Source organism: Barbus barbus, assembly GCF_936440315.1.
Source record: "Barbus barbus genome assembly, chromosome: 15".
Taxonomy (NCBI): Eukaryota; Metazoa; Chordata; class Actinopteri; order Cypriniformes; family Cyprinidae; genus Barbus; species Barbus barbus.
Window position 1 is genome coordinate 31,243,528 of NC_136743.1, and position 144,179 is coordinate 31,387,706.

The following is a 144,179-nucleotide window of genomic DNA, read 5'->3' on the forward strand; positions in this document are numbered from 1 at the left end:
GTGATTGGATCACTGAATCTACATTTGAAGGCAATCAGACCGCAGTGTACATGAAGTGGAAATCTGTCTCATCAAAAACAACGCTGATTGTTGACCTGCTGAAAAATAGAGAATGACATGCATATTTTTTTAATTGAATGAAACATATAGAAGTCAACTTTGTGATGTTTGCTGATGTTCACTGGAACTATAGTTTCAGGAAACATTGAGTTGTTGAACTATGTTAGTAGAGGTTAAACTTGTGACCATAACAGTGCTTTTGGGAAACACACTCCTGAGCGAGATTTTAATTGTCATGTGACTGATTGTTTTTAATTTATGCAAAGACGTTTGTTGTCCAAAGCTATGACCTAAATGAATAAAGCCTCTAACAATAAAGTAGGTACTGTAGCTATAGAATAGAACTTACATGCAATTCCAAAACTGGACATAAATCTTTTTCTTTCTTTTTTTTTTACATTGTTTGTTTTTTACAGCTTTTTTCAACTGCTTACACACTAAATCTTTACTTGTCACACAATTTCTGAAAGCTGAAACTCAAACAGCATGAAGCACACACCAACTCTGCAAAAACCAAACACTAATTCTCAGCCTTTGACTTTTGAAAAACAGAACACACAAAAATCTAACAGGAATTAATATTACGACAAAGGTCTTTGGAAACGTTTGCTTTTTAGATGTGTTTGTGATATTTTGAATGCAGTTCTTCATTTTGCAAGAGATGAGGCGTTTGGCATTTTGTGTGTGCAATTCTTGGATTTGTGTGTAAAGTTTTGAAAATGTGTTTTAGCAGCTGAAAAAACAAAACCAACAAAACTGTAATTTCCAAACTAATTTTTGATTGTTATCAGTGCTATGTTGCTTATATAAACACATTTAGTGAGATAAAAGGCTGACATTCACCTGCTAATCATTAGTTCAGATAACAGACAGTGTGTTTGACAGGAGATACTTCAGGTTAATAAATGGAAGAAGGAGACATTCAGTGAAGGTGATGTGAGATGAATAGAAAGTTCAAAAGAGATACAAAGAGTTCAATTTGTTCTGCTGTGGACAGAATATATGTGTGACACAACTTATTAGATCAAACCTCTGTCTTCATTTGATTGCAGTGCTGAGGAAAGAGTTTAGCACACATGATCTGATATAAAATAAAAGCTAGTTTTAAACAGCTGAAAACACTACAATAAGATTGATACATTCCCATAAATCTACTAATAAAATACAATTCTTGCATGAAAAGTGAAAAATAAAAGGTATCAAACAAACATATACAGTAAATGACAGAATTTGCCATTTTCATGCTTCAGTTGTATTTAACTACTTTCTTAGTACATAAAATAGATTGGATAGATTATATACATATTCATCTATTTTAATAATCTATACTATTTTAATAGATTATTAAACTAGATTACTTATTATAAGGGTAATTATAACAGATAATAGAAGACTTATTCTATTCTGTAGAAATACATTCAGTGTTATTTTAAACAGTTGTGTTAAACTGCATGCCGTTTTGCTCTATTACACTGAGCTTCTACGCATTACAGATGTCAACATTGTTAAAGCAACTGTATTGTTTCTTCAATCAAGGTACATTACAAATTAATTCATTTGTGTGTGTGTGTGAGAGAGAGAGAGAGAGGCTGAAAAGATGACTGGACAGATTTATGACCGTGTTATGATCAGCAACCAAATGTTTACACACACACACACACACACACACACACACTACGGACACAACAGCTCCACATCAACGATAAAAGAACAGCAGCAGTGATGAATGAATCATATTTGGCTTCATGTGGTGAAATCATCATTTGATTGTGTGTATAAATAACTACAACAGCATTAAACCATCATGTGAGTCCAATCAAAGTTTGATTTCTCTGCTAACCACACAAATATGAACATGTTTCTGTGTTTGAATGATGATGAATGAATATGTCTATAGACAGCTTAAGCACCATGCTGGCTCATTTCTCAGTTTGTTAAAATGATAGAAAACATGCTTACAGTAATGTGCAGTGTTAATGCTGTGCAGTATATATATACTATATAGAATTCAATGGCTACCAAATGAGTAAATGATGACAACATTGTCATTTTTGGGAGAACTATCCTCTTTAAACAGTGTTGGTTTTACACATAAAGAAATGTTTAGCACTTTTGATAAACATGTTTCATATACGTACATGTTTCATACACACTTACATTAATTGTTATATTATATTATACAATATCATTCAGCTTTTATTCATAAAGGATGCATTAAATTGACCAAAAGTGACAGCGAAGGCATTTATAATGTTACAAAAGATTTCTATTTCAGATTAATGCTATTCTTTTAAACTTTCTATTCATCTGTGAATCCTGAAAAAAATCTAATGTATCGGTGTTCAGAGGAAAGCAGGAACGGAAATGTTAAAATATCGATTCTGCTGACCGATTGCCTTTTTTCCGATTTCAAGCCCTGTTATTCAGCAGCTTGCTTGCTCAGGAGCAAATCACCCTCCTCCATCCCCAACTCCTCCTTTCACCACAGTCAGCACTTGGCTTCTGGTATTCCTGTTGAATCAGACTCCCTCATCTTGAGTAATGTGTTACACTAAATGTAATTAAGTACATTAATGATATCTGCTTGGTTGTGTTCTGTTAACCCTTAGGCGGTTATTATTGCTGCTGTCCCTGCTCATTCATGACAGGCTGCATGGATGCCCAGAACATACCGCCAAACCAAACTGTATGCTAAGTGTCTATCGTTGACGACAGTGGTCCTGACAGAAATATCAGAATGTGATCATATGAAATTGATAAATGGATCAAAGGAAGTTTTTGTTGTTGTTGTTGAAATTAGTAATATGTTGTGACTCTAATGCATAACCTCTGGTGGCGTATTGCTTTAATAAGTTCCTTATGATAACCAACTACTACACTGCCATTGGTTTTCCTAACCTGTGATAGTCTATTTTTATGCCCAATAAACCACCAATAATGGCGTGTGAAAAAGGTGTCAAACGTGACTCCAATAACTGAGGAATTTATTTTCAGGAATATTCTGGCCTGAATCTTGCCAATTGATTTAATTATCTGCAAATCTCTTCAGATGACCTTTGTAATCTGTTTCAGGGATTTCTTTTCAGCAATGCAAAAATTAAAGTTTAACTTTAAATAGTGGCGAGTAATGCTGTTGACCTCGAGGGTTAATTCTGGGGCTTTGGAGACGCTTTCATCCGCCAGCGTTCCCTTAGTCCTGCCCGCGCTCGGGTTACATTAACAAAAACCCACAGACCACCGCGAGGAAATGAGCTCATATCACTAAATTAAGCCAGGATTTGGGTCTAAGCAGGCATCTTTGTAAACACCCGACAGATGAGAGAGCCACGACCGATCCCATTGTTGGACGAAAGTGAGAAATTCCTCCTCTATAACAGTCTGAAAAGCCGCAAAGAGAACAGAGAAATGCGATATATAATGTAGAAGAGTATCATCTTCCCGTATAGAGTCGTACAGTAGCATTGTGATTTCAACATCTGTCAAGATATGGAAGAACCGCTCAATGGGAAGAAAATGCACTTTTAATCAGATTGACTATTAACTCCAGATGAAAAAGCAGTTCAACAGTGAGTCTGTGCTGAACTGTGTGAGTCAGTGGCTAATTGCTCTTTTACATAATCCTTCAAATGTTTTTACATAATCTCTGATTGTGTTTACACTGACATCAGTCAGGATTAGAGATGTGAGCTGTCCCGCCGTGCCAAGGCAAATATACATGTGATGCATGAGGCCAGAGAGCGCGTTTATCAATGCTGCCGCTCCTGCGTTCATTCAGACCTGACAGGAATACAATCATTCAGCATTAACAGCCAATCTTTCTCAGAGCACTCAGCTCAATAGCAGGCTTCATGCAAGCTGTTGGACTGTTTTGATTTAGTTACTGCTGCTACTGTGACAAGTTTTAGACACTTTCACTGACTGATTGCATAAAACAATAAAAACAAACTGTAAGCTTCAGTAGAATGTGCTCATTATGGGATATTATTCTGGAAATAGATGTCACCTGCAAAGCATTGTATCTGCTATTGTGCTTTAAGGAGTCTGAGAAATGTGATTAAAAACTGTGGAGATGAGACTGTGTGAATCATAATCAAGGCAAACACTTCTCACAGTCGGCTGAAATGAGAGAAACCTGATTGGAAAGTGATTGCATTATTGGAAGTGAACAGAAATGTTCCTAATATTTATGCAAAACATTCACTGCTGTCAATTATTTAGTTAATTATTTCAATAGCATTGATGCTACTGTTGTTGCACAAACATCTCTTTTTTTGTCGTTGTTGCACAAACATCTCTTTTTTTTCACACACACGACACATGACTGACAGGTAACACTTTACTTTAAGGACCTATTCTCGCTGTTAACTAGTTGCTCATTAGCATACATATTACAAGCATATTGGTTGTTTATTAGTATTTTTAAACCACATTTTAAAGCCTTATTCTGCATGACTATATTTAATCTGACCCTATACCTAAACTTAACTAATTATTAATAAGCAGCAAATTAGGAGTTTATTGAGGGAAAAGTGGTATTTAAAAGTGAATACGTGTTCCCTATTCTAAAGTGTAGCCAAATATTTTATAATATTATAAATATCAGCAACACTTTATTTTACGGTTACACCTATTAGTTGCTTATTAGCATGCATATTACTACAATATTAGACATTTATTAGTGATAATTAAGCACATATTAATGCTGTATTCTACATGATCTTATTCTACATCCCTAATCCTACCCAATACCTAAAATTAACAACTACCTTACTAACTATTAATAAGCAGCAAATCAGGAATTTATTGAGGGAAAAGTTGTAGTTAGTAGTTAAGTGTTACATATTCTAAAGTGTTACCTAAATGTCTTTACTGTCACTTTTGATCAGTTTAAGGCATGCTTGATGAGGAAAAGAAAAGCTGACCCTAAACTTTTGAACATTTTAACCTTATTTTTGAATAACTGCTTTTAAAAAAAAAAAGTGTAATTTAGTGTAATTAAGTGTAATTGGGATTTTAAGGTGGAGCTTAGTAACATATAAATTATTGCATAATTTCCCTTTTTGTATAGGATTGTTTGTAAACATTGATCAAGTGTCATGACCTTTATAAAACACACACTCTGAGAGGATGACAAGGGATGTGAGCTGGTGAAGTGCAGGCAAACACACACACAGAGAGAGGCCCAGGGGAGGTTTGGAGACTGGCGGCTCCGGTGGAGAGCAGGGGCCCCGGGTCCAGCTGAGTGGGGGGAGGGTCGGGCCCCTGATGGCCCCAGCAGCTGAGAGCTCTGGAATGATCGTTGGGAGGCCGCTGGAGTGAGTGGTAACTGTCGGTGTCAGGTGACCCAGCCGCGCTGTTTCTCTCTTTACATCACACACACACATGAGCTGATGAACATGCAGCATCTACACTCCTCACATAATGCCTTTAACATCAGTGAACATATATTACAATCATCCTCAACACTTTCTGAAACGTCCTGAATGCTTAACCCTTACATATATGTTATTAATTGTTTATTCAGTGTGCAAGAAAAAAATAATCAATATGCTTAAATGGGATTCACTGTAGCTTATTGAAATCACAAGAAATATGAAGTTTCATCCAAACATGTAGAGAAAATATACACACAACTGTTCAAAGGTACTTTTTTTTCTTCTTCTTTTTTTTATAATTATTCAGCAAGGATGCACAGATGAAACAATAAAGACATTTATAATGTTACAAAATAATTTCTATTTCAAATAAATACTGTTATTTATAACTTTCTATTCATCTGAGGGGCCCCATAGCAAAATCAGTGCAAAGGGCCCAGAATTCCTAGCGACAGCACTGAGAGCAATCATGGTTTCAGGCCCATCCACAGTTATCACCTTGTATTTACCCCATACTCCCCTACTGTAACCCGACTGAGGACTTTTTCTCCATATGGAGGTGGAAGGTTTTCAATAGGCTTCCCACAAACAAGTCTCTCTTCTCCAGGCTATAAATGATGGAATGACCAATGTCAGGCCTCTATTTGTCATGCCAGAAGATGGTATTTAAAAGTGAATATTCCTTATACATAATAAGGAATCTACAAATATTACAGTGCATTTTAACTTTGGTTACAATAGTTTATGAAAAGAATCAAAGATATAATGCATTATAAAGTACATTGTGAATACCTTTATAATGCATTATAGGGTTGAAGTAAAGTGTTAGTGAAGTTAGTGAAAGCATGTCTCTGAAACATGAGTCTTATCTGCTGCTCTTCATGAGCGTTCAGATGAAGCACAGATGCATATGCTGCTGGTGCAGTGACAGACTGATGGACTAATGATTTCTGCTTCTGAAGAGAGAGAAACACAGGCCAGAGGAGTTCAGACCGAAGACAGAAGACTCATTCATTACCCGGGCAAACCTGAGAGATTCAACAACAGAGAAAAAAAACACTGAAGACAAGTGAAAAACTTAAAGCATGTTTAGACAGCATTATCACATTTACAGGGGTTTTCTTGTTGCTCTTTTAAATTGTCTATCTATCTATCTATCTATCTATCTATCTATCTATCTATCTATCTATCTATCTATCTATCTATCTATCTAATGCATTCATTCATTTTAATGTATTGTTTATTTATTTTTATTTTTACATGTATATTAGATTATATAACAATAAAAATATAATATAAATATAAAGTAAATTACAGATGTTAGCTTTACATTGTCATTTAGTACAGTGATTAAAATCATCAGCATGGATATCTAGTTGAATTGTGTGGCACAAACTCGTTTGGTTTGTCTATATTTGCATAATGGATTTGTCGTTGTTTAGCTTTGTGGAATTCACTGTTTTGTTCACATCAGATGCAAATGCTTGTTAATCTAAGCCATATACAGGTCACATCAGTACAGAACAATAATGCTGTTTAATCATTTGACATAAAGAGATTAATGTAGAGAGCATCTGTTTTAATGACACTATAAAGATCAGGTTAAACAAACATGCAGAGACACATTTCTTATGCAAAATACTGTAATTACATGCTGTGCATCTCAGTTTCGACAGTCATTTGGCATCTGTAACATGATGAAATATGAAGATGGGTTTATGACAGTCAAGAAAAACAAACAAAACAAAGCAGCTGAGCTCTTAACTGAGCTCTAACTGTGCTTGCAATTTGTGTTGGTTTGAGGCATGAGTGAGTGTGTGTGTGCGTGTGTGTGTGTGTCTGTGTGTGTGTGTGTGTGTGTGTGTGTGTGTGCATGTTTATGTGGTTTATGAGGACACAAATGTGTATAATGACATGGGTATGACAGAGGTATTACAATATGAAGGTGGTTTATGAGGACACTGCCTATGTCCCCGTAATTCAAAAGGCTTAAAAAACATACTAAATGGTGTTTTTTTGAAAATCTAAAAAAAGTCTCCTGTGAGGGCTAAGTTTAGGTGTAGGGTTGGTGTAGGGCAATAGCACACACAGTTTGTTCAGTATAAAAACCATTACGCCTATGGAGAGTCCCCATAAACCACAAAAACCAACGTGTGTGTGTGTGTGTGTGTGTGTGTGTGTGTGTGTGTGTGTGTGTGTGTGTGAGATGATAATGAGTCTCTGTCACTGGAGGAGCTGCTGGGCTGGAGCGGACTGATACTGAATTACAATTAAGTACAAGATTGCTCCAGTGCTGCAGCTTTTTAGAGTACTGTTACCTGGCTTATTTCTGAACTGAGTATGATGATGAAGATTTGTATATTGGTCAGGCAAAAGTAAATAAATTAAAATAATGATAATATAGACAAAATCCAAGTACCTTTGACAAAGTCCAACTATAAAGGAAACGAAAGGAAAGGAAACTAAGCTAAACTAAACTACACTACATTACACTACACTAAAAAGAAAACTAAACTACTTTATTTCGTTCAAGAAAAACAAATAAACAAACAAAAAAACTTTATATAGTCATTAATCAACTTTATATAGTTATTAATCAACTATCAAAAGAGTAATGTGAGTACAGAAATGGCATCACATGGTACAGAATCAATGCAATTAGAATTGTTTTTATTTATTTATTTACTTGTATAATTTTTTTTTAAGTATTATGTAATGGTCTATTTTTTAAAAATCTGCTTTTATTCAAATTATTTCATTTCTCTTTCTATGTGTTACAGTTTTTTAGAATCATTTTTGCAATAATAACAGAACCATCATGTCATTTTTCAAAGCTCTAGACACAAAACTCAAAACAGTCATTATTTGTAACACAGGCTGTCCAATGGACAAAACTTTGCATATCGTGTTCATATCTTTGCAGAAGCATTGGTTCAAAAAACTCATTTATTAGGAAATAATGTTATTACCGTTTATGTAATTAATTAATTAATTTAGTTCCCCTTCGGGAACTCCAGCTGCATCGGTAACGCTTTGGGAACGCCCCTGTGTTCCCACGCTCTGAAACACGTGTGTAATCCGCCCGAGGGAATCCCGGCTGACATCACTGGCGGAGATGACGTAGCGACCAGGAAGTATAAAAGCACCTGCGGTGGAGACAGCGGCAGCTTCTGTTGTTCAGTAAGCACTCTATGTGTGTTACATCTTATTCACTTGTTTGTCCTGTTATATTATCATTAAAATGGCAACTGGCAAGCATGAGTCTGACAAGCAGCGTTTCAGGCTGTGTGTTCCTCCCTGCCCTCGCTTCAAAAAGTGTCTAGATCGTGGAACAAGCCATACTCGGCCCGCCTCTTCAGTCCCAATGTTTCTCATTACTCTAATGTGTTAGGGCTGAATGAGTGCGGTTATGGGAAGATTCCCCGGGTTGAGGATACGCTTGCGGGCTATCTTTCGCCTGATGGTGCATCTTCCCTTCCCTTGGTATTACCCACCAAGCCCCCACACGGCGGCAGGTCAGGCTGGAGGTTGCTTGCACACTATGGCAGTGTTGCAGGCATATCAGGCTGACCTGCTTAATGAGATGGATGAGGGAGATGATATAAAGAATGATGATATCGCTGAAATACGTAAAGCCACAGATTTATCACTCCGAGCCACCAAGGAGACCGCCAGAGCTATTGGGCGGTCTATGGCAGCCCTGGTGGCTATGGAGAGACATTTATGGTTGACCCTGTCTCAGATCAGTGATAAAGACAGGGTCTTTCTACTAGATGCCCTATGTCGCTTTCTGGCCTGTTCGGCGACATTGTTAACACAGTCGTCGACAGGTTTCAGGAGGCTAAGAAACAGGCGGCGGCTTTTCAACGATTTTTCTCTCACCGTTCTCAAAGTGAGGCTGATAGGCGGAATACCAGCTCCTCATATCGAGAAGTCCAAAAACGAGCGTTGCCACTAGTACCCCTCTTCAAAGAGAAAGTCGGGGGGGGGGGGGGGGGGGCAGTGCTCCAGTTCGAAGTCCTCAAAGGAGATGACGGATCTGAGGACCGTCATTTTCAATAAGAAGGCTTTGGCCAAAAAGGTCCTGATGCTATCGGTCCAGGATGTCTGAGGGCAGGCCCCTCTGGGGAAGAGCGGTACACACCCGTCTCTCCTCAGTGCCCTCAGGAGATCGTTCCGTTACCCCTGCCACCCCCGGTGCTTCAGGGCACAGTGATCTCCAGCAAGTGTTTCTCTCAGCTTCCACCCAGAAACGTAGCGGTCCTGAGAGGCTCGCTACCTCCAAAAAAGTGTTTAGATCAGCTAGATCGGCTGTTCCCTGCCGGTCCTCCGCTTCAGGGCACCGAGCTAGCAGTTCAAAACCCACCAGAGGCCAGTCTCGATAGACTGGTTCCCTTAGTAAATTTTCTGGCAGCTTCTGCCAAATTTATCTCAATGAGCCCTGCACACTGTAGAGAGAGGGTAAAAGATTCAGTTCGGGTCGCGTCCGCCTCAATTCTGGTGGGCACCGAGCAGGCTCTGGTAATGGAACAAGAAGTAGCTACTCTCTTGAGGAAGGAGGCAATCGAGGTGGTCCCTCCTCTCGACAGAGAGTCCAGGTTCTACAGCCGATACTTCATCGTTCCTCAACACAGTAAGTTCCTAAGGTTGCTTTAGGGGGCAAAGCGTACCAACATCGGGTTCTTCAGTTCGGTCTAGCACTCTCACCCCACACTTTCACGAAGTGTGTGGATGCTACTCTAGCTCCCTTGCGACTCCAGGGCATCCGCATACTGAATTATATAGACGATTGGTTGATTCTAGCTTAATCAGAGCAGGTAGCAGTTCGCCATCGAGATGTCGTTCTCGCTCACATGAAAGACTTGGGGTTAAGACTAAACGCAAAGAAAAGTGTGTTTCCTCTAGTACAGAGGACTACTTATCTGAGTGTGGTGTGGGATTCGACCACGATGCAGGCACGTTGGTCTCCTGCTCGTATCGAGTCGATCCTCGCGACAGTCAAGAGACCGAGAGAAGGCCAGTCACTCACTGTGAAGCAGTTTCAGAAACTGTTGGGTCTGATGGCAGCTGCGTCCAACATGATACCTTTTAGCCTGCTGTACATGAGACCCTTACAGCGGTGGCTCAGGACCACAGGGTTTTCCCCAAGGGGCAACCTGGGGGAACGATGCTTACATGCCTTAGACATGTGGAAGAAACCATGGTTCCTGTCACAAGGCCCCATGTTGGGGGTTCTGTGACATCGTGAAATGCTAACGATGGATGCCTCCCTCACGGGCTGGGGAGCGGTCATGAGTGACCCCCGCCCAGAGTTGTGGAAGCTGTGGGTGTGGCCCCAGTCCAGAGCTCCCTCTATGAGAAAATTGTACACTGCTAAATGGTAACTGTTCATGTCCTGGTGTCACAGCCGTCAGCTGGACCCAGTCGTTTGCCCTATCAGGTCAGTGGAATTTCTGCAAGACAGATTTGCCTCAGGGTTATCCTCCTCCATGTTGAATGTCTACATGGCCGCTATTGCTGCTCACCACGCCCCTGTGGGCGAGCAGTCTCTAGGGAGGACCCCGTTAGTAACATGATTTCTCCGGGGTACCAGGAGGCTGAGGCCTCATGTACGCCCAAGGATGCCTTCTTGGGATTTGGCTGTGGTTCTAGAGGCCCTTTCTAAAGCTCCCTTTTAACCCCTGGAAGATGTTCCTTTTAGATTTCGGTAACACTTTAGAATAGGGAACACTTATTTACTATTAACTATGACTTTTCCCTCCACAAGTAACTTTCATTAAATCTGATTTAACATTATTTATTTGTACAAATTTATATCTGTCATCAAACTTTTTATCCAAGCAAAAGCTTTTCCTCTTATACCATATCTTTCCAGTTTCATCATTAATAATTCATGATTAATTAATCTAGGAACACCCCCACATTATATTCATTATTATCCATTGAAGACGAAATCTCTTCTACCAGTTCCATCACAGCCATTGAGGTCGACCTGTTTGTTCTAAAACCATACTGATGATCACTCAATAATTTGTGTTTATTTATAAAATTATCAAGCCTGCGCAGAAACATTTACCCTAGAATTTTCGAGAACTGGGAAAGAAGAGAAATTTGTCTGTAGTTGGAAAAACAGTGCCAATCTCCATTTTTAAAAATAGGAATAACTTTAGCTGTTTTCATATTACTTGGGAATATTCCTGTTAAAACGGACTGATTACAAATGTGTGTAAATTGTTTTACTATATGTTCTATAATATTTTTACACAAGTGTTTCAGAGCGTGGGAACACAGGGGCATTCCCAAAGCGTTTCCAACGCAGCGTCTAGTTCCCTCAGGGAACCATGGTTACATAAGTAACCTGGGACGTTATTCATCTATTTAGTTATTTATTGTTTGCTTGTGAAACTGTATTTTTATTTGTTTGCTTGTTCATGTGTTTGTTTATTTTTTGAAAGAGAACAATGTCATTGTTTTACCTCTGTGATGTTATCGCTATTTCTTTCTTTATTTATTTATTTCTTCATTCATTCATAAAATAATAATATTAATAATAATAATTTTGTTTTAAATAGCAAACATCATAATAGCGTAAATCATCAGCAAACAAAGAAATATGATGAGTATTCCGTATATTTATATTTATCGAGTACCTCGATGTATAAAGAATGGGTTAGAGCGAACAGCACCTGTGAGAACAGTGGCTGCTGGATTGGCATACAGAAATTTTATCATATTTATGAAAATCAATCCCAGACCCAGATGCTGTAGAACCGCCCATAAATAGCTCCATTCTAGCTGGTCGAAAGCTTTCATCGCATCTAGAGATAATACTGCGCAAGGAGAGGACAAACTATTATTTGAATTAATAATATGATATAACCTGCGTAAGTTATCCGAAGCGGAGCGAGATTTAATGAATCCTGTTTGGTCATGATGAACTAGCCTATTCATAAATTTCTCTAGACGACGAGATAGTACATATAATTTAACATCAGTCCCTATCAAAGAAATGGCCGGTAACTAGATCAGGAAGTTAGATCTTTATCTTTTTTTAACAAGAGAGAAATAACAGCTATATTAATAGATGGGTGAAATGAGCCTCGAGTAACTGAAAAATGTATTATATCTAACATGAGGGGGCCTAAATCTGACCAAAAAGTAGTATACAATTCGATTGGAATGCCATCTATTCCTGGGGATTTCCCCTTGTTCATAGATCAGATTGCTGACTCCAGCTCCTGAAGATAGATCGGTTCAGCCAGGTATTCCGAATCTGAATCTGACAGCCTAGGTAAATCAAGGTTGTGCAGAAAAAATGCAAAAGAGTCACCATCAGCAGTAGTAGTATAGAGGTTAGAGTAAAAAGAGTGAAAGGCAATGTTGAAGTCGTGGCCTAATGGTTAGAGAGTCGGACTTGTAATCCAAAGGTTGCGGGTTCGAGCCCCCGGCCGGCAGGAATTGTAGGTGGGGGGAGTGAATGTCCAGTGCTCTCTCCACCCTCAAAACCACGACTGAGGTGCCCTTGAGCAAGGCACCGAACCCCCAACTGCTCCCCGGGCGCTGCAGCATAAAATGGCTGCCCACTGCTCCGGGTGTATGTTCACGGTGTGTGTGTGTGTGTTCACTGCTGTGTGTGTGTGTGTTCACTGCTGTGTGTGTGTGTGTGTGTGTTCACTGTTGTGTGTGTGCACGTTGGATGGGTTAAATGCAGAGCACGAATTCCGAGTATGGGTCACCATACTTGGCTGAATGTCACTTCACTTCAATTAATGTATTTTGGGTCTGTCATAATGAGCCCAGATTGGGATTTCACTGCTGAAATATTGAGGAGCGTCTCGCTGCAGCCCACAAGATCCAGGGGGCGTGGTTGGATCCAGATACAACTCCTCCCACCTTACATATACCTAAACCTACCCATCTCCACCCCCTGATCCTTAAACCCACCCCATCTCCACCCTTAAACCTACCAATCTGAGAATGACCTTCAGTGTTGCAGGATAAAGGAGAAAATTCTGGATGCCAGCATCTCTTCTCTCCTTCCTAATTGGCGCAAATGCACTTTTTCTTTTTGCGGTGACCGGAGAAAAATCTGGAAAGAAAGACAGCGTTTTTCCGTCAGAAGTTTTCACCGGGGCATGAAGTCTGGCGGCCCGCAGAATGAGCTCCCTGTCCGTGTACTGCAGCAGTTTACAGATGAAAACCCGTGGTTTAGAGCGATCTGAGGGGAGCCTTGTGTACACGCGATGCGCTCACTCCACTTCAATGTCTTCGCCCGCCAGAGACAGGAACCACGTCAGTAGCGATCTTTTCAAAAAGCCCATAGGGTCGTCCTTTTCGGAACCTTCAGGCAATCCAACCAGATGCAGATTTCTTTGCAAATCTCATCATCTACAGTGCATAACATCATCAAATGTTTCATAGAAAATTGAGAAATCTCTGTGTGTAAGGGACAACGCTGAAGACCTTTGTTGGATGCCCATGGTCTTCGGGCCCTCAGACGACACTGCATCACTCATCAGCATTTTTAGTAATGTTAATTACAGAATAATGCTGATGAGTGATGCAGTGTCGTCTGAGGGCCCGAAGACCATGGGCATCCAACAAAGGTCTTCAGCTTTAGTTTTTACCGACAATCCGCCGTGCCATCTGCAGATACCAACTAAAGCTCTATCATGCAAAAAGGAAGCCATATGTGAAATATGGTCCAGAAGTGCCGTTGTGTCCTGTGGGCTAAGGCTCATTTAAAATGGGCTGTTTCAAAGTGGAAAAGTGTTCTATGGTCAGACGAGTCCAAACTTGACATTCTTGAACTTCTAGCTTGTTATCAGCGTTCAGTTCAAAAGCCAGCATCTCTGATGGTATGGGGTGCATAAGTACATACTTCATGTTTTGGAAGGCACTATGAATACTGAAAGGTATATCAAGATTTTAGAGCAACATGTGCTCCCCTGAAAACAACATTTATTTCAGCAGGACAATGCAAAACCACATACTGCAGCTATTACAACAGCATGGCTTCGTAGTAGAAGAGTCCGGGTGCTGAATTGGCCTGCCTGCAGTCCAGATCTTTCACCTATAGAGATCATTAAACGAAAAATGCGTCAAAGATGACCACAAACTCTTCAGCAGCTGGAAACCTATATCAGGCAAGAATGGGACCAAATTCCAACACCGAAACTCATAACCTCGATGCCCAGACATCTTCAAACTGTTTTGAAAAGAAGAGGAGATGCTACACCATGGTAAACATGCCCCTGTCTCAACTATTTTGAGACCTGTAGCAGGCATCAAATTTGAAATTAGCTCATTTAGTAGATAAAAGTGTAAAATTTATCAGTTTAAACATTTGTTATGTTCTCTATGCTCTATTGTGAATAAAATATTGGCTCTTGTGATTTGAAAGTCTTTTAGTTTTCAGTTTATTCAAATTTAAAAAACCTCCCAACATTTCCTGAATTTGGGTTGTAATATGCTGTGGAATGAGACACATTTAATATGCTTATCTTGGCACAACATTCATCACCGTCCATCCTGCATCTTCCCACCTCACATTAATAAACATGTAGTCATATTTAGGGGTAGCTGGACATTACAGTATCAGAGACAAACTGCTGGATACACAAACAAACAGTTGTGTGTGTGTGTGTGTGTGTGTGTGTGTGTGTGTGGAGGGTTCATGGAGGTGGTGAGTCAGGCTTGTTGCTGACAGATGAATGGGGGGAATTATCTACTCACTGGGGCAGATAATTGCTCCATTTGGCCCCATAGTTGGTGAATGTGCTCTAATTAGGCCTCCTCCTGCCCCCCAGCCCTACAAAAACACTCCCGCACATGTTTGACCAACTGGCTCGCTTTGGTGATCGTCACAAACGCAGCGAGCGCTGGCTGCTGATTAGCACTTCATGCATTTGGCCTTGAATAGATCATAAGAACATTATGGGACAGAGGAACGTCCTTCCTCAGGTGACAAGAAGATTGGAGAAGTTGTTGAGGTTCAAATCCTAACCAGACCCTGATCAAACCCCTGAATACAGCAGCCAAACACAGAATGAATAACTAAAACTCAATGCAAAAGCTATGAGTTCTTATTCACAATATACTGATACACTATAATTCAATACAATATATGTTTATCCATTATTTTATATTGTTACAAAATATTTATATTTTAAATAAATGCTGTTCTTTTGAACTTTCTATTCATATGTGAATCAATAAAAATGAAATGAATCCGTTTTCAACATTGATAATAATCAGAAATATTCTTGAGCAGTAAATCAGTATATTAGAATGATTTCTGAAGATCATGTGACACTGAAGACTGGAGTAATGATGCTGGAACTTCAGCTTTGATCACAGAAATAAATTAAATCAACATATATTCACAAAAAAAGGAATCTTAAATTGCAGTAATATTTAACAATTTCCACTGTTGTTGTTTTGTTTTTGTTTTTTTGTTTTTTTCATATTATTGTAACTTAATCAAATAAATGCAGCCTTGGTGAGCAGAACATTTTTTCTTTCTTATTTTCAAAACTCTCTCTCTCTCTCTCTCTCTCTCTCTATCTCTCTATCTATGTACAGATTGTATGTTCAACCTATGTCAAGTTATATGTATAACTGATTGCTAAAATAAGACCAATGAGTCGGTAAAATAATTTAGCTTTAGTTTTTCCTGACGAGTATTTTATAACATAAGGGCAAACTAGAAAAAAAGCTCAATATGTTCTGTCTCATAATCAACATTTGAGATCAGCAAACACAGTCACGGAAATGAATGAGCTTGGGCCGATGAGAGCTTTGAGATGAATTCTGTAGATGTATAACACATGAAACCCCAATGTGCCCATGGCATTGAATTGTTAGCACATCTTCCTGAAGGTATTCATGGCACTGGAGGTGTGATCACCTGCTGGCGTTTATTAGTGCAGATGGGAAGCAGTTTGGAGCTCATCAGCCCTGTTAGCTGAAGCTCTTCTCACCTCCTGCTCAGGTGAAGCAGACTCCTGCGTTCACACCACACACATTAGGACTGAGCAAATGGCCTGCATCTGTACACAAACCCCCAACGCTTCACAACTCCACTTAGGTGGTCTTAGCAGGAGCACTGAATGCTAGCACCAGTGCTTTTGATGAGGGTGAAGGAGGCGGAGATCTGCATTTGCATTTCAGGCATGCCGAGATCAAGAGCAGAGAAACCAATCGGAAAGATGGACAATGAGTAAATGCCATCTGTTCATTCACTTCAGGCCTTCTGTTTTCAGAAACGTTATGACCTGGAAAATCTTAGGGGAAAGCTAATGTAATTGCATGAATTAAATTAAATTTAAACATTAAAGAGTCAACTAAAATGCTGTCATCTCAATTTCTGGTCCCCATTGACTACTATAGTATTTTATTTTATTTATTTGTTTGTTTGTTTTAAAATTGTTCTGTTTGTTTCAATTAAGTAAATAACTAAATAAATAAACAAACAGAAACTGTTTGGTTACCAACATTTTTAAAAGTAAGAATATATATATAGCTAATGGGAACCAAATAGCTTGGTTTCCCCACTTTCTTCAATTATCTTATCTTTCTTTTGAAAACAAACAAACAAAAAACTAATATATATATATATATATATATATATATATATATATATATATATATATATAATCTTCCATAGTAGGGCAAAAATACTATGGAATATCAAATTCTATAGAATACTATGGAAATCAGTGGGGATCCGAAACTGTTCCAACGTTCTTCAAAATATTCTTCTTCTGTGCTCAGCAGAAAAAAAGAAACGCATACAGGTTCGGGACAACTTGAGGGTGAGTAAATGATGAGAGAATTTTCATTTTTGGGTGAACTACCCCTTTAAATTATATATTTGTGTGAGTGTTTTGTGATATATTTAGTGTCAGTAATGCAACATTAGTAGGACGAATGAACGCAGTGACGGTGCTGACAGTTTTAGGGCTGTTTTCTGGGAATAGCTGGAGGTTGTCAATGGGACCCGTGGTATGTGGGACAGGACAGCTCTTCCTACCACAGGAGGTCTGATAGCGGGGTGAAGGGCTGTCAGAGGGGTAAATAATGGCCCAAACCGTAACACCCTGCTGATGACATGCAGAGGGTGCCGGTGTGGAGAAGTCATGACTGGAATGAGCTCGATGAAGAGTCTTCTGTAAACCTTGAGAGAAAGAAGACGTCACATTTATTTTTATAGCATTTACAATACAGATTGTAAATGGGAAAATAGCAGTGTTAATGTTGTTAAATTAATCAATTATGAACAGAATTTGATGCCAGCTGTACAACAGCTCTCTAGAAGACAGTATTATGTCATTATTCAGATTAATTTGGTCGAAATTTTGTTTTTATTCAAAATTATCAGTGTTGTAACTGTAGATAAATAATATTACAGAACATTAATTGTCTCTGAAACCCTTTTCAAGTACACATAGCATACTTTTTAAAAGTGTACTAATCACAGATATAATATACTTTAAAAGAATATAACTTAAAATAATTAAGTGCTAACTGATTGTAATGTGACACTTAACTGCATTGCAACTGCAATTAAATGAAAATGTATTATAGTTTTAATTTACATTAAAAGCAGTTAGTAGAATAGAGTGCATTTGACCTAATTAAGTCCATATTTAAATGTAATTTCATAATTATACTGTCTTTGAAATGTGTTTAAAGTGTACTGCTGAATGTCATGCATTTACATAATTACACATTTGTAATGATGAAGTTGCAATTTATATAAAACAATATATGAACTTTAAATGTAATGCTGAATAACACCACAGTAAAAATGATAATCCAGTTCTTTACATGTGCTTTAGTATGTTAGTCAGAACATTAAAATAAGTGTACTTCTTTAAAGCATGACAAAGGATTATTAAACCAAGATTTAAAGTGAACTTTAAAGTAAAACGTTTAATTTAGCATCATGACAAACTGTACTTTGTGTTAAAGTCTATTCAAGTGTGTTGAGAAACATAGGCATGTCTCTCTTTAAGTGAATTTTTATTTATTTAATATTATATTTTCTGCCAGTACAGTTTTTTAAAGTGTGAAGTGGCTGTTTTCCCCTGTCTGTTGCTTTTAATATCTCTGCTCAGCATAAGGCTGTGTGTGTGTTCTTGCGAAGCCATCAGTCAATCCACATTGTCATAATGTGGCTTTCCTGCATCTCAAGAGTGATCAGTCACATGCATATGAACCTGAGCGCTCCTGAGGTCATGCTTACAGCCTACATACCTACCGAGCAACTGCCATTGTGATGACTGAGGATGCAAACAGATTCAGGTCAATAAAACCGCTTGCCACAAACTATTCTGTAGTTCAAATTCAACCATTAAGCAAAATAAAGTTGCAGTGCATGTTTCCTGATCTCGTTTGGCAGAAACTGGAAATTGATTAGCAGGTTTTCAGCGCTCTGCTTGTTTGGACTGATTTTTAATATCCGAGCATAAACACGAACACAAAGCTCAGGGTGGAGGGGTTTCTCAGCGGCCGTCCTGACAAAATAATCAAGCTCTTCAGTGATGAATGATCCCAGTGTTCACTTCCCACCGAAAACTGCGCCCTGTTTATGGATATGAGGATTTCCCTGCAGGTGCAAAGTGTTTCTGCTAAGCATGCTTAAGTTTCACACAAAAGCACAACCTGAGATAAAAGGCTAGGCTCAAATGCACATTCCTTGTATCCAAAAAACAAAAGTGGCAGACTACATATCTCCATAAACACCCAGTGGAGGCTTTCCAACACTCTTTTGGGATTCAGTTAATGTATACAGTATATCATTAACGTTGTCATTATGTGTGTTTGACATGCATGGATTTATCACCAGCCTCAGGGCAAGAGAGGGATATGAGACTCAAAACAAGCATTATGTGAAGGAGTGGAGCTACATGCACAGGTGTGTGTTTTACTCCACTGCGTCCAATTAAACTGACACTTACGCATACTGTTCACATGTTTCACCAGTTTATGGAGTATATTATTAAGGTTGCCCCAAAATGTGTTTGGACACTTGAGCAACACTTTGAAATATCTGAATGTCATTACATTATATACAAATATCAAAAAAGTGGCATTTATTTATTTAAAAAATGTCTAAATTTCAGATTTGTGTATTTGACTTGCATAACTTTGCATCTATTTGGATTACACAGTTTTAGCATGAATAAACTAATAAACTTAATTTGATGCATATTAGCCAGTCACGATTTCCAAACTAGAATTAATTAGCATTATTATTAATCATTTCCATCTATTTAATTTTTATGTTCACAATCATATTTTCAAAATGCATTCATTCAAATTGCTTAGAATTGGCATAAATCTCTTCCTTGTGAAAATTTTATGTATTCATTAAAAAGTATTAAAATTACTCAAATATGGGTAGCTGTAACACGAAATATTGAATTATTCAGAATGTATGAGATTGAAACAAATAGATTTATTGGTGATAAATATAAAAATCTGGTTATTGTGTACCTGTTTCAGACCTGTTTCATTTATGTCTGACTGATAAAAATGTATCACATTAACTTTATTAGTGTATTCATTAATTAGTGCCGACATATTTTTTGAGTGTATCTAACTTTGAAAATGTTGAGAAGTTTGCTCAAGGAAAGTGGCATTATTTGTGTTTGTTTGTAGATGCCACTTGTTTTGACATGTTGTATCTAATGCAGCAATATTCATACATAATAGGCTTGAATTTAGCGTGAGGCACTGAAGAAGGTCATGGTTTTAAATTGTACTGGTCCACTGTGTTTATTTATTTATTAAAGTTATCTCTTTCATTCCAGACGCACTTTTTGTCCAGAGAGCAGTTGGCTGTGCTGAAGATGATGTGCTGCATCATCACTAAAGCTGTCTCAGGCAGATTGAGAAATGTGCAGCCACCCTGGTACCTGCAAGCGTGCTGTGGATGAGGCTGATAAAGGGCTGGATTGTCTGGCGGTAATCAGAACCAGATGGGCTCGCAGACCCCACACCTCGCCGCTCTCCTGCTGCAGTGTCATGAGAGCGGGCGGGTTCACAGTTGGATGACCTTTGACCTGCACTGAGATGCGGGGAGCCCTGCAGCTGACGGTGAGAGCAGGGGATCTGATCAAATCCTTCACTCGCTGTACTGTTTGCTGTTATTATTCGCTTTCAGCTCTGAGAGAGACAAGAGACTCTTTCAGTGACTTAAACGTAAATGTACTGGTCAGAGGAGATCATACCTGAGAAACGAGACCAGAGTTCAAATACAAATAATGGAAAAATACAAATACAGGAATGGAAGTTCAACTTCCTTGAAGGAGTAGTTCACCCAAAAAAGAAAATGAGTTATAAATGTGCTCACCTTCAAGCCATCCAAGATGTTGTCTCTTCATCAGGTTTGTATAAATGTGTCTCTGCATCAGTGTCTCAGCAATGGATGCTCTGCAGTGAATGGGTGCCGTCAGAATGAGAGTTTGATAAAAACATCACAATAATCCACACCATAAATTAGCGTCTTGTGGAGTCCATAATCAATAATAACGCTTCCTCCAGTGAAAAAGTGCATCTCCTGTTGTCTCTCTCATCAAAATCCAGCCACATATTTGTTTAAAGCTGTTTTAATCTGTGCAGATTTCTCTCCTGATTCAGACCAGACTGCTTTTTTCACCGGAGGAAGCGTTATTGTGGATAATGGACTCGGAATTTAGTTACTCTTAATGCAGGATTAGTTTGAGCTTTTGTTCTTCTCCAGATGTTAACTGATGGACTGGAGTGGTGTGGATTATTGTGATGTTTTTATCAGACTCTCATTCTGACGGCACCCATTCACTGCAGAGCATCCATTGCTGAGACACTGATGCAATGCTACATTTCATTGAAACTGTGTACATTTTCAGGAAATTAAATTTTTTTATCAGTGCATTGCTAGGGAGTTGGGTTAAGGGTCATTCACATATACAGCAACGTGCAGTGACTTAATTTGACTTTTTTTTACAAAGTGTGCATGTGCAGAAGTAAGACCTGCAATAGAAACATCTCAAAACATGACAAAAAATAATAATTTTAATAAACATTATGCTGTCCTTGAACATGTACTATAATCATCTGACATCAGTTTGGTCTGGAATTTAATGAATTAGCAGTTAGTTAACACTCCATCACCTGTGTGCCGTCATTAACAACAGTCCTGGCTCCAACCACTTACTGTGTGGCAAAATAGCAACTACTGTCTCCAACGATCATCACACAGATATGAAAATATGTTTGAAGAATGTTATGACTGCAAACCTGCCAAGTCCAAATAGACGTTAACAGTTTGAAGGAGAGAGATTTGTTTTAATGCATCTTGATGGATTTGTGGCTTTGTGAATAAGTGCTGGTGCCAACTTTTAAAGGAGCAGAAACTGATGTGGTTTCTGTGCAACACTAGTCTGTTTATGCATTGTTTTTGTTCAAGTTATTTAGAGGCACAGGTTTATTAAACACTTGTATGTTCTTCTTTGCTGTTGATAGAGATGATAGGATTGCATGTGTAGTCGCCTGAGACAAAGCCGTTTGTGTAATTTTGGGTGCGTCCGTCGCCTGAGGACACGAGCGGTTGTGAGGTAATCGACAGCCTGTGGTTTGAGGTGAACGAGGGAGTTCTCCTTCTGTGTCTTTGACTGTGACATTAAACCACAGCTTCGTAACACTGAATCAGTTTGTGAGGGAGCCCGGTAAAAGATCCTTTGTGTTCAGCTCGCCTCAGGGTCTCGATCTGATTTATATCGCGGCTGTCTCTTGTCAGTATTGCAGACCATCACATTGCTTAACAGGTTCAGCACGTCCTCAATCAAATCTGGACGTCACCTGTGACGCAGGTGTGTACAGTCGCACACGCAAATCACTCTTTTGTTAAAACACGACAGGCTTAACATTTTAAAAACTTACTGGGAACTAAGTAAGGTAAACAGACATGCAGTTGATAGGAAAAGACAAAAAAGATGTTTATACTAGTGTGCATAAAATATGTTGCACCACGTCTAAGTTGCATTATTGAGAGAGAGAGAACATTATTAACGTATTTAACGTACTAAAACGGTTTTCAAAGAACAGGAATGAAAAGTATTAAAATAAAAAAACTGAAATTATAATGGCATTCATTATAAATAACATTTATTATCAACACCAGTCTTAAATGAATTTATTCAGAGTGAAACTGAAACTACCGGTGTGTGAGAAAATCGCTATACAAATAAACTTGTGTTGACGTTCCTCTCTCATTCCGTGCCAATTCAGATGTTTGTGCATGTTATGCATGCTTTACATTAATTGCATTATATGAGTCGCTTTGGAATATATAAAGCCACACATTTCAGATAAAAACAAATGTGACTTATCCACCTTTTTCATGAACACGGAAGTCTCACCTGATTCATACCAGAACAATAGATAACATTTCTGGTCTCCAGTGTTTTAGTCAAATTAACGTATTTTCTGAGCAATTGAAAATCACTGTACAGTATAATTTCATCAAAAAGTTTCATAATGGCCATCTTTTTGCAGTAACTCACTTGTCAAAGTTGAAAGTGGAAAAGATAAGATAATAAATTAAAATAATATGGTAAAACACACTAGTTTCCAATATCATCAGGCAAAACACAAGCTGTTTTGTACAGTACAGCCAAGCAGATGCAGATGACACCGGACGCCAGACACATTCAATTTACAAATTGCCTGCTCTTAAATAAGGTGGATATATTATGAATCATTTGATAGTGATGCCAGTAGTGCATCTTTAGAAGTTTATCTTTGGACTTCTGTATTTGCAGGAGATATGTAGCATCACCATTAGAAGTCAATAAGCTGGAGAAGTGGATTTACTTATTGTTGACGTTAACAAAAGTTATCAAGTGGATGTCATAACAAATGTCAGTAGAATCATAGAGCCGTTCATTCATTCATTTGTACAAACTTACCTTCACGCTGTGGAAATACAAATGGGAAGACAGTTGACAATGAGCGCAGCGCTGAAAAGCGGCAGAGCTACATTACCTTTTACATTTACATTTATTAATTTAACAGATGTTTTTATCCAAAGCGACTTACAATTGGGGAATACATCAAGCGATTCATTTTAAAGAGGCAAATAGTCACAGGAATTGCTCGTAATACCAAGTTTCAAGCATTGTTCAAATAAGTACAAGCTAGAAAGGGAAAAATTAAAGAAAAGAGACAAATATTTTTTGGTTTTACACTGTTTTTTGGCGGTTTTTTATTAATTTTCCACTATAGTTTGGTTCAAATGGTTGGTGTGAGCAATATTAATACAGTATGAGTAATTTCTATATCTCTATGCTTTCATTTCTTATAGCTTGTTGTCTCCAAATGAATCACCTTTGGAGAGTGTAAAGGTTTGGTGGTGAATCCAAGGTGTCAAAAACAAGTGCAGGGTTGGATTGAACTTGGGGTTGAATCAAACCAACCAAATGAACCAAGTGTGAAAACCGCCTAAGTCTGTTTCACAGAATTGTGTCAGAGAAACACACAAGTGAGGAAGGCACCACAGGCCTATTATTTCCAACAGCAGCAAGAGCATTTGAACTTTGTATGACATCCTCTCCTTTGAGAAGCCTTAATAGAACGCTAGCCAGGTACTGAATGGGATTTGGGCCACAAGTCACCTTACCAAACCATAAACCCAGGTCACGGTTTAATCCACATCCTGCCTCTCCTGGGAACTGACATGACGCTCTATTTTGGTGTGAATTAATCACCACTTAAAGACCTCATTATCTTATCCCGGCCAGTCCAGAGGAATGATTAATTAGCCATTGGCCTGCGCTCCCTGGACTCTGTCAAATCCTCAGCGTTTCCAGGCCAAGTCGACTCTCTGTTTTGAGTTCGCCCAACCAAAAATACCTTTGCACTCTTTGACACGCATTCTCCCTTTTGATTTCTTTGCATAAATGAGTTATTTTTGTCATTTAAAGCCTCATAAACCTCACTGTTCATTTTTTATGTTGGAGCTGTCACAACAACCCAGCAATACATCTTGTAGGATGTATGGGACAAGGTTAACAGTCAGAAGATGAGTTGGGGTTTAACATTGATTTATTTGAAGCACATTAACCCTGCCTCAGGTAGACAGAAGAGTAATAGTGAGCGTTCATCGTTGAGCAGACAGGCTGATGGGATGGGGGAGGCCCTCATCGCTCTGAAGAACTCCAGCGGCCGATGACGGAGATGCAGTGAAGAATAATGCGAGCGGGTGGGGACACAACATAACTGAGCTACTTCAGACATTGCATTTCTTTAATTCCTTGGAGAAAAAGCCTTGTTGTTTGCTTGGAAAGTTACCAGGGCTTCTACAGTACATGCCAGAACGGATTCTACATTAAATCCATGCAGTGTGAATACTTGTAAAAAACAAAAGCACTAAAAACTGTTGCCTGACAGATTCGATTACATTTTGAAAATCCATAACTTATTATACTGTCCATACTGTCACTAACAGAATCGACAAAATTGACAGGAGCACCATTTTTTCAGGAGCAAAATCTCTGATTGGCTGAGACTTGTTAGGGCCCAAGCCAGTAAGGCGCAGGGCCCTATTGTTCTTCTAAGGATTATTATTTTTTTTTTTTTTTTTTTTTTTTTTTTTTTTTTTTTTTTTTTATTTCAATCATCCGGGCACTTTTGGGGGCCTTAACGTGCCCGAAAACTCTCGAAAATTGGCACGCACGTTGGAACCTGCGGCCATTAGGACGCCGCTGAGGCTGGGACCCGGGCGTGGCACAGGGGCTCTACGGCGCCCCCTGGAAAATTGTCAGAAAGCTTGATGTATAGCTCACACATACTTGCACGTATTCATATGAAACTCGGTACACATATAGAACTCATTGAGCTGAACAACTTTCACGCAGCATGTCTTGGGCTCCGCCCAACAGGAAGTCGGCTATTCAGGGCTGTTTAAAAAGTGCATGCTCTGGAATTTGATATACTCCTCTGAGGATTTCCATACGATTGCCACCAAACTCGGTGAACATGATCTCAGGACATTGGGGACGCTAAATTGCGAAGATATTTTTGATATGTCGAACGGTTTGCCCGTGGCGAGGCGATGAAGTTATGGCGAAAAATGAGACCCAGGAAATGCCTAATAACGTCCACATACATTGTATGATGTAGATCAAACTTCAGTGATTTGTTCTTTGTATGATGCCGATCGGATAGATGTGACTATTATGACTGAAAGTTATAGCGCCACCAACTGGCTGCAGGAAGTGTGTCGTTTTCAAAATTATTTGAATTCAGCATCTTATTTTTACTCGATTTGCTTCAAACTTCACCAGAATAATGTCAAAACACGGCCGATGTAAAACTGTGAAGGGAAGATTGATATCTAAAATTATGTTGCCATGGCAACGTGTCAAAGTTGAAAATTCGTTTCTGGTGATTTTGAGGCAGATAACATGTTTAGAATGTCATGAAACTCAACACACATATGAGTATTAATGATAGTTAGACACTGGAAAAAGCTCATATACGGGCGTGGAAGAGGCACTCTATAGCGCCACCTTTTGTCAAAAATGAGGGGGTTAGTTTTAGCTACAGACCCCAAACTCGGTACATAAATTGTTCTAATTAATCCGGACAACTTTCTAATTTACAGTCATTAGCTACGACCAACAGGAAGTCGGCTATATTTATTTTAATGTGGGTTTTTTTTAAAAACGGGCTGTAAACAAATTAATACTCCTCCAAGCAGAAACACGGAAATCACACCAAACATTTTTTATCATGATGCCAAAATACTGAAGATGCTAAATTGCGGACGGATTTAGGATATCTTGAACGATGATTTAATGGCAATTTATTAAAGTTACAGTAAAAAAGATCATTTCTTTTTTTTTTTTATCTTTTAAGAGCAGCTTCCAAACACTTCATAAAAAATTACATACACAGAACAATACAGTCTGAGGATATGTGATTAATTTTATGAATTTACAATACACTATGCAGAGGAGAAAATTTGAAAACTATCAGAGAGTTAGACTTAGACTGCTTCTGAGTGAGAGATCCCTGTCAGCCTGCAGCTGAGTGAGGGGTGGGGGTGGGGTGGGGTGTGAGTGACTGTGTGAGTGACTGTGTGGATTGAGCCAGTGGGTGAGAGAGAGAAAGAGAGAGAGAGGGTCTGTTTTTTTAAATCTTTAAAAAATGCTTATAAATCATTAAAGATTTTGATAACACTTTATAATAAGGTCTCAATTCTTAACATTAGGAAATGCATTAATTAACGTGAACTAACAATGAAAAATATATTTTTACAGCATGTTAATTCTTCCATGATAGTATGAACTAACAAAGAACAATTTTTTTAAAGCATTTATTAATCTTTTTAATGTTAGAAAATTAGTCATGTTCAAAAGATAAACTTTAAAATGTAATAATATATAAACACATTTTGGAATTAATATTGATCAACATTAAATGGTATATAATTATTAATGATTATATATATATATATATATATATATATATATATATAATGATAGCTACAGACACCAAACTCGGTACATAAATTGTTCTTATTAATCCGGACAACTTTCTAATTTACAGTCATTAGCTACGACCAACAGGAAATCGGCTATTTTTTTTTTTTATGTGTTTTTTTTTTTTTTAAACGGGCTGTAAACAAATTCATACTCCTTCAAGCAGAAACCAAAAATTCACACCAAACATTTTTTCACATGCTTCCAAGATACTGAAGATGCTACATTGCGGACTGATTTAGGATATCTTGAACGGTGATTTAATGGCAATTTATTAAAGTTACAGTAAAAAAGAACACTTTTTTTTTTATCTTTAAAGAGCAGCTTCCAAACACTTCATAAAAAATTACATACACAGAACAAGACAGTCTGAGATATGTGATTAATTTCATGAATTTACAATACACTATGGAGAGCAGAAAATTAAAACTATCAGAGTTCTCCTGTCTCTGTGCTTCTAATGTGTGCGGTGGGTGACTGGGTGGGTGACTGACTGTGTGAGTTTAGTGAGTGTGGAGGGGGAGAGAGAGAGAGAGAGAGAGAGAGGGTCTGTTTAAACTTCTCAATAAAATCCTTAAAAAATGCTTATAAAGCATTAAAGGTTTTGATAACACTTTATAATTAAGTCTCTTTTGTTAACAGTAGGGAATGCATTAATTAACATGAACTAACAATGAAAAATATATTTTTTACAGCATGTTAATTCTTCATTGATAGTATGAACTTACAATGAACAAAATATTTTTAATATTAGAAAAATAGTCATGTTCAAAAGATAAAACTTTAAAATGTAATAATATATTAACACATTTTGGAATTGATTTTGATAAACATTAAATGGTATATATTTATTAATGATGTAAATTAACAACAGTTAAATAATGTTGTTTTTAACATTGGTTAATTCACAAATAACATTAAATATTAACAATATATGTTTTACTTTATTCATTTGTGTTAGAATAAATTATTCATGTTAGTTAATGGAAAAATAAATCATTAAAAAATGCTTATAAATCATTAAAACCTTTGGTAACTATAATAATTTCTCATTTGTTAGCATTAGTAAATGCATTAACTAACATGAACTACCAATGAAAAATATATTTTCACAGAATTTAAAGTTTTATATGTTGTTCTGTGTGTGTGTGTTTCACAGAGTTGATGGTTTGGAATAACCCTATAATTGCCGTATCCCTTAAAACCAAACTGCCAGAGGGTTACTGTAATGTGTGTGCTCGCTGGGCACCGTTTTATCGATGCCACCGGGATGGCGTATGCTGACGGCTTGGGCCCGTCATCGCTGCTCGCAGCTATATTTTTTTGTGTTTTTTGACCAATTTGCTCATTATGCGTGTCATAAATCTGTCTGACAGACATATGGATCGCACACACGCACACACACACAAACGGTTTTCTGTTTTAATATACTTTAAAATAAAATTTTGTCCTGCGATGCAAAGCTGAGCATAAAAAACTTTAAAATCTTACTGATACTGATCAAATTTGTAATGCCTACTTGATACTTTCTCATATAACACCATAATGGCTTTAATTTATCTGGGTAATGTCACAGACAAATTTTAATTAATTAATTAGACTAATTAATTTGCAATTAATTAGATAAATTAATCGACACATCATGTAGTTAATTAGATCAAAAATTGACTGACAGCCCATATATATATATAATGTGGTAATGTTACAGTTCATTTATCAACAAATAATTTGATGTGTATGTTATGTATAATTTACTGAACCATTTTGTTGATTGAATGTGCCATGAAAGGGACTGAATTTCAAAGACTTAAAAGTCAAAAGCTTTAAGTAAACCAAACAAAACTTGTGAAAATGAATGTTGTCTCTGTCTCTTTTCTCCCACTGCAGCTTGTTGTGGCTGTGAGTATTTCTCCGTAGACAGAAATGGAAGCTCTTTTGGAGCGTGAGCAGCAATCTGTGGTCATGATGTCACCCCATGTAATCATCTAATCTACTAAAAACAGTTTCAAAACCCCAAATTGATAACAAATGTGTGCTTCGTCATGTCTGTTGTTTCAAGCGGAGAGAGGAAAATAGCAAAACGAGCATTCAGCTTCCTGTTAATAACAGCTTAATGACAGTCTTAGAATTTGTTCCAAGTATAAATTGACATGTTGACAGTATGTTGGTTTTGTCTTTTTATGCGCTTGAAAAAGACTTGATCAGCAAGATCCCCTCCAGTTTCTGATCCTGACAAAATGCCAACCAGTTTATCCTTTACTGAAAGTGACATGTGATCTCTTAATTTGAATATGTGAAATGAACTCATTGAAATATTGCTGTCAGTTAGCAGTGAATCCCGCAGCTCAGGGTTTGGCTGGTTTTCTTCTGCAGTGAGCCTCTGCTGGACGAGACTGGGACTACACCAATCTACACTGTCCACTGACAGCCATTCACAAGCAGCCATTTATTAATTTATATTTTTAAAGCAAAAAAATAAAACAGTGGGCAAACAACAGCATTGTAACTCCAGTGGAGCCTGATTTTGGAGTACTTTATAGGAAACAACCCTCATTATGACAAATGAAGCTCTCCATGTAAACTACAGGAGTGAAACGACTGGCTTTCAGCTGATTCCAATAGAGTTTGACCTCAGTATGTTGCTAAGTTAACAGAGTTAACAGACATTTTCCAGTTCATGCTCTCTACTTTCTCTGCTGCATTTGCAGCGACAGGTGCTGAGTGCAGAGAAAACATCAGCTGTAACAGCAATCAACAATAGTTTGCAAACCTACAGTATCCAGTTTTTAAGGGTAGTTAACCATTAGCACTGGTTCACCCAAAAATGAAAGTTAGCTGAAAATGTACTTATCCACAGGTCATCCACGATGTAGATGAATTTGTTTCTTCATCAGATTTGCAAAAAATTTAACATTCCATCACTTGCTCACCAATGCATCCTATGCAGTCTTGAGAAGCTGTGTGTTTGTAAGAAACAAATCCATCATTTAGACATTTTTATTATTATTATTACTCAAATATGAGTCAATAATTCATAATTCCTCCAGAGAAAGAGTCCATCTCCTGTTGTCTCTCACATCAAAATCCACATAGTTGTTTAGAGCTGTTTTGGTTTGTATACGCTGCTTGATCTGTGCAGATTTATCTCCTGATTCAGACTAGATTTTTGCTGGAAACAATAATGGATGGATTTGTGGATTGATGGATGTCTTGATGGATTTGTTTCTTACAAAGACACGGTGTTTGGCTCCTCAAGGCATTAACTGATGGACTGGAGTGGTGTGGATTATTGTGATGTTTTTATCTGCTGTTTGGACTCTCATTCTGACGGCACCCATTCACTGCAGAGCATCCGTTGCTGAGACACTGATGCAGAGACACATTTCTACAAACCTGATGAAGAAACAAACTCATCTACATCTTGGATGACCTGAGGGAGAGCACAGTTTCAGAATCAATTAGATATTGACCTTCATCATATACTTAACAATTTTAGTCAGATTGCATGTAAATATATCTTGAAATGTATCATTTTTATATTGTGTCAATTATGCAAGAGAATCTTCAAAACAGTATATTATTTGGACCGTTGTGTTTTGTGTGGATTGATGCTGTAGGGTTTCAGTTAGATATGACAGATTGCTCTCAGTCAGCACAAATATCAGATAAACATCTCTATCAGTGTGGTTTATTCTCACTGAAGTGTCTTTGAATGTATCTGTTCATAGTTGAGGACTGTCAGGATAACAGCTGTGTACTGTTACTCGGTCTGAAGTTCCCACTGCACTGTAACTCTGTTTACCTTTCGAGCTGTTCAATGTTTAGACAGAGAAACATTTAACTGAGGACAATTCATTAGTCAAGCAGTGTTTTTACTGGATGAGTTATTATATAACTCCTGTTAACACAGATTATGAGCTGGCTGTCAACCAGTAAAACAGCACAATGGAGTGATGCATATCCAGCTGGGTTTGTTCCTCAACTGTATGTGTGAAAAGTGCAAAGATGTAAATAAGCTTCCTTTGATCTCAGATTTTGAGAAGTTTAAGCCAGAAGTATAATGAAAAAAATAAGAGTTGCTTCTGTCATTTCTTTGCCTAAACTGTTATGCAGTGCCCTCTTTATGATATATTCAGTATGTGCTTTGGTAATACATGAGGTCTACATTTCAGAATGTTTTATAATCAAATTTGTCCATATTCACTCTGTGGTATAACATTTTGTGTTCATGTCTCCCAAACTGAGTTGTGGAGAAACACCCTGCTCTCAGTGACAGGAGGAACTATACTTGAATGATCTTGAACGATCTGAATGGTCAGTTTACATTAGCACAGCTGGTTAATGTTTAGTCTCATAGATGCCTCTCATATATGCCTTCTTTGAGTTTAGCTGAGCTTCTGGAGCTGTCATTTAACCCTCATAATTCAGTTTGCATGGCGCTATGTGGGTGTCTGAAGTTAGATTTGATACAAAAATATTTTTGTAAAATATTTCACACTGTAGTTCATAAACGTGAACATGCCATTGCAGCATGAAACAATTGATCATCTATTCATTTAAAAGCAAATGTTTATGCAAATTATTTTTTATTATATGGTTTTAATGCTGTTTTGTTGGAAAATTAATGTTTTTGAGCAGTCATCAAATGTCTGTTTGGGAACACTGAAAGCCTTTAAATACAGTACAGTGTAATGCATTATAAAGGTATTTTAATGCATTAATTATGCCTTGTAATGCACCTTATAATGCATTGTATGATCTCATGAATAATTTAAACTAAATACATTACATTACTTATAAATTTATTGTTACAACTTTAGAATATATTATGCATTAAAATGCATGACAAACAAACCTTCAAATATTATGCATTTTAACTTTGGTTGCAGTTATTTCTGAAAAGATATAATGCGTTACAATGTACATTATGAATACATTTATAATGTATTATACATAAAGGCTTTATATTAAGTGTTACCATAAATTCAAATTATTTTAATTAAATCCTCCCATATTTAAATTAAATTCTTGGATTACATGTTCTTAAAAAATGTTATTAATGATATATTCCACTACAATTTCTCAAGAACGTTAAAAAAGTATCATTAAGTAGCATTAGATATGATCAATATTAAGATATTAACAAACGATGATGGTTAAAAATATTAGTTTATTAGTATTTTATAAGCCTTCCGTTTAATGCATCAGTTAAGATTGGTTAATTCTAAAAAGAAGAAAAATATAATTATTCAAATATAAATTGTTCAGTTAAATTCCTTCATGTAATTCATTTAACTGACAGCCCTAGAACTAACTTGAAGCTTTTATTGAAAGTACTAGCTCACAGTGGAGTGTGTGAACTGCGGCGTTGAGGAGGCAGCGGTGTGTGTCGCTGTGACCTGTGCTACAGTTGACTGAAAGGTGAGGCGTGGTGATCACTCGTGAGCAGGCGTGTCCGTGAAGAATGCCTTTCATTGCTCCTCTCTCAGCCGCGTTCCTCGTCATGCTCCGCGGAGGGCAGGTGCTCCAGGGTGTGAAAATAGGAAGCACTAGGACAGGCTTGGCTGAGGTCCATGCCCTCCTGAGATAAGACAATGTCCCATCTCTCACCCTCTGACACGGGGTAAGGAAGCCTCGTGGCTTTTTTCACTATTGGCAGCCACGCAGGCACCACATTTCAGTAAAACAGGAAGGACCATCCTTTGTTCCCGAATGAAAGAAGAATGAGGGAAAAACACAGTCATGTCCCTCGTCCCTCTTTATGAGTAAAATATGATATGTTCAACAGTCATTGCTAGCTCTTACAAAATTAAAGGAGACTTTGGAAAATAATTAAATGCATGGGGTAATTAAACGTGATATGTAGTGGCAATGAAAATTAGATTTTACATTTACTTTGTAGTGTAAGTTAATGTAGTGTAAAAAAATTTAAATAAAATAAAATGCTATAGTACTATAGTAATACGATTAAATCATGCATAATTACCTACAACTAACTCTAAACAAACCCTTGGCCTATAGTAAGTACATGTTATCAATTAATATTACTCATTACTTGGATAATTAAACTGCTAAAATGACAAATAAAGTCATATAAAGTCGCACTGAAGTTTGTTTCATGTTGTTTATTAGTAATAACAATGTAACAAGCACACTGTAACATACTGACCTAAAAAGACAAAATACAGTAACTGCACAAACAATGAAACAGAAAATAATGACTTTAAATCCATCCATCCATTGTTTCTGTGCTGTTTGTAGATGTTTGACTGCCCTAGTCCAGTTTGACCAGTAAAAACAGTGAATTATGCATACTTATAAGCAACTAACCCTAAACCCTCTGGTAGAAGGATTTCACTCAGTACTTATTTGTATAAATACACTGAAACAATGAAAAATGTAATATAAAGTCACACTAAAGTTTTTACATGTTGTTCATTAGTAATAATGTAAATACAATGTAACAAACACTATCTTTCAGTCAATCATTTTATCTATCTATCTATCTATCTATCTATCTATCTATCTATCTATCTATCTGTTAAATGTTATATGGTATGTGAGACCAAGGACCACAAAACCAGTCATAAGTGTCAATTTTTTTTTTAAATTGAGATTTATACATCATCTGAATAAATAATATTTCCATTGATGTATGGTTTGTTATGATAGGACAATATTTGGCTGAGATGCAACTATTTGAAAATCTGGAATCTGAGGGAGCAAAAAAATCTAAATATTGAGAAAATCTCCTTTAAAGTTGTTCAAATTAAATTTTTAGCAATGCATATTACTAATCAAAAATTAAGTTTTGATATATTTACTGTAGGAAATGTACAAAATATCTTCATGGAACATGATCTTTACTTAATATCCTAATGATTTTTGTCATAAAAGAGAAATGTATAATTTTGATCCATACAATGTATTGTTGGCTATTGCTACAAATAAACCTGTGCTACTGATGAATGTGTTTGTGCTCCAGGGTAACATATATGGTTCATATGTTAACAATAAAGTGTAAAAAAAAAAAAAACAGACAGAGACCATAAAAACTGTCTCTCCTGTTACAAAGACGAGTAAAGCCATCAGTCGGCAGACAGCAGGGTCAGCGAACACGCAGCGCCACAAAGAGCTGGATCGCGTCCGAGAGGCAGCCGAGCCTCTCATCAAAGCCCATCTGATAATTTTCCACAAGATCTTCCTGTCAGGATGTTATGATTCTCAGAATGTTCGGTGGCCAGTGATAAATGGTGACTTTCACTTCTGCCCCCCCAACCTCCCCCCCCCCCCCCCCCCCCCCCGCGCGTGTGATGTCATACTGCTCCCATCATGCCCTGCATCTGTCCACTCACCAGCCTCATGGGAATCCAGGGACTTTCAGAGAGTGGGACTGAAACACTTCAGTCTGCACATATGCATCGTTTATTGTGACTGGATGGTTGAATTTCAGCTTAAAGGTTCAGGGATGACGATGTGCGATTATCAATTTCACACTTTCAAGCTTTTTTGACGAGCCTGTTGTGCTTTGAAACACTCTGTGTTTGACTGACAGTTCGTTTTGTGTTGTGTTTGTCTTACATTTCGCTGGATCACTCATTTAGAAACTGCCTTCTCACAAGAATAACCCTGAAAAAAGGCTGATTCCATGTATAGTGTATTTATATAGTAATTCAGCTTGGATTTAATAATTGTTTTCATCGAATACTTGAGAGAAAGTGGAAGGCCGTATTGGTATTTTGGCAGGGCTCAGAGTTTTCTCAGCAATCGTGTCCACTAACGCATTAAATCAACAAGCTGGGGTGCTTTGTTTGTTTTCACAGTATATCTCACCCTCACTTTGTATTGGATGATTGGTTTTAGATTTCCTGCCTAGTAATGGAAGCCACTGCAGGAATGTATTAGCAGTGCCGCAGCACATGCTAACGAGACACTCAAAAATATACCGGCAGAGACCGATACATATAGCGTAATTTAATTTCCAAAAATTTGCGTTTGAATCAATGCTAAACATACAGAAGTGTTATGTCTCCTAATGAAGGTGCAGTCACAAACTTAAATGTGAAATCAGCATTGGGAAATCTTTTGCTCTCGCTTGAAATTCAAAATTGTGTGGATTCCTGTAGAAATTACTAGATTTTGCCCACTAAAATTTGCCAAGCAATGTTAAATGTGACCGCACCTTAAGAAAGGGCCTGAAGAAACCAGAAATAGATGCACTTATTTATTAAATAGCATTTTACACAAATGTTTGCTTATGTGAAATATGTCATGTAATATACAGGGTTATTGTCGTTAACTAAAACTATAACCATAAAAAAACCTTTAAATTAAAAATAAAAATACTTTAAATAAACAACTCTAAATAAACAATAAACATTGACTGAAATTTTAAAAAATGATTTTATTTTAGCTAGTTGCCTAGGCAGTATGTTTTCATTTTTCATTTAGATTAAGTTGAACTATTAAAATAACTAAAACTAAACAAACTAAGACAAGAAACTAAAATGTAACAGAAATATTTTGAAAAACTAATAACAATGACAAAACAACAAAACTAAAATTACTAAAACTCTTTCTAAAAGAAAACAGAAAATATAAAAATAAAATATACTTCAAAATAAACTCAAAATTCAAAATACAAGCTTTTTTGCTTGAGCTGTAAATCTTTTATTTATCTTAATTGTTCGACAAACTAATGTAATTGATTTTTTAAATTAATTTATTAATTTTATCTAGTGGGGAAGTTGCATGTAAAAATTCATTGGTGGGTACAATGTAAGTTGTACAGATGCCATGACAATAACAAAATTAAATGATACATAACACTGATGTATAGAAATTATTTAAATTAGATTGAACTACGGTACTATAGACTGATGAAAAGTTAGTGTTCTGTGTTGCTATGCGGTTGCTAGGTGGGTTTTTTACTGTTTCAAGTCTCCCTGGATATGGCTGAGGTTGTCTTCAATAGAATTGTTTTTTTCTCATTAAATGATCCACCGGACAAAAATAATGTCTGTTCAAGCAAGATTTTCATACTGATTTATTATTTAGCGTGTATTGTAATCTTATACCACGACATTCATACATGTTAAGCGTGACTAAGTGTGAAATACTGCTTGTGAGTGCTGTAAGTGTTTAGCCATTAAAGAGTGTGTCAAAAACCATCTGTTGTGCCAAACTATCTTTTAAGCTGCTTTAGCTGGAGTGTGGTAGAACAATACCTCTGCTGGCTATGAGTGAGTGAGTGTGTGTGTGTGAGAGTGAATTTCCTCCGCCGTTTATCTCCAGTGTCGGTGGCAGCTGAGATTTCTGGCCTGTGATGTTTCCCCTGCAGCCATTGTTCTGCTGGTGGGCGGGACCCTCGCGCTGACGGACAGCTCTGCAGATCGGCCTCGACTTCCTGCGCAGACCCAGACTGCTCGTGCTGTTTGACTTATACCTCTCTTATCACTCCTGACACACACACACACACACACACACACACACAGGGAGGAAGGGAAGGGACAGGGAACTACTACTCGTTTGGAGGAGTTTGAGAAGTGTAAGCATATGAGAGGCAGAAGCATATGTGACTCAGTTTGACTGGTTTTATACTCTTACAGTCAATACAAGAAGATATTTTGAAAAAAAAAATTGCATTTGTAGCTCAGTATTTAATGTGTTTGTTACATTGTAATTACATTGTTATTACTAATTAACAACATTGAATTAACTTAATTTGTCATTGTTACTGTGTAATTATCAGTATACACTTAGGGGTGTACTTACTTCTGTGAGATACTGTAGATAGATAGATAGATAGATAGATAGATAGATAGATAGATAGATAGATAGATAGATAGATAGATAGATAGATAGATAGATAGATAGATTTTTATTATTATTGAACAACATGAATTGAATTTAGATGCAATTTTATTTGACTTTATTTGTCATTGTTACAGTGTAATTATACAAATAAGTACTGAGTAACATTGTTTTACCATATGTACTTACTACAGGGTTAGGATTAGGGTTTGGTTTCGGTTTTGGGTTAGTTGCTTGTAATTATGCATAATTTACTGTTATTACAGTTTGAACTGGTCTACAGTGGCCAAGTGGCAAAAAATGGCATAAAAGCATATTCTGGTCTTCTAAAGCCATGCAATTGCTTTGAGCAGACTAAAATTATGCCAGCATTTGTAAAAAACTTCCCCCTTCACCTCTCAAATCTAGAGATGCATCAGCTTTATTGGTTTATTAATATGCTCAAATCTCTTCACTGATCATGGCATGACATGCTTGAATACTTTCTTATGAAAGAAAGCACTGAGATTTGGTTTTATTTGCTTGAACCTCTGAAATACTGGTCATCTGAAACTATTTTTATGGCACTTAATGTTGAATTCAGAGGTTGGAACATTATGAATTAATTTTTTTTTGGTTGAAAAATTCCTTTGACTGTATGTTTGTAACATTATGAGTGTTTATGCGTTTGGGCGTACAGGAGGGAGAGGGTGAGATCACACTTTCTGAAGCAGCCGCTGGCTCCCTGTTTGGGCACGACAAGACACAAGATTCTAGCTGATGATAAGATAAGTATGTTTCAGCAGAGGCCGCTGCAAAGGAAATGCCTATCTGATGGGATTTTCACTTCTGATTTTGAATGGAAGGAAAAGACAGCAAAGGAGGTTTACTTTGGCAGCCTTGTAAACAACAAAGAAACAAAAAAATAATACTTACTTTGGAAGAGCGACTGATAGCCAGCCTATCACTGAAAGACATGGGTGTCCTTCAACACATTTGCTCTTGTTTTCTTGTTTGTTTTTGCAATATTTTGGATTAACTGGTTTCTGTGCACAAGTGATTGTGTGAAATATTCATCTAAATGCTGTTGTTTCTGCTGCAGTTACATAAAAGTTTTTTTTTGTTTGGTTTTTTTTTCAGTTGCATTGTATATTTATCGGTTCAAGATGTCATTGCAAATTGGTTTGATTGCAATTGGTTTGAATGCATTTGTTTGAATTTGTTTGTTACTTCAGGTAGCTTTGTGTGCTTTAACCTCTTTATGATTCCTCAAAACTGCACATTTCCTTCATTTGTAGATAATAACTTGAAGAACAGGATAGGAGAGAGCGATGCATGGTTGTGAAATAGTTTTTTGGGTGTGGAAGAAGGAATTGACAGTCAGATCTTCCATTCTTCCCCCTCTTTTCCTTTCTTTCCTCTTAGTGTTTCCCCCTTCGCCTTGTTTGTGAAGGTTGTCTTCTTGAGTCCTGTGACCCCTGGCCCTTGGCCACCGCTCACATGTTCGCAGTGAAGCCTCTTGATTGGATAATGCATTCTTCATGAAATGAGGTGAGGAAACTGTTGCTAAGTCTTGGCCTCGAGGCTCATTGTTCCTGTGTGGGTTGATGAGCTGTGCCAGCCGAACGTACAGCCAAAAAAAGACAGCTGAAAGTATTTCACTTTGACATGATATCTGGTTTCTTTGTTTTGTTTTGTTTTACTTATGTCATTCCAGTTCTTGTACAGACAAAAATGTATCATGTATAATGCAGCTTTGTTTAAAACATTTAAAAATAGCATGAAAAACGTCTCAAGAAGTTTGCAAGGTACTTACAAACTTATCAAAAACAGTTCCAAATCATTCATAGAGAGAGAGAGAAACTTGGTCTGGTTTTTCTATACAGTGTAATGATGACTGCAAAAAACAAAAGGTCCACTTTATATTAGTTGTCTTGATCTATGTATGTACTTACATTTAAATAAATAAGTAAATATTAAGGTAACACTTTATTTTAAGGTGTCCTTGTTACACTTGCACTTACTATTATAATTACTATTAATTATGGATAATTACATGGAAGTAACCCTAGGCCAAACCCTGATCCTAACCTTAACAATGTAGTAAGTAAATGTAATTAATTAATATTACTCAGTATTAAATGTATAATTACATTGTAACATTACACCTTAAAATAAAGTGTAACCAATAAATAAATAGCATTCACCTAAATGTGCTTGAAATCAGGCAACTTATTTACAAAATGTTTATTTAAAAAGTGGTGTTCAAATTCATTTGACAAGCTGATTAAAACTTCAGAATAAGTAATAAGGTAAAATTTTACAATAAGGTTTAATTTTGGGGCATTATTTACTAGTTAACATTAACTAAAAATGCGTCAAATGAGGTCAAATGATCTTAAATAATCAAATTAAAGATCAAAAGTTATTTAATGCACTGTGTTTAATGCATGAACATTTTATTAACCAATATTATTAAATATATTGCTCGTTGACCAATTAGACCTGTTAATAATACAACTGCTACATACAAAATGCACAAGATATTAACAAAACTGAGTTTTGGGTCTGTGATTAGATTCATTATATAAAGGGTAAAAATGATATCAGATTAATCAAAATTTTACAAAGTAACTTTGAAGTCATTGTTCTCTGTTTCAGTGTTGCATTAGTTTTTTGCATTTTGCCTTTGTAGGTGAGTGCATGCATTACAGTGTGCTTGTTAAATTGTAATTGCATTGGTAGTACTATTGAACAACATGAAATTATATTCTGAAGCATATTAAAAAAAAACAACAACACAAACATTGTCAGCACTGATTCTATTCTAATGAATTATATTAACATATGTTTAACATGAGCATAAAATATGTGGACGTAATGTAAAGCGTTACATATATTGTCTCTGTGCTCAGCTGATGAATGTAAGATGCATGTGTGAGCTGCAGGCGCTGAAGGAGCTGCACAATGCCAGAAGATAATCAGACAGCTCCTCTGTAGAGCTCTTCTCAAGGCAAGATGTGCTGTTTATTTTTCTTGGCGGTGGAAGCGCTTTGGCAGTGTGGTGTCGAAGACCACTCCAGTCACTTGAAACGCTGCTGGTCAAGGGTCAGAGTGCTTAAAGTGTAGCAATTGTGTTGTATGACAGACTTGAAGAGGCATAATTGTACGATAGTCAACCTTCGATTGTGAAAGCGATAACCAAAATAGCAGAGAAAACAAATGGATTTTAAAACATGCACGTTCGCAGAAGAACATGAACTTTGCTTGTCCTAACAGGCCGTGATGTATGCGACTCCCTAGTATGGATGAGCTAGTGTACAGTACTTCTAGTTGGAGCTGCATTATTCACGATGTTACTTTCACTTTGAGGTTATTAGGTTTTCAAACATTTCAAAACGTACTACAGCCCATTTCACGTCCACTTCGTTTGACTCGCACCCCCCTCCCTCCCATCCTGACATGGTCCCAAAGTGTAAGGTCATTATTAAAATTGTGCATCAATTAAGATAAGGAAAAGTGACTTTCTCTGTCTAGCCTTTGAAGTCTGTGGTTTTCCCCTACACTGCTGTTTCAGAGCAGACGCTGAAGAGGGGGTCGAGCCACGCTTGGCATTGACTTTGATCTTGTAGTCAGACGAAGAGTTTTTTTTCTTTGGATGATGAAACTTACCTTCAGAAACTCTCTGACATGAAGACAACACTTCGTGGATTAATGCCGTTCTGAGAATCCTGCTTGGGTTTACTGTTGGTGTGGGCGTCAGCATGACCCCAGCTGTATTCGTGAGACTTAAACAGTTCAGTTAATCTTTTTCTGTTTCTGTCAACAAAGTTTCTTTTTGACAATACATTTTGTCACAGAATTGGTCATAGATGATTGTGCTATTAATTTAGCAACCTATTAAAGGGGTGAGATATCTGCAAAATGATATTATGTTGCTTCATGACACTTTCAAATTGAAACACCCAGTAACTAACTGAGAATTCAATTTTAGTTTTATTATGTTGGTTGTTTTGCCACAGTTTGAAAACGAAATTTCCAGTGAGTGGTGCTAAAAGCACATTCAGTTTTATCTGAAACAAATAAACAAGAATCTGGCAACATTCACTGTTCACAATTGAAATGAGTGGTGCAATAAGGTTAATGCTTTAATGCATTTGAAATGAACATGACACCTACACCAAACCTACCTGATAATGTTAACAAAAGCAGAATTGGATAAAAACACATTTTGCTTTTTTTGAGCTCTTTTATTGAGTATTGTGACATGTTTCACTGGACTCCTACCTGAGCACTTTGCATTGCAAGTACAATGCTTTACCGGGTGCGCTACCGAGCAAGTTTACTACATTAGTAAAGCCAAGCATATGGAGCTGGTTATGTGATGCAAACATAAAATAGTATTAAATTACAAATTATGCACTATGGTAAAAGTCTTCTGAGGTCATAACAGTGTTGTGCAAGGAACAGCATGAAATTAAGTATTTATTATTCAATAATCTGCCCTGTTATCACAGTTTGCACGAAACGAAATAAACAGTGTTGGTGTTTTACTGAAACTAGTGTTCATTTAAACTGGAAAAGGCAGTGAATTGTACATATTGGTATGTTTTTGAAGTTTTTCAAAAATGCGGATAGAGGCACGTTTTTCCACTGAGCCTGGCTTTATGTCATCAGCACTGTTGGAGTGAATTGAGATAAAGTGAAGATCTCTGCATGGGTATGTATGTAAGATAAAATGGTTTGCTTTAGATTGTGCGTGTGTGTGTGTGTGTGTGTGTGTGTGTGTGTGTGTGTGTGTGTGTGTGTGTGTGTGTGTGTGTGTGTATAATGACATGGGTATGACATTGGTATTACAAGGAAAGGGTGATTTATGAGGACATTACCCCATGTCCCCATATTTAAAAAGGCTTATAAATCATACAGAATGACTTTTTTTGAGAAAGTAAAAATGCAAAAAAGTTTCCTGTAAGGGGTAGGTTTAGGTGGGGTTGGTATAGGGAGATAGAAAATACAGTTTGTACAGTATAAAAACCATTACGCATAAGGAATGTCCACACAATTCACAAAAACAAACATGTGTGTGTGTGTGTGTGTGTGTTGCACCAGACAAATAAAAGCAGCACTTCCTTGCTAAAAAAGCTCTTGTAAATTCCCTGTGTAATTCACGTACTGCTCAAGAGGACAGAAATGTAAGACTAGTCTGCAACTTGTGTCAGCTTTAGGACATTTTTGAGCATATTTTAGTTCACCGCATTGTCTGTGGCTGTGTGTGTGCATATTTATCTGTGTGGTCTTTCCATGGTCAAGATCATTTCAAATTTGCATGAATATACTGTAAATATAGAAGCCAAAATGAGGGTCATTCATAGAAGGTATTTATTTCAAATTTTCTGTCCTTTGTGCAACTTCACACACACACACACACACACACACACACACAGTGACTTTAATATTTTGACATGATGTCTTCCACACTCAGCCAAGAAAAAGGAAACCAAACTTAATGGTAGCATGTAAACAAGAACTCTGCCTAACCAGGTCAAATAAAGGAGCTGTTGACTGAGTCTTTCTGAAGTTTGTGTGTGTGTGTGTGTGTGTGTGTGTGTGTGTGTGTGTGTGTGTGTGTGTGTGTGTGTGTGTGTGTGTGTGTGTGTGTGTGTGTGTGTGTGTGTATGTGTGTGTGTAAGTGTGCTCTTGATTTCTGGGGCATTCAGAGAGCAAGAAAGAAGGACAAAGAGAAACATGGACGTTTGCCATACCTCACTAACATCAGTGAGGGACTATCAAGTGTCCATTTCAGCCTTTGACCATCGGCATTGGCATATTACTGCATTTCTCGTAGATTTTACCTTCCGTCTTACCTGTAACTTAAACCAGTATTTTGTGCAGTACGCATTCCTGGAGACATTATAAAAAGTACGATATGAGTGAACTCTGCCAAATGTTTCAATTGAGCAGATTTAATTTAAGCATGTCTCCAGGACCCCCACCCGCTTCACTGAGTTTCTCCACTGTGTGCACGAGTGCTTTCAGTGAGGTCGGTTGAATTTGATAAAACAGGACATATTTGGTTTGTCTGAGGTTACTGCTGCGGCCCATAACTGGATCCATATGACGGCCATTGTCTCTGGTCATAATTCCTAATGAATTATTTGAAACATGCATTTGTGCATATGACGTTTTCAGGGTGGATATTCTGACACTTGTGGCTTTTTGATGAATTCATACACGCACTGTTCTCTGATTTGTCATGTACACTTACAAATGTTTTTGAGATCTCTAAAGGAGACACGTGAGATTTCTTGCAGGAGACACATCTGAGAAGCAGAAACCTTCAGCAAAAGATTTTATTTTTATCTGTTGTAGAAATGAGCAGAATTGTCAGTATATTCTCTGTGGGAGCTGAGCGATGGGCTCCAACAGGGATTGTGGGATTGACAGCGGAGCAAAGCTAGCTGTGAGAACAACGCAAAGTTAAAGAATGTTGAACTTTAAGCAAACGAGAGACGAAATCTGCCCGGCAGCAGCCAGTCGCCTTAAAATGTAGGCTGTGACGTCTGTCATGAGCATTTCATAATCTGCTGGATTTAGTATTTAAATCACATTCTTACATATGGCATCATTTAAAAGAGCACCTTTTAAAAGTGCATTTAAGTTAAGAAACAGTCACTCTCGGTATTTAAGTACACTTGGGTGGACTTTAAAAAAAAAAAATATTGCACTTACATTTATGCTTTTATCCAAAGCAACTTACATTGTATTCAAGGTGCAGATTTTTCTTTTTATATCAGTTCTTGCTTCCCCATGAATCAAACCCATAATCTTTGTTGCTAGCACCATATTCTACTGTTTGAGCTACAGGAATGCTGTTATTATATAGCAGAAATATATGAAAAGATTTGCAGTACACTATAAGTGTACACTTCTTTTTCACAAGTAGCTAATGGACACCTTAAAGTCAAGATGAAATCAAAAAGGACCTTATTTACTTCTCTAGTAGACATTCCTGCTCTTATTTTGAACAATTCAGCTGTGCATGTGAAAAAAAAAAAAAAAAAAAAAAAAAAAATTGTCTGTTATTTTTCATTAAAACGCTCCACCTCTAAATCTCTGATTTTTTATTTCAGATGACTTTGCCAAGCCTTTTAACCTCTCCTTGCAGCTACCTGTTATTTGGAGATCCAATTAAGTCCCGTTCTTTATGTTTCTGATCGAGTGTCCTGTTTCAGTTGGAGATATATCAAATTAGTGAAGCTAAATGGGTTATGAATGCATGTTGACTTTAACACTGACTCTCCAACACTGTGTGTAAGTGTGTGTGTGTGCGTGCGTGTGTGTGTGTGTGTGTGTGTGTGTGTGTGTGTGTGTGTGTGTGTGTGTGACACTCTGCTTGAGGAGGTAAATCCTTGTTTCCTGGTATTCTGGACACAGACACAGATCATAATCAGAGTGGAAACATGAAATAATCTTGAGCAGAGAAAACCCCTGTACAAATATCCCCAGACACATACATGCAGTCAGAGGAAGTTTGTCATCTATAGCATCTATAAAATCTGCTGCAGTCAGCTTAAGTGAAGTTTAATTTCCAGAGATCGGTTTCATCACCTCTCACACGGCAGCACTGATGCATAGTTTTAACCACGATTGTTTTAAAGAGAATTATTCTAAAAATAATTTTTTTATAACCTTTCTGTGTGATTCTGTACCTTAACTCCTAAAGAAACCCAGCAGTGGGTGGTAGGCGAAAATGTTATAAAAAATATGTAAAAATGATATTCAATATGTTGCTGGTACTTTGCGAGATGAGGTTAGGATGTTTATTAAACTTGTCCATCAAAACATTTCCCAGCATTTTATACAAATATGACACAAACTGTCCACTGCCATTGTTCTTTTTAGTAAAACAAACATGGTATTTCTGACCCACATGCTCTCTGGCTACTGACACATTTGTAGGAATTTTTTTTTTTTTTTTTAAGAAAATAAAAATAAATAAAATAAATCCCCATGTTATGCCTTGTCCCAAGATCTCTGCACCTGTATATATAATGTATTTCAAAGCAGAAGAAGAGATCCAGGCTCAGATTTCCTGCATGTTTATACTGATCCTGGTCACAAAAACAGATCCTAGAACCCTTGAAGAAAATCGGTGAACATCTGCCTGGGACTGTATGTATGACTCTCAGACTGCTGATTATTATCAATCCCCATATAATATCTTATTTATGAGCATAGGAATAAAAACATCATCCTCAACTACTTATTTTTAAAGATGAGGTTTATGAAATCTGATCCTGTATACAGTAATGGACTAGTTAAAATATAACAGAAAAACACCAATATAAATATACCGTGCATATATATTTTCAAGGTCTAATTCGTTTGGGTTGTAACAATAGGCAGGCGATAATAAAGCCGTATGAGCATAACCATGTATCAGTGACCTATAACCAACCTTAGCATGAAATAATAATAATAATAAATGCATTTTACTGTTATTTGATAGAAGCATCAAATTTAGTAATACGTGTTATTATATAAATGGCACGCCAATGAACCATGTGCGTTTAAAACCCCTGAATTCATAAAACACAGCCTACTTAAAAGGACTCGGGTATTGTGACAACGACGAAAAAGCATAGGCTACATGAATCAAGAAGAAATTCAGTTTTGAATGGAGAGCATTTTTTGAATGCTGAACAGGGGGAAAGGCATTTATTACATTATCATTATTAAGTCATTCCTTCACTCATTCTTTCGTTTTTTTACTAATTTTTTATATGCTTATTATTTATTTCTAGCCAGTAGGAGATTAGTTACTTTGAAGTTTGTTTGTTTTTTAATCGGACGGGCCTTTTCATAAAAAATAGCCTACAGACATTTAGGCTACTCCAAATAAAAATGTATTTCGGAATGTAAGTTAATTTCGATATCCAGATCCATTTCTACTCTTAAACTCGTGCAAATGTGTTTAATTAAGACGTGCTCAAAAGAGACAGTGACTTTTTGACCCGAGCAAAAAAAACAAAACAAAAAGCACAGGTTCACATGCAGGTTTCATTCATCAAGACCTCTCACAAATGATCATGTTTTTCCCTCTCTAGCTGAGGTAATTAAAATAGGAAAGGGCAGCCAAGACGTCAGGGGGAAAATCTGATCGTAAATTTAAATTGGAGACAAAATCTTCTATGTCAAAGCAGCAGAATCGAGATATTGAGGTAAAAGCGGCTATAATTAGAGCGGCTGCACATGGCGAGGTGGGCTGAGGGTCTGGACTCAAGGCGAGCCTGTGTTGAGCTGCGCGCTTTTGTGCCAAGGTGCTTGGGTTATCCAAAGGTCGGTGGGCTCGGCCATTTCCTTTAAGTCTAAAATCACACTGGACCCTTTATTCGCGCAAAGAGCGCCTTCCAAACGGGCAGGAGCCGGCGATGGGCGTGTGGGATGTATGTGAGAGCTGCAGACGGGATGGAGATGCCAAGAAACGGCGACTTGCTTCTTAAGATTGGTTAATTGTTGAGGCTTTCAGATGTTTTGCTCCGCAGGCCGGCCAATGTCTGGAAATGCGGTCTAAATTTAAACGTGTATTAGCCTAAAAAAATTGGTCTAAATTTAAAAGTGTAGTAAAAAAAAAAAAGTTTCTTTCTGTAGTTTTTTTATTATTATTAAATTAAGCGAAAACCTGTTGTCGAGTCCACTTCGTTTTGATTCTGTAACCTGAACCTGATGAGTTCGCGTCCCCAAAATCTCTTCTGCAGAGCTTCATCCGTGGGGAAGCCATTTATTCAGCTTAAATAGAAAAATCGTGGGTTTCGAAGTACGCTAAAAAGGAGGCAGCGGGGTGGGATATTTTTTCAGGACAAGTCTTTGAGCCTTTAACTGGCAGTTTGACTGTCAGACAGAGCCCGGGTCTATGTGGACTCCTAATTGAAAACAGATGGCGCTTTGAGGTTGGGCTCTGTGCAGCAACTGTGAGTTTGAGACGCTGCTCTTTTCCATTCAGCCTCAGCTCTCAGTCAAGCATACAGGTGCACGGTGTGTTTCTCTCTCCCTCTCTCCCTCTCTCTTCTGCCCTCACTCAACCGGGAAATGGAAACGTCTATACCGACGCGGATTGATCCAGAATGTGGGTTTGGTTTTAGCGCGTGACATATTAGTGGATGAGTGTTTACTGCGTTGATCCAGTTGGTTCGGTTACATTAGTATCCAAGCTACATTAGACTAATAAGTACCGAATAATTCAAATTATACTATGTTATGAAATAATTTTCCGCACACAATGTTGTTGCAATAGGCTCTCTTTATTAATTATATTGCCTACTGGTTTGTAATTTAAATAAATAAATAAAAAATAAAACGTAAGAACATCAGACGGGGGGGGGGGGGTGTTCATTCATTCAGACAAAACTGTAAATAAGCGGCTGCATATGCAAAATACATTTGAAGGGCAATACAGAATTAATTAACGTTGTTTTATAGATTAAAGGGCGTGCATGTTTACCGTTTTGTATCCGCAATGATATTTGTGTGATTATATGATTGATATTCCACGTGTGATTATATAATAACATATAATATGTAACACATATGTTATTATCTGTCACATTAGTGGATATAGGTACAGACAGCATCCCGCTGTAGCAACAAACTCGTAAATATTGAAGATGGCTTTATTGAAAATTCATATCACATCTTTTGATTTTATTTTTTATTCATTTTACACTGTCTTTGATAAATCACATTGCCATGAGAGGATAGTCTCAGCAGACCAAAAGCGCCAGAAACTTACACTGAAACGGATATATACTAAACACAACGTAATATTCTTCATCTCTACAATAACGAACGAAGATGTAAAAATAAATATAGTTCAGTAGGTAAACAGTTTAATAGATGGGTTGACCAGAGTTGATTTGAGGGCGTGATTCTGCTGGAGAAAAAGATGTTTGCGCTTTCCATCATCTTTAAATCAAATGAGCATTTTCAATATTTAATTTAATTTAAAAACGTAATACCGCTATGTTTGGATATACTTCGTCCAGAAATTGAGATGATGTCATGTTATTTATGCAATGCTATATCAATACGGTTAGTTTTCTTACGCAAACCATATGTTTTCATTTGCATTTTTTTGGTGTTTTTCAATGAGCCACAGTATAACGCTGTTGTGGCATTTAGAGAGATGATATCTTCTCCAGTGCATCGGTTTACGCTTCATATCGGCAAAATCAATTGCTTTTGCCTGTTCTGTCATGTGAAATTGTCATAAAATGTTATTGCTCGTTAATATTTTTCTCCTAGCATTAAACGGAAATTAAAACTGGGATGTTTTGACATCAAAGGAATGCTGAAGAATCACTGTTTGATGTCTGATTTAAATCCATGTGGGAAGCTGTATGGATGCGCGGACAGGAATGTAGCGGAACCATCTGAAGATGGAGAACTAAAAACATATTGTATTAAAAATAATAATAATAATGTTGATATACAGAGTAATATCAAATAGGCTATATCAAAATGGCCGGTCCTACTAAATATCTAGACACAGGATAACATCTGAGCAACAACATTATAAAGAAAACAAGTGTTTGAAACACATCAAATCCGATATCTATAAAACAATGTTTACAGAGATCGTCAGAATTGTGTAGTATTTTATTAAGAAACATTTTTAACATTTTAAAAGTACGTTTTAGAACGGAAAATGTATTAAAGAGACACATTTTACATGAATGTTGCAAATATTCTTTTGTAATTTATGTTTGGTTTACGCTTCAACAGCCGCTTTCATGTTGCTAACAATATCGCTCAACTATGCTTTGTTAATATTCAAATTAATTTTCTGTTTAGTGGTAAATTTTAAACAAATGATGAATAGCATTTCAATTAATTATTTGAACGTTAAAATTAAAAGAAGATCGTCAAAGCAAACTAGGCCCTTTGCTACGTAACATATAGGCTATTAATTTTGGGTAAAACAGCTATGTTTCAAAAACGAGAGATTGCAACGCCTAAAACACTCCAACCTCAGGATCTCTCTCAAGGAAAGCATGCATGTGGAATTTCAAATGAAGGCCTGCGAGCAGCAAAACACACTTCTCTGTACCTGGACTGTCCTATAACTCAGACCGCTCTGTTGTGTCCGATAAGACTGCTCGTGAGGGAGCTGGAAATCATGCAGATTTAAGGGGCTGATCTGGATACACAGCACGTTCATGTCGCTGTTGATGCTGCTCCGGCGGCCGACATCCTCCCTATTGACCCCCGTCCCCTTCTGCCTTTTCCGTCTCATGAAAAATGATTCCTGCGCACTGATTGAATTTTATTCCTTCCTGACCTGGCCCGTTCTGTGAGGGCGCCATCAATCTTGGGCTTAACACGACGTTTGTTTATTACTCGGGAAAGGCTCTAATGACTTTTATGAGCATAATTACAACTTTTTTTGTGGGGAGAGAATGCGCTGTGAAGGCCAAAATCCATTGTGACCAGACTCACATGCGCTGCACAAATTATTTGTAAGCTGTAACTAAATTTGTAAGTGTCATGTTTCATACATGTACAATTACTGATATTGAAACATATTATTATATTTATTATTTTATTATTATTATGAATAATATTTATTAATATTATAATAATCACCCTATGCCAGGCTATTATTATTGCCGGCACCAACAAATGCTCCAAAATTGGTTATGAATAGCTATGTTTATATCGATACATATTATGCATATGAACGTTCTGAAAAGCTAGTGTGAGTAGGCCTACTATTTTAAAAGTCAAATTTTAAACAAACGGAATATGGGAACATTTACCATCACATACCATCTCGAGCGAACGAGGCAAACCCGAGACGTTTTGTTGACGCGCGCTAGTTAATTGGCCGATTAATTAACCGCGGTAATCACTACCAACCGCTCATGCAATGAAAATATGTGAGGCAATGAGAACACGTGTGCATTTACCCTCAAGGTCTTTGGGCCTATAACTGGGTCGCAGACTAAAATAAATACATAGAAATATAATATTGTCTGTAAATAATAATAATAATAATAAATATACAGAAACTTAAACATTTAAAACAAGTTTAAGTAGCCTATAAGCGAGATTTCATATACTGATAAAAATGGCAACATCTCAGTTAACTGGTTTCATTGAAGTCAAAAATATTATTTAATATCTCTGAATCAACTTAAATGCATTTATACCAATAAAACCATAAAGGTTTATGGGATCAATCAGATAGAAATAGCTCGTTAAGGTAACAATAGGTCATCACATTTTACAGTTATATATTCTTCACATTTTACTTAATTGTTTGGAAAATTTGACCATTTTAAAGCCTCTAAATCCTCTAATTCGTGGCATCACATCAGTAAAATTAAGAAAAATTAAAGATGCCACTCGCTTATTCGCAAATAGCATTTCTGAATAAATGTGAATCAAGGCCTTTTCTGAGGACGCGCCTGTTTTAAGTATATTTTTGAAGCCCAAATGCTGCCCCTTCTAGAAGTCCTGCTGAATCCTCTAGTGGTGATCTGAGTATCTTTGGCATGTCTGGTATGATATTAACCAAGCTATGCGCAAGTAAACACGTGGACACTGAACACAAGCGCTGAATTACAATGACCAAACACTGTTCCCAAACGCCTCGGGTCACGACGATGACAGACAGTCCCAGTCTGGAGCTGCGTAACAGCAAATTATAACCTCACCTCACCTCACAGCATTAAAATATAAATTGCATGGCAATAGCTGATTATAATACTACCACTGCTATTGCTCTGTAAAAACATGAAATATGCAGTTGTTGTTTAAAGATATTTATCTGGTCTAAACCTTCGAAAGGATTGTGGTGGTGTTACTTAGATTCATAAATTTGATTCAGTCACATTAAATAATAGTTTGACTTATTTTGACCCATATGTATTGGATGCTACCACATTAACCACATTTTTAGCTTCCACCTGACATTTTTTTACAGTTACTATACAGATAGTAACAACAATAATAATTGTAATAAGAATAATAAGATTATACGTCTAAATTCGGCCTTACTTAATGGCGGGTCGTTGATTCTACACAAATTAAATTGAATTGAATCACGTGGTCTTTTCATATTTTATATTTAATGTATTTATTTGGTATATACAATATAAGCACAATGTTGCTAAATTTAGATAAATATATATATATATATATATATATATATATATATATATATATATATATATATATATATATATATATATATATATATGTAATGAGTAATGATAAAAATGACTAAAACCTAGACACAAATAGCATTTAATTAATAACATTAAAAAAAAAATTCAAGCTGATGAATGCATATTTAGTAGGCTATTGCACGGTTCCATAAAATGCTGAAATATTAATTTGCTTGCAGGGCCTGTGATTATTTTCATATAAATCATTGTGCATGATCAGATATTTATTCGTTTCTTTGTGCATTTTAGGATTAGACGGGCGTTTGGATCAAGAAACTGTGCCACAGCAAAGCCGAATCAGTTCGACACGCTTATTTGGATCATTTATGGAGGTAATTGGCACTTTCTTCAAGCTATTTTGCTCTAAATGCAGTATTACTCTATACTAGCACACAGATGTGTTCCTGACAGGGGTTTAAGAAATCAGGCGTAGCCTAATTTTAACTCAAATAGCATGGCAATTTATTAAACAAACAATGCAGTTCCTTCAGAATACTTTTTCAACAAAAGGAGATAATTTGAAAGAATATGGCGTTATACATGTTCCGTTCCTTGATATAGTGGAACATTTGGACAATGAATGCAGTTCGATTTAGAAACACTTTTTGGTGTTTGGTCCATAATATCCGGCTACACTTTAGAAATAAATTACTATATGCAATTTACACGTAATAACAAGTCCATAAACGTCTGACGCACGTCAACACAGCCCAGCATATAGCTCACAATAACGAAGAAGACTTACGTGTTATTCGAAGTAACACTGTCCTTAACAAACCAAGATCAAGTGTGTCTGAATCGCGTTTGTGTTCGGTTTCTTTTCAGTCCATCACGGGGGTAGAGTCGGTAAATAGCTATCAGCGTCTCTCGGTATCGAGAACAGGGGAAATCAACAACAACAAAACGAAGAAGGAGAACAAAAAAATAGGCTACTTGTTTGGTCAAAACTTGCTGCAGTCGTACACAAAAGCCCCCGACGTGCGGTATATGGGCTGACTCGGGGGAAACGACATTTGACAGCTGTTATTCCCGTTCACCGGCGAGTTATTCAGACCGATTCTCTGCGATTCAAACATCTCTCGGACCGAATGGAAGTTCTGCTGCTGCGCAGGGTAAGTGGCGCCTAGATGGCCAATGTCTCCAGCCTGGTTTAGGTACCATGACGCGAGGCGCCCTTGGTGCGCATGGTGGCCCTCCTGAGGATTCCCGTGGTTTAAGGACGATGTGGTGGTCGTGTTCGAGTAATCGGGCAGAGTTTCGTCCACGGTGGTGGTAGTGGTGGCCAAGTGGCCCGAGCGATCCCCGCCCGCGTACAAGCTCATGGCCTGCATGTTGCAATGATAGGTGGCGTTGGAGGTAGTCGAGATTGAGTTCTGGCTGCAAGGCGAGCTGTACACAGACGTCTGATTGGGTGAATAGTTCAGGGACAACGTGGGAGTTATACCTGTCCGTGAGGGGGCCACTAGAGACGGGGTGAGCTCGACGGAGCTCTGAGGCGAGCCGCGGAGGGAGGTCATGATGTTATCCACGCTGAAGCCCTGCGCCGCGGCCTGGCCTTGGTGATGCTGCTGCTGTTCGCCGGCGCTGTCCAGGCTGAGAGAGCGGGTGGAGGGTATGCTGTGAGGGCTACCGCTCGATATACTGCTGCTGTCGGGGCTCTCCATCTTGGGAACGGTTCTTAGCGAGGGAGAAACAGCTTGCGGAGGCGTGGATGTGCCGTTCTCGGTTTTAATGTCTTGAATGCGCACTGGCTGCGAGCCTGGCGCCGACTGCTCCTGATCGCGGTTCGTCTGATTCTGGTTCTGATTCTGCTGGCGAGAAGGTGCTTCCTTGACGTTTCGCTCGTCTTTATCCTTCATGGCGTCTTTCTTTTTGAAACGCCGTCGTCGGCGCAAAAAGCTGCCGTTCTCAAACATATTATACGAGTCCGGGTCCAGGCTCCAATAGCTGCCCTTACCAGGCTTTTTGTCATCGCGGGGCACTTTGACAAAGCACTCGTTCAGGGATAGATTGTGTCTGATACTGTTCTGCCAGCCTTGCTTGTTGTCCCTGTAAAAGGGAAAGCGCTCCATTATGAACTGATAAATGCCGTTTAGGGTCACCTTCTTGTCTGGGGAGTTCTGGATGGCCATCGTGATGAGCGCAATGTAACTGTACGGCGGTTTTACCATATCCTTGGGCTGCGGCTGCGGTGTGTACGGTCCGTACGCCCTCGCCATGCTGGCAGGGTACTGCTCATGGGCCGCGTGAGAGTACATGCTCATGGGGGCTGGCATCCCGGTGTACCCCCCTCCGGCGGCGGCCCGGTAATAACTTTGGTCGCTGCTGATGTACGGCACGACTCCCAGCGAGTTGGGACTGGAGACGGAATAGCGCGCCTGCATGACTTCTCTCCAAACGGCGCTGGCGAAGAACAGACGTCAAGAAATCTGAAGCAATCCACAAACTCCTTTGAAACCGGGAAGGCAGTCCACCCGAGAGTCCACGTTATGCCACCGTATTTACAAAATGTGACTAGTGGATTGGACTCGCGTACTGGCCACCTCTGTCTGTCGGAGCGCGCATTGGAAAACTTCTGAACGCTAAGCATCGGTCACTACATAATACTTTTGCGCACTTGAATTCTTTTCCCCTTTTGCTGCCAGTAAGACTCCTCCCAATAACATCTAAGTTGTCCAATGGGAGATCGGGCCGTGTAAAGCGAGCGGCCACACACAAGGTTGAAGAAAAACGAGAGGTGTTGGGACGTCCCAGCCCACCCTAGCCAAACACACACTTCTCCAGACCTTAAAGAACCATACACTCTCCACAAACTAGCCAGCGCGGATACGCGCCAGATTGAAAACACTTTAATGATTATAATGCAACATTAAGACACGTTTGTTTATAAATCATTTTGAATGTGTACCTGAATAATCCAACGCTGTTTTATATATAAAGTGTTTATTTGCAAAAACAGATATTTTGTTCCAAAAATCATGTTTATGTTATCATGTTTGTATTGTGTTAGTTAGCTGTATTTTAGTTGTTTTTTTAACTAATCAAACTAACCCAACTGCAGTTTAATTGTGATGCACAATGAAGAAAAAGAAAAAAAAAACGATTATTGAAAATAGTTAAAAACGGAGTTATTTGTTTTTGCAAATGAACTCTTCATATAAGTAATAATAGGCTAATAAAAAAATAAAATACAAACGGATTCATCACACTCCTTTCCTGAATTATTCGATTAATTATTTTATACACGAACATTTAAAACAAGCGTTGATCCAGCAGCAGCGCAAACAAGTGCTAATAATGAATTGTAATGACTTGTATTTCGCACCAGTCCATTAGAAGCGTTGGAGAACATTTGTTTTCAAACAATCAATAAGTTCATTAGCGTAAATAATCTCCGGCTTCCTGCATTTTTAGTCGTAACGCTGGTTCTTCATTAACACTGGCTGTTAGTTAACGGTCTTAATCAACACCGGGGAGCGGATCAAAGCCCATCATCCCGGGCAGAGAGCTCATTATGCTGGAATCAAGTAAATTAAGACACTGGAGAAAGAGCCGAGGTGCGAAAGTTTGCTCCAAGTGCGAGCGAGATTAAAAGCCCTGAGAAACAAATGGGTAAAGCAAAACACCTCACATGTGTCACCACTGGTCAAACGGGTGAGAAGCATGTCATCCTTCACCTCTCTGCGCTGTTTTATGGCATGCCAATAAAATCGGAGTTTATGAAATGGTTTACTTCCAAAGTACTGCCCTAAAGTTAGGCTATATGATTATTTATCTCCATTAAGGACTTAACGGATAGTGAGCACTTTTAAATAGTCTTACCATTAGATGCATTCACTTGAAAATATGAAATTGTAGGCAATTATTTTTAATTATAATTACAATTTATCATTTTTTTATCCTTTTATTTTAAATTTTCTTTCTTTTCTTTTTTTTTAAATCTGCACTTAAACGCTTCTTCAAACTCTTTTAATATGCGTTTATAAAGCAGGCCTAAAAAGTGCGAAAGTGAATGCTTGGTATTATTTCGAGGTAAAACCCAAACAATCCGCCCTAATTCTTGAACTGCACGACGGCCACGCATCCTTTATGAAAGGACGACTGGGGGAGGAACGCAACATTTAATTGTGAATGATAATTGTGAGGCCAAGTTGCGGTCACAATATCTTCCTAATCCCCCACAGGTCGCTCTGATTAAGTGACCATGGACTAGTTGATACTTCACTGGTTTCTCCTTACAGGGACCCGGGCATGAACTTTTTCTTGTGCCCCAGGCTATTTGTTCAATTCAGTGCGCGCCTCTTACTTAACCCCGGACTCCCATTCCAGCCAATTAAACCAGCTACCTCTGGATAACACGAAAACAGCGCTCTTAAGAGCCTGATCTAATTGTGAACGCAAATAAATGATTCGATCGTTTGTCAACAAATATCAGTTATTTATTTTAAAATGTTTTTTCAGCTAACTGTGCTACCTTTAAATTTAAAGTTTGTTAGTGAAAATATGATTCATCTTACGGAATCAATATGACTATTTTGCTACACCAAAAAAAAAAAAAAAAAAGTTAACTTTAAAGGTTAGATCAAGTAGAAATACTATAACAATTGCAAATACTGTAACCAGTTAGTAGCAGTAGTAAACAAACAACACGATTCAATCAAACATTTAAACTATGGTTGTGGTGAATTACAGACTGTAATACTTTTTGTAAACCAAATAACGTTCTAGTGTTATTCATTTAAATGCTGAAATTATCATTTAAAATTAATAGTTTTTGTTTGATCGTTTTATTTAATATTTACATGCATGGCGATACTCTGGCAATTCTATCTGTATATAATTGGCAAATAAAATCGATTATCTTTGCTATATGAAAATAGGTCAAATGTTATAGGCTACTGTAATATTGATATGCGCGACAACAAGAACGATTAAAGCTATAGCTTACAATATAAACTACTGTAACAGTGTTCCGATGAAGCCAAACATTGTTCCCATAACGCATGTACAAAAAAGCTGTTTAACACATAAGCCTATAACCACAGAAATGAGTAAAAATACGGATGATTTTCGTATGAAATGTGCCTCTCTGAGGCTGTGAAAGCAGCGGCATCCCAAATAAAAACTACAAAATATATAAAATATACAAAGCAGTGCTAATCACTTTGAGCAACCAATGAAGCAACATTTTGAAAAACATTTGATAAACATAAAAGTAAAAGCACATAAATACAATAGTCTCCTGGCTCTTGGCTGGTTGTGGCATGATTGTCCGAAAGCAGAGGAAGTCTGTGATGGTCAGAGAGAGTCTGGTCCTGTGCTCTTAGCGCCCTCTTGCGATCACTAAATCACCAGTGGAGGCAAATTTACATCGTTTATCTGATAGTTTTTATGATTTTCACAGGTATAAAAAGTAAATACACATATAAATATAATATTTCATATGTATAATATAATATAGATTATTATATGTATTATATAATATTATATAGGCCTACATTTAATATTTCTTTTTGCAGGAGTAGAAAAAAAAGCAAGACATTTTATTAACTTGACACTGCTTCCCCCTTGTGTTCATTATGAAGATTTGGTACTTGGATGAAATTAAATTACCAAAATGCCAAAAATACTTTAAGCAAACTTAAAACAATAAACACTAAATTAATAACTGCTTAGTAACTTGTCATTGCAAGTTTTCTCCCCAGCAAATCAGAATTAGAATCAGAAAGAGCTTTATTGCCAAGAGTGTTTACACACACAAGGAATTTCTTGACACAAAGAGTTTATTTAAACTGTATTTCCTAATCAAGTCATTAACCTACATTATTACTATTATTATTATTATTGTAGGTATCATGGATATTACTCCTGCCGACAATATGTGAATGGAGTACAACAAGGAGCTGATGCACGTATTTATCTGCATGTTCTTCATGGTCAGTGTTTCTGTGAATACTATAATTAAATGTTGAATTAAACTGTAATATTGTCCCTGAAAGACTGGAATCAGTCGTGTAATCTCTGTCTGATTCTCTGTTTCAGTCTCTTCATCATCCTCACAGTCTGAGATCAGATCAGGCCGCTCTGTGACTCTCTCCTGCCAGTTATATTATGATCGAGTCTCTTGTGATTATTTGGTTGGTTCTGAGGGAATTGATCTGATCTGGGTGAATCAGGCTGGTGTGAATCTGACAGACTCCAGATTTCAGATCTCATTCTCCTCAGGACAGTGTATCAGGTCTCTGACTACAACACTCCTGGATGAAGATCACGACAGAGTGAGATGTCAGGTTAAACAGAGAAATCAACTCAAGACCTCAGCCACATATACTGTCAAGTATCCAAGTAAAGTATTTATATTAACAATTAATTATCAGTCATTTAAATCTGATTGTAGTCTATAACGTATCTGAACATTCATCTTTTACAGCTCCAGCCGAAACAAAGACAGCGTCTCCAGTCACCAGCTCTAAATCAACTGCAGCTCCTACACAACCAGGTACATAATCAGCTGTTAAGATCAATATTTACTGTTAGCTTAAGACCTCAGTCACATATACTGACAAGTATTCAGACAAGAAACTACATTTATTTAACCCCTTAACTGTCACAGGTTTACTTCGATATATTATGATTAAATCCTAATCTAATCATGACTAACTATATATCGTTGGAAAGGTCCAAGACTCCTAAATAGATATTTTACCACTGTTTGTTGTTAAAAATTTTGTAGGAACAGTAATAGATTTATGACAAGAGTGCACCTCAAAACATATACATCATAACATCACAAAAAAAAAAAATTCGTTTACTTTTTCCCTATCACATGTTCTAGTAATCATCATAAATTATATATCATTTGAAAGCTTAAAACATCCTGCGAAAACCATTTTCAAATCGGATGTTGCTTTACCATGGAAACGGTACTTTAAAATATTTTAGCAGGCTCCTCCCCCTTAGTGGGGGTGTCATATTACAAAAGGTATTACAGTCTTTTAGAATCAAAACTTTTCATAATCTTGACCAAATACATATCGTTGGAAAGGTCTGAGTCTCAAGATGTCATATTTGGTGGTTTTTGATAGAAGAAATGTTTAGAGAGAAATTTATACATTTGTGACAGAAAAATGCATTAAAAACATCAATGGTGTTTGGATGGCACCCGGTGGCTATTTGTGGTATAACAACAAAATCGCATAGAACCTCAATTTATTTATTTATTTATACTGTACCAACTTCAAATTTGGGGGAAAAACAAAAACAAAACTTATTTAGACACATTTCTTTAATTTGATTTCAATTTTGGATTAAAACCCATTTTGTTAAATATTTATTTTATATCAAATAAAAATCCTTCAGTACATGTTCTTTACAGTAAATGTAAACTTCTATAACTTTTTTACACTTTCATTTTTGTTCTGCTGATTGTCTTCTTTTAAAAAGAGAGACCAACCTTAGGTCTGTACTCCAAAGCGTTCATGAATTATAACAATTCAAGTTTGAATAGTGCACTTTCATGTCTATGTTCAACAAAAAATAAAACACACACACACACACACACACACACACACACAAAGGGGGGGGGGGGGGGCAGTTAAGAGTTTAATCAATTTCAGGAGAGTCTATATGTCATTGATTCAGGACAAACTGAAGGTTTCTGGGCTGCAGCTCACGGTGTTTCTCTCTCATATAAATGAGATATAGAGAGCTTCATGTGTTTATATTGTAACCAGCGCCATTTCTGATCAAAAGTGCTTCCTCAGTAAAGTCTTACTTCCATTATCACTGAACAGAATTCAGGAGGCAAGATCATCAGTGATGCCTTCATAGATACACTTGTCTTGTCTTCAACTTAGTTACTTTAAATAAAAAGCAAACATGTCTGAAAACATGTGCCTTTGAAAAACTGCAAAATATTAGCTTAAATTTAAAATTTAATGCATGATAAATAAACACCGTCTAACCTCACATTTATAACAGTCAGAGAACACAAATAACAAAATAAAAAAAACTATAATTAAAAATAATGTTTTAAAAATGAAAAGGTTAACTATTCATAATTAATATTAATAATATACAGTCAGGTCCATAAATATTGGGACATCGACACAATTCTAACATTTTTGGCTCTATACACCACCACAATGGATTTCAAATGAAACGAACAAGATGTGCTTTAACTGCAGACTGTCAGCTTTAATTTGAGGGTATTTACATCCAAATCAGGTGAACGGTGAAGGAATTACAACAGTTTGCATATGTGCCTCCCACTTGTTAAGGGACCAAAAGTAATGGGACAGAATAATAATCATAAATCAAACTTTCACTTTTTAATACTTGGTTGCAAATCCTTTGCAGTCAATTACAGCCTGAAGTCTGGAACGCATAGACATCACCAGACGCTGGGTTTCATCCCTGGTGATGCTCTGCCAGGCCTCTACTGCAACCGTCTTCAGTTCCTGCTTGTTCTTGGGGCATTTTCCCTTCAGTTTTGTCTTCAGCAAGTGAAATGCATGCTCAATCAGATTCAGGTCAGGTGATTGACTTGGCCATTGCATAACAGTCCACTTCTTTCCCTTCAAAAACTCTTTGGTTGCTTTTGCAGTATGCTTTGGGTCATTGTCCATCTGCACTGTGAAGCGCCGTCCAGTGAGTTCTGAAGCATTTGGCCGAATATGAGCAGATAATATTGCCCGAAACACTTCAGAATTCATCCTGCTGCTTTTGTCAGCAGTCACATCATCAATAAATACAAGAGAACCAGTTCCACTGACAGCCATACATGCCAACGCCATGACACTACCACCACCATGCTTCACTGATGAGGTGGTATGCTTAGGATCATGAGCAGTTCCTTTCCTTCTCCATACTCTTCTCTTCCCATCACTCTGGTACAAGTTGATCTTGGTCTCATCTGTCCATAGGATGTTGTTCCAGAACTGTGAAGGCTTTTTTAGATGCCTTCCTGTTTTTGAGGCTCACCAATGGTTTACATCTTGTGGTGAACCCTCTGTATTGACTCTGGTGAAGTCTTCTCTTGATTGTTGACTTTGACACACATACACCTACCTCCTGGAGAGTGTTCTTGATCTGGCCAACTGTTGTGAAGGGTGTTTTCTTCACCAGGGAAAGAATTCTTCGGTCATCCACCACAGTTGTTTTCCGTGGTCTTCCGGGTCTTTTGGTGTTGCTGAGCTCACCGGTGCGTTCCTTCTTTTTAAGAATGCTCCAAACAGTTGTTTTGGCCACGCCTAATGTTTTTGCTATCTCTCTGATGGGTTTGTTTTGTTTTTTCAGCCTAATGATGGCTTGCTTCACTGATAGTGACAGCTCTTTGGATCTCATCTTGACAGCAACAGATTCCAAATGCAAATAGCACACTTGAAATGAACTCTGGACCTTTTATCTGCTCATTGTAATTGGGATAATGAGGGAGTAACACACACCTGGCCATGGAACAGCTGAGAAGCCAATTGTCCCATTACTTTTGGTCCCTTAACAAGTGGGAGGCACATATGCAAACTGTTGTAATTCCTACACCGTTCACCTGATTTGGATGTAAATACCCTCAAATTAAAGCTGACAGTCTGCAGTTAAAGCACATCTTGTTCGTTTCATTTGAAATCCATTGTGGTGGTGTATAGAGCCAAAAATGTTAGAATTGTGTCGATGTCCCAATATTTATGGACCTGACTGTATATTATTAACTAAATTAGTGAAGTGAAGTGACATATGACGAAGTACGGTGACCCACACACACACACCGTGAACACACACCTGGAGCCATTTATGCTGCGGCGCTCAGGGAGAAGTTGGGGGTTCGGTGCCTTGCTCAAGGGCACATCAGTCATGGTATTGAGGAGGAGGACTGTACATTCACTGCCCCCACCTACAATCCCTGCCGGCCCGAGACTCGAACCCGCGACCTTTGGGTTACGAGTCCGACTCACTAACTATTAGGCCACGACTTCCCTTAAAGTGATTTCCATCAACACAAATAGTGGTTGAGGAAACACAGAAACACACGGTCACTCAGCAGGACTCACACACACACACTGGTCTTACTGTCTATATGAGGATTTATTACACACATTTATTCTGATGTTATTTCACTGACAGAAGTTCAGCTGCAGTATTAATGTAATCAAGAGAAAAGAAGAGACTCTATAACATCTCACTGTTACTGATTTATCATGCAGCTTAAAGCATTATGGGTAGAATCTCTCATCAGTCTATTCTGATTCATCAACACAGTTTCACTGATGATCCAAGACCAACATAAATTCCAGGATAGAGGGTCTGAGTGAATGTGGTCTGGACTGTGTGGATGAGGGTCATTGTGTCAGAGACGCTGTAGAAGGACAGAGTTCCTGCTCTGTGATCCACAAACACTCCTATTCTACTGCTGATGGACTTTACAGGGAGAACAGCCTCTATGTTATTGTGTATGAATGAGTATTTGGAGGGATAGCAGCGCAAACTCCAGGACTGATCATTATATCCAAAGAAACACTCCCCGTGATTACCCCGTCCCTTCCTCGTGATGCTCTTATATGACACTGATATAGACACACTACTATATTTACCAGCACTCCACTGCAGCTCCCAGTAACAGAGTCCACACACACTCTCTCTACACAACACCTGAGGATAACCATCAAATCTGTCTGGATGATCAGGATACGGCTGATCTGTGCCAGTGTTAGTAATCACTCTGTTTCTCTCAGACAGACGGAGGAGTTTAAATGCTGTGTTCAGATCCAGAGTGAGCTGCTGGGAATCTGATGGAGATAAAACACATCAGTATCAGGAATTATGAATCTGTTTGATCTTTTCATGTAGCTGAACTCTTCATGTTCAGGGTATCATCAGTGTCTCAGTACAGATGACCACATATCCTGTGCTAATCATCATTTAAATAAATTATAAAACTCTTCTTTCTCCTTCTACAGAAGAACATGAACACACTCAGTGAGTTTATCTGCTTGTTTTCTTACTGACTTACATTGTAGGAAGTGGTTCCTGGTCCTGGGAACAATGTTGGTGAATGTGACTGTGGAAATCAACAGACATGAACAGTGTGATTCTCATGATCCTGCATCCATTCCTAACACATTTCTAATATGATGTTCTCCATGATATGAGATGATGATGGACTGGTTTCTGAGAGCAGATGAATCTGCAGGACTTTACCTCTGTCTGAGATCTTCTTGAGCTCCTCTCTGCAGAAATCCTCCAGTTTGTCTCTCAGCTGATGAACAGATTCTCTCAGACCATCAAAAGAATTGAAGAGATCATCATTTACGTCTGTAGATTCAGGAGGAGCTGAGAGAGACTGGAAACTCTACAGAAAACACAAATCAAAACTCATCAACTCCACACAGGGATGCCTCTTATACAAGTGAAAGAAACGTTCTGATATGAGACCCATTCGAGCAAGATTTCCACAGACGAAAGCCATTAATCTCTTTCAGAAGAAGATGGTGAGATGAGAGCCTGACTGATGATTATATTATAAGACTCTCATGAAATGTTTCTCTGTGAGTCTGGTGTCACAGCAGGATCTGCTCAAGTCCACTATGATGCTGTTCTTCTAGATCTGTGTTACCTGCAGGAACTGGATGTGATCCTGTGTGTGTGAAAGCTGCTCCAGCTCAGCGTCTCTCCTCCTCAGATCATTGATCTCCTGCTCCAGTCGCTCCAGTCGTCCTTCAGCTCGACTCACTGCTTGCTTTTCCTGATCTCTGATCAGCCGTATCAGCTCAGAGCGGCTTCTCTCAATGGAGCGGATGAGCTCAGTAAAGATCCTCTCACTGTCCTCCACTGCTGTCTGTGCAGAGCGCTGTTAGGACACACAGTGATTTAGGCTTCAGTGAGTCTGAACTGAGACTGAGACAAACTTCTCTTCTTCTCCAGACTCACCTTATGAGACTTCACAGCCTCTCTCAGCTGCTGGAGATCTTTCTCTCTCTGCTGGATTCTCTGCTGGAACGTCTTCTGTGTCTCCTTCAGCTGCTTCTGCAGGACAAACACATGATAGTCAATGTCACAGAAAACGTCTGTAGATTCAAACTTGAGAAGGGATGATTGAACATTTACCACCAGTGTACATGAATTAACATGAAGCATAAGGCACCGCAAGTGTAAGTATAAAAGTGAAACAGACACAGACTTGGAGCTTGACACTGACAGTGTTTCTGTTCTGCATAATTAAGCTGTGGCTCTACACAGAAAATAAATGAACAAAAGGCATAAAATGATGTAGATTTAGATTTACTGAACATAAATAATCTCTTACAGCATTTAACTTGTATTTTGACTGACAGATGGTATATACTGTATAATAAATCCATTATTTTATGTTGATTACTCAAGGCCTATTTTATGAAAGATTGGGTTGATAAACGTTTATGGTGCATTTTCAACAAACTCAGTAAAACTCTTCAAGATGTTGTTGTGCACTCTTCTAGCAGCTGCTGTTCATTTCTGCTGACGCAGAATTTCTTTAGTGTCTCCTAGTGTTAAATACCTGTTTCTCTGTCCACTGTGCTGCAGCTGATACAGTGTCGTGGTTTTTATGTTCATCCATCGTACACAGCACACATATACATTTCTGATCAGTGCGACAGAAAACCTCAAGGAGCTTCTCATGTTTCTGGCAGATCATCTCCTGCAGTCGTCCAGTGGCTTCAGTCAGATTGTGTTTCTTTCCTTTAAAGAAACTCTCATGTTGTTCGAGGTGATTCTGACAGTAAGAGTTCAGACACACCAGACAGGACTTGACGGCTTTGTATTTTCTTCCAGTACAGACGTCACACTGAACATCTCCAGCTCCAGCAGGAACCACACTTTGAAGTTCAGCCAGCACAGTGTTTGTAGCTAAAGCAGGTCTTGGACTGAAGGTCTGTCTGCACTGAGGGCAGCTGTAGACTCTCTTCTCATCCTCCTCATTCCAGCAGTCTGTAATACAGCTCTTACAGTAACTGTGTCCACACTGGATGGTCACTGGATCCTTCAGGAGATCCAGACACACCGGACACAAGAACTGCTCCTCTGAAATACGGGCTTCTGCCATTTTCCTGCATGTGAGTGCTGATATAAAGAAGCAGGACAACAGCACTTAAGTTTCGGTTTCTCTACACCGACTCTTCCTGGTTCTGTGTTTGAGAGAAAAACAGGCGTGTCTGTAAATTCCCAGATAATAGAAATGTCCACTAGATGTCAGCCTCATACAGACACTGAACTACACCGTGTGCAGAATTATAAGGCACGTTGATATTCTGATCATATTTTTTCCAAGCACATTTTATCCATTTCAAACCACACCAATCTAACTATTAATTTAGTATTTAATCATTTATAAGTGATATATTGTCCATGAAGGCTGGAAGTGAAAAACTCCTTACAGTATATTCATGTGTGCAGAATTATTAGGCACTTTTTCTTTTACAGATAAAATGAGCCAAAAAAGAGATTTAACTCAATCAAAATCAAATCAGCATCTCAAAATATTAGAATATTTCCTAAGATCAAAAAAAGGATTTTTTTTATCTCAGAATTCTGACTTTTTTTCACGCAATTCCGAGTTTATATCTCACAACTCTGACTTTCTCGCACCATTAAATCACTCTCCGTGTAAGGCTTTGCTCAATTTGCTATAGATGAAATATATATTGAACTGGATGAATGTTGCGTCCGAATATGATTTTTGAACAAACATAAAAATGACTCATTCTTCTTTATTTCTGTGTTTTGCGCTCGTGTTGGACAGTACCATTACCGCCGGGCTTTCAGACACATTCTTCATTTCTTTATAGTTCTGAGTTTGAGGCAGCTTCTATCTCGTTATTGTAATAACAGCTGTAATGGTGTCCAACACGAGCGCAAAACACAGAAATTACACAGAGAGTGGTTTAATGGTGCGAAAAAGTCAGAGTTGCGAGTTTATATTAAAAGCGCGGTAACACTTTAGAATACTGTTCCATCATTAATGAATAACTACACAAGAACACATGAGTAACACAATATTAGCACTCTAGTAACTATTAGTAACTAACAAGAAACTCTGATTAATGAAGTAATAGTGCTTAGTCAAATGTGATAGTTCACTATTAGCTAATCAATAACTATTATTTTTTCATACCTCCCTAAGAACTACTGAACTACTCTATATAGGTTCATAATTAATATGAATAATACATAATGTATAATTAATTCTAAAGTAAAGATCATGGTAATCCACTAGTAATGACTCAAGTATTACCAAATTCTTCATAAGGAATTATTAATTATTTGGATCAGTATTCTAAAGTGAAGAGTAAACTTTTAAGGTTTTTTTGTAAGGTTCTGGTTAGTAATTGGGGAAGTCGTGGCCTAATGGTTAGAGAGTCGGACTCGTAATCCAAAGGTTGTGGGTTCGAGTCTCGGGCCGGCAGGAATTGTAGGTGGGGGGAGTGAGTGTCCAGCGCTCTCTCCACCCTCAATACCACGACTGAGGTGCCCTTGAGCAAGACACCGAACCCACAACTGCTCCCCGGGCGCCGCAGCATGGCTGCCCACTGCTCCGGGTGTGTGTTCACGGTGTGTGTGTGTGTGTGTGTGTGCATTTGTTCACTACTCACTGCTGTGTGTGTGCACTTGGATGGGTTAAACGCAGAGCACCAATTTCGAGTATGGGTCACCACACTTGACAATACGTCACGACTTTGACTAATTCATTTTGCTAGATTTAGTAACACTTAAATCATTACTAGTGGGTTACCGTGATCTTCTCTTTAGAATACTGATCCAAATAATTAGTCATTTCTTCAGAAGGATGTAGTAACACTTGAGTCATTACTATCCAAAACCTCACATATATCTCAAAAGCTTTAAATCACGTCAGTCAGTATTAGGGAGTTATGATGCTTTTCACTTTAGAATAATGATCCAAGTAGTTAGTAGTTTCTTTAAAAGAATTAGATAATTCTTGAGTCATTACTAGTGGGTTACCATCATATTCATTTTAGAATCAATTATACATTATGCATAATTCACATTAAATATGAACCTGTATACAGTAGTTCTTAGTAGTTCTTCAGGATATATAAAAAAATAGTAGCTATTGATTAGCTAATAGTGAACTACCAGTTTAAACTGAGCGCTATTACTTATTAAATCACTAATCATAGTTTCTTGTTAGGTAATAGTAGTTACTACAATGTTATTAGTGCATTAGTGACTTGTTCCTGTAGTTATTCATTAACAAAGGATCCGTATTCTAAAGTGTTACCAAAAGCGCTTATTCTATCTGCACCTGCTGTTCTCATTCAAATAAACAAACAAAAAAATGCACATTTAATTTCAGTGTACCCCTTCAACTTGTACAGTCAGAAAGACATGATTGAGTTTTTGAAACAAACTGATGTGTTTAATGGTGTTGGGGAATCTGACTCGGGACTTGATGGGCCCACTGAGGGTACCATCAATGATGACCCCAGGAATCCACTGAGAATCCCTGGAGTAACTTCTAATGTACGAAACGAGCAATTCGGGTCTGCCACTCGCCCTTGGTGATGCGAGACAGGGCCTCATTGGTTGTCTGTACCACGCGTTCAGCTTGTCCAATTCAGCTCAGTTGACAAGGTGCTGTAGTGATGAGACGAATACCATTGCTCTCGGCAAATGACATCGGGCAACCCATGCACTGTGAAAAGCAGTCTCGGTGTGTTAATAACTGCTGGCAATGACATGGAACTCATCAAAAACACCTCTATCCACTTGTTGTGTGCATCAACAACTATGAGAAATATTTTGCATTGGAAAAGGCCCGCAAAGACAATATGCAGCCGGGACCATCTTTTTGTTGTCCACTCCCTTAAGGCCAAAGTTTACTTACTCTCTAAAAAATGCTGGGTTAAAAAAGGACAAACGAGTTACAGCCACCCACAACAGAGATGGAAAACCCTGGTGAGGAGCTTGCTGGGTCTGACTGCATGCCAGAGCCCCCTCCTTATAGGTACCCCGAGAGCATCATCCCCCGAGAAGATTTTCAGACTTTCGCATGAGGTCAATACTCCAAATATCCCATAAACATATGCTTTAATTCTATCTGGCATTACAGTGAAGTTAAAGTAGCTGCCACAAAACAATTTTTTAATTATCCTGTAAATAACTTACCTTGGCGGCATAAATGCTCAGGACGAACAGTGATGAAATGGATAATTAAGGCTCGCTCTTTATCAAATGAATCCCTCCCAGCAATGAAAAAACAGAGTGCAATAGCCAGTGACTCTCATTCTTTACGCCATTTCACCACATAAAACATGAATAACAGCCTTATGAAATCCATGTGCTCATATTATTGTAGTATTTTATTTTGAGGATTTTTCATAGTTCTGTGTGGTTTAATATAAAACTATTGCTCTACTCCAGGGGCAGGCAATTAATTTCCCCAAGGATCAATACACTTAACTCAGTTCTGCCCAATATATTTTATATCTCTCTATAAATGAAACATTACAATCACACAATGAAAATGTGGAGCACACAATTATACAGCTAGCTAATGAACATTCACAAAAACTACATAGCTACATTGGACCATCTCTTTATATTTATCTAAACCGCTGAAAATAGAGTCCAGACATCAGTAAAGTATCAGGAAAATAGGATAGACTACACGTGTTACGGACGTGACAAAAAAAGACCCAAGTTTTTGGGAGACAGCAGGCCTCATTGTAAACTTTCTGTGATTTACAATGCATGCACAGCCCAGAAGCAACGATATCTGCCGGATGGAAAGGGTTGGCTATTCACAACATAACATATAGCCCACATAGGCTATTTTTTTATTTAAATAAATTTGTTTTTGTGTTTCAGAGGAAAAATCAATATCACAGACGGACATCTCTCCGTTACAGACGTGACAGTTCTGAAAGCAGAATTTATCCAACAACGGAAAACTTTAACAGAGACGTCTAGCTGGTATTTAACAGGACTGCCCTCAACAATTTAACTGCTCATTCATTTAAGTCATTATTAACTAATTGCATGTTTACATTAAAGCTAATAATCCAATGAGCTTCAATTCCATGCTAAAGCACACGTATAAAGGTTGCCACCATACAAGTCGCCTAATGATTAAGAATGTGTTTATTAATTTTCTCTCATCTCCAGAGTACTGGACGTGCCTTTAGAGAGAAATGCAACCTTCACACAGATTACAATAATCAGGAAATATTTGTTTTTGAATTGGTTCTTTTAAAAGTAGACATTTTAAACAAGCCGTACGCTGCTGATTTTCAGTTCTTTTTTTCTGACATTTCACAAAAGCAAAGTTTTGTTGTTTTTATAAGTTTACAGAAATAAAATCTCAAACTCAACTCAACTCAAAACTTGTTTCATTATCAGGAAACAAAGCTGTTGTCTTGAAAATAAAAGCAGTGCGGTTATATTGCATAATTACACCTAGGCATATTTGCAATTGCCTTTTAATTCACGATTCATGAACTACCCCATGTGGGCCGGTCAAGGATAGCCAGAGGGCCAGATGTGGCCCGGGGGCCGTACAAAGCCCAGGTTTGCTCTACTCTGTCAAACATTACTTTATATACAGCGTTTGATTCAATCCAACACATGAAAGCTCACTGCCCCTATACTGACACTATAGCTCAATGTCTGACTGATGAAAGTCACTCTGATGATTCTGGAGCAGTTTGTTCTTTAGCGTGTTTGTTCTGGTGGGTCTGAAAACTACCTAAATAAGCAAATCTCTCGCCGCAGATGGAGCAGGAGTAAGGTTTATCTCCTGTATGAACTCGCTGATGGACCTTCAGGACGTCTGATCGAGCAAACGTCTTTTCACATTGAGAGCATTTGAACGGTCTTTCTCTGCTATGAGTCCTCTTGTGGTTTTGTAAAGTACTATGTTTACTGAAACTCTTCTCACAGATGCTGCAGTGATATGGTTTTTCTCCAGTGTGAACTCGCTTGTGAAATACAAAATGAGCTGGACTAGCAAAGCTCTTCCCGCAGTATGAGCACAGATACGGTTTCTCTCCGGTGTGAGTCCTCTCGTGACAACTCAAGTAGGATTTGTGACGGAATCGTCTGTCACAGTGCTTGCACTGAAACGGTTTCTCATCAGAGTGGATTTTCTGGTGTGACTTTAGAGAGCTTGAGTCTGTGAAGGTTTTTCCACATTCACTGCACTGGTACGGCCTCTCATTGGTGTGAACACGCACATGTTTCTTCAGGTGAGATCCGTGGTTATAGGTCTTCTCGCAGTGAGGGCACTTGTAAGGTCTGTCTCCCGTGTGGATTCGCTTGTGAGCATCAAGGTTTCCTTTGGTGCTGAAATACTTTTTGCATTCGTTGCATTGGAAAGACTTTTTATTGTGTGTCTTCATATGAATTTTCATATTCTGAGCAGTAGTGAAAAAAACCTTCCCACACTGTTCGCAGTGAAACTCCTTCTTCCTGCTGTGCTCTTTTAAATGAAGCTTCCTCTCTTCTGCGGTAGGAAACCTGATGTTGCATCTCCTGCAGGTGAAATCTTTCTGTTCTGTGTGTGTTCTCTCGTGTCTCGCTAAATGACCCTGTGTACTCAGTGTTTTTCCACAGGTGGCACAAGAAAAACTCTTGACCGTCAGCTGCTCTTTTGATGTTAACGCTGTTTCTCCATCAGAAGCTGAACAATCTTTGTCATCTGAAATGAACAAAATGGTTATATATTTCTGGGTTTCAAAATATATTTGAAAAGAGTTTGTGTGAAACTCTGCAAGTTCATTAAATAAACTCATGCATAGACATATTGATGAGTTTGGAAATGCAACATTCACTAGCCATTTCACTATATTTATAATGTAATTTTGCAGTATAATAGCATTATTGCAATCGAAATCTATTTCTTTCACGATTTTATAATTTAACTACAATTTTATCATGACAAAAATAATTGAAATTTTATTTTTGGTCAAATCGTGCAGCCTTAATAACAGACAATCTGTAACTCTTAAAAAAAACAAGTTCTAGATCAATATCTTAACGGAGAAGAAAAATTATAAAAATACTATAATTTGCCATTATATTCCCAAATAAGATTCTCTCAAACCTGATCAGACAATGAACCTGATCCTGAAGAGACTCTGCTCACATTCAAGTGTCATAAAAGGAAGAAACAAACCTGGAGGAATGAAGTCTTCATCTTCATCATCATCATCATTCCCATTATTCTCATCATCCTCCTGCTCTTCCTCATGACTCTGTTGTTGTTGCTCTGCGGTGGTTTCTTCTGCTCTGCTCTCTATCAGGTTCCTGCAGTCCACCAGTTTGACGGAGCACATCTTCAGCGGCGTCTGCTGTTCTCCAGCGTTACAGTCAGAGGTTTGATCAGTGGATTCATGATCCTGAGCGTCAGTATAACAGAGTAAAGTGAGGCTGAGCTCTGAGTCCTGTGTGTCTCTGGATCTCTGATCTCTGACGCTCCAGACTGAATCCTGAGCTTCTGTCCCATCAGTCACACGCACTGAAACCTTCTCCACATCCTGACAAACACAGTCAGTTCATCAACACAGAATCTGATATCAATCGAATCTGACGCTCATGAATCAACTTTGAACCGTAAAGGGATAGTTCACCCCAAAATTAAATTAATTACTCGCCCTCATGTCGTTCCAAACCCGTAAGACCTTCATTTACTTTTGGAAGAGAAATTAAGATATTTTTGATCAAATCCGAGAGCATAGACAGCAATGCAACTGAAATTTTCCCAGGCCCAGCAACGTAGTAAGGACATCAGATAAACAGTCCATGTGGTATCAGTGGTTGAACCCTAATTATTACAAAGCTATGAGAATACTTTTTGTTGTGCAAAAACATTATTCTGCTATTTTCTTCTGTTCAAATGGGTGTGATTCTGCTGATGATTCAGAGACTGAACACCTTCAACGATCTCCCCATGCAGCCATAGCTTCAGTCGCTCTCAATCGTTTATATACTAAGTGTGAAAGGTAAGTCTCTCATCTGTTGGTAATGCACTTTTATGTGTGACTTCACCAAGACTTAAAGCACAATCAATGCAGAACTCAATAGCTTGCATACAGCATGCATCCTCCTCCTCTTGTAAACAAGGCGCAGTGCGTCAGTAGCATCACACGCTGCTGCACCTAATTTGAATTAAAATAATAATTTACACTCAATACGTAATTATTGCATACTGTTTTATAATGTACTATGGTACTGAGGTGCACATAATTGCCATTAAGTGTAAATAGCATATTGATAAAAATACTACTATTTGCACTTACGCATCTATTGCTAAGAAAATATACTATCTTCACTTAGTGGAAATAGCTGCTGCTGCCTTTTTGTTTTCTTTGTGCAGAAAAGTATCCTCGTGCCGTCATATAATTACAGTTGAACCCCTGATGGCACATGGACTGTTTTAGCCATGTCTTTCCTACGTTTCTGAGCCTGGGAACGTTTGTTGTGTTTCTGTCTATGGAGGGTCAGAAAACTAAACATATCTTAATTTGTTAAGGTCTTACAGGTTTGGAATGACATGAGGGTCAGTAATTATTGACTATTTTAATTTTGGGGTGAACTAAATTTAAAAGAACCGACAGTGATTGAGCTGAAGGATGAAATGAAGAGCTGTTCAAACCTCTCTGTTCAGTTTGTCTCCTCTTTCTCTCAGCTTTGTCTCCAGTGAAGCCACCTCTTTCTTCAGCCGACAGATTTCTGTGATGAAATCCTCAATATCCAGCATGGACAGATCCGTTCCTACTGATTTACAGCAGACCACATCCACCTGCGCCTTCATCTTCAACATCTGAACACAAACACATCAGGATTATTACAAGATTTATATAATATGTATTATAAATATACAATGATCTGATCAAACTAAAAATCAGAGCAGAATTGCACGGAAATTAAGAAAATTAACTTCGAGAACATTCAGAAACGTTAATGTCAGATATAAATATATTTGTTTAGACTCATTTAAGTATATATATAACATTATATTAATATCTAACACTTCAATTTAGCTCCATTTAATAAACTGTGAGATTTAACCGATTTTATGCATCTTTCAAAAGTGCCCAGCATACTCCAATAGTTAGATATAATAAGCATATAACTATTGTAGTATGCTGGACACTGTTACATTAGTAATTACAGCAAATAAAACAATGGTGCATTTGAGCTTCGCCTAATGTGGTTTTATTACAAATACCAAAGTTAAACTATGGTTACTGTAGTAAAACCTCTAGGTTAATTGTCCTAAAGCAGATGTTGAAGGAACGCTTAATTTAAGATCATTAAGACACTAAAGACAGCAAATGAACAAACAAACACGTACCGAGACTGAGCTCCAGTCGTCTTCTTCTTCTTTTAGGATTTAATGGCGGTTGGCAAACCAACTTAAAAGGTGCATTCCCGCCACCTACTGGAAAGGAGTGTGAAGCGCACAATGAATAGGAAGTTTAGAAACAAAAAGCTACTTATTCAAAAAATAATAATAATACTTATCCAGTACCTCATCCTTAATTTGAGCCTACGAATTTCTTGAGGCATCTCTCCCATCTCTACATGAACTGCTGATAATGGGGATGAGCTAAACGCTCCACAACAAATTCGCATTGCTTGTGATTGTATTGCCTCTAATTTTAAAAGTTGTGTTTTACATGCAGAGCTATATACCATGCTGCCATAATCAATAACCAATCTTATCAGAGCACAATATATTCTTTTAAGTGACTGTCTAAGTCCCCAATCAACTCCTGCTAGACATCTCATAACATTTAACGCTTTTTTGCATTTGTCCACCAATTTCTGGATATGGATTTTAAAATTCAACTTTGAATCCATCCATATTCCTAGAAATCGAACAACTGATGATTGCTCCAACTCTTGATCATACATGTTAATATTAACTGTAGGATTGGTTCTTCTTTTATTAAAACATATCGCCTGAGTTTTTGCTACAGAAAACCGGAAACCCCATTCATTTGCCCAATTCTCTACATTATTAACAGCAGTCTGCATACACCTTTCCACATACACAACATTACGCACTCTTTTCCACAACACACCATCATCTGCATACAACGATCTTCCTATCCCACTATCAACCATTGAAAAAATGTCATTAATCATTAAGTTAAACAGAACTGGACTGCTAACGCTACCCTGAGGTGTTCCACTCTCTATTGTATGCATCTGAGAAAATGCAGTACCCAATCTACAAACTAAGAGACTACGTACAAACTAGGTAAAACTGATTGGAAAATGTTAAGTTTAAATCCTTTTAATTTAAACCTTGAATAGGAGCTGTTTCAATATTCATGTGTGTAGTATATATGCGTGCGTGAGGATGAATCCTCTATATTTTGGGGGACGACTATGTTCCTGTTTTGTGTATATTGCAAACTTTACAGAAGTTTATAATTCTGAGTGAATCTAAGAGAATGCCGAACATGGGACGAGCTGTGAGTGGATTGGTTATCCAGCTCTGTCTGCTATGGGTAATAATGACTTCTTTTGTCCTTTATAATGCTGATTTGAATCACTCTCTGGATTAATATGCTTAAGAGTGTTTATATGATTTGGATTTTACACTTTGTTATTTGAATGGTTAAAGGTAAACATGTTAGACTTGACGGACTAGACTTGACACATTGATCAAGGCACTAAACAAATTATCCAGAGAGAGGACCCTCACACAAAGAAAGGCTGGTGGGAAAACAAAGGAGTGAATCAGGTCATATGGGTTGAAGTCAAAAGCAGCTATAAGGCTGTCTGTGTGTGTCCTCAAGGTCTGAGTGATGCAGTAGTTTGGTTTATGTAGAACAGAGGTAAACTTTTGGATCTGCTGGCTAACCATTGATGGAGAAATACAGTGACAAGTAGTTATAATGAAATGAAATATAGTAACTAAAATTAATGTTATGAACAATAAAATTGTAACTATATGGAACTGTTTATGAACACCTGTCAAGTCAAATTAAATTAAGATAATTATTGTGAACACGGACAGGGCTTTTTGATAATGTACACTGTTTAACAGGAACTGAGGATGTGTTTTAATGAATATTTGGATCAGTTTAGATCTGAGGAATAGTATTGTTTGATAGGATTGTGAATCTGTCTGTTTTTGTTCAGTTTATAAAAATTTGGATTAAATGATTATCACTGCCGAATGATAAATATGAATGAAGGGTTTTTAACACTTGGATCAGGCGGCTGACCTGTAAGCATAACTGACAAGGTTAGTGAGGACCAAACTGACCTTACACAAGGTCCTGAGGATGTGCTTCTGAATATGCTGTTAATTCAGTACAGTAATATTGTAAGATAATAGACAAAATGTGCATTAAAATAATAATTTAGTATGATTAACAGTAATGTCATGATATAAAAATACACGCATGACAAGAAGTAAACAAGTAAGTTTGATACGTACTATGTCATTTCGACCGAATGTTAACACGTTTAGGTTTATGTTCAGTTATTTCGAACGGCTATGATGATTGCAAATCTGTGGTGAAACTTAATTAAAGGGCTATTAATTAAGAATTAGGAACTATTCTTGGTTTTAGTGGAAATATTGATTGTTGTATTGTATTTCTAGTTTTAAAGATGGCTTAATGTGGGTTATTTGAAGTAAACTACCAGTTTGTTTTGAACCCAAAAATGGTTTCTAATGAGGAATGAATGAGTGGATTTTCAGTCCCTCTTCTTGCTCTATGCAATGGATTGGCAATAATAGTTTTTGTAAAACCAGTCCTAGTATTTAGATTATAGATAGTGTAAGGCTGTTGTCTAAATGTTTTGTTTAGAAAGTAAGTGTGAAGTAGCTGTAGTAGGAAGAGAGGTATTTACGAAGATGTGTTGATGAAAGCATATATGGATGGAGGACACTTTTCCAGTTAGAGGGACACACAGACTGATTCACTGGAAAGGACATAACTTTTTATGTGAAGAAATACTAGTGCAAGTAGAACTAGTGGGATTAAGTAAGTAGATGAACGTTAAAGGGAAGTATTTGTATGAAAGAATGTGTTTATTACTAGAAATGTCAGAAATGTACTTTCCGTAGTGACCTCACTTGGTAGATCAGACTGGGGTACTGGACCCCACACCGGTCTAAAACGGGGTACTGAAGGAGTGGATGGCAGATCTACAATGGCCTTCATAATCATATGAATTATAATATTATTATGAATAATTATTAATCATATTAGAGAATAACCTGTCTTTAGTCTGACTTTCTACTCTCTAAGAAGCTGCTCTCATTGTGTGTGTAATCATGCCCGATAAGGTTTAGTGCTGAGGCAACCTTGAAGTAAGATAAGTGTTTCTCTGCGTATGTGTGTTAGTATCTGTCTGTACAGGGAGAAGCTCAGACAGTCCAGGACAAACGGTCAGCTGCCGATGTCCAGCGTATCAGATATACGTCTTTGGAGAGACGCATTGCGTCAGACCTCTGATCAATTGTCACTAAAATAGTCATCAGAAGATATGCTTCAAGCTTGCATCCATATGTGGAAATTGTCTAAGTTTATCTAGGTTGTAGAACTCAGAATTTTGATGACTTATGCATTGACGCAATTAGCAACCTCTGTTAGGGTATAATTGCTGGTGTTTTTGAATTTAAAGCAGAGCGGCCTACGAACTCCATCGTGAGTGTTAAAGCTGACTTCTGCGGATGAAACTGCAAACAACTTCTTCAGTAAATTTTTCTTTAATTAATCGCATCTCTGACTCCTGGTCTTTGTTCATCATACCTGGTCCATGGGTTTTAACTGTTATTCCCCAACAAAACACACTCACATGCTGATCTTGAGGATTTATTACACACGTTTATTCTGATTCGTGTTATTTCACTGACAGAAGTTCAGCTGCAGTAATGTAATCAAGAGAAAAGAAGAGACTCTATAACATCTCACTGTTACTGATTCATCATCCAGCTCAAAGCATCTCTCATCAGTCTATTCTGATCATCAACACAGTTTCACTGATGATCCAGAACCAACCCAAAACCCAGGATAGAGGGTCTGAGTGAATGTGGTCTGGACTGTGTGGATGAGGGTCATTGTGTCAGAGACGCTGTAGAAGGACAGAGTTCCTGCTCTGTGATCCACAAACACTCCTATTCTCCTGCTGATGGGCTTCACAGAGAGATCAGTCCATATGTTATTGTGTCTGAATGAGTATCTGGAGGGAGAGCAGATCAAACTCCAGGACTGATCATTACGTCCAAACACACACTCATCACCCAGTCCCTTCCTGCTGATGCTCTTATATGACACTGATATAAACACATATTTCCCACTCCACTGCAGCTCGCAGTAACAGCGTCCACACACACTCTCTCTACACAACACCTGATACTCATCAAATCTGGCTGGATGATCAGGATATGACTGGACTGTGTCAGTGTTAGTAATCACTCTGTTTCTCTCAGACAGACGGAGGCGTTTATTCACTGTGTTCAGATCCAGAGTGAGCTGCTGGGAATCTGAAGGAGATAAAACACATCAGAATCAGGAATTATGAATCTGTTTGATCTGTTCATGTAGCTGAACTCTTCATGTTCAGGGTATCATCAGTGTCTCAGATGACCAGATATCCTGTGCTAATCATCATTTACATCATCAATTATAAAACTCTTCTACAGAAGAACATGAACACAGAGTTTATCTGCTTGTTTTCTTACTGACTTACATTGTAGGAAGTAGTTCCTGGTCCTGGGAACAATGTTGGTGAATGTGACTGTGGAAATCAACAGACATGAACAGTGTGATTCTCATGATCCTGCATCCATTCCTAACACATTTCTAATATGATGTTCTCCATGATATGAGATGATGATGGACTGGTTTCTGAGAGCAGATGAATCTGCAGGACTTTACCTCTGTCTGAGATCTTCTTGAGCTCCTCTCTGCAGAAATCCTCCAGTTTGTCTCTCAGACCATCAAAAGAATTGAAGAGATCATCATTTACGTCTGTAGATTCAGGAGGAGCTGAGAGAGACTGGAAACTCTACAGAAAACACAAATCAAAACTCATCAACTCCACACAGGGATGCCTCTTATACAAGTGAAAGAAACGTTGTGACATGAGACCCATTTGAGCTGAGAGATTTCCACAGACGAAAGCCATTAATCTCTTTCAGAAGAAGATGGTGAGATGAGAGTCTGACTGATGATTATATTATAAGACTCTCATGAAATGTTTCTCTGTGAGTCTGGTGTCACAGCAGGATCTGCTCAAGTCCACTATGATGCTGTTCTTCTAGATCTGTGTTACCTGCAGGAACTGGATGTGATCCTGTGTGTGTGAAAGCTGCTCCAGCTCAGCGTCTCTCCTCCTCAGATCATTGATCTCCTGCTCCAGTCGCTCCAGTCGTCCTTCAGCTCCACTCACTGCTTGCTTTTCCTGATCTCTGATCAGCCGTATCAGCTCAGAGCGGCTTCTCTCAATGGAGCGGATGAGCTCAGTAAAGATCCTCTCACTGTCCTCCACTGCTGTCTGTGCAGAGCGCTGTTAGGACACACAGTGATTCAGGCTTCAGTGAGTCTGAACTGAGACGGAGACAAACTTCTCTTCTTCTCCAGACTCACCTTATGAGACTCCACAGCCTCTCTCAGCTGCTGGAGATCTTTCTCTCTCTGCTGGATTCTCTGCTGGAACGTCTTCTGTGTCTCCTTCAGCTGCTTCTGCAGGACAAACACATGATAGTCAATGTCACAGAAAACGTCTGTAGATTCAAACTTGAGAAGGGATGATTGAACATTTACCACCAGTGTACATGAATTAACATGAAGCATAAGGCACAGCAAGTGTAAGTATAAAAGTGAAACAGACACAGACTTGGAGCTTGACACTGACAGTGTTTCTGTGCACTCTTCTAGCAGCTGCTGTTCATTTCTGCTGACGCAGAATTTCTTTAGTGTCTCCTAGTGTTAAATACCTGTTTCTCTGTCCTCTGTGCTGCAGCTGATACAGTGTCGTGGTTTTTATGTTCATCCATCGTACACAGCACACATATACATTTCTGATCAGTGCGACAGAACACCTCAAGGAGCTTCTCATGTTTCTGGCAGATCATCTCCTGCAGTCGTCCAGTGGCCTCGATCACTTTGTGTGGCTTACGTGAATGAAACTCCTCATGACGCTCAAAATGAGTTTCACAGTAAGATTCCAGACACAACAGACAGGACTTGATAGCTTTGTATTTTCTTCCAGTACAGACGTCACACTGAACATCTCCAGCTCCAGCAGGAACCGCACTTTGAAGATTAGTCTTCTTCAGTTTCTCCAGCATTTCAGCAAACACCACGTTCTTAAATAAAGCAGGTCTTGGACTGAAGGTCTGTCTGCACTGAGGGCAGCTGTAGACTCTCTTCTCATCCTCCTCATTCCAGCAGTCTGTAATACAGCTCTTACAGTAACTGTGTCCACACTGGATGGTCACTGGATCCTTCAGGAGATCCAGACACACCGGACACAAGAACTGCTCCTCTGAAATACGGGCTTCTGCCATTTTCCTGCATGTGAGTGCTGATATAAAGAAGCAGGACAACAGCACTTAAGTTTCGGTTTCTCTACACCGACTCTTCCTGGTTCTGTGTTTGAGAGAAAAACAGGCGTGTCTGTAAATTCCCAGATAATAGAAATGTCCACTAGATGTCAGCCTCATACAGACACTGAACTGGTGCTAAATTGACTGCTAGCATAGTATGGGATGTTGTCTATGAGAACTGACCATTCATTTCTTCTACTTATTAGAAATGGGGTCTTTATACCCCTCTAAATCGAATAATGTCCCAAACGCTGCAGTAAAATGGTTTCATATGAGCTGTGCATATAGTATGGGATGTCCTATATAAGAATTGACTATTGTTTTTTTCTACTTATTAGAAATGGGGTCTTTATACCCCTCTACACCGAATAATGTCCTATATCTTGAAAATGCTGCAGTATAATGGTTTCTTATGAGGTCTGCATATAGTATGGGATGTCTTCTATAAGAACTGACCGTTCATTTCTTCTACTTATTAGAAACGGAGTCATAATACCCCCTCTAAATCGATTAATGTCCCATATCTCCTTTTCTATGAATCTTGCAATGAAATGTAGGTAGAATAATATAGTAGGCCTAATACAGAAATGTCAAAGACAGCAATAAATAACATGAATATTAAAGCAGATGTACAAAAAACAAACAAAAAAATAACGAAAAATGTCATGATATCTCAATTCTGGGCGTCTAGATGAAAAGCGCTCTGAATGAGCGTTCTCTCTGTGTTTGTCCTGTAATTACCCTGATCATAGTACACGCGCATAATTTCTGTCGTGGCTGGCTTGACCGTGGTACAGGCCAGGATTAGACAGAACAACTTCAGAGGAGACAACTTCAGTTGATGTGTGAGGAGAACAGGGCAGGTGTCTGCCTTTTCTTCGCGGCCCAGTGAAACACACCAAATTGAGAAACTAACGGAATGCATAGTCGATATAAAAAACTGGATGACGGGTAACTTCTTACTGCTAAATTCTGAAAAAACAGAGGTGTTAATTATCAGACTTAAAACCCCCACATGTAATAACCTAGAACACTATCTAACACTTGACGGCTGCTCTGTCAATTCTTCATCAGTTAGGAACCTAGGTGTGCTGTTTGATAGCAATCTTTCATTTGAAAGACATGTTTCTAGCATCTGTAAAACTGCGTTTTTCCATCTCAAAAACATATCTAAATAGCGACCTATGCTCTCAACGTCAAATGCAGAAATACTAATTCATGCGTTTATGACCTCAAGGTTAGACTATTGTAATGCTTTATTGGGTGGTTGTTCTGCACGCTTGATCAACAGACAGCTGGTCCAAAATGCAGCAGCTAGAGTCCTTACTAGAACCAGGAAGCATGACCGTATTAGCCCGGTTCTGTCAACACTGCACTGGCTCCCTATTAAACATAGTATAGATTTTAAAATCTTGTTAATTACTTATAAAGCCCTGAATGGCTTAGCTCCTCAGTACTTGAGCGAGCTCTTATCACATTATAGTCCTCCACGTCTGCTGCGTTCTCAAAACTCGTTAGATAATACCTACAATATCAAAATCAACTGCGGGCGGCAGATCCTTTTCCTATTTAGCACCCAAACTCTGGAACAATCTACCTAACACTGTTCGGGAAGCAGACACACTCTGTCAGTTTAAATCTAGATTAAAGACCCATCTCTTTAACCTGGTTTACACGTAACACACTAATACACTTCTATTATTCAAATCCGTTAAAGGATTGTTAGGCTGCATTAATTAGATCAACCGGAACCGGGAACACTCCCCATAACACATGATGTACTCGTTACATCATGAGAAGAATGGCATTTACGCTAATATTTGTCTGTTTCTATTCTGTTTCTCAGTCCGTGTCCGGATCACATGGTGGATCGGCGCCGGGAGATGATGTATGTGGCCCTGATTGTCGACGGAGGCCGGACACCTGGATGAGCCCAGGGACATATCCCAGTCACCGTAACCACCAGATCCAGTCCGTATCCAGATCAGATGGTGGATCAGCACCCAGAGACGACCTCTACAGCCCTGAACGTCAGCGGAGAACAGGACACTGAGATGAGCGCCAGAGACAGATCCCCAGTGAGGACCCCGCCACTTAGACAGCCATCAGGAAAGACCACTGGAACCAGTTTAGCCCTTACAATCTGACTTTGCTACAGCTGGAATTGAACGGCTGGTTCGTCTGGTCAGAGGAGAACTGCCCCCCGACAGAGCCTGGTTTCTCCCAAGGTTTTTTCTCCATTCTGTCACCGATGGAGTTTTGGTTCCTCTGGCTTGCTTAGTTGGGGACACTTCATTTCCAGCGATATCGTCGACCTGATTGCAAAGACACTATTTAAACTGAACTGAGCTGGATGATGACATCACTGAATTCAATAATGAAATGCCTTTAACTGAAAATCTTTTTAAAATTTTTTAATTTTACATTATTGACACACTATTTTCCTTTTTTGATATTGTGCAGTTGCTTTGACACAATTTACATGGTTAAAAGCACTATATGAATAAAGGTGACTTGACTTGAGAGACCAGTGTTAGCTTACAGATATACACACGTTAGCTAATGATGTGTTAGCTAATCTATGAGTATTGATACTTACCAGTTACAGAAACGAATTAGCGTTGATCAGGCTTGTCACACTAGTTAATAAGCGACACTAATGTTACGTGATATAACGGTTTCTCATCACCACAGAAGAGAGAGAGAGATAAACACGTTTTTGTTTCATGAAGTGTTTGTGTGGTAAATGCAAGGCCATGGTCACAGCTGAGGAAAGTCAGTGCTGCAGGGAGTTCATTACATACCGGGTCTTAGAGGAGAATGTGACCCCCACACTTGATGAGCAGTGTCTGACTCTACACCCAGGCTTTGAGGCTTGCTGACTGAACCCATGTATGCACTTCAGACAGGAGCATAGACCTCTCCAGACCAGCAGAGATCATTTATTACTCTGAGCTTAATACTTGTATGAATAAATACATAGTAAATTCAAGATTTTAATATTAAAACCATCTGAATATTTTTGTTTTTTCAATTACAAGTTGCCTATATTTAGGTGGGTCACAACTACCTGTAAGTCATAGTTTTTGATGCCATTGATATAAGACAATCAATATTGACAGCATACAGACAAGTTGTCCGACATGGTGTTCTGAGCAGCTCTTACCTGCATGTGTTGTGTCAGACATTAGAAGATAGTTTACAGAGGAACGAGGACTTTATAAAGGTTTTGAACGGCCCCATTTTGGTGACAATCAATAAAACAATAATCACAATCACAAATTGTCTTACTGTATAAAAACGTGTTTATGAAGTTTACATCAGATATATATCAAGCAGATATGCATTCATGGTTAATTCAATTCAGTTTTATTTATACAGCACGAAATCATAACAAATATTATTTCATATCACTGTTAATAACTCTAAACACATGGTGTGTGTGTGTGTGTGTGTGTGTGTGTGTGTGTGTGCGTATGTGTGTGTGTGTGTGTGTGTGTGTGTGTGTGTGTGTGTGTGTGTCCCTGTTGCACTAAATGTTGTCACATTTTCCTGGATAAATGAATATTACATAAAAAAAAGAGAACAATTATAATTCTATTTTGTATTTTATTAATATAAATTTTTTAAATGTAATACTAATCATACATTTCATAGTGTTTTTACGCATTTTTATATTTATTCCAAAATAATAACTAAAGGCAGTAACAATTTGAACAATATTCTGGAAACAATAAGGTTTCATTAGTTAACATGACCTAAAAATAGACCTTCTACAGCATTTATTAATCTTAGTTCATATGAATTTCAACATTTAATAATGCATTATTAAAATCAAAAGTTGTGTTTGTTAACATTAGTTTATGCACTGTGTGTGAACTAACAATGAACTGTATTTGTATTAACTAATGTAAACAAAGATTAATAGGCTAAATATTGTAATGTTCATTGTTTGTCCATGTTAGAGTAAATGACACCTTATTGTAAAATGTTACCAATATTTTTTATTTGTGAACTGATGTTCAGCTGTTCTTTTTAATAGTCAACTTATTTTCAGGTCGTCATCGTCATAAATGCAATGTAAACACTGCCACAGACACGAAGATATATCTTTCATTTCATCACACTGAATGCTCACTCAAAACTGACGCAGTCATCACGTTTTCAGACCATTTCAAGTTGTATTTGGACGTGACACAAGCAGTGCTATCTAAGCAGGAGAATTGTTTACTTACTTTATAATTAATCGATTTCATAATTTTCTTACTTTAGGCCGAGAGCTCGCACGAAAACAAGAGGCGGGATTTATCGCAGGAGCTGATCACATCCAATCATAACCAATGCACAATGGAGGCAATGCCTCCTCTCACGTGACTTTCCCCCGTTCATCTCAATGAGCCTCCAGAAAAGTCACCGCTCACTTTAGGGTCTCTATTTTAAGTCTATGGACCGAAGGGAGGCAAGCCTCCGCTGTAACTTTACCTGCAGGTGTCGCTGTTTGACAGCGTTACTGTATAAAAAAGAGTGACTTTTATACTTTTAATGCCATATTTAGTCATATTTGCGATTTATGTTTGTAATATCGATTATTTTCTCATCCAATTTTTTGAGGAGACACTGCCTCCCTTGCCTCCTCGGAGGAAACTCCCCTGATATATATATATATATATATATATATATATATATATATATATATATAGATGCACAAAACATACCAAATATTACACTTGAAAAACACTTGGTTACATTTTTTTATATTTTAAAATGAAACAATGTGTATTTGAACAATTACACCTTCTTGAGCCATCAATGTGGCAATATTTGTTTTTAATTAATTATAAAGAATTCCAAGCACCACAAAAATAAAATAATGTACATACAGTAACTATCAAATAAATGACATAAAAAACATAATACAAAATAAATATTATAGAAAAATATATAATATTAAAGTATAATATATATTATATTAAAAAAATTAAATATATATATTATATAATATTATTAAAAATATTATAAAAATATAAAAAATAATTAAGCTGTCATTTATGTGTATTCATGAAGTCAAAAGGTAATCTAATAATGGGGTCTAAGTTTAAATGTTAATAAAATAAATACATTTTAAGACAGCTTGCCATACCAAGCAATTCGAACCAAATGTATTTACTCTTAGTATTAGGATATGACTGCTTGTTTGCTTGTTTGTTTGTCATCCCACTCCTCTACGTGTACTTCTATCATCCATTCGATTACAGCGTCAGGCGTCTTCTTTTTGAGTGTGATTTTTTCTCCAATGAGAGGCGGAACATATGACAAATAATAATATGCGGACTTGGCAACTGTGGATTCTTCCTGGTTCTGTGTTTGAGAGAAGAACAGGCGTGTCTGTAAATTCCCAGATAATAGAAATGTCCACTAGATGTCAGCCTCATACAGACACTGAACTGGAGATAAATGAACTGCTGGCACAACCGAAGCAACAAATGTCTTATATAGTATTATAATATATATATATATATATATATATAAAAAAATACAATAATAAATAAAAATAAAATAAATAAAAAACCCGTTTTCAGCAATTATTTACGTATCACGTGTCTAATCTCAAGCTGTTTTTACGCAGCAGACTGTAATAAATGACAAGCAGGTACATTTGAGTCATTATGTTTTCTGCTTTTTTTCCAATGGATATATTTTAAAAAAAAAAATTAATACTGTGTTACTCATTGTTATGATTTACAAGGTTACAGTCCATAACAATATAATCATTTTTGCAAAAAGTGTCTTAAATAGCTGAAAATCATGATTTCTTGTTGTCCAAATTAGTTTCATATATCATTGTGTAATCAAAATATTTTATTGTACTTTTCTTTTGGTATTACTTTATTCATTTTATTTATAAAAGCCTTAAAGAGTAATTTACCTAATTCTAAAACATAATAATAATAATAAAATAAAAATTCTTATAAAAATGTGTTCGTAAATCTTGCATTAACTCTGTTACCGTACAATACTTTGCATTTAAATGAGTGGAATTATCTCCCACAGCTATGTAAGATACAGGAAATGATGTCACTTTCCCTCACTGATAAGATCTGAAGCACTGAAAAATCTATGGCCTGGTTTCACAGATTTAGGTTAAGCCAGGATTATGCAATAGTTCAATTAGGACATTTAAGTACTTTTTATAAACATGCCTTTGAAAAAAACAATACTGATGTGTATCTTGAGACAAAACAAAGGCACTGACATATTTTAAGATCAGTAAGTGCAAGTTTCTTTAAACTGAAAGAGATCAGATTTACATATTAGTCTGGGATTAGGCCTAAAGCTTGTTTGAGAAACCGGGGGTAAATGCTCTCTCTAAAAAAAATATTTTAATCTAAAAAGAGTATTTTATAAAGTGTCAAAACTGTCAGCACGTTATCAAAAGGAAAACTGAATTTCTCATTGATCACACTTTGTGTTATTTAAAAAGTCTTTAATCATGATTTCATTAGTGCCATGTGCTCTTAGCATTTAGCAAGTGGAGTCTTTGGCAAAAAATAAATAAAATAGTTCATTCTGTTACCATCAAACTCCAAGTTAGAGTACCAAGGTGTTACCAAGGTAGAGTAACAATGCTGACAATGCGGTAACAGAATTGACAGTCCACCAGACAATTGTGTTACTTTACACTTCTGTTACTTAAAGCATCAACTCCGTTTATGAACTATTTTCACACACACAAAAAATTTATTGTTGTTTAAAATCTCATAAACATTATTTATGTATTTTTGTATTTACCCTTTTAATATTTCAACATTTTTCTTTTTACTGGATATATACACAACTAATACATTATCCATTCACCACACTCACTTATTTTTATTTCTCATTTCTAATTTGCACATACTTGACCTGTACATACATAGTTGTCTATATTATATATTGTGTTTTGCTGCTGCTTTGTACATTGGTTATTGGCTATTTCTTGTTATTTTGTTTCATTACCTGTGTCCTGTTGCTGTCCTTCTGTTGCACTGTGGAGCTTCTGTCACTACAACAAATTCCTTGCATGTGTAAACATACCTGACCAATAAAGCTCATTCTGATTCTGATTCTGATATTATATCATATATTTTCAGATTAAAAATATTTGCTCCGAGTGGACGGTTCTGTGAAGGGATAGGTATTTTTTTTATTTTTAAGGTGTGCATAAGTGAAATATTATCTCAGTGTCGAGTGTTGGAATGTAAGGACTGTTTGTCTAATGAAACAAGAAGGATTTTTCCTGTTATGATTTATTGTTATTTCTACACATTGCCTAATTTGTCCATAACAGAGATGACAAACAATACCATAAAGACATCTGTGGGGTTTTTGTTTTGTTTGTTTTTTCATTGAAAGTAAAAAAAATTAAGTAACTTGTGTTTGGCAAACACTGAATTATTAAAATTAAATATGTTTTCAATAAGTAAAAGTTTTTTTTTCTTAACTTTATGAAATGCCAAATGTATCTCCAATTATAGAATCACCCAACTGTATGCGACAACAGCTGCTGTGATAGATAGGTAGATTATAAGATGCATTATGTGAATGCTTGGCTAAAGAGATGTGTCTTTAATCTAGATTTAAACAGAGAGAGTGTGTCTGAACCCCGAACATTATCAGGAAGGCTGTTCCAGAGTTTGGGAGCCAAATGTGAAAAAGCTGTACCTCCTTTAGTGGACTTTGCTATCCTAGGCACTACCAAAAGTCCAGAGTTTTGTGACCTTAGGGAGCGGGTTGGATTGTAGCGTGGTAGAAGATGAGTTAGGTACGCAGGAGCTAAACCATTTAGGGCCTTATAGGCAAGTAATAATATTTTGTAAATGATACGGAACTTAATAGGTAGCCAGTGCAGAGACTGTAAAATTGGAGTAATATGATCATATTTTCTTGACCTGGTAAGAACTCTAGCCGCTGCATTTTGGACTGGATCTGTAGCTTGTTTATTGAAGATGCAGGACAACCAGCTAGCAGTGCATTACAATAGTCCAGTCTAGAGGTCATGAATGCATGAACAAGCTTTTCTGCATCAGAAACAGGTAGCATGTTTCGAAGCTTGGCAATGTTTCTAAGATGGAAGAATGCTGTTTTTGTAACATGGGAAATATGATTTTCAAAGGACAAGTTGCTGTCTAATATAACACCCAGATTTTTGACTTTAGAGGATGTGACAGTGCATCCGTCTAGTTGTAAATTGTAATCCAAGAGATTCTGTGTACTGTTTTTTGGTCCAATAAGTAATATCTCTGTCTTATCTGAATTTAATAGGAGGAAATTATTGGTCATCCAATCTTTTACATTTATTACCCAAACTATTATCTTAGATAGTTGAGAAGTTTCATCTGGTCTTGTTGAGATATATAGTTGAGTATCATCAGCATAACAATGAAAACTAATCCCGTATTTTCTAATAATATTACCAAGAGGCAACATGTATATTGAAAATAGCAGAGGACCTAGGACAGATCCTTGTGGTACTCCATACTTTACTGGTGATAATTGAGATGACTCTCCATTTAAATGAACAAAGTGGTAGCGATCGGACAGGTAGGATCTAAACCATCTTAAAGCCTGCCCTTGAAAACCAGTTTAGTTTTGTAATCGATCTATGAGTATATCATGGTCTATAGTGTCAAACGCAGCACTAAGATCAAGTAATAATAGCAAAGAGATGCAGCCTTGGTCTGAAGCAAGAAGCAAGTCATTTGTAATTTTAACAAGTGCAGTTTCTGTGCTATGGTGAGGCCTGAAACCTGACTGAAATTCTTCATAGAGATCCTTTTTTTGCAAGAAGGAGCACAATTGAGCAGACACAACTCTTTCTAAACTTTTATACATAAACGGAAGATTTGAAATGGGTCTGTAATTTGCCAGTTCATTAGAATCTAGTTGTGGTTTCTTAATAAGAGGCTTAATAACCGCCAGCTTGAATGGTTTTGGGACGTGACCTAAATATAACGATGAGTTAATAATATTGAGAAGCGGTTCTTCTGCTACAGGTAACAACTCTTTCAGTAGTTTAGTGGGTACAGGATCTAATAAACATGTTGTTGGTTTAGATGCACTGATAAGTTTATTTAGCTCTTCCTGTCCTATAGTTGTAAAGCACTGCAGTTTTTCTTTGGGTGTGATGAATGAAGCTGAAATACTAGACGCAATAGAATCTACATTTGTTATTGTATTTCTGATGTTATCTATTTTATCAGTAAAGAAATTCATAAAGTCATTACTATTAAATTGTGGGGGAATATTTAGATCAGATGGCGTCTGTTTATTTGTTAGTCTAGCCACTGTGCTAAATAAGAACCTTGGATTGTTTTGGTTATTATCTATGAGTTTGCGGATATGCTCTGCCCTGGCAGCTTTTAGAGCCTGTCTATAGCTGGACATACTGTTTTTCCTTCTTCTAGCTTTTAAGTGGGTAGAACAAAAGTCATCATAGCAGTTATTTGAGAGTTGGCTTACTAGTCAGATGGAGCGTAGCGTCCTGGAGATGTTGTCCGACAGGAGTTCTGCTCCGACTCTGCTGGGGTGCAGACCATCAGCACGGAAAAGCCTAGGACGCTCCCAGAAAAGATTCCAATTATTAACAAAGAGCAGTTTCTGTTCTTTACACCATGACAATAACCATTTGTTTAAAGCAAAAAGTCTACTGAAACTTTCGTGTCCTCGTCGATACGTGGGAAGCGGTCCTGACACGATGATCATCGTCACGGGCGATGTGCTGCGTACTGTCTCGATCAGGCTCCTGAAGTCCCTCTTCAGTGTCTCCGTCTGAAGCAGCTTGGTGTCGTTAACCCCTGCGTGCAGCACGACAGCACCGATGCTCTCATCACCCTTCATGATCGTGGGTATCTGCGCAGAAACATTGAGAACACGAGCACCGGGGAAACAGTGAGTGTGCACTTTACCTTCAGCTAACGTAGCATGGACGTGCCGGACGATGGAGTCTCCCACGATCACAGCGTCACGTTCCGTCTCGTGGAGGGGAGCGAAGCGGTTCCAGGTGGAGATCTCGAAGACCGGAGGCAGCGGAGGGGTAGAGGTCATCGCCCGGGGCCTGGCTCGCGTCTTCCGCTGCTGGTGCACCCAGGGTCCGTGGCGTCCCGGCGCCGGACTGAAGGACATCTGGGAAGATCGCGTCCTGGGTGCACAGGGTCTGTGCAGAGAAACACACGGAGTAGAGGTGGTGGGAGTGTTAGCAGCGTACTGTATACTTCCCCCGGACTTGTGAGCGTCAGCCCGGGATGTTTCCAGCGCGGCTCTCCGCTCTCTCAGCTGGGCCTGCTTCTCCACGGTCTCCAGCTGCACCGAATGCAGCTCGAATGTGTCCTCACCTGTACACAAAGGTAGACACAAATCCGTCATTTAAGCAAGTAAGAGTGAAACAATGGTAATGTGTGTGAATAGAGTATTAGCAACCTAAGCGAGATTAGCGGCAGCCATGCTACAGATGCTAACGGGTTATAAGCTAATAGCAGACTCCAGAAATCAAAATAAAACTAGTTATAATAAGGCGCTCTGATTGGTTTTATTTTAGAATGCTATAGGGGATATATTCACACGTTATTGAAACGAAAATGATAGTGTATAAAATTGTTTTTTAAGATAGAAAATAAACGATAAAGAATCAATTTGATGGAGCTCAAACACAAAACACGCAGTCACAAATCAGCGCATGCGTAGGATGATATGAGAGTTCAGCTCAAAACCTAATTAAACACACCTGAACCAGACATTCAACATCCTCAGCATCACTAGAAACTTCCAGACAGGTGTGCAGGGGCAAGTTGGAGAAACTATGCAGAATATTGTCCCTCTAGGAGCCGGATTGCAGACCCCTATAACACAACTAGAACATTTCATTCCCAGATACTCTACAAACATAGTGAGATACATCACTGGAGAAACTAGCAATGGTGAATAGCTGCTTATTCACATGACAGAACAGTTACCTCTCAAAAAGCAGGCTTTTCTTTCAGTTGTTTGAAGGTGCACATATTGGTGTTCTGACTGGAGCTGTCTGCAGAAATGTGATTTACAGCATGTTCCAGTTAGTCAAGGGATAATCAATCTGTCTTTTCAGATTCAAATGAAAACAATCTACTTTTTTTTATATAACTGACTTTAAAAAGTTATGACCAAAGAATAGTTTGCACATAATTTTCCCAAAAGTTTCCACACTAGATCCCGTGGGTTAAATAAATATAAAAATAACAATAATCCAGTGAACAATCACATTTAACATTTGCAGAAAACAAAATAAGCTTAATGCAAAATAATAAGACTAAATTAGCAATAATAAAGACAGCACAAGAACAAACATTAAAATAATGTTTGAAAGGTTGTATGCAATACAATACAAGCCATTTCAGTTTGTGAAAATGAAAATATTAAAACCAATTAGAGAATGTTCAAAATAATTGTTAAATGCAGTTTTATTGTGTTCTCATATTTATTATTATTATTTTTTTATTTATGTTTTTTTTATGTTTTTGTAAAGTTATAATGTTGTTACAATATAACGGGCTACTGTTTTCTATCTGTTTGCTATTTGCACTGAATACTGTTTGCTATTTTTCATTGCTGAACTGTGCTAAAATAGTTCGGCCAGTTTAGCCCGCAATCATTATAATAATTATTCATTATAATAACAGTTTGTGGAACCCACATTAATTAAACAAATAAATAAATAAAAACACACTCAACTATGTACTAATGTACCATTGAACTCTGTCCCCAGTTTCCATTTCAGAAATCTAGTCACCTTCTTATAATAAGTTATATGATCTTCTCAGGTCATGGCACAGAGGATGGAGGCCACAGAAAGCAGCAGTTATACAGATGTGCTCCGGCCGGCAGGCGCCACTGAGAGTCGACAGATCCAACAAACCGTCAATGATTCCAGGCCTGAGAGACCCAGACATCCCCGTTACACGGAAAAAGGCAAAGCACTTTTGTAATGAAAGTTACAATAGAGACTATAATGAAATACTGTCCTAAAACCATGGTTAATTTTCGTAAGAGAAGCGCCCTGTGATGGCACACATAGCCTACATCACGGAGACGGCTGCTTGACATCTGCAAGACCTATTTTTTCAGTTTTGCTCATCTGCAATACGTCTAGGACGTTTCCTATCAGATGTCAAATAGACGCATTAAGATGTTTATGATTTAGAATGTATGTAAATCTGACATCTTAAAGACGTCTATCAGATGTTTGTACAAAACTATGTTTTAAAGCAATTCTTAACAGCTATCTTGCAGATGTATGTGTGCTATCAAAGCTTCTCTTGTGACTCAAACAACGAAGCGACTGCAGAACAGTAAATGCGCATCACATGCAATCGGTTTAAAATCACTCCATGAATTAGGCTTCACCATTTATATCCCGTTACCGGTTTGAGCATTCATTTTTCCAGTATTAAATCAGTGCGTGTGTGTGTGTGTGTGTGTGTGTGTGTGGCTGAAACGTTGTCTGAAGAGAGCGATATGCTATTTCGGCAAAAACAATTGGCAGGTGAGACTTTTTAATTTTTTTAATCAAAATCGGGTTGTTCTGAGACTCATTGGCTGTCAGTCTCATTAAATGTGAGGAAATGAGAAAAGAACGCATTTTAAGTGCTTGTTTTCGCCCATAATCAAGCACCTAGAGCCCGCTTTATTAGTTTAGTTATTTAGTCATGCCCACTGCATGTCACTGAAGCGCATTTCCACCAAATTAATTATTATAATTTGTAATGAGCTGATTTTAGGAAATGCTTTTTTAGTAGGCTACATTACGGTTGAACAGCAGATATAGCTACTTTTATACGGTTACTAAAGCATATACGGACAGGCTATTCAAACTGTAATCTGAAACACTTTCGATTAGAGAACAATGTTCAATATTAACTGGTTGCTTATTAGCATGCATATTACTAGCATTGGCTGTTCATTAGTGCTTATAAAGCGCGTAATTATGCCTTATTCTGCATGATCATATTTTAGATTTCTTAACCCTACCTCATACCTAAACATAAGTAGGCTACAACAACTCAACTCAAGTCTATTTGTATAGCGCTTTTCACGATACAAATCGTTGCAATGCAGCTTTACAGGAAATTGAGTTTCTACAATATATTTAGTTGTAGCTTATCAGTGGTGACTATATCAAGTTAATGTACATACAACAACTGCCTTATTCTTACTATAGTTTACTGAAGAAAAACTGTTAGTTAATAGTGAATATGTCCCCTAATCTAAAGTGCTCACTTTTTATTTATATTTTAAATAACACACTACAAACGACAAGCAAATATTTTATTTCATTTTACTAAAGCATGCTAAGGAATAACGCAATTCGTTGTGTTTCTACAGTATATTTTGAAGCTTGTTTTAAATGCCTGGGTGTAGACTACATTTATTTTCCTTAAAATACAAAATTAAAACACAATGTGTTGTGAGGAAAATAAAATTTTTCCTCTCTGTATCCATGAAACTGTATCCATGTTAGAACAATAAAGCTTGAGGATGCATGTGAAGGACAAATATATATATATTTAATAACACCGCATAGATGACAAGTGTACTTCTGTTTGAATATTAGTATGTTTATCTTTAAATGCATGCACTTTTTAACCTTAGGCTAATATTATAAAATTAATAGCCTACAATTTTTTAGTTGACAAGTAACATTACGAGCACTTTTTAAGTGTTAGGCACGAAAGTTTATTTCAATATACATATGTACCATTTAAATTAATATTTAATTTATGTTAATTATGTTTTTAAAGATGTAATTTCTGGGTTGGAAGAGCGCGTTCAACACGCTGAAGTATTATTACTTGACAATGGATAAAATCTGTTTTGTTTTTAGCAAGAAATATTGTAGGCTATTAGTCTTTTTTTTTTTTACTTTGAGGGAAAATAATGTTCACAAAGGCATTTTAAGTAAGTTTCAAAATATACACATATATGCATAATATAGCCTACTTGCTATACAAAGGCTAAAGCCAAAAATGTACGATTATGCATGATTCTTGTGCTTGGCACAGTGCTTGGTGTAGCTGTAGATGGCGACATTGCACCGCGTTAAACTTGTAAAAGTCTGTAGGCTGGTTAAGCATAGGCCTTGAGCTGAGCAGTAGGGGTTCAACTGAGTTATCCTCGGCACGCTTCTTGACTTTCTCTAGTCATTCTGCTCTTTGACAATTCCAATAACCCTCAAATTCAGCTAAGAGATGCCCCTGCGTTTATTTGACTGTCACTGATTTAATGATTTCATTTAAATAGAGATTTCATTGAGAAATTTGTTGAAATATGAATGAAATGTGTATTTTATTTATTAATTGTATGCTTGATTTAGAGGACATCAGAGTTCATATAAAGGGCTTATTATAAGTGCTCCTGTTTCGATCGAAAATCACTGTGACTATTGATCAGAAAATGGTCAAACGCGTGGCTTTCTTTGCTATGTTAGGGTTATGTTTTCTTTATCGAGCACCCCAGTTCAAATCGTTTATTATATTTTATTGTATTTATTTTTACGGAGGCTATCTGTTTATTTTTACAGCAAGCTAATAAAGACCCCGTCTTTTATATTGAAGAGCGCATTTGATGGTGAAGAAGGGAGTTATTCTTATTTGTAAAATATAAATTTTCACAGACAGTTGCCTAAATGCATACAGGAAATATTGCTGCTTCAAATATTTGACCGGTTTGATTTTTTTATCCAAAGAAGCGTAACAGGTTTGGGGGAGTTTATTCCTAAGGGAAGTTGTAAACTGATTTTAATTATTAGAAAGCTTAAAATAAAGCTAAAAAAATAAACAAGCCTATATTTGCTTCAAACCAGTTACAATAATGAAGTCTTTGTCGTGTTTTACGGAAAACAAAATAACTCATGGTTAAGCAATAAATAAATAAATACACGTATTGTTTTTGGAGAATACATCGTTTTATTGTACTGTACATAACTGTAATTTGTCAACTTATTAAACTAACAAAAGTGCAATCATTATTATTCTAATACGGTTTTCGTAGGCCTTTTTCCTTTTACACATGAATTACCCACAAACCTACACATTCACCCCTGAAAATATAAGAGGTGGAATTACTGAAGAGCCGTCAAAAAGAAACACACATAAGGTTTAGACAAATAAGATACTTTGTATTCGAGTGTGTTTGTGACATGCATCGATTCCCACGCCACTGAACTCAGAATTCAGTACTTCGCGGTGGTGCTGAGTGCATCGAAAATAACTAGGTTTCATTTTACTACGACTTTATGTGCTCCGTTATTGAGCACTTTCGCCTTTATCCTCATTGGAAATGTGGTCAAATCAAACAAAAGTCTTGGCTATTGATTATGGACTGGATAAACAGCTTTGTTAAACAACACGTCTCCTCATTTGCAGACGATGAGGTTTTTCCAAGATAGTAAATATATGTCATAATCTTTCCCCAAAAAGCCCAAACTCTCTCCCTCCCTGTGGAGTCCTCAGTTCCGATCAGTTCTCTTCTTCCTTCATAGTTTCTCTCAGTAAACACGGAGAGGTGAATGACTTCGTTTCGCCTTCCATTGATTGTATTTATTCTTCATAGATAGCCGTGCATCAGGCGCACACAGTCTCGTAATTTGGGAGTTCATTCCATACGTTCGCATTTATTATTATTTTGGCTTGTCATAGTTTAAATTACATAACGCATGGCTTTACATCTTGACAGACTCCTTGGTGATGTAGCTGATGATGGTAGTAGGATCCACTGCTGGATGGATGAAACGACGTAATACCGTTGAAGTTCAGCACAAAGTCTTTTCTGTCACAGACTGGCGATGAGTGGGTTTGGTATCGAGACATTCCTGCTGGTGAAAACAAAATACAATAAAATCCCCAATATTAATATATTGCATCATCGAAAGTATGCTTAATTGTCTTTACAGTGTTCTTAGAAGTGAAAGCATCAGAGCTTTGTATTTCACTTTAGCGCTTTTTGCTTTCAGGTTTAATAGAAGACATGCTTATGCCCAGCTCAGACATATTCTGCTTTCAACGCCATGCCAGTATTTGAAGAACAATGCTATTGTTTTCTGTAAGTGAACTCAGTTCAACAAATATCAAACTTCCTCCCATTTTTTTCCAACGCATTATTAGAATTATAACAATTATTCACAGCATATTTCTTGTGTTTTGTCATATTAAAACGTCATTTAGATGGCTAAGTGTTTATTTGTTGTTCACCTGGGCCTCATAGGGAGCCTCGCAGTTAAAACAGCCCGCACTGGCTAAACTGAACACGTGTAAAATCCTCTTTAGTTTGCATTAATGTTGGGTTTTCATTACCAAACTACTGGCAAAGACGGCACTGTTTTCTTAACCTTAAGAAATGATGGAAAGAAAAAAATCGCAAACAGCTCACAAAGGCCTTTTGCGTCACACATCTGCTATTTTCCTAATTATATTGTGTCTCCAAAACAGCACTGCAGGAAAATCAACTCAAAAAGTGTGAGTAATTCTTAATTGCCACGCAAAAACTGTAATTCATTAGTCTAAATGCGCCCTTAACACACGCAACATATAAAACTATGTAGGTCTCTGAAAAAAAAAAATACTTACATGATCCAATTTGAGGGAATTAAAAAAAAATGATATGATTGTACACTCGCACGACTCTGGAATCAGCTCTTTCTGTAAATACTGTGGTCCCTTATTGTAAATAAGTATCGATGAATAAGACATAATGCTTGCAATAATATGCATTTTTAAAAGCATAAATGAAATTGCTTCGACATTCTGTGCTACTTTAATACATCGAAAAAGACTAAATTGTTACACATGATGTCGGCTAAAAACACATCGCCTCCTGTATAAAAACTTGATTTGTGTGCTTACATTGTAATATTTATGCAGGCTTTTCGTTTTAAACGACATTGCATTAAAGTGTTTTTAAAACAAACAGCAGCTATATTGATTTTTATTTATGGGAAACTACACTCTAAAAAATGCTGGGTTGTTTCAACCCAACTTTGGGTCGAGTATGAACTAAGCCAGCTGTTTTGTTCATTTTTTACATTACATTTTTAACCCTAAAATTGAGTTAGTCCATATTTGAGCCAAAGTTGCATTGAAACAACCCCGCATTTTTTAGAGTGTATTTAAGTATTGTATAAATGCCTTCTTAGACCTGCTAAACTTCGTACAGAAAAATCATATCGAGCCACTGTAAAGAGTGAGTGCATTAGCGGCTTTTTACCTGAGATGTCTGTCGACTCTCTGCCGTTGTGATGCAGATAGCCCTGCTCCAGAGAATAAGGCGGCATACTCGAGTGTAATCCAGAGGAGTTTGGGCTGCTGGAGGCTAGCGGCTGCTGTTTAATGTAAGGAGACACACCTGATGAAGCCCAATGTGCCGAGGCGGCTCCATATGGCGAATGGCACTCCAGAGAGCCGCTCATGGCCGGCGGCGAGTGAAGCGGGCTGTTGCTGTTTTCTGGGCCGTACTCGCCATTGGAAGCGACTTGGCATGCCGTCATGTATGTAGAGCCCGAGCTGGGCGACATGTGTGAGACATGGTGGCCTGTACTGAGGCCATCGTAACCCGTGTGAACGCCAGGCACAGGGTTGCTCATCATGTCCAGATTATAGCCGTTGGCGTGGCAGGCCAGGGACGCGGAGGGCGACTGGAAGTCGAAGTTTTGGGGCAGCATCGAAGCGCCGAAGCCGATGCCGTTCATCATGCGATACATGGGTTTAAGAGCCTGGCATTTCCTTCGGAAACCACGGGGCCTGCGTCGGAAAGAGCCCTCCTCGAACATGAACTCGCTCCCGGGGTCGATGGTCCAATAGTGGCCTTTTCCCGGCCGCCCAAGGCCTTTGGGTAGTTTGATGAAACACTCGTTAAGAGACAAATTATGTCTGACGGAATTTTTCCAGCCCTGGTAGGAACCCCTAAAAAACGGGAAACGCGCTTGGAGGAACTGATAGATTTCACTCAGCGTTAACCTTTTGGTCGGAGAGCTCTGTATCGCCATGACTATGAGAGCGATATAGGAGTAAGGCGGCTTTTCGGGGCGCCTCATGCCCGAGTTGGACTTTTTGCCCTTGCTGCCGGTCGCAGTTGTGCTCTCCAGCACTGTCTGTGTGCTCTGAAGCCCCGAGTGCATGGCACTGGATGCAGGGCTGGATCTGATGGGAGCCGGCGTGTCCAGCTGCTGCTGAGAGCTTTCAGTCGTCATTGCTAAGCCTTGTAGCCCAAAGGAAGCTGGACAGATGTAAAAAGACGGGTTCGGTCTTCAAAGAATGAGAGTCGGGGCTAAAAATACGGGAGAAAACTATGCGTACTCCAAGCAAAACTTTCTTAAAAGCCTCTTGAAAGTCTCTCCGAGGTCAGTGCGCCACAATTGTGCTCCTGGTTGAAGCCACCAGCTGTGTGTCGCCAGGATAGCGACCCCTCCTTAGTCTCTTGGTGGCCATCGTGAAGACTAATCCTTTAAGAGAAGGAAACTCAATGCTCCAGAGTCCTCTGGCGCAAAGACGTGCGGCCAAACAAAACGCGACCACCTATCAATTCGTAAATCTCTCTCTGCCCCCTAGATCCCCGCTAAATTCCTCCAAGAAATCTCCTCAAACTGCGGAGACCCACCCCTTTTCCATGTCTGGCATGCCTCCAGCTATCGGTCTGGCAGGAGGCTGTGCAGAGTCCGCGCAGAGAGACTCCCCACCTCCCCTCTGACAGCCTAAATACACGCAATAACGCCATTTATCAAGCCTAGTCCGACGTTTCAATCAACAGCGCCACACGCCAAACACCGGGGCGAAGGCTGTCAGAGCTCCAGTAATTAATGGCGTGTTTTGGTGAGAGTTCTGGCACTGGAGGACGAGAGGTTGAAATAGAAAAGCACTTCTAGTGAGTGGCACGATGTAATGGCGCGTTTGACCGTCGAGGGAACAACGTGCAAAGCAAGAGTTCATCGCTTCGCCTAACACAGCCTTAGGAGAGAAGAATGCGAGCACGTAAGGCAGTGACCTGGTTGAGCATCTTGTCAAGTACGCATGATGGGGGTGGGCGAAAAAAGTCCGTCTCCAAGTGTATACAAGTTCTTGTAAAAGGCTGTTCTGGATAAATGATTTTGACATGAGTGGAAGCAGGCTTTTTCCATCAGCCGCTGCGCCAGTGCTCGGATACCACACACATCGCAGTGTCAGTTTACCGTCCCAGACCCCTATCATCCCCCCTGAGAGAGGGGCTAATTAATTGTGGAAAGTGAGCTTAATTGGCCTTACGAAAAAAAAAGAAAAAATCTCCAGTGCAACGCAACATTCGTGATTATCGTAAAAGAAAAACAGCAATAAATGCGCAAAGTCTCTTGATTATATTTTAAATATTTAATTAAAACCGCAACCGTGCATGCAAAATAATTAAAATGATGATGATAATAATAATAATAACAACAATAATAGTTTTTAGGATTGCATAATCTAAGTAGTATATTCTATTATTAACGAATTTTGTTTTATTATCATTGCACGCGTCAATGACTAGGCCTATTTAAAACAATTCTTTGTGTGTGTAGCTATATTTATTTGCTCTGTAAACTAATAGATTCTACTACTGTTTACTGGCCTCTTGCAGTTTAAACATTAGGGCCTACACAGCAGTTGCTCTTTTTTAATTTGACTTTGTCATGAATACGCGCACTAAAATATACCAATGCAATGCGAGTTCTTTATCAAAGACAACAAAAGGATGTGGAGATAAAATCAGACCTCGTCATAACAATAAAGGTAAAGAAAATAATCGCCCCAAAAATTCCCGGCAACATCAAACCCACTATCCCCGCTGCGTCCAGGATGCACGCCTGGTTTAGGAAAAGCCGTGCTCGGTGCAGAAGAAAAATACGCGAGAGACTTTGAAGGTTTCTCGTTGCGGGGGTAATATTGTTGTACTAGACTGCTGGATTCCTCTACTGTTGTAGGTGACCTTTTGAGTAAAGGTGACAAATCGACGTCGACTCTCTGAGTCCGCATTTGAAGGCTGTTTGTCACTGCGAAGAGCTGAATAATGCCGATATTAGAGGTTTTTACTCTCCGCGTGACAAGAGGCACTTCGGGGGACGGATATTTGCAGTTCTGGACAGAAAATATAAATATTGAATTGCTAAATATATCTGTGTCCGCTCTCGGGGAAACTCTGCGGAGAAATAACAAAGCCCTGAGTTCTCGAGGCGCCTACGAGTGACGAATGTTTCTCTCCTTCACAAGTCCAACAAATTCAGCAATGTTCAGCAACTTGCAATCAAACAAATAAACTGCATGATGATAACAAAGATTAGGCTCTTTGGGGAATCACTGACGTGGGTTTTAATTTTCATCTTCATTTTGATATGAAAAATACAAAAAAGGAAAATAAACAAATTTGGATATCTATAAAATTGTAATCCACAACCAGTTATTTATATTTTATAAAAGAGTACCATTTGACCGTGCCAAAGAAATTTGATCTGATAATCTAGCTTTTGAAATGTCACACTTTTACCTGCTGTTGTGCAATAGATGTTGTACATTACTTCCTGTAGGTTGCAGTATAGTCTCTCCAGATGATGGACCCTTTAAACGCCATAAATGGCAACAGGCCTTGTCAGTTTGATTGGTGCTAATTACTTTCTCCTTGACGTCACGTTACACTTCATACGTAGAAGTTGAGGTGGATTTTCTTTTTTTAGTTTGGCAGGAGCGAGTGGTGTCTAATAAATGATGTCGATTTCAATTATCTGAATAACATGGTTTGTGACAGTCATTTAGGAACTATAAAGGATACAAATATATCGACATTAATATATTACACGTTTGAACTTATTCTCTTGCGCATGCGAATGTTTATATTCACTCCATTACTTTATTAATTCGTCAATTTATTGTGGATTTGATATCATAATTCGTGCTTCTGAAACAGTCTGCTTTTTAGGAAAGTGATCTCTTGAGACGTGTCTGGCCAAAAGAAAACTCAGGTTCTATACGATATTAGCAAGGATTAATATAGTTACACAGTCACAAAATATATTAATGATAATAATAAAATACTAAAAATCAAATAAATATAAAAAATGCAAGTAAATAAGTAAATACATAAAAAAATAAATTACAAATTAAAACGAACGAACGAAAATGTAACAATAATAACAAAAACTGACACTACTACTAGTAATAACACGAGAAAATATTTGTTTAAAGGATAGGCTTTGTTTAAAGCAGAAACAATGACACATTTACAATTTCAGCATCTTATGGTTTTTACTAGCTTAGTATGTAAATACTGTACTTGGCCTTGACAGCTGAGTTATGGCATCTTATCTTCAGGACCGTGGACAGCTCGTGGAAACGTATGGAACTGGGATTTCATTTCAATATCCACAGCTGCCTCAAAATGAAGCTGCTTTATCTTGTTTTATTCTCCTTCACCTAAGTCTCAAAACTGCCACGCTTTCAACATGAACTATTAATAAACACACGTTAAGGATGCGGATGCAGGGGAAGTGTGAAAACAAACAGAGGCGCCCAGACAGGAGGGCATTATGATAACACCACCTGCAGGTACTGCTGAGAAACTCTCTGGCCATTGCAAACATAGTAATATTTAGGGTTAATTCAGGATATTTTTTTGTCCCAGTCATCTCAATGGCAAAAATGTCCCAATTTACCTGAACTCACCTCTACATTATGAGAAAACGGATTGGAAAATGTGAGCATTCATTTTGTTTGTTTTAGGAACCATATTGTAATTTTAATCATTTGGTATTTTAAATCCCAATAAGCAGCACCGTCAGAAATTGGGCAAACATGTATTCGTGAAATATGAAGGAATAATATATTTTAAAACATCTGGCCATGAACTTATTGATTGATAACAATCAATTCGTGTTTCATTTTAAAACATGTTTTATTATTCAATATAAAATGCGCATGCATTCTGTCAGAAACAAAATATTTTACAATAATTCCAGTTCAGATGTAAGAGCCTCACTTTCTTTGTAAGAACTCAAATTGAGCTTGTCTCTTGAGGAGTTTATCTCGAACAGTAAATCTGAAATGAAAACCAGTTTACTTTTGCAAGAATCGTTTGAGGCACCTGGTTCAACACACTTAAAACAACACAAAAGACAAATAAATACACAGACGACAGCTTAAAACAACGCAACCGCTCAGTAGGACGATACAAATAGAATAGCTATTAAATAGTTCTTATAACTTTCACTCCTTGTCATTTTGTATAAAACTTTCCTGGACGATCTTTACGCAGGCGGATGAAATGTATGTCTTTATCAAGTCACAAGTGCTCAGAAAGTGCCAAAGTTCCCCACCCTGGACCCACACGATATTACGACAACAAATAGTCGATCTGGAACGGGTGAAAGCCCGTGGACGCGTGTGGAATCGACAGGCACTCGGATGTCAGCTGGAACGGGAGAAAGGACCGTTGGTGGCGGCAGCTGATGGCGGGGTCCTCCGGGGGACCAAAGGATCGAAGCGCCTGCGTTTGGGGAAGAGCCAAAGGGGAGCCCCGCATGACATATCCCCCGTGCCAGGTGTCGGCTTTGCGTTCCTCTTTCCTGAAAGGTCGGCTGAGGATGCTGTCAATGGCGAAAGAGCTTGTAAACTTGGCGCTAGAAGGAGGCGTAACGATAGTGTCCACCGCAGGAGCCTGGCTCGGCCCCTCTGGCACCTTGCCCGTTTTTTTGCTGATGCGCTTTCTCCTCCGACGAAACACTCCGTCCGCAAAGGTGTATTCGCTGTGTGGGTTCAGCATCCAGTAGTTGTCCTTCCCCCACGGTCTGGAGGGATCCCGCAGCACCTTGAGAAAGCAGTCGTTGAGAGACAGATTGTGGCGCACCGAGTTCCTCCAGCCGGTGTAGGTGCCTCTAAAAAACGGGAACTTTTTCATGAGGTAGTCGTTGATTTCGGCCAAAGTGAGGCGGCCTGAGTTCGAGTCACGGATGGCCATGGCGATCAGAGCGATGTACGAGTACGGAGGCTTGGGTCTCCTGGTGTAGGGCTTGCCTTTGCTCTCTGCGCCTGGAGGAGCAGGTGCGGGGCTGTGCGCCACGCAGTCTCCATCCGAGCCCAGCTCTTCCTCCGCGGACATCGGTGACGGGATGCTGCCCTCGGCGTCGCTGCAGAGCTCCGCGGGCTTGGAGTCGTAGTGACCCCCGCAGAAAACCTCCAGCTTCATTGGCTGAGCTTGTGACACTTTAACTGTCCAAGCGCTTCCGCCGAGTAAGGCTCCTTAAGAAAACACCGGAGAAGGAGAGCTAGAATAGCCACGCGGAGCTGTCAAGCACAATCCACAGCGTGAGAGTGACAGAATCTGTACCTGCTGCAGATAAGTGCTCTTAACACCCCTAGCGCGCGCTCAGCTGTCTAATATAGGCGCTCACCTCTGGGTATGCCTACAGGGGCGGGGCCTGTCTTTAAGTCTTAAAATCACTCTTACAAAAACACAAGGATCATGCACACCCTGTTTTGAAATAAAGCGGTCGAGCGTATGTGGACAAACATCAGACAGACTCGTGATTAATTGCTTTGTTGGTTTGAGCCGAGTTTCGTCAGAGGAGGCGGCTTCACCTGCGTCCTGCTCACCTTTGCTCCGCAGAAGAATTTCACCTCAGGAAAGCAGGTGGCGTGCGTTTATCAGGCATGGCATGCCGCACAGTCAACAAAGCTTTAAATGTTACATTTGGAGATGCAACTGGTTTAATCAGAATAAGTCACAACATATTGTAATCAGGTCCCAACATTTTAGTTGTGTCAATCACATCACTCATTAGTCATTAACTGCAGTGTGTTACATGACAGTTGTTGATGATACTTTGCTTAACCTCAGGTTTAAAACATCCCTATGGGTAGAGCATTAAACTGTTTAATTACTGTTTAATAAACAAAACAATGATAACATGACTATGCAGTTGTTTAGCATCTCATTTATGCACTTATACAGAATTTATGATGAATGTCATTCATGCAGGTAAATAAAATATATAAAGGATATAAAGGCACAATTCCAGCTATGAATTTAGAGTATATATTTCTTCTAATTTTCAAACTTGAGTTAATTAAACACTGAATGGACACATTTTGACCCGTGTTGCATGTCTAATGCAGTTAAAACAACTTTTATTACATAAACAAGCAGAATGTGTTTTAGAATTATGCATTATGCAAACATGAATAATAGTTTATTTTATATGTTTTGAACACTCAAGTGGTGTCAGGATGCCTTTAAGACTGTAAATCAGGAGCAGTGCAGATATTGGATGTGCTTTAATGTCATGGCACTCATTTGGGTAAAGAAAACATATGCATTTCATACATATACTGTCTTGAATATACCACTTATGATTTTTGTACATTTCTAAATTAAAATATATTTTAAAAATATTTATTTGTGGTAAAGTAAAAAAAAAAAAAAAAAGAGTCAAGGTTCTGCAATCATATATCACAATGAAAAAAAGTCCCTTTAAAAACTGAAAATCCCACAACTTTTAAGGTCAACTTTTTATATTTCACCTGCTCTGAGGTCAACAAGGTCACACACGCTCAGGAGTTTTGTAGTTTTTGATATTTTTAAGTAAATGTGCATATTTTCTGCCTTTTTCAATACAATTGCACAAATAAATAATAATAAAAAAAATTAAATGATTATTTACTGAAGTAAATACTAGATTGGTCTATAAATATAATAAGCATTTGACATTTGATGACTTTTTGTCTTTGATGAATGATGTCGGAAATGCATTTTATGAAGAAAAAAAAATCTAAATGAACAGTTTGATACATACCTTTTTCTGTTTTCTCCTAGTACTCAAGAATTGAAATGCACATTATGCATGGCTCATGCCAGTACATTCAGTAGAGTAATCTTCATTAGCATCAATGGTTTCTCTACTGCTTTGCCAAGAAACAAGAGAAAGACCAACTGCCAAGTTTAATATGCACGTTTGTAACAAACATTTATTTAGTTAAAGAGTCAGCTTGAGACACGCATTATCATCCTCCAATCTCATCATTTTGAAGATCCATCCATTGACTGCTTGTTGCTTTCCATGAACCTGTCGCACAAACAGAGGACGCAATATTACGCTCGCTCACAGGTTTCATGTGTTGGGTCAGTGTTTCCTGCAGGTTTGAAGGAACCAGCAGTCTGAACCATAACTCAAATATTTAGATTTGAAGTGCTTTGCAGATATTCATTAATGTGTGAGGAGAGGTTTACCACACACTCCTCACAGTCGGCACATTGGATGAAGCAGTAGGTTCCACTTCCATACTGCGGCCAACCGCATGAACGCTGGTAATTACCTCATTACCAGTTAATCGTCTGTCACTGACTGTAAAAACAACTTAAGGGTGTGACGGGGAAAAAAAAGCATGATGCATACAGTCCCTTGCTAATTAATCAATTAAAATAAGTTGTCTATTAAATGTCCACAACATATGATTTAAATCTCACCTCTGCAATTCAAAAGGCAAGACTGGACTATTTAGTGACTAATGTATGATTTCAATTAGATTTGTAAATATCATTTCAAGGTTCGCTCATTTTTTGAAGCAGTCAGAGCTAATTAAATCAGACAAATGTAATTATTGTCATACGTGGATCTCTACTCGCAGAATAGAAAATGAAAAGCTTGTTTTTGATGAATATGAGTAACTCCGATGATGAGATTTGCGTGAAATCGGGACATTTTTTCAAATTGGTCAAAATGTGCAATAAATGCACACCACCTGGTTTTCTACACTTAACCGAAAGGATTTTTATGCGCTGTAATGAGCATAAGATTTTGGATCTTGTACTGATATTTGAATGTGGTTCATTAAAACTTGGCCGAATTCATGATGTGAAATGTCAGAGGCAGAGTTATTTTTCTTCCAGCAGTTGGGAATGAATGGGTATTCCTCTATGAAAGCCTGGCCTGGACCTGCTTACTCCACACTGGCCTAGCCAAATAAATACGGCACATACTGCGGTCTGTAGCGCTGAGTTCTGCAGGGCAGGATCAACAAAAAAATATGATGGACCAGTGGAGTTACAGGCATGTGCACCCTCTAATTTTCCCCTCCTGTGTTTATATGTGGCTTTCCAGATTGAAATTGTTTCCAGTAATCTGGAGCGCACAACTAACAGGCCTGAGCATAAACAGTCGTGAGTGTAGGCCAGACCTGGTGGGCTTTTTCTTGAACAATGCGGGTGGAATTGAGAAATTTATCACAACTGAACTCTTCCTATCAGTCTTTAGTCCATTGTTTTGTTCAGATGATCTCCTTTGCAATGACGACAGTAATAACCTTCAGACTCGGTGATCTTTTAATACCGTTTACATTGTAATCTTCTTCAGTTCCAGGTCTGTATTATCAAATGAGCATCTCCACACCATTCTGATCCATCAGAGTTGCCAAAAAAGAGCAGTGAACTCACAAACTGGTTGATGAACCACTGTTGTGATCTGTTTTCCACAGCCTACTTTCATAACGCTTGTTTATAATCACAAACAGAAATGCATTCATCATTCAAGCCTGGAGTGATTCTTTCCACACAGTCACATAATAACAAAAATCATCCAGGAACAACTGGCACAAAGTCTGGCGGCCTCTTTGAGATGTATTGCATGCTTAAATTTTCTCTTTTCAATTAACTACGAAAATGAGGTCAAATGTTGTCAAGGTGTGATCAAGCAGAGTTAATGCATGCAGAGAAATTAAACACAGTGAGTAGCTTCAGCATTAATGCCACTGGTGTCGTCACAATGAATTTATCAGGAGATGAACCACTGTTTGCTAAACAAAAATTACTAATAATGCACCTCATAATATTGAAACATAAACCAGTTAATAAATCAGGAAACAGCTGTTTATTAGATAAGTGATTTTCATGTTTTATTAGGACGAACTAGGGCTAAGTGGTAACATTTTAGTTTAGCATCAGTTCTCACTATCAACTAGTTGTTTATTAGCATGCATATTACTACAATATTATCTGTTTACTTATGAAGCACATATTAATGCCTTATTCTGCATGGTCATATTTTAGATCACTTAATCTTACAACACACACAGAGCTGGGTAGTTATTGATTACATGTAATCTGGATTACATAATCGGATCAACTACTCAGAACTAAAGTATATATGATTTTATAATGCTCGTAATCAGATTACAGTTACTTTTTTTATGGATTACATGATTACATATGATTGACACAATGGCAGTAAATCATGATTGATTCTGAAAGAGAACATATACAGTAATGTCATTGTTGTTTTCATGATTATTAATGTTTGTTCAGGGATTCTCAAACATGTTTGTCAGCCAAACGCATCTGACATGACAGAAGATCAGCTGTTCCCTACTTTTAAATTATTGGAATGTTTGACATTTAAATCGGTTCATGGAATGTTTGACGTGGAAGTAGAACTTTCATTTTAATTCTTTGTATTCTTGAATTGAGGTTATGACATTTTATTGTAACAGCAAAACAATTCAGAGGTTTTTAATGACAAAACGTCCTTACCTGCAACGATGCTGATAAAGTCAATAAACAATAAAACAACATTGACTTGAAATATATCTGAGGAAATTAATATTTCTATAATTTAACACACATTCGAATGTTTTCAGTTCTCTGATGTTGATTAATGGTCACATTGACATGGTAAACAGGCAAACAAATTATTTATATTTTTAGTGTTCAAGTTTTTAAATAATTTATTTTAAATTTTTTATGATTTAAATAATTATTAGCTTTATTCTTGTATTTAGCCCAGTTTGGGAAACCCTGGAGTAATATAATGTTTTATGCATTTGATGTTGACATCAAAAAATGGAATATATTATGTATCTTTGCTTTTTATATGGTTTGTTTAATGGTATAGAATAAAAAAATAAAAAATAAAAATCTAAAAGTAATCTAAAAAAGTAGTCAGATTACATTACCTAAAATGAGTAACCTAGATTACATTACTAACTGGTCTTCATCATGTAATCAGATTAACAACTACTTTACTAACTATTAGTAAGCAGCAGATTAGGAGTTTATTGAGGAAAAAGTCATAGCTAATCCTGAGAATTGCTCCCCAAAGTAAAAGTTTTCCAGTTAAGTTTTCCTCAATAATGCATGCATTAGAGATCTTTATCCATTTAAAATTTGGAATTTGGCTTCATTTTTTAAAAGCATGCCAATGACACACAATCAGAAATATTGCTAATTTAGCAGAATTTCCCTTTGCATGCGTCCTCTTGAAACAGTCTCTTTTAGTTCACTGACTTCAAGGAAGAAAACATAACATTAAAAATGTATTTGCTCACAACATGGCTGATAAATGATGCTTGTTTGTATTTTTGGATGCACATTACGGTGAAGAAACATCCAGATCAGGGCCGGACACAAACACATTAATGGGAACATGCCTGTAATGCCAAGCATAGTTTTCTGCTACTTTAACACCTATACATAATTCATAATACAATGCATACTTCATATTATTTTTCATCAAGCAAATAATCACAGTCATTAGCACTTTCTGTTCCATAATTACCTATAAAAGCATGACGGTTGTTTGGAAATGTGCATGCATTGTAGGGTGGCAATAAAAGTCCAGAAGACTATATTTAAAGTTTGAAGGCTTGTTTTGTAGATGATCATTTATAAATGCTGTTCTGGGTGAGAATACGTGTTCCCAATTCAAACTAAATCTTTAAATGTGATGAAGAATTTCACTATGTGGATAAAAATATGATATAAATATGATGATAAAGAAAGATCCATTGGATATTAGACTTACTGCTAAAATGCAGACATGTGGCGTCTGTCAAAGCACACTTGCTGATTGTATTTCTTTTGTAATTACAGTACAGGATCAGCAGATGAAGGTGAACAGGGTTCAAGTTCTTTCACGTTCTTTGATATGAGGGCTAGAAAACAGAGGCTGGCGCAGAAACAGGTCTGAACCTGCGGAGCCCATTGTGAATCATCTATTTTGGTACCAAGGATTCTCACCTTGATACTGTATTAAAAAAATAAAACCCCCGATGGAAACAAGACTACAACGAGACTGGCAATTAAAATTACAGAAAGCAAAGTTACTCAAAAGTGAAGAGCTGAATTCTAGAGTTGCACAATGTAATGCGATGAGGGATGAGGGGTTAAAATCAAATTATGACACATTAAAACACATGACACAGGTTTGCAATGAGTTTTTGGTTTTAAAGTATTCTTTTCAGAATTTGAATGAGTATATATATGATCAGAATATATAGTGTATATATACAGCGGTGGCCAAAATGATTAGAACACTAGTATATCAGCAGCTAAAAATGGTTCTAAGTCAGTTATTTCTATCTTTTGCTGTAGCGTGTCAGTAGGAAATTTCAGTTTACATTTCCAAACATTTAATTTGCCATTAATTGTAATAATCCAGTGAGATTGTTGTGCTCCACACACACACACGCATATACAGTGGAAAAAATAATTATTTGATGCCCTTTGTAAGTTGGTCTACTTAAAAAAAAAAAAAAAAAAAGAGTTTAACATTTTTATGGAAGGTTTATTTTAAAAGATAAAGGCAGAATTCAAACAAAAAATCCTGAAAAAAAAGCAGCATACAAATGTTAAAAAAAGATTTGCATTTTAGTAAATCAAATAAGTATTTGATCCCCAAGGAAAACATGACTTAGTACTTGGTGCAGAAACCCTTGTTGGCAATCAAAGAGGTAAGATGTTTCTTGTAGTTGGTCACCAGGTTTGCACACATCTCAGGAGGGATTTTGGTCCACTCCTCCTTTACAGATCCTCTCCAAGTCATTAAGGTTTATTGGCTGTTTCTGGGAAACTCGAACCTTCAGCTCCCTCCACAGATTTCCTATGGGATTAAGGTCTAGGCCACTCCAAGACCTTAATGTGCTCCTTCTTGAGCCACTCCTTTGTTGCCTTGGCCATGTGTTTTGGGTCATTGTCATGCTGGAATACCCATCCACGACCCATCTTCAGTGTTCTGGCTGAGGGAAGGAGGTTCTCATCTAATATTTTACGGTACATGGCCCCGTCCATTGGCCCCTCAATGCGGAGAAATCATCCTGTACCCTTAGCAGAAAAACAGCTTCTTTTTCTTTTTTTTTTTAAGTGCGCAAACTTACAAAATCAGCAGGGGATCAATTAAGTATTTTCCCCACTGTATATATATATATATATATATGGCGCTTCCTCCAGAGTTCCTCCTTTGTCTCCTGAGTCTCCTTCACCTCCACTGGTCCCATCCAGGGCCTCCTTCATCTCCTGAGTCTCCTTCACCTCCGCTGGTCCCATCCAGGGCCTCCTTCATCTCCTGAGTCTCCTTCACCTCCGCTGGTCCCATCCAGAGTTCCTCCTTCATCTCCTGAGTCTCCTTCACCTCCGCTGGTCCCATCCAGGGCCTCCTTCATCTCCTGAGTCTCCTTCACCTCCACTGGTCCCATCCAGGGCCTCCTTCATCTCCTGAGTCTCCTTCACCTCCACTGGTCCCATCCAGGGCCTCCTTCATCTCCTGAGTCTCCTTCACCTCCACTGGTCCCATCCAGGGCCTCCTTCATCTCCTGAGTCTCCTTCACCTCCGCTGGTCCCATCAGTAGACTGTCTACTTCATATCTGCTAACTCTTTATTGTGATGGTCTCCCAACAGACCTTCAACTGACTGTAAGTAACTTTGCAAGTACATATCATTCTAACCCTAACCCTACCTGCCTACTATTACACTACTAACACTCTGAGAGTTAGTAGAGATGTAGGTTCAGTGTTACTTATAGTCAACAGAATTTGTTAAAGGGACCATCAAAACAAAGTGAAACCAATTACTCCTGCATGCGCTTCTCTGTAGCCACAAACTGACACACACACACACACACTTTTTTTTTTTTTTTTTTTTTAAGTACTTTTTAAATACACAACAGGGTGGACAAAATTACTTTGGTGTGAGGTGTTGATAGTAACACGTAAAATATTACTCTAAGCTGGTCTCACACTACAGGAGTTTTAAAATCCTAACCGATTATGAAATCTGGTTGCAGCACACACATAAGGAGAATCTTCACAGATTATCTTCCCTCAAATCTTAAACATGCACACAGTACAAGATTTGACAATTGTGGCACATCACACTCTACAAGGTATTAAGATGATCATGCCAGAGCTTCACGTGATCTCATGCAGCAGATTGTCACTGATATTTCATATGTTAGCTAGCGTGCTAGCAGCTTTCTGCACGTTCAAAACTGAGGCAATTTCACCCCGTGCTTGTCTTTGTCCTTAATTTTGTGATATGTTTTTTAGACATATTATAGAGACAGTCGTGTTACTACAAAACGTCAAGAAGCAGTTTCCTTCATCTCCACTATCAAATGAAGCCGTACAGCAGCTGTTTTGCAGTTGCACATTACTATTGTGAATGTACTGATATAATCATATAGCCATCATCATCCCGATTTAACTCTTAAATATCAAACATGTTTGTTATTAATCGGGGAGGCCCAGATTTGTGTGTGAGCAGATCGGGAGATGCAAGATTCAATCGGTGAGCGCCTCACATTACCAGATAATCTGCACCGAACATCGAAACCGATCGAGGTGCTTGACAAGATTTTAGCTCCGATTCTCGGGAGCGGAAATCAGGGCTAAATCGGGCTAAAACTCATATAGTGTGAGCCAGGCTTAAGACGTTAAAAGCCGGGCTCACTCTACAGGAGTTTTAGCCCGATATTTAAAATCCTACCCGATTATGAATTCTGGTTGCAGCACACACATAAGGAACATTTTCACAGATTATCTTCCCTCAAATCTTAAACATGCACACAGTATAAGATTTTAAATTCGTGGCACATCACACACTACAAGATATTATTAAGATCATCACGCGATCTCACATAGCAGATCGTCAGCGATGTTTAGCCTACATACGTTAATATAACTCCATAGCTTAAATGACTTTCAGTCACCAAAATAATGGTTGTATTTATGATTAAATTGAGATATGCATTTGAACAATGATGATATTTGGTGTTAAAAATGCTGCAAAATATTTCAAAATATGAAGTTAAAATGGTGTTATTTAGGACTATGACAGCTTTGATATTTTGTATTGTTCAGCATTTTAAGGCTGTAAGCTCATGATCTTTAATAGGGACACAAAAGGCACTGAACAGCAGCAATGACCCAGATTACTGATCCATTATCAGATGCAACAACCCCGTCAACCAGCGTGAGAGAGATGGGCACACTGTCAGAATCACGCCACTCCCCTGGCAGGATCCTCGCGAACCTTTCCCCCTCCCTCCTCACGCTACTCTTTTTTCTGTCTAAACTTGAAAAAAGAGTCAAACAACTTACTCACGCAGGAGGTTTGCACGAGATCCCGCCGTCCCTCCCCCATGATCTCTCTCGCTGCTGAAGCTCTGAAACAGTGATCGTCCTCAGATTAAAGATGTCAGAAACAATTGGACTTCTCTTCTCGTCCAGAGGATTTTGTCAAAGTTGCTCTTTCATGGTTCAGGAGACATAACTGAGTTTCATTCCAGTATCCACTCTTCTGAATGCATTTCTCCTAAAATTAGGCTACTCATACCCCTTCCACTAATTGGTTTCATACTTGAGAGAAGAAAAAAACAACTATTTATTTATTTATAACTAATGTGACAATAAAAACAAACTTTCAAAGGAAACCTGTAAGGTTTCAAACCTGTAAGATTTCTATCTTCTGTTGTAACCAAACACTTGCTGGTAGCCATTGACTTCCATAGTAATTTTTATACTTCAAAATATCTTATTTTGTGTTCAGTGTGGGAAAAAGAAATTCACGCTGGTTTGGAACAACCTGAGGGTGAGTAAATGACTTTGATTTTCATTTTTGGGTGAACTCTTTTAAATTCAAGATATATGCACAAGAACCAGTTTTTGGTGGAAAATTATAATAAAAAACCGAATAAGTGCATTTTCAAATTTGTATTTTCCATGGCTGAATTTATTAGAATATATCAATAGTGGATAAAGTCAATAAATATTAGTAAGTGTAATCTGCTTGTCAAATGTCAGGTCATGATCTGTTCTGTACATCAGAACACACACAGAGCTGAAATCCTGCTTTTGGCCTGAAGTTTACTGTGTCCCGGGGCATTCGACCCTTACGTTTCAGCGGAAGATTTATATTCACAGCCAGCCACCATTTAAACACACACACACACACACAGAGAGAACTTGAAGTCAGAGGATTGTAGCGTTTTATTTGTTTGCTCTACTTGTCAAGGTTAGATTTCAAACGCAGCTTGCCCCATGTGAGATATGTGGAACAAGCCGTGACAGGTCAGGAGCTGCAGAGACGAGTGTGAAACAGGAGAGCTTTAAAGCAGCTGATTGTATAATGACAGCTCTTAACAAAGGCGCTAATAGTTTACTTCTTGACTGACATTTGCAAGCTGGTATGCAGAGCTGTTGAGCGGCCGTCTAGCCGTTACAGTGTAAAAATATAAATGCAGTTCACTGAATGTTGCATTACGACTCACTAGTGACTTTTAAAATGAAAAAATACAAGTTTTTTTTTTCTTTTTCTTTTTTTAATGCATAAGATAGAATTAGATAGTCACAGGCACACTGTTAATTTGTGTAGGTAGTTGTTAGGTGATCACAAATATTCAGTGTCAAATCTATCACCTGAAAATAGTAAGCCTTTAAAAATGATGATCAATTTAAAAATGTTATCCTACATTTTCTGTAAAAGTGATGCTAGCTTTAGCAAACACCGTTAATAATCTAGCATTTTCTTTTGAATATAATATTGCTCGTAAAGTAATAAAATAATATCATATTAAAAGACACAGCTTGTTTGGTGGGGAGATTACAAAAATGTGGGTATATTAATATCTTCGATTTATAAGATCCTTGAGTCTGGGTTAATCACAGGTAGTTTGAGGCAGGTTCAATTTGCAATACTGCAAAATAATTCATCCTTAATCTATCATTTTTGCCTTATTTTCCAGTAAAAAAAAAAAAAAAAAAAAAAATATATATATATATGTATATATATCTTGAATAAAAGTATTTTTTCACACCCCTTTCACTCATTGTTTTCATGCTTAAAACAAGTTTTTGTTTATTTGTTGGTTTGTCTGTTTTGTTTAAATGCTGAATAAGATTTATTTTAATGCATTTTATTGTTAATGCTTTTTAAGTTTATTTACTGGAATGTAATAATATGGTAAAATCTTAAAAAATCTAAATTATTATTTTTTTTATTAATATTTTTGGAAAAGTTAAATGTGCAATACATGAATTTAATAACAAAAGGGAAGCTATAGGCTCTTTATACAGTCTGAATAATTTTCTCACAGTGTTACAACCCTAATTGTAATCACCCTGCTTACATAGAAATGATAATAATGACAAGAAACCACATTTAAAGTTGTGATATTGCACTTAATATTGCTCCACTGCAACCTACAACCATCATCACTCATCCTCACGATACTCGTGTGTTGTGTGTGGCCAGGCTGTTGCAATGTGGTTGTTAAGGTGTTGTGTTGCTGTGTGGTTGCTAAGCGCTTGCTTAATTTGAACATGCAATAATTGCAGTGCCACAATAATCTCAGGCAGTCTTAAGGTGTTTTTTTTCTGTAAAAATCAAGATGAATCCAGATTCATCTTGACATTTTGCACTTTTATTTTTGTGTGCAACTTTCATAATGAAACCCATTAAAGACAGCAATTACAGCTGGCACAGAAATGAAGGAGGGAACGCAGTGCTTCTCCTCACCTGTACATGAACTTGGGTTCTCGCAATCTTAATTGATGGTACCGGTGCATTTTTGCTTCCACCTGCTCTGACAGATTGTTTACCGCAGCCCTGAGGTGAGAAGACAACACAACCAAAATAGAAACTTCAGCAGGCAGCAGCCTGCTTCTCACAAAGCCGTCCAGGTTATTTACAGCACCAGCATTTATTTTTCACAGAGTTGAAAGGTTCATTTGCAGCGAAGCCACAAACGAGAAAAAGCGAATGTGTTTGGCGAATGGGTGATTTGAATAACACCAAACTGCAATTGCTAGAATCAAGTGTTTTATCTGATATGATGTTTCTTTGACTGGGCCACTTCTCTCCAAATCTTCTGTTAGTCTGGAGATTCATTGTGTTCTGTGCGCAAAGCCAAACCCGGTGACCTGGTGAACGTTGATAGGTTCACGCTGGTTTGCATACAGTTGTCTGGATGCCGAAGTGTCACAATGTCGACTATTATGGCAAAATCCAAGTGCACGGTTTGCGATGATATACCAACAATCTTATCTCGCTCCCAAAACCACACCAGCTTATGCAATGTCAATTACATTCAAATGGACAGTTAAGGGAAGCAAATGCAAAGCAGAACGCTTGTTTTCTGTCTGCTCGGTGAATGATCTCATTGAAAATCTCTGGGACTTCCAAACATATTTTCATGAATCACTGATAACCTGGGGAGAAGCGCTGCAGCGAAGAACCATCACATCAAACGATATGAATTCTGGTAATAATGACAGACAGCGCTTTCACATTGGCTGATTCGCTCTCAACAACTCGATTTTCACCACTGAATCATAATTTATTTTACTGAGAAAGCGGGATTCTCCACGACATTTCAGTTTAGGATTAACAACTCAAAACCATAAATAATCTCCTCCTTACTCAAATTACCAAACAAAGTAGTCAAACCATGGTTCAGAAACAGACAGCTTTCCTATTCTTGGCTTTAAATAACAAAGGCGATATTCACAGCAGGTCTTGTCTAGAGTAAATCAACTTCTTCATCTCAGTTTGTGTAGCCATATTTTCACAAGATCTAGTATTTTTGTGAAGACTGCATTACACTTATTGTGAGTTATGAGGATATAGTAAATTCCATCATTTATCTTATGTCGGGTGCAGTGTTGGGGGAAGCGCATTACAATAAGGCGAGTTATGTAATCACATTACTTTTTTTTTAAAAACTGGTAAAGTATTGCATTACCTTTTAATGTACAAGGAAATATATGAGTTACTCTTTCAAACAGGTAACACCAGGGCAGCGTTCAGCCCCGACAAAACGGTGCAAAACGTTTATTAAACGGTGTTGAACACCCTGTTCTGATGACGCAAGAGTTGCAACTATGTTTGACCCATATTTATATGTTTAGCTATTGTATTGCGGAGAGACACTTTCATAAACTTTTCTATGCTCCTCTGATTATATAATGGTAAATATTACAATAGCACAACAGTGATCAGCAATAATGATGAGTCTAATACTCACAATAAAAATAATAAGGTCATATAGATCATAACAGTCTCAGAGGTAAGAAGTGGTTTATCCTTCACCTGAAATGTTTATCTTTTCATCCTGAAATGTGAGGCAAATGTTGGATCACAATAATTAAGCATCACAGTTTCCACAAATCCCTTCACTCGTCGGGATGTTCTCTTTTATTCTGGACGGCAATGGCAGTGACTGTACCATCGAGCGCATTTTGCAGCATTAAACATGTATTTATACCAATTTCATCAGGCTCCGAAAATTCTTCAAAAAGAACACAAAGAACGGGCTTCTCAGCTGCCATAGTTGCAACTCTTGCGTCATCAGAACAGGGTGTTCAACACACCACCGTTTCCGTTTAATAAACGTTTTGCACCGTTTTGTCGGGGCTGAATGCAGCCATGGTTTAAATCCTATGAGCCTATCAGTGCTGGCATTGAGAATATAAAAAGGGAATGGTTTGATTTCTCAGGATGCATCATTCTTGGTACTAGACCTTTGTGGAAGTACGTCATTATGAACAAGGGATAGGGGTTGGTGCGTCCTCCTGTTGTTGCGTTTCAGCAGTTAGGCCTTTTTCAGCATGCTAGTGGCCGTGATCTTGCGTGGTGAGCGACCATGCCTCTTGCTACATGGTAAATCTTTCTCGGTGTAATTGCACATCCAGGGGTTTCCAGTAACTTGGTCGTAGACTAATGTACATCAGTGATGTGACTGCACTGCTTTGTTTTTAGTGTTTGTTGGGTGACTTAACTTTTTGTTTTGTCTTGGTCTTATTATGGTTAACTGTTTATATGGGTTTTCTTTTTCTTCTTCATTCAGGAGCAGTAATTCGTTAACTTGTGTACCAGTTAGCTGGGAGGCAAGTAAGATATTTGGCCTCCCGTTGGTGTATATGACTGCTCATTTTTTTTGTTTTGTTTTTTCCATTTGATTGTATAAGTAGTTGTTGAATTTGTGTGCACACCCCTTGTGGAGTAGATTGTTCGGGTGTGGTATGAAAATTAAAATTTTGTATTTTTGAATGTTTTAATTGTCTTGAAGTTTGTTCCAGTTAACCGTTTTATCATTTAGGAGTAGAAACTTTTGAAGAGGTGGTTGCAGTCATTTGGCGTGTCCACATGGAGTGCTGTGCTCAACCAATTGTGGTGTGGTTATGGTGTGGGGTGAAAATCCAAAAGGCCCCCGCTGGCCATTTTTCTGCTACTGGTCATTTCTGTAACTGGTAAATTTATGAATCTTGTTTGGTTTAAGATCTGGTGTACAAAAACAAAATGTTAAAATGTCAAATTTTTGTTTATATAAATAAAATGCTTAATTCTTATACTTTGTCCATGTCTCCATGCTCACCCTGCCTTTGGCAACAAACCTGTGTGCCCTTGCATAGGGCTGTTATCTCCTGGCATATTCTAGGTGGCGTAGTCAACTCTAGGATTTGTGTCCGTTTTTATGAGTAACTTCCCCTACCTGACACACAACAGTAGGAGACCAAACGAGGAGAATGAGGTTAATGAGGTGATATTTACTGAAATGGGAAAAGGAAGCCGCAGAGCAGCGATGGCAGGTAAGCATGGAATAGTTCAACAGACTTATCTGGCTGAAGATAACAGGCTGTAACTCTTGTAGGAGTTCGGGAAGTTCGGCGCTGATGAACGCTAGCTGGAACCAGTAGCAGTCACGGTAGGTGAGTCTGAAGATCACGATGAACAAGACCAGACAAAGGTGAGTGGCAAGTGACAGTGGTTATATGCAGGTATTGATTAGGAGGTACCAGGTGCGCGTGGTTAGAATTCAGGTGAGTGTGATCGTGCTGGCTGAGTGTTGGGACCTGACGAGGCTGATGGTTCTCTGACAGCCACATTTAGATCTTTTTTTTTTTTTTATTATTGTTGAAGAATGGTGAACTTTTTCTTCTTTCCTAATGCAATCCAGAACGGCAGCACAGCTGAAGGTTTCTTTGAGCGTGAATCTACGTTTCCTTCAGCCTGAGGCTCATTCATTTCAGTTTTGATTTGAAAGAGCTTTTACAATTACCAAAATAAAACTTTTTTTTTATATTAAAAACAAATAAGCAAGCCCAACCCAGATGAGAGAAAGTAACGCAAAAGTTACGCAGTGCATTACTTTCCATAAAAAGTTACTAAGTTACACAACTAGTAACTTTTATGGAGTAACACAATATTGTAATGCATTACTTTCGCCAACACTGATCGTGCCAGCCAATACTGATATCTACAGTAGACACAGGGCCAGGATTAATGTATTATTAATCATCTCATTTAATTTCTTTATTTGGTAACACTTTATAATAACGTCCAGTTATAAGTCATTTATAAGTGATTAGTTAATGATTAAGTCATGTTTTGTAAATGATTAGTTCATCATTAGCTAATTACTTATAAATGACTTTTAAATTAATTAACAAAACATACACAAATTGTTAGCATATCACTTATTAATTGCTTATGAATGTTTTGTAAACGATTAGTTAATCATTAACTAATCACTTATAAATTACTTATAACTGGACGTTATTATAAAGTGTTACCCTTTATTTATATTAAAGGCCAATTTTATTAAACAGGGCAAATCAGCATAAGATCAGTAGATCTACTGACAATGCGCACAATAAAAAGAACACAAATGCAGATCATTTCCATTTTGACCAATGCAATCTACCAAGAACAGCGTTGTTAGTAAATCTGACTTTAAGGGGTGTTTACACAACTTTGTTTTCAACTAAAAATGGAAAACTTTTTATGCATTTTGGCCTTCCATTTACACACCAACTGCTTTTTGAGAGCCAAAAACTGCAAACCTTTTGAAAAGGGTTTCAAAATGCAAGTTTTTAAAAACGAAAATGTAAATTTGTGAATACAGTGATGTCATGTATATTGCATGTGCGCAGACGCATAGTGTTTCCTTACAAAGTGACGAAATTGCCAACTACTGTACTGGCATGAATAATACAGCGTTTTTAATTGTTTTCGCAGATCTGTGTGAACGGTGATCGTTAATTAATTTTAATCGATATAAAAAAAAATGCAAAGGAGAAACTTTCAGTTTTTACTCCATCGCTGTCGTGTAACTTTACCCAAAAAGTGAAACTCCTACAAATGCATATGCAATATTTCAACGCTAACGTTTCACTGCGTGTCTTTAGTAAATCCTGACAGTAGTTTTTAAATGCCAAAAGAGGGTTTGTGTGGGAGCAGGCTGTTAGTAATTCTGGCCTTAAGTGATTTATTTCTAATAAGAGAGATACCGAAATGAAGTGAGTAGTAAACAACTAGTCATGCACTGTAAATAATGACTTTTCGAAGACTATTAGAGTGCGTTCTACAAGAAAATCCTCAAATGTCACATTTAAGTCAAAGTTGCTTGTTGTTCTTTGTAATTATTAGTGAAATGTATCGAAAACCATTTCAAAGGAAATCCGACACTACTTTTTTTTCAGTCTAACAGCTTTGCGTTCCTGGCCTAGTTCATCTATTTTAGGTCTGAAGCGCAAAAACCAAAATCATCAGAGTAAACAGTTACACCCTTCACATGCCAAAACAGCGCTACGAGCTTGAAAGATGACTATTTTTGTTGCTATGTTTGCATGGTTGTCAATCACAATCAAAAGCAGAGGCCTCGAATCCGACCGCAAAGTGTTGCCGGGTGAAACTGGCGCTTGAAGTATCAGGCTGGAGTCGGAGGTGTCAGCAGGGCCGGTCTTGTCTGGGTGCTGCTCCTCTTGTTTGGCCCCGGGCCCCTTTCGTGCAGACTCAACTGGGATCCCCTGCAGGTGAAGGCAGCTTAGATAATATCACAGTTACTACACGCAGAACCTGTTTGGGTTATTTTCAAAACGCGAGGGGAGGGAGAAGCGTGAGGAACAAAAATGCAGCCGCAGCAACAAAGAGGCCTGCGTGCAAACAGCGTCAGGAACTCCCTTCAGGTGAGCGCATGGAAACATGGGCTTTGCATGAAATGGCCACATGCGTAGAAACGGTTCAAAGGTTCACACTTTGCGAGGCTTGGCTTATGAAAACACGAGTCACTCATGGGGCATGTTTTGTAACTGCGATCAGATTCACAAAGCTGTTTCTTTTATTGGACGCATATTAGAGCACCCTTTTATTAGAGCACCCTTTGTTGTCGTGTTTGGCGGGTCTGTACCTGCTTGACCCAGTCACTCAACGCCTTATTCCGTCGTCTTTTTTTACGATCGCGTTAAAGGAAGAGTCACGCAGAGACACCCCCTTTCTCTGTTTCTTTAACAGACAGCCTCCCTGTCACAACAAATTTAGATAAGTGAAAAACAGGAGTGAATTATGACATTTGAGTCATCGCTCAATGGCCGGCGTGGGGAAAATCGAGTCATTGTTTTGCTTCTCGAGTGAAGAAAGTCAAGCCGCCAGGGGAGGACGGCTGCGTGTCTGCCGCGGGCTTTCGTAAACAGAGCTCGCTGGTGGTCCGAGCAGATGTCTGAGGAGAGGTAGGCTGGGGTTTGATCAATGGCAGCGTGTTTGCCGTGATGCAATCAAAGCTGACAGGCCCGTTTAACAATATTTATTTCCTCTCCTCATGCTGACTGCAGCCGGGGTCCATGTTTAAAGATGAAGTGTGTCATTTCTGCGCCACTGGCATCACCCAAGCGGAATTGCACAAAAAAATATAAAAATAAATAATTAATAATAATAATTTAAAAAAATAAATAAATAAAAAAAATGTCTTCAAAGAGGATTCCTGAAAATGCAATCTAGTCAGAATGGATTGCATTAACAGTTGTACCAGTTCTTATTTAATACTACACATGACCGTAACAAAAGGCTTGCCTTTGTATTCACAGTAAAATACAGAGAGGACAGGACAATGAATCAGAAAATGATTAGATCCCACTAACTAACTACCACTAGGCCAGAAACAAAAACTGCTTGTCAATGTCAAAATGCCAAATGTTGTGTGACCTCTCAATTTTCTGTGTAATTATAGCCATCAGACTAGTGACTGGTCTTTGTGTGAATATCCAAAAATCGGGAAGATTTTCTGAATGTGTATAAGCGGTAGGCTATTTTAGAAAGGAAATGCCCATTTTGTTTAAAGCAGCATTACAGAAAATCATGATGTTAATGTTCATAATATCCTAATATCTTCATGCCTTATAGTCACATTTAGCAGATTAGAGCTGTGCGATAATATAGTTTACATTTTGCGACAATACAAGCAATCAAGCAGCTGATATTTTCTGTATCTGCTATATGTGAGTATACTGTACGCACACATATAAAGGCATTGATATATCCAAATTTATACACGATTGTGTAGTTACATTTTGCAACAAAATCAACTGAAAAAAAATAAAAATACTAAGTGTTTAGATGTTGGAACTGTAAAACATTTGTACTCTAGAGCATGTTAAGCTGTTTGTTTCTAATGAGTAAGGACATTATGTCATATGTCAGCATGTCTCTCTATTATTTAGTCGTCATCTGTGCTGTCGAACATGCTGCATGCTTAGATGTTTACATAAGAGTGTAAAACATCAGTTAGTGAAGACATGCTTTGCACGCTGACGCTGATGATTACAAACGAAGGGTGTTTCCCTTCAGTCATTATTGGACGTCTGTCTTTCTCTGTCTCTCAACATATTTATATAACCACACAAGACCAACGCAGTAATTACAAACGGCCAAAATATTTGATATTCTTGATGCTGCTCTGTTTGATGTTAGGATGACAAGAAGCCTAAAGTCTGGTCTGTTCTCAGCGGTCTAAAACGCTGGTCAAAATGATTGAGAGGCCTTTCATATCAAAGACAGCGGGCTTTACTGTTCACAGATACCAAATATTAACTCCAGCGCGATGATTGAGCGGTGAAAGAGTGAGAGATAAGTAGCTAAACATTTAGAATTAGACAAATGTTTAATGAGAGAAATAAACAACAATAAAGCCAAGTGATACAAGGTATTTAGTTATTATAAGTATACAGTTTAGTTTTGGTCAAATTTTGCCATTTTGAATGGAAAAGCCTGTCCTCACGAAAAATAAGTTTATTCAGGTGTGCTATTAGTATACTTCTTTTAAACAAAAAAACAGGAAAGTATACTTTTAGTCTACTTTTATGTACTTCTCAGAAATATACTTAAAATAACATTTAAGTAGACTTGACTTATACTTAGAAAAAGTCTAAATATATTTGGTCTATACTGTGCTCCTAGAATCCGTGTTTTTATTGTTATACGGTAGGGGCACTAATACACATCTTCTGTACAGAATTTCCAAAAAAACACAAGTGAAGAAGAAACCGAAACAACAGATGTTTCCACATGTAATCTAACACCATCATCTGACATAAAACAGACTCAAAACTGTGTCAGGTTATGGAATAAAATGTCACCAATGAAGCTGTAATAATGATTGTCAAGCTTTGGGGTGTTGATTGACTCCATCTATGTTTTGATTATCATTCTGAATCCAATTCTTATCCCCGGTTTCACAGACAAGGCTTAAACCTAGTCCCATACTAAAGTGTAAGTCTGAGCTGTTTTAATTGAAAGAAACTTGCACTGACTGACCTTAAAATATATCAGTGCCTTTGTTTTGTCTCAAGATGTTTCTAAGGCATGTTATTAAAAATGACTTAAATGTCCTAATTGAACAACGGTCTAAAGCCTGTCTGTGAAACTGTGCCATTTTGTGTCTTTTTTGAGCTTTTTGTTCAAAATGTTGTTTATTTCTTTATTTATTTAACTTACCCACATTCAAGGGTTTAAAAAAGAACGCATGAAGCGAGAATAAAATGTTTTTGTTTACAATCAGATACTCTGTTCTTTCTTTTGATGTTTTGTATGTTCAGATATTCATATAACAAAATATATACAGATTATTACCTAAATAGGTCAACTTAAAGTATGATGTACAGTTCACTTAAATACGTTTTTACGAGTATACTTTCAGTATAAAACTACTAAACTAGTGAGACTCTACTTCAAAGTGTACTAAAATGCTACTACAAGTATTTAATTAGTAAACTATCAGGATACCTTTAAGTTCACTTTTAGTCTAGTTGCAGTACAAGCTAAAAACATTGACGTAAACTAGTTGTGTACTCAAAGTTTACTACTGTTATACTTAAAGTATACTTTTATATACTAGAAATTGGGCCAATTTAGTCCCAAGGAATATTGAAAGAGTACACTTACAAGTATGCTACAAGTACACTGATATTTGTATACTTACTACATAAAATATACTTGAACTTTACTTAAGTATACTTAATAAAATAACTTGAAGTATACTACTTTTTGGTAAGGGTGTTTATGTGGTTCATGTCATGTATTTAGTAGTTGAATGTGACAGAACAAGACAAGCCATTTTCATCAAATTAGGCCTTCGATTAAGAGTCAATATGTAGGAGAAATGGCAAAAATATCATAGTAAATATTCCCTTTTTTCACTATGGATCATAATTCATGATTTCTTTTTCAGGTTGATTTTAAGACTATTTTTCAAGTAACTGAGCAGTAGAAACTAGTAGGTACAGCTAATATAAATACATAGTTCAAGCATATTCAAGATGAGTAAACAGTCTGAACAAAGAAACAGTGACAAGCAATAGAACAAAGAAACTAATTAAGCATTTTTTCAGCTAAGTGTGTCTAACAGTACTTAGGTAAGACATACTACAGGAACTGAACAATTTTTTGTAAAGCACAAGAAATATTCTGTAAAGAGCAGTGTGTGTATTTTGAAACAAAAATATTATTTGCAAGTGATTCAATTGCCTTATTTTACAATCAATTTTAGTTCCTGTACTATTTTACTTGTTCTTTGTTCCCTTAAATTCCTCCAAAATACTTCAGATCCTTAATTCCAAAAATGGTTTTACGCTGCATCTGAAGTCAAACCCTAGATGTAACCAATTTAGGTCAAAAAGTTTCCTTATTTCCTTGATGAACTTTCATTTTGTAGTTGTTTACTTAATTTCAGTGCATCAGTGGGACTCTCCTTCATCTGGCGTTCCTGATGTCTGTGACTCATCTTCATGACATGGCATGAATTACCGCTTGGCCTGTTTGCTTGCAGAGACCGTGGGTGATTTCCTCGTAATGACACCTTCGGTTGTTTATCTCTCGTTCTTATGCTGAGATTTTATGCGAAACATTATGGCTTGATCTCACTCTCTTTCCAGCTCTTCCTGACAATATTTACAGTAGCCTTTTAGTAGTTTACGTGAAGGGATTTAAATAGTTTACATGCATTTTTAGTGCTTCTGAACATGCAGTCAAGTTTGTATCTGGCATTGCCAAAGTACTCAAACTAATGAAATTTACAATCTCGCTTTTGTAGGTTTCATATAAAGAGACTTAGAACAACTCAAAGTAGTGATTTTTGTTGGCCCTTTTAAAGAAACTCACTGTTTTTAGTAGTAGTGCTGTTTGTGTCTGTCTCCACGCGTTTATGTCTGCGCTGCTTTGAGTTCTGTTTGTTTAGGGCGTGTGTGTGTGTGTGAGTGTGTGTGTACACAGCGGGCTTTCCGTATACGTCTGCTTGTGTCTAATGCCGTGATTCATCTCGTGTGTATTTGGGTTTCCCACCTGAACTGTGTCATATTACAGTCTTTTGTCAGATGCCTATTACATGCGTCTAAAAATAGGCAGTGATTGTGTATGTGGCCAGCAATGGCCCCCACCCAATCGCCATCAACCATCTAATAAGTTCAAATGATTTATGGCTGGCTTTTATGTCAGGCAGGGGTTTGACGTCAGTATGAAGAATGCAACCACACAGGTAATGGATTTCACGTTCAGCTTTAGTCCTGTAAACTCTCACCTGGGTGTTGACATTAGATCAGGTTTACGGACAGCCTATTAATAACATTACAGTTGGACGAGGTTTTATAAGGCTTTGTAAAAGCTGTATTGACTTTTCCGCTTGTCCTATTCAAGTCTCTGGGCGTTTTTTATTATGGACACACATAATGCTATTGTTACAAGTTATGTGTTGTTTAATGTACAAAACTTTAAAGTGTTTACCTGCATCTGTAAGAACTATTACAAAACTTGCACTATAATGAAAAAAAAATGATTTATTGAACAAAGATTATTGGACTATTCAAAATACTTGCCATATGTTAGTAATTATTTCTTAAATTTGCTTTAAATCCACAACATTTGTTCAGTGTAATAATATTCATTAGCCACCCCTTAAAATGCTGAAAAAGCCTTCATAAAAATATGTATTTATTTATTTGAGTGCTGTCAAACGATTAATCGTGATTAATCGCATCCAAAATAAAAGTTTTTGTTTACATAATATATCTGTGTGTACTGTATATATTTATTATGTATATATAAATACACACACATACAGTATATATTATGAAAATAGTTACATGTATTTTCATGTATATATTTATATTCATATAAATTATTTTATATATAAATATGTTTAATATATAAACATTTTTCTTAGATATAAACATGCATGGGTGTGTATTTATATATGCATAATAAATATACACAGTATCTCACATATATTATGTAAACACAAACTTTTATTTTGGATGCAGTTAATCACGATTAATAATTTGACAGCACTAATGTATTTATTTATTTATCATACTTGTTTTTTTAGCTACATGAAAATGCTAAGTCTATGAGCTATCTGGTTCTATGCAACCAAGAGATGTGAAATTATGCAATGCTGCAAGTTACTGTAGTAAGTCCTGTCTGATTTGGCGATTAACTCGTCATAGCGTTTCAGGAGGAATGTCCTGGATTCCTGAACAGGACAGGAGTTAATACACAAAGATGGAGGTAACAGATGGAGGTACATACTGGAGTACAGGTGGGAATTCAAAGCCAAGGGCGTTTCTGAACCGTCCCTAACAAACAGCTCTGATTTCAGCATTACAAAGACAGCGAGGCTCCAGAGACCACAGCGAATCAACAGTCTCTTTATTTCAGCTTGTGTATTAGGATGGGCCACTATGTAAACAGAAGATTATCACAACCAAGCCAAATCATAAATATCTTTTAGAAAGGCACAAGTAAGAATCCTACTGAAAATATTTTCTGTGATTTTCAAAGAAACACGTCTTGTGACTGGAAATGGTGTAAATGGAAATAAGTGGTATAATCTAGTGTTTCTTTACAATTTAAATTTTAGGGTGTGTTAATTGCATAAATAGCTGATCAAACTAAGATCAAAGCCATCTAATAACTCATTACACATTATTTGCCAAATGCTCATAAGGCAGTTAGGGCTGCAGCAAACAACTACAGTAATTTGACTATTTAATCTTGCAAAATATACAGTGTAGAAAAAAAAGAGGTCACACTTTAGTTTGGGCACCAATTCTCACTATTAACTATGACATTTGCCTCAATAAACTCCTAATTTGCTTCTTATTAATAGTAAGATAGTTTTTAAAGTTTAAGTATTGGGTGGATTAAGGGACCTAATATATATACTCATGCTGAATAAAACATTAATATTTGCTTTATAGGTACTAATAAACAACCAATATGCTAGAAATATGCATGCTAATAAGCAACTAGTTAACAATAAAAATTGGTCCTTAAAGTGTTACCAAAGTGTGTCTGTGTGTGTATATATACCAAAAATATGTAATAATAATGAAAAACAAAACATCCAAATGTTTAGTGGTTATAGGCAGAATTGGCTGAGTACTTTTCTAAACATAGTAAAAGACAGACTTTTTCTTCCATTGTATGCAGGATTTCAATCAATACAGTTCATTTAAACAGATGATATTTCTATCAAAATGCTTACAGTCTCTTGTCTTCCATTAAGCAACACAAGCACTACAGTGAATGGGTGCCGTCAGAATAAGAGTCCAAACAGCTGATACAAATATGAAGTAATCCACAAGTAATCCACAACCAAAAAACATGCAGCTTTTGTCTTCTCAAGATGTTAACTGATGGATTACTTGTGGATTATTGTGATGTTTTTATCAGACTCTCATTCTGACGGCACCCATTCACTGCAGAGCATCCATTGCTGAGACACTGATGCAGAGACACATTTATACAAACCTGATGAAGAAACAAACTCGGATGCCCTGAGGGTGAGTACATTTTCAGCAAATTTTCATTTTTGGGTGAACTTCTCCTTTCATTTGTCTTTTTTTTCTTTTCTTTTTTTAATCAATTTAGATGATAATCAGTGATATTGAATTGTGTTAAAACAGGCAGTTTTGTATGTGTTATGTTTATTTACAAATGAAATATAAAAGGTAAATGCTGATTTGTGTTCCATTGAATGTTTGTTGATGCAATCACACGTCTCAGGTGTGAGTAATGACTCATTTAGTCGTTGCTCAGGAGGTGCGTGAGAGCTCGTTCCACTTCATTTCACCAATCATTCCACCTGCCGTCAGATTACAGCTATCAGATGAACGGCACAAATCACTTTTATATAAACATCTGCAGTCATTTAAAAAATGAGGTTACACAGCAACACCCCGATGACAGGACTCTGAATGAAAGAGTGCGGTTCTTGGACGCATCTGATTAGATCGGTCAGAAAACATGCGTTTGATGGGCAGATGTGTGACGTCCTTTCACCTCAAAGCACTTCCTGTTTGCTTTTGCAAAGAAATGCAACCTTGCGGATCAGACGGGGAAAATAAGACCGAGTCAGGATGACGTAGAAAGGGCTTTCACATTCCAAGCCCGTACTTAAAAAGACTCATGAAATGTTTGGTCAGCCATCATCTTTACAACGAGATTGTAAGTCAGATGGAACCGGCTTTGAAACACCTGCCAAAGGATTGAGCGGGCTGATATGAAGGGCAGAAATGAGCGCCGTCTGACAACACATACTTTCAGTGACAAGACTAAAGAAACAAAAACAAAGCCACGGCAAACAGTCGTCTCACGCACAGAACAACCGGCCTGAGAAGCCGACAGCACAAAAGACCAGTTACTTAAGGGGATGAAGACAACACCATTAGAAAAACTTGTTTGCATTGCATGCCAAGATATTTTGAAGGCTTATGTGAAGTTGTTTCACAGTGAAATGTACTGAGAAATTTGAACAAATAAAGCATAGGCTTTTAAAATAAGACTTTTTGAGTGGTGCTTGTTGTAAAACTCCCCACCAGGATTATGTGTTGTAGGCGGCTGCCAGAGTGTTGTAATGTGGTTTCCTGAGTAGTTCTGATCCATACTCGAGTCTTCAGGCCCACATCCCTTACCAAAATTAAACATAGTTTTACGTTTTAGTGCTGTCGAATGATTTATCGCGATTAATCGCATCCAAAATAAAGGTTTTTGTTTACGTAATATATGAGTGTGTACTGTGCATATTTATTATGTATATATAAATACAAATAAGTGCATTTATATATTTACGAAAAAATGTTTATATATTAAATATATTTATTTATAATATAAAATATAAGAATATGAATATATATATGTATAGATATTTTCTAAATATATACGGTAACGCTTTCTATGAAGCCCATATTTATAATACATTATGAGGGTATTCTTAAGGCATTATAATGAATGCATTATGCATTAATGATTTATGATTTAATTACTTCTTAGCTTTCCATTAAACTCACAAAAACCCTGCAGTTCCTTCACGAACCCCAGTTTGGAAAACCTTGATGTAATGTAATGTTTATGTTTAAAACAATGAATAGAATACATTTTCTTTCTCTTTTTGTATTCATATCAATATGGTACACAATTATCCCATTAAAAGTCTCAAAAGTAAAAGTAGTCTGATTATATTGCCTTAAATGTGTAATGTAATGCATTACGTTACTGACTTCAATTTGTCGTCATGTACTTTGAAATCCGTAATGGATTACAATTTGTAAGTAATCTACCCAGCACTGCTCAGTTGTATCTCTATTTCTGTGTAAAATTAATTCATCTGAGACCTGCAAAAACATGAAAGTTAAGGTTCTCGACACCATCTGCGGAGCCAGCGACAAACACAACTCCCCAGAGTCACCTCTGTGTTATTCAACAGGGAAGTTCAGTCAAAGAGCCTCTCCTGTGGCCTGACTTTAACCTGTCTGGAGCTGGCAGTGCTGCTGGCCAGAAGAGGATGTTTTCCTTTCCTCATCAAGTTTGTGTAGTCCTGAAGGAGGGGGGAGTTTGTGGGACGATGGACTTTCTATTCTGGTCCCTCAGACAAGGGGTCTTTCTCTCTGGGGGGCCTTTGGTGTGAGTTTGACCCACAACCCAGGGGCGACTCGGCCAGAGGAAGGTCATATGAGCAGGCTTGTAAGAAGAGGAAGGAAGCGTCATCTCATGATGCACACTTACTTCAAAAACCTCTTCCCTTTGACCTTATTGTCGCTGCATACGTCCAGAAATGATGACACAAATAGCATACATTCGACAAATTGCAACAAAAACCCAATAAACCTGAGTGAATGTTCTGTAATGCACACCGAAAGGCAAAGAATAGGACTCGGATGATGTGAGCGCCGACCAGTGCCCCAAACTGAACAATGGAGGAAACGGTACGCACTGGAGGGGCGGTTCAGATGAAAGCACTTCCTGTTCTCTGACCCGATGTCATTCCTGTGACGTCACTTTCTTTGTAGCATCAAAACATACCATTCTTAATGGGATCTACGTAGGTCCAATCTGAAAATAACTGCCAGACAAATAGCAAGCGACCCAGTCAAGACCGTCCGTCTTTAAAAAACACGAGCGGAAGTATGAAGTATAAATATAGTGCACATGCAATGTAGAGTGAGGTGTTCAGGAGATTCTCCACCAGGCCCGGCTCCAGACTCAAAGCACTGAGAGTGCTTCTTAAATCAGTGAGGGTGCTCTAACCTTAATATATACTGTATGTGACCATGGACCACAAAACCATTTATACATGAGCTTTCCATTGATGTATGATTTGTTTGGATAGAAATCTGGAATCTGAGGGTGCAAAACAATCAAAATATTGAGAAAATCGCCTTTAAAGTCCAAACGAAGTTCTTAACAATGCATATTACTAATCAAAAATTTACTTTTAATATATTTACGGTAGGAAATTTACAAAATATATTCATGGAACATGATCTTTACTTAATATCCTAATGATTTTTTGGCATGAAAGAAGTATTGATAATTTTGACCCATAATGTATTGTTGGTTATTGTTATGAATATACGTATGCTACTCATGACTGCTTTTGTGCTCCAGGCTCACATAAGGTTTTAGTGTCGTCCATTGCTATGGCGCAAAGAGCGCTCCATTTATAATTACTAAAAGTTGTCACTCATCATAGTTCATCGCGATTTCACAAAGTTACATTATAATCAATGAAGTTCTCTACGCTTGTCATGAATCCTGTCTGTGATCTTTCATCTGCTCACCACCAGAGGTCACCTTCCGATTACATAGACTTTCACACCACACAGACTGTTGCATGTGACCCCGGACTACAGTTCCCATCATCCATTGCACTGATTACACACTCACAGCTGCAACCTATCAAACACACTATTTAAGCCATGGACTTCCTCTTTCTGATCGCCGAGTATTGTCTGCCTTTATCACTCTCCTAGTGATAGCAACTTTACGGGGCCATTCCGTGTTTCCTGAGTTTAATCTAATCTGTCCTGTTTTTTTACCTGTGTCACCTGTGTCTTGATTCTTGATCAACAGATATGTCTGTGATTGGCTACACTGCTCAATGCTGCAGAAACACGTTGAAATGGAAACCGATCTCCAAAGCACAAATGCACTGGATAGTTTGCTAAATCTGAAATGAAATGCCATTATTACAGCTTTAACTGAGGGTGCTATTGATTTCGTTTGAGGGTGCTTAGCACTTCTAAAAGTCCATTAAGACATTGTAAAATGAATCCATATGAAGTTTAATCCAAACCTGTTTCACACAATCTACTGCATGTCTTCTGTCATCTTTCGACCAGCTTCAACTGCTGCTTCATGAGTCTTTCTGCTGTCAAATCTTGGAGGTACAAAACGTCAGAATAACTGCAGTAATATTTCCAGATGAACACTTACTGGACTGAATCAGCTCAGCTTTACTTGATTCTCCATCAATAATTTATTTAGAAAAATCAGTGCGTCTCAAATCTGATCATCAAGATCTTTTGAGGAGCGTTTGTTTCCAGAAGCTTTACTTTCACTGTTCCTCAGCGGAGGAATGATCTTCATCTCACATCTTCTGAGGAGCGTTTGTTTCTTCATCTCTCAATCAGCATTGCATTATATGCTTGGATCATTTCAATCACATCTTACTGAGACATATTACTGGAGATATAGAGCGACCGCTGATATTTAGATCATTTTATGTCAGTATCTGCTCTGCTGATATAAAGATCTCATTGATTTACATTACAAGCATCAGAATTTCATCTTTTTTTTTGACATCCATGAGTATGAGCTCCATATTCTCAAAAATCCTGAAGACTGACATTTAAGAAGGCACTCAAGCCAAAGCAATACCTTCATATGATTTAACTGAACTCACACCATTACACGTAAGCTTTTAATACTGTACGTTATTGCTCTTAAATTGTTGTCAGTGTTTAAGGGAATCATTGCATAGTTTGAATTCCTTCACGTCGAGCAGGTAATCGTATAAGCACAGGTGCTCTTCCCTTAAAACATTTCCCAAGGTGTATCAGGTCAACAGCTCTCCAGCTAGCAAAAATATGTTCCAAGTACATTTAGCTAACATTCTCATTAAGATATGAATATGTTATTTCTGCATGTCTTTAAACATTGAAAACACCCAGTTTCTTTATGTATTGAGAACTTTTCTTTTCGGTCATGCAAACATTAGAGGAACATTCCGTTCAATCATTTTGAAATTGTTACATTTCAATCTTCTCTCAATAAACACCCATATTTGATGTTTAAAGAACATTTAAAGGAACATTCCATCATTTTGAAACTGTTATAAAATGAAATCTCTGAGTGTTTTTCAATGGTTGAACATTAGAAAAACATTTCTTTTTTTCATTTTAAAAATGATAACATTGATTTGTATAATATTCTATTGTTATTACTGATTATTAAAAAAAAATGGGGATTTTTTGATGATGTCTTTCATTTTTTAGTACAGGTCACCAGAAAAATACAATGGCTACTGCATTCAATACATGTAAGATATGCAAAATATGATTTAGTCGTCACCGTCAGCTACCAGCCAGTGTCAGACTTTTAGACTGTGCTGACAGTTCAATAGATGGAGCTGAAAATCTGTCCTGATTGAAGTTGAATACTAGAATTTGACAATATTTGTGAGAATCTAGCAGTACACAATGTTGTAAAAGGAAAAAGCACCAACATGTAAAGGCCTTTTTTCCACATCTGTTGTCTGTTTTCTTCCATGAGACTCAAGAATCAAGCTATAGAGTCCCCATCAGGTGTAAGGAAAACACAATCATTTGTGAAAGCGCCTCTGAGTGGGTGTTTTTGTGACATGCGAACCATCTCTTGGGTGTAAAACGCTTTTTACATGACAGATGCTTCAGTGCTTTCCTCTCTGTTCTGCTGAAGGTCTTGTAAACATCAGAGCATTGCTTTGATTGGTACTGTTGTGTTTCCATAACACATGTCACAAAAACCATAGGACTGTGTAATAGCGGGGAAGTTTAGAGTTTAGAGAGCGCAGATAGAGTACTGTAATCTATCTTTCCATATTTTATTTTCATTGCCTTGAATCTTTAATTAAGCCTGTCTCAGCACCTGCTGTGTGTGTATACTGCACATATACTGTACCGTGTGGCTCTGAAAGCTGCTCTCGTGACAAACATGGCCTTTTGACCTCAGAGCCAAACCCATGTTGGGGAATCCCGTCTGATGCTGAAACCTGTCGGGTCAGTTCTTCTCTTCTTTGTTAGCGACCTGTTTTCTAGCAAACTGTCTTTATGGTTTGCCATTGTTTTAGCAAACGTACATCGTCATGTTTTTCAAGAATACATCTGATTTATTACAATATAGTTCCAGCATATGCCCTGAACAACAAATGCACTGCTCCAAACTGCAAATTATTCTCAGTTTTGGAAACTACGTGAATCATTTTATCAGATTGAATGCTACCAGGGAGGTCAAAGCATAAACTTAAAAAAAACAGAGGTAAAGATCCATGAATAATGTCCGTTGCTTTGACTGTTTTAAAATAAACACAGTTATAAAAGTTAGCAAAAAAAAAAAAAGGATTTTTAGACATGGTTTCTTTGTAGTTGCTATGTGAACAGCTACAGTAAGTGATTGATGAATAGATGGATGTAGCTTAAAAGTTTTTGAAGGAGTTGCTAATAAAGTATAAACTGGGTTTGAATATTGTCTGTTGTATCAGTGTTATTTTAGTACCATTGAGATACTAATATAGTTGTTAACACTTTGAATTAGAGTTTATTTGTATACATTTTTTAATATATATATATATAGAGAGAGAGATTTCAAGTTCAATTTTTAGTTCAAGTTCAAACTTGAACTATATACATATTTCTTCATGTTACATTTAGTTAAGGTTTTAGTCATTTTTTGTGTTGTTTTAAAATTCATGAAATCCAAGTCCATATAGCTATTATTCATTTTTAATTCAATTTAAGTTTTTAGTCCATCACGTTAAACTAAATGCAAAATGTTGCCTTGGAAATTATTTAAAATAAAATACATTTAAGTATATATATATATATATATATATATATATATATATATAGTGGCGGGAAGAGCAAACGACAGACACAGTGGGTGTGGCGTCAGGCCTCGGAAAGGCTTTTATTAAACAGAAATAATAAAATAAAGTGTCCAAAATAAACAGGGATCTGGTGTCCTCGTCGTGCTGCGGGGTTTGTGAAGGAGGGCAGTGTTCTGTAAGGAAGGGTCCAGGTAAGGGACGGAGTCCGGCGAGCAGTGCTGAGCTGTGGTCGTCCTGGAGGTGTGTTTGGGGTCGTTATCATGTTGGAATATTGCCCTGCGGCCCAGTCCAGCGGTTTAGACATTAATGGCTGTGTGTTGAGTTATTTTGAGGGGACAGCAAATTTACACTGTTATACAAGCTGTACACTCACTACTTTACATTGTAGCAAAGTGTCATTTCTTCAGTGTTGTCACATGAAAAGATATCATAAAATATTTACAAAAGTGTGAGGGGTGTACTCCCTTCTGTGAGATACTGTATATATATATATATATATATACATACATACAGTCTAATACAACACAGGGTTATTATCATTATACACCATATTTAGTTTAGTTAATGATAATAACCCTGTGTTGTATTAGACTGTAGTAAGCCGTAATGTAAACTGTAGCTTCCTCCATCTCTCTTGTTGAGATTTAAGCAGACAGCAGGGATCACTCTGAAGCTGAACTAACTAAACAAACAGCAGGTATGTCCTCACTGCAACGCTGGTGACTAAAGCTTACGTCTCTGAAGAGCTGTCAGCGTTTTAGCACATACCGAGACAGTGATCTGTCTACATATTTCACATGTGTAGGCTGCTCGCGTGTGAGTATATTAACTGCTATCTCAACTCAAGATAATCAGATCGCAAGATCTGCCCATATTGTACAAGCATTTAAATTTCAGTCGCAAACCAGATAGAAATCTTTGCAGTCATTGTGTAATTGCCAGCACACAACAACCTGCTGTACACAGGTCAGTGCAACAGGGCGTAACCTGCTCTGACTTTCCTTTCAAACGCTACCTGTGTCTGTACAAAGCAGCATAGCAAATATGATTACTGTTCAGATTTCATGATCCACCTCACTAATAATAAATCAAAGTAGGATGGATTTCCCTTCCAGCCTTGAGCTTCTTCTGAAAGGTTACTTCGAACTTTATTCGCACCCTGTTCTCACTTCATAGAGCAGAAGAAATTGAAAGGATTGATACGAAATTGTTAGGTTGTATTGTGAGGTGTAAACATTTAAACTATATCAGCATCGTTATATGATGTGTTTTTATTGCACCATTAACCCCTGAAATCACACTGCTGAAATGTTTTGTCAAGTAACCTAAAGTGGTGACATCTAAATTGTTTTTAGAAATATTAAGTAGCATTCTCAGTTTGTTCATTTAGTGTGGTTAATGACTCTTTCTTATTATTATTATTGTTAACCTTTTATGCAATTAATCGTGCCCTGTGACAGGAATTCAATCAATCAGAGCAGCCCTTAATTTAACTTAAAATCACGGCGCTCATGGCGTGAGATGCTGGAAAACAGCGAGACACAAAGATGTTTGTCTGTGTTTACATAGAAGAATGAATTACATGTTTGTGTTCAAGCATACAGAAATAAAACAAACACTAGATTTACTTCTAAAAACACGCTGCGAAAATACCCCTAAAAGATTATTTAAAGCAGTTTTTTTTTGTTAAATGAGAAAGTATTAAGTAGACATTACAAATAGTAGCTTTGGAAAGAAATATTTTATTTGATTCAACAAAACTGATTACATATAAATGTTTGGGCTACAACATAAACTATGGAACATAAAAGAAGATCATTTGAGTTTTGGGTTTTTCTTCGTTCATGCAGTGGAAGTCATTGGTAACTAAAACAGCTTTGTTAACAACAGTCTTCAAAATAACTTCTTTTCTGTTCAACAAAAGAAAGTAAGTCATTCAGGTTTGAGTAAATGATGTCATAATTAAATTTTTTGGGGTGAACTATAATTTTAAAGCACAATTAAACTACACAATTAACACAAACTGGGGTTTGTAAAAGAACTGCAGGGGGTTTGTGAGTTTAATGAAAAGCTAATAATTAATTAAATCATTAAAAATGTCAAATCAAAATAATTTTAATGTAACAACTATCATAATAAAACACTTCTTGAAAAACATTAAATATTTAATTTGCTTGCCTGCATGTCATGTGAATGACACATGTGTTACTTTATTATTAATATATTTTCTTAAAGTCTCAGGGGTTAATTCAAGTAAATATATTTGTTGAAAGAGGTTCACCTGACTCCCTGCATTACATGCAAATAAGAAACAATATGAATGTGTGCACTTTAATGTAGGCTATTCTATTTATGTTCTGATGACGTAATCCATACCCATCAATCACAATATCAAGCACAAACACATTAAAATGTTAAATAGTGAGGGTTCATCAGGGTTGTTGGTTAGTTGGCTAACATAAGACAGATTTAGGGATATCCAGTTTGTTAAGTTCAGAGGCTCAGGAGGATAATAATGAAAAATATAACAATACCACGCAGGATTTTTAGTTATTTTGTGTTTATGAGGAAAACACACTTGCGACAGGACAATGAGGAGAAACATGCCTGACATCATACTGCGTGAAACCTACTAAAACAAGGACAAAAATAGATATGAGATCAGGTATGGACAGACATCAGTTTATCTTTTGTGAATAGCCACCCAATGGCAGAAATTTGTAACATCAGATCTGTTGGCCTTGCATAATGGCCCATGACTGAATAGTGTTTGGAGCAACGGGAGACACCGTCTGCACCTCCAGAGACTCCTATAAAGATATTTGCAGCTGAAATTTCAACTGCACACCTATAGATACAGCCGTGCTGAATCCAGGCCAAAGACATGTGAGACGGTGTCGCTGCGGGTGGATTTTAGGGTGGAGTGTGCTGTAACAGTAAGAGATCATTCCAGCTCATATTCATGGCTGCACTATTATTATTATTAGTATAATTACTTCAAAGGCTGCTCTTAAAAATGAGGCTCTTATCTCCTTTGATCTTTGTCAGATTTGTGTGTTTGGAAATAAACTGACCTGCCCTGTTATGATTAATCATTTTCATCACTGGATATATCATGTAAGAAAGGCTTCCACCCATTTTTAGCTATAATATACTTGTCATATGGTTAAACACTGGATCTCATAATCAACAATGAAGAGTTACTGGGAAGTGACCTGAGTACTGACATCTTCATCGGTGTTTTTGTGAATAGCTTTCAATGGAGAAATGTTGTATTTACTAGCAGTGTACACAATTGTGGTAACATGAGAGTTGCTGTTTCAGTGTCATTTATGTCTTTATGTTTCTAAACCTTGATATCTAATTAGCACAACACCAGAGCTGTCAAAGTAATCATAATACGATTGCTCTATTCAACTCCTAACCCCTAACATAACAGGGAACCTGATGTGGTGACATCTAAATGCATTTTCTAAAATCTGTCTATTTATATTAATTTAGTGTGGTTAGCAACTTAATGTTTTTGTTGTTAACATATTTTACGCAATCATTCGTGTCCCGTGACTGAAATTCAAACATGGCGTGAGATGCTGAAAAACAGCGAGACGCCGCAAACCGAGTATCTCTGTCTGCATGTTTATTTGTATTTATTTATTTCTTTATTTTTGCATTTTCTGTTTTTATTTTAATTTTAGTTTTGTAATTTGTATTAGTTTATAAGTAATAGTTTTTATTAAATTGCAAAGGTTTTTTTAGGTTTAGATATTTTAGTTCAACTTGAAACAGAATTGGAGAACACACTCACTATTAACTAGTTGCTTATTTGCATGCATATTACTAGCATATTGGCTGTTTATTACAATTACATTTACATTTAGTCATTTAGCAGATGCTTTTATCCAAACTGACTTACAAATGAGGAAGCAATCAAATCAACAAAAGAGCAACTATATGCGAGGGCTATATCAAGTCTCAGTTAGCTTAACACGGTACATGTAACAAGGGCTTTTTTATTATTATATAATAAAAAAGAAAACAGATAGAATGCAAAAAAAGTCAAGAGAAGCTAGTATTATTTTACTTCTTTTTTAAGAGTAGAATTAGAATAGAGAGTGTTAGAATTAGAGGGTCAAATAAAGTTGGAAGAGATGTGTTTTAGTATAAAGCAAATTTTAATGCATAACCATATTATACATCCCTTTAAACCTAGACATAACTACTACAACTACTGTATTTACTATAAATAAGCAGCAAATTCAGAAGTAACGTAAGTACGGGTGAAGTAGAGGAACAGTTAGGTGTTTTGGAAGGTTTTTCACGGAAGAGTTTGACCAAAGCTTGAGAATGTTTGTTTTTAAATTCTGTGATTATTATATTTTTAATGACTATTTTACTTCCTTTTATGAAAAGCACTTTGAAGTACAACTGTGTATGAAATGTGCTATATAAATAAACTTGCCTTGCCTTAAGAGTTTATTGAGGGAAAACTCTTACCCTTAAACTAAATGAAAACAAAATGATCTATCTTTTTTTTTTCTTTAATTTTAATTTAATTTTCAGTTAATGTTTCTTCTGTTTTTAGTTTTAGAGCGTGGCTGTTTGTTAAACACTGTAACTGCAGACCTCCCAGATGGAGCAGTTGTAGCATATTAATGATTTCGTAGCTGGTTTGCTCTTTTCTCCCTCACCTGAGACTGAAATCACAGCCTGTTCCTGCTCTGGCCGAGGCTGTTTTGACATGCGGGTTGTTATTGTAACTTTTGTTGCCAGGCATCAGGTGCGTCTGCGTAGTGACGCTGGCAGAGGCGAGGGGTCATAAGGTCGTGGAGGATGCGACTCATTGTGGTTTGTGGAAGCTGCCAGGAGGGCGTTACGGCCACGGCACGCTATACATGCTCAGACAGTCCCGTCTGTTTACTGCCTCTGCCTCTCAAAACAGCTCTTCTTCACTTTAATCTGTCATGTTGTGTTGTGTTCAGTTTCCCATTCTCTCGTAGCACAAAAGATGTTTCTGGACAAACCTGCTGCGCTGATTTATCATATAATGATCACAGAGAGTCCATATATCTACTAATCAGTAATTAAAAATGACATTAAAATTCTGTCGTGTCATCACACTCATCGTTCCCAAACCACACGATTTCCACAGGAAGAGGAGTTATTTAATCATAGGATCTCTACTCTCTTCCATATGAAGGTGTTGGGGGAAACACATGCGAGTTACGCAATCAGATTACTTTTTTCAATAAAGTAATGCATTACTTTTAAATTTACAAGAAAATATCTGAGTCACTTTTTCAAATGAGCAATACTGACTATTCCTCAAAATGAAGAAAAACTGTTAAATTTAAACTCAGAATATGACACAAACCTGCAATAATTAAATACATTAAATAACAAAATTATCCTTTATGCATTTAATCCAGTGTCTTTGCTGCTGACCTTCGATGACTCGATTCAAGTATACGAACAAGCAAAAATGACTTTACATAAACATAACATTTGTGTTTTCATTTTTTTGTCGCTGAAGAGTGTTGAACTTTCTTCTCCTGTATCTTTTACATCATCTAATCCCGAACGGCAGCACAGTTTAAAGGTTAGTTTGAGCTTTTTGAATTTACATTTCCTTCAGCCTGAGGCTTATTCGTTTCACTTTTGGTGTGAAAGTGCTTTTACACTGGCCAAAAACAACTTTTTTATATTAAAAACAAACAATCAAGACCAGCCCAGATGAGAAAAAGATTCTGTAAAACATAACTAAGTAACATAATTAGTTCCTTTTTTTAGGGAGTAACAGTATTGTAATGCATTACTTTAAAAGAGACTTTCCCCAACACTGATAAAGAGACAAATTAAATCTCAAACAAACTCAGCAGAAAAGTTTAATTATGACTTCAAGACACTAGATTTGTTTGATGAATAGACCAAAATATAAATAAAAATCCATGTTTCCAGCCAAAAACTGCTTGTAAAGCTCTCATTTAGCTATATTCTCATAAATCTTTGATTAAATCTTTCTGTCAACTTGTTTTCTTTCGATTAGCAAAGGTTTTGTTTTGTTTTTTCGTTTTTTTTTTAGAAACTAACTGATCATAGGCCTTATAGAACTGAGCTTAATAGGCAGTTTTTGAGTGAAAAAGCATTATTTGTGGATCATTTTAATTGGCAGTGTTCACTCAAAGTTCAGATCAATGAGGCCTGCGATCAAGCAGTTTGAAAAAGAAACACAAGACCTGTGCTAACTGAAAGAAAACACGTTGATGCAAAGATTGAACCTAATATTGGGTAACAATATGTGAGCCTGGAGCACAAAAGCAGTCTTAAGTCGCTGGGTATATTTGTAGCAATAGCCAACAATACATTGTATTAGTCAAAATTATACATTTCTCTTTTATGCCAAAAATCATTAGGATATTAAGTAAAGATCATGTTCTGTGAAGATATTTTGTCAATTTCCTACCGTGAATATATCAAAACTTCATTTTTGATTAGTAATATGCATTGCTAAGAACTTCATTTGAACAACTTTAAAGGAGATTTTCTCAATATTTAGATTTTTTTGTTCCCTCAGATTCCAGATTTTCTAATAGTTGTATCTCAGCCAAATATTGTCCTATCATAACAAACCATACATCAATGGAGAGATTATTTATTCAGCTTCCAGTTCATGTATAAATCTCAATTTTGAAGAATTGACCCTCATGACCGGTTTTGTGGTCCAGGGTCCCATATATCATAACAAGAAATGTATGAGCAATTTATTGTAGGCTGGTCATTTTTGACCAGGAACACCACAAGTGTACCACGGTGGGTAATCTCCACAAATTACAAACAAATAAATAAATAAATACAAATAGGGGGAATTTCTTTAGTTCAATGCAAAAAATAAATAAATAAAATAAAAAATCAAAGTGACCCAAGCACAACATGGGCGTTATTTTGTAATTCGTTAAAAGTCTTCATCTCCTCTGTAGCTGAACTCAAATATGATGCAGTTTAAATCAGTGGCATCTCAATGCAGAAGATGATAATCCATACTGATATCAGAGAATTTCACAAAACATCAGAGGACTGGAATATGGACTATTTTTATGATACTTTCTTCCTTTGTGTCCCACGGAAGTAAGTAAGTCATACAGGTTTAAAATAAGATGGGCTTTTTTAGCAAAACTCTTCCTTTAAGTAAATTTGAATTAAGGAGAAGTCCATGCACCTGTTATTATTATTTGCGAGTGACTCAATGACCTTACAGGAACATGCAAATGAAATCAAACTCCTCCAGCAGGCCTAACCTGATGCTGCTTTACATTTAAAGTAATCAGCTTCTGTCCTTCCTGGTTATTGTTCTCTAATTCATTAATTATTTCAATAAAAGGAGAACTCCAGTGTCTTCTGTTTGATTGGTTTAAGTGCATCAACTTCTATGATGGATGTATTGTTTAGTAGGACCTGACACTCACCTGATTAATGAACAAACAACAAAACTTCACAATAAATTGTTTAGATGAGATTCATAATCTGATTCATAAATTACAGGAATGGATATTGAGGCCCAAGGGGTTATTCATTCAGATTATAAAATCTAAACTTAAACAAGGTATATTTACTAAGGAATCGCTTAAGAAATATAAACTCTGAACTGCAAGCTATAAAGTCAGAAATTATGAGATATGTCCAAATCGTGAGATATAAATTCAGAATCGTGGTATAAAAAAGTCTTATTTTATATAAACTTATTTTAGTTCAACTTGTTCCCAAGGCAGCATTTCTCATGTTCTTTAGTTGAACTAAAATAAACTGAAACTAAAATAAAAATAAAAATTATACAGACATATGTTAACTTAAAAACATGCTAAGAAACAAAATTAACAAAAATTTTAATAAAACTGAAAATAAAAACTAATTTTAACAATCAATATAAGACCACTACTGTTCCACAAGAAAAAAAAAATTCCAGTGTCACAAAACAATTTTCTGCAGTGCTCCAGTTCTCGTTCGGCGTCATGATCTGTAAACAAGTGAATATGAGCAGGACCACACAGTTTCTGACTAATGCTTCTGAGAACGACTGCATTCAGAGATTTCTCTATTCTGAGGTCTCTGACCAACTGGCCCGTCCCAGCAGGGAAAAGCACAGCAAACTTAGCCTCTCCTCTGGCCTGCCGTGAGTGTCTCTGAGAGGAATCCAGCGCTGGCCTTCTGCTAATGACAGCGGCTGTACGCTCAGAATCACTGTTAATGTCCGGCACAGAGGGATGAGTGATGAGCGGCAGTTATTTTGGGCATGAAGTGCTGTAGCAACCCTCTCTCACAAACATCATTCTGGCGTCACGCTCATTACGCACTTCATCTGCTTCCCTACGCATGCAGTTTATGCAGAGGATTCCAGTCCTGACCCGAGTCCAGCGGACAGCTCTGCCATATTTACTCTGTTGAAACTCATATGGTTTACTCTCATCTATAGATCGTACAGTAGAGGGAAGAGCAGCAAAAATGAAAACTGTCATCATTTACTCGCCCTCATGTTGTTCCAAACCTGTATGAGGTTCTTTCTTCTGCTGAACACTATTTATTTTGAAGAAAGTTGGTCACCAAATAGTTGACGGTATCTATTGACTTCCATAGTATTTTTTTCCATACTATGGAAGTCAATGGCTACCGTTAACTGTGTGTTTACCATACTACAAAATATATTCTTTTGTTTAACTGTCAGACTCTAATAATGACAAAAACACCATAAAGGAATTGAAACAGCAGTCTTCTGAAGTCATATGGTATCGAACAGACAAATTCATTTGAAATATAAAATGTGGCGTCTCAATAATTCTGCAGTAAAAAAATTAAATAAAGACATGTATTTATATTATACTTTTTTTGTATTTCTAGATTAAACTGTTGAAAAAATTACATATATGCATACTATACACACACACAGTTATGGGAAAAAAAAATTAAGACACTGTGTGAAAAATTCTACGTTTCTCTGGATTTATGATTTACAGTGTTTGAGTAAAACGTCATTTTTAAAAGAATAAAAAATAGCAATGTTAATATTAATTTTTAGACAACACAATACTAATGTTTTAACTTCAGAAGAGTTCAGAAATCAATATTTGGTGGAATAACACTCATTTTCAATTACAAAAAAAGATCACATGGTCACACTTCATTTTAAGGTCCAATTCTCGCTATTAACAAACTATTAACTTTTGCCTCAATAAACTCTAATTCTAAGAACTAATTTGCTGCTTATTAATAGTTAATAAGATGGTTGTTACGTTTAGGTATTGGGGAGGATTATAAATGTAGAATATGGTCGTGCAAAATGTGTTTTATAAACAGCCAATATGTTAATAATAAGCAACTATTAATAGAGAGAACTGGTCCCTATACTAAACTCTTATCAAAAACATTTATTTTGGGAGAAAAAAAAAGAAAAAAAGAGAGAGAGAGACAATATTTTTATTTGAAGAAATGTTATCAGACTAATATTAACATTTTACTCAAATCCGTACCTAGTTAATCCAGAGAGAAACTGAGAATTTTAGAAATGCTCTATATATAGTATATAGTATTGTATGCATATATACTTTTTGGACAGCGCATTCTTTTATTGCAGTGTTTTTTATTATAATTCTCCTACAGCGTGCCAGAAGTGAGTGATTTTAGTGTGACCTTGTTTCTGAGGGGCATCTACTGTAGGAACAAGCACACACACGCATAAGCCACAAAGCACGTGAAATTACAGTGGACAAAGCCTTAGGCACAAAAGCTTGTTATGAGGAGGATGAAATGGCTTATGCACGCACAATGTGGCGAAACTGCTAAAAACATTCTGAGTGTGTCATGTCTAGTGTCCCAATAAAGGGTTTCAACACTTCAGCAAATGTTACATCTATTCTGTAATTTGTTTGACTCTAACTGAGTCAGACTGTCCCTGAAGCCTAAAAGCTGTTCATGGGACAGTGTGAATCTCACAAAAACATGCCCAGGTCCACTTTACAGCAAAACAAAAAAAAACTTAAAGACTGTAAAATGTATAAAATGAAGTATTTTTAGCATCATTAGGATTTTTGCATGAGAATTAAGCAGGAAACACTGACAGCAACTGTGACTTATATTAGGAGAGTCAAAAGGTTAAAAATAATTGCAATTGACTTTTTGTAGTAAACGCCTAAGCACATTAAGTTACTAAAGGAAAGTTTAAAAACAAAACATATTTTAGGTTTGGTGTTAATTGTTACTGATGAGGCTGTTGGAGTGCTGAGGACAAAAACAATTAGGAAACACTTCCATAATGAACCCCATTTTACTTCTGAGTTGTTTTATTTTTTGCATCATTTTTTCTTTTGCAATGTTTTTTTGATATTATATTCTATTTAATGTAATATAATAAAAATGACTAAATTAATGTAATACAGTGAAATCTACATGATATATTATTATTTTATTAATTTAAATTTTAAAATAAACAATTCAATATCAGGCTTTAAAGTAATGTGTTATTTCTTAAATATGATATGACTTTGTGTGTCTTTCTGTTGTTTAGACGCGCTTCTTTAAGTGAAAATTCAGTAATGTGTTCATACTATCAGCTGTTGTGTGCCAGTGTTATTTTACTGTCATTGAGATACTATTATATTTTTGTTAATATTTTGCAATATATTTTCTGCTTTTGTGTTAATTTTACTTGTTTTAGTAGTGTGTTTTTGTCTCTTTTTTTTGTTTGTTTTGTTTTGTTGTTTTTAAACAGTTTTTTAGTTTTGTTTTTATTCATTTTTATTTCAGTTTTGGTTTTAGTTATTTTAGTACATTAAATTAAACTAAATAAAAAAATTGCCTTGGAAACTAGCTGAATTTTTTTTTTTCATTTATTAATTTTTTTCTGTTAACATTTCTTTTATTTCAAGCATAAGACAAAGTTGTTGACACACTGATTGCATTTATTTCTAATCATACATCCTTTGAATAAAAATGAAACATTTAAAGAGAAATCATAAAGCTGATGTAGTTCTATTTTACATTTGTGTGAGGAATGAAGCAGATGCAGCCTATTATCCTATCCCCTAAAAAACCCCACAGTTTTTCCCAAAGGAGGTTTGTAACTCCGGCCGGCCGTCTGATTTTATGTGGCTTTAGTGGTAACAGGGTGGTCCGCTTCTGCCTACAGACTCAATAAATACAGCGTTGCTCTTCAGGCCCAAACATTCACAGCAATTTATAGGTAGAGAAGTATAAATACTGCAGACGATTACTCTGATAAGCGTCTGGATGCGTCCTGTATTTCACCTCTATTATGACAAACCAGGATAACCTGAATTAAAAATCCTCTCGGTGTGAATGTGAGGAATTTGACATGGGATGTTTTGGGTTCACTCGAGGTCCAGACACACAGGACCCTGCAGACCAAGTGTCCTAAAAGCACCCGTCCGTCTCAGAAACAGACACAGGAAGAGGGAGAAATGCACGTAATTTGGGAGGTCAAAGGTCAGACTCACATGGTCATGCCTGCTGCCTCAGACAAACAGAGAGGCTGCAATTATGCTCTTAGCCAACAATCATCCCACATCCAGCCAGATGCAATTTCAAAGTCCAGAACACACATATGCTGA

At 37.4% G+C, this 144,179-nt stretch overlaps 5 protein-coding genes across 6 annotated transcripts; all 5 read right to left on the reverse strand.

The window, feature by feature from the left end:
- Positions 1–51,436: 51,436 nt before the first annotated feature.
- foxc1a (forkhead box C1a) lies at positions 51,437–53,487 on the reverse strand. The gene has a single exon (XM_079435481.1). The coding sequence runs from the start codon at positions 53,370–53,372 to the stop codon at positions 51,930–51,932; it is 1,443 nt and encodes a 480-aa protein (XP_079291607.1). The 5' UTR covers positions 53,373–53,487; the 3' UTR covers positions 51,437–51,929.
- Positions 53,488–61,057: 7,570 nt separating this feature from the next.
- LOC306881619 (uncharacterized protein) lies at positions 61,058–78,597 on the reverse strand. Its single transcript, XM_079435786.1, has 12 exons — positions 77,951–78,597; positions 77,601–77,696; positions 77,287–77,520; positions 76,890–77,019; positions 76,702–76,749; positions 75,983–76,495; positions 63,518–64,107; positions 62,911–63,006; positions 62,597–62,830; positions 62,182–62,332; positions 61,994–62,041; positions 61,058–61,769 (listed from the first exon to the last, which is right to left on the reverse strand). The coding sequence occupies exons 1-12, from the start codon at positions 78,521–78,523 to the stop codon at positions 61,234–61,236; spliced, it is 3,249 nt and encodes a 1,082-aa protein (XP_079291912.1). The 5' UTR covers positions 78,524–78,597; the 3' UTR covers positions 61,058–61,233.
- On the reverse strand, positions 67,327–72,499 carry LOC306881389 (uncharacterized protein). Its single transcript, XM_079435478.1, has 4 exons — positions 72,335–72,499; positions 71,633–71,800; positions 70,154–70,514; positions 67,327–69,676 (listed from the first exon to the last, which is right to left on the reverse strand). The coding sequence occupies exons 2-4, from the start codon at positions 71,798–71,800 to the stop codon at positions 68,661–68,663; spliced, it is 1,545 nt and encodes a 514-aa protein (XP_079291604.1). The 5' UTR covers positions 72,335–72,499; the 3' UTR covers positions 67,327–68,660.
- A 14,922-nt stretch (positions 78,598–93,519) lies between the features above and the next one.
- foxf2a (forkhead box F2a) lies at positions 93,520–97,166 on the reverse strand. Of its 2 annotated transcripts, none has more exons than XM_079435491.1 (2): positions 95,831–97,166; positions 93,520–94,442 (listed from the first exon to the last, which is right to left on the reverse strand). In XM_079435491.1, exons 1-2 carry the CDS (start codon positions 96,810–96,812, stop codon positions 94,273–94,275), a joined length of 1,152 nt encoding a protein of 383 aa, XP_079291617.1. In that variant the 5' UTR covers positions 96,813–97,166; the 3' UTR covers positions 93,520–94,272. The 2 variants fall into 2 exon arrangements, with proteins under 2 accessions (XP_079291617.1, XP_079291618.1); XM_079435492.1 differs by having other exon boundaries at positions 93,520–94,439; positions 95,831–97,161.
- A 3,343-nt stretch (positions 97,167–100,509) lies between these two features.
- foxq1a (forkhead box Q1a) lies at positions 100,510–101,983 on the reverse strand. The gene has a single exon (XM_079435502.1). It carries the CDS (start codon positions 101,801–101,803, stop codon positions 100,952–100,954), a length of 852 nt encoding a protein of 283 aa, XP_079291628.1. The 5' UTR covers positions 101,804–101,983; the 3' UTR covers positions 100,510–100,951.
- Positions 101,984–144,179: the final 42,196 nt, after the last annotated feature.

What these genes read in the sequence shown, in the direction of transcription:
- foxc1a (XM_079435481.1), bottom strand. Translation starts at nt 53,372, where the DNA reads ATGCAGGCGCGCTATTCCGTCTCCAGTCCCAACTCGCTGGGAGTCGTG.
- LOC306881389 (XM_079435478.1), bottom strand. Translation starts at nt 71,800, where the DNA reads ATGTTGAAGATGAAGGCGCAGGTGGATGTGGTCTGCTGTAAATCAGTA. An exon ending in GAGACAAACTGAACAGAGAG is followed by an intron (nt 70,515 to 71,632) that starts GTTTGAACAGCT and finishes TGTGTTTGTCAG; the next exon opens with GATGTGGAGAAGGTTTCAGT. An exon ending in TGAAGACTTCATTCCTCCAG is followed by an intron (nt 69,677 to 70,153) that starts GTTTGTTTCTTC and finishes TGTTCATTTCAG; the next exon opens with ATGACAAAGATTGTTCAGCT.
- LOC306881619 (XM_079435786.1), bottom strand. Translation starts at nt 78,523, where the DNA reads ATGGCAGAAGCCCGTATTTCAGAGGAGCAGTTCTTGTGTCCGGTGTGT. An exon ending in ATCACATCCAGTTCCTGCAG is followed by an intron (nt 62,333 to 62,596) that starts GTAACACAGATC and finishes TGTTTTCTGTAG; the next exon opens with AGTTTCCAGTCTCTCTCAGC. An exon ending in CAGGAACCACTTCCTACAAT is followed by an intron (nt 61,770 to 61,993) that starts GTAAGTCAGTAA and finishes TATCTCCATCAG; the next exon opens with ATTCCCAGCAGCTCACTCTG.
- foxf2a (XM_079435491.1), bottom strand. Translation starts at nt 96,812, where the DNA reads ATGACGACTGAAAGCTCTCAGCAGCAGCTGGACACGCCGGCTCCCATC. An exon ending in AGAGTCGACAGACATCTCAG is followed by an intron (nt 94,443 to 95,830) that starts GTAAAAAGCCGC and finishes TGTTTTCACCAG; the next exon opens with CAGGAATGTCTCGATACCAA.
- foxq1a (XM_079435502.1), bottom strand. Translation starts at nt 101,803, where the DNA reads ATGAAGCTGGAGGTTTTCTGCGGGGGTCACTACGACTCCAAGCCCGCG.